The sequence below is a fragment of the Syzygium oleosum genome, unplaced genomic scaffold (assembly GCF_021117445.2).
Source record: "Syzygium oleosum isolate NSW1041296 unplaced genomic scaffold, Sole_v2.1 Sole_v2.19, whole genome shotgun sequence".
NCBI classification, from domain to species: Eukaryota; Viridiplantae; Streptophyta; class Magnoliopsida; order Myrtales; family Myrtaceae; genus Syzygium; species Syzygium oleosum.
Genome location: NW_026607503.1, coordinates 1612987 through 1725898, shown reverse-complemented (window position 1 = coordinate 1725898; position 112912 = coordinate 1612987). Strand labels below are relative to the sequence as shown.

The window sequence follows — 112912 nt, the reverse complement described above, 5'->3', positions numbered from 1 at the left end:
AAAATTTTCTAAATTTATATTATTTTGTTCTTCTTTTTTCTTTCTTTCTTTCTTTTTCTTTTTTGATCTTCCAAGCCCGACAAGGGTCGACAGCCAACCCTCGTCAATCGCAGGGAGGGCCGATCGACCCTCGCCAGCCACGAGCGAGGGTCACGGCCCTTGCCCAAACTTGGCTAGGGCTACGAAGCCCTCACCACCCCCAGGCAAGGGTTGGCTAGCGTTCGCTTGTGACTGGAGACCCTCGCTAGATTTGGTAGGAAAAAAAATGAAAAAAAAAAGAAAGAAAATGAGAGAATTCAAAATTATTAAAAGATTCAAAAAAATTATAAAAATTATAAAAAAAATTGTCTATGTCAACATCAGCCGTCCACGATGCACTACCAACAGCCACATCACGATTTTCAGGTTAAAATTGGTCGGATGAATTCAATTGGCAAAATGTGAAAAAGTTTAGGATTCATTGGCAAAATTAAAAGATTTATAACTGAATTGACCAAAATGTAATAGGTTTAGGATTTTTTGAACAATTTTTGCTGTCACCTCCTGTATCACTACATAAGATCATGGAACATAGAGCCACATTCAATCCAAATGCAAAGTCATTGCTAAAGAGCGAAACCGTAAAGAACACTGACCACGAATTATCATGCAATTTCTTCTGACTTTCTTCAAACCAAACTGATAATTTGCTGCCATGCATTCCAGCCCATACTAATCAACATCTAAATCAATCTCATCTTCAACCCTAAAAATGCTTTTATATCCCTCGATTTTCCATGCGCAAAGACAAGTGGTTGCTGTTTCTCTCTAAAGAAAACGAGGGTGGCCCTATTGAAAAGGACCAGGGGCAAACAAAAAATAAAAAATAAAAATGTTCAATAAAACAACCGAAAATAATAATTAAAAATCACGCAAATGTCGAGCTAGAATATGGTGGGAACAGTGGATTTGATTAGGACAAATTGATTAGTGATTTGTGCAGCTACGAGATTCGAGATAAAAATTGGGGTAGTTCTTTCTTGGGGGTTTGCCTAGTCTTGCATGTGAACATTAAAATAACTTTTGATGTTCTTGTTTGATTCTCGTGGAGACTTGCAAAGAAAATTTGCAAGATTTCCAACGCAAGGTCAACTCCACAACAATCGATCTCCATGTTTTCCTACCACGTGCCATTCAAGAATTGATTGATTATTTTTGGATTTGTTTAGACCCTTTTTTCCATATATCATACCCCACCAAAAACCCCCCTAATAATTTATTATTTCATGAGAAGGCGTGATCGCAGTTTATGCGGATCAAAAAGAAAAACATTATTCCAAGAATGAGCATGTTTGTCCTCTTCGCACCATCGCCACCACCTCGCCGGTGGCCGCAGCCCCCCTTTTATTATTAGGGTTTCGTTGGGTCGTGAAATCGTTGACGAATGTCTTCTAATTTGTTAGACATACTTGATAAAGATGTTTAACTTTAAAAGTATCAATTAATACATGTCGCGAAAAGGGTTAGACCCCGTTTAAATTACGAACTTTTTTCGCTTATTACTTGGACAGTATACTATAAATACTCTTTAATCGAATCCTATCGTTAATATAAATGTAAAATCTGTTTTTCACAAATGGTGTTGATTAGTTATGAGTGTGCATTTACAAAACCTAGGACCGCACCACCCATGGAAATATTATTATCGGATGATCGTTCAAGAAAAATAATGCAACTACTCAATTATTTGTTGGCCCTAGTAAATAGGCGTCTCTATTTCATATCCTCGACCGGTTGATTGTTGTCTAGAATTATTGGCTCGACGGCATGAGCTTCAACTTTTTAAGTTGTTATTTAGTTAGAATTTCCTCGTTTATAATATATATATTTATATTTATCAACCACAATTGTCTACAATGAACCAGTGGTGTGGTGGTCGAGTTTGGGTGATGGGCCACGTGTGCTTTCATGGCTCGAATCTGTGGGCCTCTGTGACCAGTTGCACAAGAGAGCCCAATAGTAGAATTCTTCGTAATTCCATTCTTTGTCATCCCGACTGCTCAATCGAAATTTTCTATGTGGGCAATTGAATTTTTTAACTTACACAATCTGTAAAAATCGAATGCTCTTGTCATTAATACACTTTAGGGTGCGAGCACCACCTCGTGGGTTAATCGATTTTTTGCTTTTCCAACTCAGCCCTCGATAATATTTCCGTTTTCCTGTTTTCCATTGTTCATCGTCTCTCTCTCTAGGTCGACAATCTATAGTCAACGTGTTGACACCTATTTTTAATTTGCCCAAAAATTAATTACACAAAATTTAGGAATTAATTTTCTTTAATTCCTAAAACAAAAAAATATTTCTATTTAAATGCATTGCATATAGAAATTAGGCACATTTGTATTAATAGGGTCTATTAGAGTAAAAATTAAAATTTAAAAAAAAAAATTCAAGTCGGGCCAGGTCGGGCTGGGCCGACCCAACCCTTTTCTTTTCTTTTCTTTTTTCTCCTCCTCCCCGCACGGGTCCCCGGCCCTTTCTCTTTTCCTTCTCTTTTTTCCCCCGCGCGGCCCAGCCCGTTTTTCTTTCCTTTTTCTTCCCCTCACGCGGCTGGGCCTGGCCCGACCCAGCTCTTCTCCTCCTTCCCTCTCCCCCGTCGCTCTCCTTGCCTTGTTCTGCCCTGTTGCTGATGCAGAACGGCGAGCGGCAAAGCAGCCTCGCCCAGTTGCTATCTGGCCAGAGGAAGGTCGAAGAGGCACACCGACGGGACTGGCTTTAATTGCCAGTCCCGTCCTCCCGGATTTCCCGGGCTCTCCTCTCCCCCTTCTTCCTCTCTTCCTCCCTGCTCTGAACCGGCCCCCCTACTCGGCACCGGCCTAAATGGCCACGAAGTCGCGGGCCAGATAGGCCGGTGCAGGCCGTCGTCAGCATGCATGAGGAGTAGGTGAGACGCATTCGCCTGCTATAAAAGCCGAAGAGAGAGAGAGAGGCCCCGGTCGGCCATTTTTTAGAAAAATAGAACAGAGAGAGAAGAGAGAGAATAGGTAAAGAGAGAGAGAGAGCAAACCGAGAGCTCGTCGGAGCAAGAAGGAGAACCAGCAGCGTCACCGTCGCCCACGGAGCAACCGGAAGGCCACCCAGACGCGCCGTCGACCGGTGAGCCCTCACGGCCGAGACCCCCCTGTTTTTCCCCGTTTTTTGGCTCGGTTTGGTGGGGACTCGCGCCAGCCGTTTCGCGCAAATCTCGGCCCATACCATCATCGGTCCTGGCCCCCACTCGCCGTCGAAGGCAAACCATAGTCGCCGGAGCCAACCGGGTTGCTAGAAGAGGTCAAAGTCCCTCGAGTTTTGCTGCGTCCCTCACCTGTTCGACAAAATGCCTCAATGAAGCCGGTTTTGATTCGATCGCCGGCCGACGAGTTGGCAGTCGAACGGCAAGCCCAGTCGTCGGAAAAGGTAAGTGAAGCTTGTGGGGTGAAGACCCAGGCCATGGGTGGCCTGGGTCGTCCGGCAAGATTGCCGGATTTCACCGGCGAAGCTCCAGCGTGCCTAGACACGCAAGAGCCGTCCCGGACCGACCTGCAGATTGATCCGACCGGTCTGCAAGCAAATAGGGCCGGTTCGACCCGGTCAAACCGGCCCTATTTTGTCCTTTTCCACCGAACCGGGACCCAACCGGACCCGATCCGACCCAGACCCGGGTCAATAACCCGGGTTGACCCTTTGACTCGGGTCGGATCCGGAAATCCGACCCGGTCAACGCAATGGGTTTGATCTGTTGACCCGGGTCAGATCCGACCAACTCGGATCCGCCGACCCGACCTGGGATTTTAATATTATATTAATATTTTTTTTTATTTGTTTATTTTTTAAAAAAATTTAAAATTTTTTTATTTTCTTTTCTTCTTCTGTATTATTATTATTTTTTTGAAAAAAAAAATTCAAAATTTTTTAAAAAAAAAGAAAAGATATTTTTTTAAATTATGTGATATATCTAAATATTTTAATTTATTGTTGCATTACTATGCATGTTATCGTCTTGTTTAAATTAGACAAGCCTAGGATTGCGCGGTAATATTTTTCATGTTAGTTTTTATTACCGTTGTATTATTATGCATGTTTTTAGTACAATTGCATGAGTTGTTGTGTTTTGAATGTCATCTGACTTAGTTAAAGTTAGAACCTTAGGCTGCATGAATTGTTGTGTTTTCGATTGCTAATCGTTTCTGATTATGTACTCGCTTGATTACCTCACATGTTAGGAGAAAGGCCCTAAAATCAATCCAAATTGCCTGACAAATGTTTTCAGAAATGAACAGAGTAAAAAGGTACCAAAAGGGCATTAGTTATCCAACTAGTGTAACCAAGTCCCCGAACTCAATTAATCTCTGGTTCGCAGGAATAGGGTGATTCTCCCGTCACCTTATTTGGATTTCTAATCGACCCACCCCAAATCGATTAGTGGGGACTCCTCGGTATAAACCATTTGCATATTAAATACTTAAAGCCTAAGTCGCGATATGGTATGAGCTTGAGAGAGCCCGAGTTAAGTCCCGAACCTAGACTTAGCATGTACCAGGCAATCCCCCATCTTTTTACATGTAAATAAAAAAAGAGCGGGGATGTCGGTCGTGACAGACTGGCGACTCCGCTGGGGACTTATTTTTTAAAAAAGTGAACTTAAGCCAAATTTTTTTTTACCCTGTTAAAAATAATTTTTGTTTGGCAGCAAGGACTCCAGGTACGATACTGGCATTAAGGTGTTATTTGTTCTTGCAGGTTCGAATTGATTATTTATAAATTGTTGTGCATGCTTTAATGATTTAGCACTACACTGTCGCACACACAACCACGCTGCCGGACCTGGGCCGCAATAGGGCATTTTAGGATGGTGTTAAAAAAGATACGACCTCGAATGCGAGCCCGCGATGTAGAGGTTGCCTTTATTTTCTTCGAAATTTATTTCTAAAAAATCGTAAAGAAATATCTTTAGCCGCTATTCGCGTGACTATAAGATATTCTTTTCGATTTGGCCAAGGTTAAAAGAACTTGACACCAACGCGAGACTGCGACGGTCAGGCACCCTTTTAATTTCATTTTGCTAAGCCAGTCTAGATAGAAATCGAACCTCACTCCTCATGTGTATGTTGTTGTGATTGCCATGGTTCAAGGAAAGGTATATATTCTATCTCTTCTCATTTATATATATATATATATATATATATATATATATATATATATATACGGCTTACTTATTCAATTGATTTGTTACTATTAGGCCACCCGTTGATTGCAGTCTATATACCAGAGATACGCTTATTGCGGAGCTTGTCCGTAAAAATAAGCGCCTCCGAGAGACCGTGGTTTCCCCATTGTTTATGGAATGAGTATCCGGGAAGGGCACCCTTTTGTTGAAAGCCTCTGTCTTTTATATTTCCTAGTAATTATGTTCAGGGATTTTGGTTTTCTTTCTTAAAAGTGTTTTTGGGTTGTACTAATGTTAATATAACTCGGATTTCTTTTTATTCTATAAATAAAATTTTTTGCGCCTTAATAACACCACCGCGGCCTTCGGCCCAATGGTATCCGGGGATATAGAGCAAACGGTCCGAGGCGACCGGGGTTCGAACCCTGGGGAGGCTGCCTGTAATTTTGATATTAATAAAAACCCTTTTTCTCATTTTTTTTTTCTTTGCAAATAAATAAATTATGCAATAATGACATGACTAAGTAATAGAATGATTCTTTATTGGACATTATACTCATTCATATCAGCGTTTTCACAGGTAGTAAAAAATGGCTAAAGAAAACGTCCGTCTCAATAACATGGAAGACGAGATGAAAATGGTCCTCAACGTGATCCAAAATCTCACAAAGAAGGTGGAATCCATTCAGGGCAAGCTCACACCCACGCCTGCAGCAATTGAGGAGATGTTACCACCACCGTCTACTAGAAAAGATAAAGCCTCCGCCAGCGACAGCAAAATGCCCGCGTTAGAGGACGATCCGCTTCCCCTCGCTGTCATGAAGCCTGAACTTGAAGCTGTACCGATGACAGAACATGACAAACGCCTTGCAAAGGTCGAGGAGATGTTGAAACAGCTACAAGGCCCGCATCATGCTGTCCCACTTGACCTGTCTATATACAAACGGGTCAAAGTACCAGAAAAGTTCAAGATGCTGGAATTCGAGAAGTATGATGGTACCTCATGCCCCAGACATCATTTGCACATATATCATGTGCGGATGACCCAGTATGTTGATAATGAACCCCTCATGATTCAGACTTTTCAAGCAAGTTTGACGGGCCCAGCTTCAACATGGTATATGTCAAAGGATGTGAATGCTTTTAAGTCCTGAGATGATGCCGTTGATGCATTCCTCAAGCAATATCAATTCAATCTCGACGTCACCTTTACTCGTGACGATCTAGAACGTGCTGAGAAGAAGAAGAGTGAGTCCTTCAAGGAGTATGCCACCAGATGAAAAAACCTGGCCGCCCAGGTTACCCTACAACTCACTGATCATGAACAAGTAAAGTTGTTCATAAAGTCGCTTCCGTACGAATACAGACATCGCCTGGTTGGCGCCACTGCTGAATCCCTTAATCGTCTTGTTCCTGTGGGCGAACGAATCGAAATGGGATTGCGTGAAGGGTGGTTCACAGACCCACTTCCACAAGCAAGAAACTCGACATGAAGAAGGAAAAAGAACCCCTGACAGATGCGGGTGTTGCATACACCCAAACCGTTCGTCCTTCCCCAATGATTCAGATGAGCAGTGGACAGCAACCGGTCTCAGATCGCCAACCGCCCCAAAGGCGAAATGACAAAAAACAGTTCACGCCACTCCCTTTGCCTGTGTCTCAGATCCTGCCTATTCTCCTGGAAAAGAGGTTGCTTGCTAAAGAGCCGAAGCGTGAAAATCCTGAGCGTTTCCCCAACTACGATCCCTCCAAGGCATGCGACTATCATTTGGGTGAAGTGGGACATTCCGTCAATAACTGTGTTGTCTTAAAAAATAAAGTCCATAAATTGTTGGATGCAAAGATGTTTTCATTCCGCAACGCACCATCCAATCAAGCAGGAGGCGCAAATATCGTCATTGAGTAAACTGAAGACTCAATTATCCTCCTTTAGAATAGAGGCAAATTTAATAGTTTGAATCCTCCTATGTGAGAGCTTTTCTTACTTTTAAAAGTCTCAACTGCTTTCTAAGATTCCTAGTTTTCTGAATTTTTAATTATGCTTGAAATTTTAGTATTGCAATTTCCATTCCAACAAATGTAATTCGCCTGAATTATTCAAAAGAATTACAATTGTTTTGTTTTGAGGGCCTGAGGAAGTATCCCAAACTGGCCCGTTGATGATATCCAGCCACGAAAAGGAGACATTTGGAAATGACACAAATTGAAGAGCACATCAGACCCTGGTGATGCTAGCGGACCAACTCATCTGATAGGGGCAGTCCGAGCGAAATCATTCAATCTTCAAATAAAACATGGGGCAAATCTCATTATTACCAATGGGTGATATCAGCTCCAGAGAGTCAAAGAGAATGCTGATCATTCCTTGATTCCATGATGAGCGAAACATCATTTTCGTACAAAAGTCGGGGGCAGATCAAGAAAAGATTACTCCTTTTAAAAGAAAAAGGTATGTCTTATTCCTTGACATATTTTGGAAATGACATTCCATCCCTTTTCTTTTGCAGATAATGAACTGGGGAACATGCTAGACCCTAACGTGCTAGCGAGCTGGATAAAGCACCAATGTTGGGACTTCTCGAATGAAAAGTTGAAAAGAAGTGCTTAATTGGAAGAGTAGACTAGGGGCCATGCGATCTCCCAGTCCAGCAAAAAGGGTGTATTTCGTTCCTAAAGTTCATCCACTTTAGTACATAAATGACATATCTTTTCTTTTACATAGGACAAAATTGAGTAAAGAACACTCATGATGCAAGCAGCTGAAAAGGACTTTGCATATGACAAAATGGCGTTAAGGCCGATCCTGACAACCACAGAAGTCTCGATGGTAGTCACGCCCATATCCATTGAAGACCTTTAAAGCAGAGATTAGCTTTGCTGCGAAGATCCCCATGCAAACAATTGTACATGCCTTATGCAGTCAAGAATCATAGCATTTACAAGAAACTCCTCAACATGCCGGGATCACATTGACACAGCATGCGCTGACAATAGAACTCTCTATTTGGAAGCACCCCTAACTATAGAGGATTTCATTCGAGCTTCGAGACCAAGAGTATGGAGAAGCAGATTGAGACAGAGAAGGCTGAACAAAGTAAAGAGGAGAAAAGACTCTGCTAGCTTTGAAGGCAAAATGGAAAAAGGGTAATTTGTATCGTTCTCAATTCACCATCAATCCTCTCATTTCTAACATAAGCTCCTGTTTTTGTCAGAAGGAATTATCAACATCTAAGAAAACTCAAGGAGTTGTCAATTTAATATCAACTGAGGAGAATCACGAAGGGTAATGTTGTATCGTTTCCAATTCCTGTCCCTCGATGAACTGTTCATTAACACTGTCTTCCTTATTACCTTGCAAGTTTGCTCTACTATCGCAGCATAGGTAAGTATCTCTTTCCCTAAAAAAACTCTTCTCATAAGAGTAGAAAGAAACAAGAAAGAAGAAATAATTAAAGAAAATGGATATTATTTTCTTTCCTCGAGTGCATTACATGGAAGGTAATTTTGCATGGTAATTTTACCTGTTTAATTCACCAATTCCCTTTGAAAATTTTGACAATTCGACGAATGGTGTCGAACTGCTCCGATGTATTAAACGAGGTGTATCAGGATGATGAGAGGCAATCCTTGGCCTATACACATTCTCACATACCAAACCCTTGCAAGATGAACGAAAAGTTTCATTTCTACAAGGTAAAGGGATTTCTCGCATAAGGTACGGTAATTAAAATGACGAGAGGCAGTTCATTTCTCTGCCCCATACACTACCCCTGATCGTTTGCTTGACCATTTTTTAGCCCATATACTCGGAGGTTCCTTTTAAATCACCCCTGTGAAGAACCACCCCACATTGGGGCAGCTTGAGGTAAACCAGCATCACAGGGAGAATTCAAATTCAAAGGGAGCAAGAAGAGCGTCCCTCCCTTTCGATCACCGCCCCGTGTGGGCTTCAGCCGCGTCGTCTTCACGGATTCGGTGGTCCTCGACGGAGTCCTCCAAGACAAGTACACCATTGACAGCAGGACGGTCAAGGCTAAGAAGGCTTTGTCAAAAGAGGAGCAGCAAACTAAAGCCTGTCCAAAATGCCAACATGTCATTGATAACAGTGATGCTTTCACCTAGGAACTGAGCAAGACAAGAAGGATGAGGAGTTTGTAATATCTAAAATTTTCTATAATCACCGGCCGCAACAGCTCGCATAAGGTGAAAAGATGTATATAAATTTTCTTGCCCTTACTTGCATTAATCTTTGAGTGTTATTATTGTAGATAAACTCTCACGATAATTTAAGTGCCCTAGGATGACGAAAAGCAATTCTTCTTCTATCCCATACACTTATATCCTTTGCTAGCCCAATTGAGCCGGCGATTTTATTTCGTACGAACCCAGTTAGTGATCATCCCCCACACTGGGGCAAGGCAAAAATCACCACAGTTTGAGCATCAGGGTCCAAAGCACCAAATCAAGATGAAGACTCCAAGAGCCAAGCAATATTGTTCTGTTCAAACTTGTTGAGGCTAGTCCTGACAACACCAAAAGAACAGCAAAAAAATGTTGAAAACTAGGAGCATGAAAAAGTAGTGTGCTTGGTAAAAGCAAGGCCAATGCCCATGAATAAAAAAAAAGGAGAAGAAAAAAATGATGAAAAAGATGAAGAGGAAGAAGTCCCTAATTTCTAGGTAACTGCTATGAAAAATAATGAAGTTCTAGCTGAAGAGATCTCTGAGCATGATGAAGACACTCTCAAATATCTCAAAGATATTAAGTGGTGTAGAATAGACGACCCTAAAGGGTTTAAACTTGAGTTCTTCTGTGATGTAAATTCCTACTTTAAGAACTCTGTCTTGACAAAGATCTGCTCCATGATAGATGAAGACGAACCTATTCTTGAGAAAGCAATTGAGACAGAGATAGAATGGTATCCAAGAAAATGCTTGACGCAGAAACTCCTCAAGAAAAAGTTGTCAAAGAAGCTAAAACACAGTATTACCCAGGAAGCTTGCCAGAAGGATCCTGACGGCGGAGAAGAAGACTGGTGACAATGCTAGATGATCACCAATTTTCCCCCTTACACACATTTTTGACCCCAATGATCATTTCGTTCCTCAACCTGTAAACCGAGCCCACGTTACATCCTTCATGAAGTCTCTTCTGACTAGGGCACTTGAATTAACGTGAAATTTCAAATGTTTATGAACAACGCTCGAGGAAGTGCGAGCAAGACTATTTTTATCTCGTTTTGCAGGGTTCTTGACTTGTAAACCTGGAGATAATTGCAGAATATTTTCTTTCATGGCCTTGATTTGGACAGTCTCCTTTGTTAAGCCATTGACCAAGCCTACATTATGACCCTGAAGAAGACCTCTCAGATTGGCAGCGTCGTCCCGCTTGCGAGAAAACTCAGACCCTTGCGGATGTGATAACGGTCAGATTGTGTGTTTTTTATATTCCCGCACTAATGGACAGGACAAACAACCCTTTTTAATAAGAGTGAGTAGAAAGTCCTTTCTGACTGAAAGTTTCTCATTCAGCATCTCGAGAAGTCCACCTTGCGAACAAAAATTGTCTTGATTGACCCTCGGTAGATTTTTGATGATGCAAACATGGTAAAATCATCATGCATGAACTTTCAAATACATATTCGGGAATAGCCTACCTTGTCTATCCTTGATGAATGCATGCATGTTTGCCCCAATCGTCTTTGACAGCTCAGAGTTTTAATCCCCATCGATAGGACACAAAAATCTGGGCGCTGGAGAAGCCCTCATTATCCTCCCAAGAAAGATGCCCCGAAAAATGTCAGTTATTCAGCAGATGATGTATCAAACCTTCGAATAAGAAATTCCAGGTATTTCATCAGATTTCTTTTCAGACTACCCATAAGGTAAACATGGTGTTTCTTTGCAAAAGAAAAGTATCTTGACTAGCTGGTCAAGATATTTCGTACACATTCCAGAATAGCCTTAGTTGTCTATTTCTCCAATGAATGCGTATGTGTTTGCACAAAGAAAAACTTGTCTGATAGGAGACATGCTCTTAAGAGGCAGGAACGTGCCCAGGTAAGTATTTTCTACCCATGCCCGTTTCCAAAAAATCACGTACCTACGATTATTATGGTGCCCCTCCTGAGCATGGGAATGACTCCCTCTGTTCACATCAAATCCTCGGGCGAGGACCCTCAGGTGCTCATCGTTTGAGCCTTTTCAAGACCTGTTGGCGAGGACCCACCAGGCAAACCATCAAATCCTCGGGCGAGGACCTCCAGGTGCTCATCGTTTGAGCCTTTTCAAGATTTTGCCATCAAATCCTCAGGCGAGGACCCCCAGGTGCTCATCGTTTGAGCCTTTTCAAGACCTGCTGGTGAGGACCCACCAGGCAAACCATCAAATCTTCGGGCGAGGACCCCCAGGTGCTCATCGTTTGAGCCTTTTCAAGACCTGCTGGCGAGGACCCACTAGGCAAACCATCAAATCCTCGGGCGAGGACCCCCAGGTGCTCATCATTTGAGCCTTTTCAAGACCTCCTGGCGAGGACCCACCAGGCAAACCAACAAATCCTCGGGCAAGGACCCCCAGGTGCTCATTGTTTGAACCTTTTCAAGACCTGCTGGCGAGGACCCACCCGGCAAACCATCAAATCCTCGGGCGAGGACCCCTAGGTGCTTTGTCAAAACAAAATCCAGTCAAGGCGACCGAAGAAAGGTTCGGGTCCTAGACAAACGAAATCCAGTCAAGGCAACCGAAGATAGGTTCGGATCCTAAGCAAGCGATTTCCCCAGTCAAGGCGGCCAAAGAAAGGTTCGGGTCCTAGACAAAAGCAATCCCCGTCAAGGCGACCGAAGATAGGTTCGGGTCCTAGACAAATAATTTCTCTCGTCAAGGCGACCGAAGACAGGTTCAGATCCTCGACACACAATATCAAGTATCTGAATTACTCTACCCTTCGACAAGGTAAATAACCCCAGGTATGTTTTTATTTATTTTAGCATGCATCATCTTATATCACATCATAAAAATGGGACTCCAGTCTCGCCAAAAATAGCATTTATTGAGCATGCATGGGCCAAATTTAGGTGTCATTTTATCTTTGAAGGTAACCTCTACGAGCTCAATCTCTGCGAGCTCACCTTCAAAGAGGGGCAGCTGTTGACACCTATTTTTAATTTGCCCAAAAATTAATTGCATAAAATTTAGGAATTAATTTTCTTTAATTCCTAAAACAAAAAAATATTTCTATTTAAAAGTATTGCATATAGAAATTAGGCACATTTGTATTAATAGGGTCTATTAGAGTAAAAATTAAAATTCAAAAAAAAAAAATTCAAGTCGGACCGGGTCGGGCTGGGCCGACCCGGCCCTTTTCATTTCTTTTCTTTTTTCTCCTCCTTCCCACACGAGCCCCCGGCCCTTTCTCTTTTCCTTCTCTTTTTTCCCCCGCGCGGCCCAGCCCGCTTTTCTTTCCTTTTTCTTCCCCTCACGCAGCTGGGCCTGGCCCGCCAAGCTCTTCTCCTCCTTCCTTCTCCCTCGTCGCTCTCCTTGCCCTGTTCTGCCCTGTTGCTGATGCAAAACGGCGAGCGGCGGAGCAGCCTCGCCCAGTCGCTATCTGGCCAGAGGAAGGCTGAAGAGGCACGCCGACAGGACTGGCATTAATTGCCAGTCCCGTCCTCCCCGATTTCCGGGGCTCTCCTCTCCCCCTTCTTCCTCTCTTCCTCCCTGCTCTGAACCGGCCCCCCTACTCTGCACCGGCCTAAATGGCCACGAAGTCGCGGGCCAGATAGGCCGGTGCAGGCCATCGTCAGCATGCGTGAGGAGTAGGTGAGACGCATTCGCCGGCTATAAAAGCTGAAGAGAGAGAGAGAGAGAGGCCCCGGTCGACCATTTTTTAGAAAAAACATAACAGAGAGAGAAGAGAGAGAATAGGTATAGAGAGAGAGCAAACTGAGAGCTCGCCGGAGCAAGATGGAGAACCAGCAGCGTCACCGTCGCCCACAGAGCAGCCGGAAGACCACCCAGACGCGCCGTCGACCAGTGAGCCCTCACGGCCGAGACCCCCCTGTTTTTCCCTGTTTTTTGGCTCAGTTTGGCAGGGATTCGCGCCGGCCATTTCGCGCGAATCCCGGCCCATACCGTCGTCGGTCCCGGCCCCCACTTGCCGTCGAAGGCGAACCACAGTCGCCGGAGCCGACCGGGTTGCCAGAAGAGGTCAAAGTCCCTCGAGTTTTGCTGCGTCCCCCACCTGTTCGACAAAATGCCTCAATGAAGCCGGTTTTAATTCGATCGCTGGCCGGCGAGTCGGCGGTCGGACGGCGAGCCCAGTCATCGGAAAAGCTAAGTGGGGCTTGTGGGGTGAAGACCCAGGACATGGGTGGCCTGGGTCGTCCGACGAGATCGCCGGATTTCGTCGACAAAGCTCCCGTGTGCCTAGACACTCGGGAGCCGTCCCGAACTGGCCTGCAGACCGGTCCGACTGGTCCACAGACCGGTCCAATCGGCCTGCAAGCAAATAGGGCCGGTTCGACCCAGTCGAACCGGCCCTATTTTGTCCTTTTCCACCGGACCGGGACCCAACCGGACCTGATCCGGCCCAGACCCGGGTCAATGACCCGAGTTGACCCTTTGACCCGGGTCGGATCCGGAAATCCGACCCGGTCAACGCAATGGGTCGGGTCTGTTGACCTGGGTCGGATCCGACCGACCCGGATTCGCCGACCCGACTCGGGATGTTAATATTATATTAATATTTTTTATTTTTATTTTTTTAAAATTTTTATTTTTTTATTTTTTTATTTTCTTTTCTTCTTCTATATTATTATTTTTTTTCGAAAAAGAAAACAATTTTTTTAAAAAAAAATTCAATTTTTTTTTTTAAAAAAAGAAAAGATCTTTTTTAAAATTATGTGATATATCTAAATATTTTAATTTATTGTTGCATTACTATGCATGTTATCGTCTTGTTTAAATTAGACAAGCCTAGGATTGCGCGGTAATATTTTCCATGTTAGTTTTTATTACCGTTGTATTATTATGCATGTTTTTAGTACAATTGAATGAGTTGTTGTGTTTTGAATGTCATCTGACTTAATTAAGGTTAGAACCTTAGGTTGCATGAATTGTTGTATTTTCGATTGCTAATCGTTTCTGATTATGCACTCGCTTGATTACCTCACATGTTAGGAGAAATGTCCTAAAACCAATCCAAATTGCCTGACAAATATTTTCAGAAATGAACAGGGTAAAAAGGTACAGAAATGGCATTAGTTATCTAACTAGTGTAACCAAGTCCCCGAACTCAATTAATCTCTGGTTCGTAGGAATAGGGTGATTCTCTCGTCACCTTATTTAGGTTTATAATCGACCCACCCCAAATCGATTAGTGGCGACTCCTCGGTATAAACCATTTGCATATTAAATACTTAAACCCTAAGTCGCGATATGGTATGGGCTTGGGAGAGCCCGAGTTAAGTCCCGAACCTAGACTTAGCACGTACCAGGCGACCCCCCCTCTTTTTACATGTAAATAAAAAAAAGAGCGGGGATGTCGGTCGCGACACAACACTCGCTGAGAGTCGATGGTTGAGTGTCACTAAAGTTCAAGGGTCAATGATCGTGGGTCTATCTCAAACAAGATCTAGAAGGTCACAGGTCTATTTCAAGTTGAGGGTTGAGGCCTGAGTCATCAAAGGTCATGTGAGACTTGTCGATGCTCGCCTCTAGCCACTTGGTTGAGCGAGGCTTGATGAGTCACCAATAGCCCTGCTATCTCATTTTTTTTCTTTTTTATTTTTTTTTCCTTCAAAGATGCTTTGCAAAATATATATATATATATCAAAATCCAATTATCCAAAGTGTCATTTGTTTTGAGCAAATACACCTCAAATTAAAGAATTTTGGGAAAATGCACTTACCCCGAAGCGCTCTCAGCAGAACATCAAGGTTGACTTGAGAAATTTGTTATATATTTAAAATAGGATAAGGATGGAAAAAAAAAGAGTTTAAAAGTCCAAACATATAGTGAAAAAAGCTACTTTCAAAACAGGGAGAGATAGTGTTGTCGGGGCAATCGGCCAACATTGATGTCGGTGACATTGAAAGCGGTGGCGATGGTTAGCTGTCGTCGCGAAGCATGATTACGCCCCACTAGTACACTAGCAAAGAGAGAAATTATCCGAAAAGTGCTAAATTTATTGCATTTTTACCGATTTAGTCACAAACCTTTATTAATTGTGTTGATAGAGTCACAAATATTTTCACGTTTTGTCAATTGAGTTCATATAATCAATTTTGGCCAGAAATCGCTAATGTGGACGTCGGCCGTCAACCGTCCTACACGGCATGACCCGACACCAACGTTGACAATTTTTAATAATATTTTAACAATTTTTTCGAAATTTTTGTGCTTTTTTTTTCTTTTCTTCACATTTCCTTCTTTACTTTTTTTCTTTTTCTTTTCCTTTTCTCTTCTTTTTTTCTTTTTTCTTTTTCACTCCGTAAGCCTTCGCTAGGCCTCATTGATGGCCGGGCGAGGTTAACGGTCTTAGGCGAGGGCTGCCCTTGCTCGATCTAGTGAAGGTAGCCCTCGCCTGAGACCGGTAGAGGGAAAAATAATAAGGAAAGAATAGAAAAGGAAAATAAAAAGTAAATAAGGGAAAGAAAAGAAAAGGAAAAAAGGGAAAATAAAAAAATTGAAATTTTAAAAATATTATTAAATATTATCCATGTCAGCGTCAGCATCAGCTGTGCCACACGAGATAGTCGGTGTCCACGTTAATGATTTCCAGCTAAAAACTAGTTGGATGGGCTCAATTGGCAAAACATAAAAAGATTTAAAATTCAATTGGCACAATAAAAAAGTTTATGATCAAATTTTCAAAAGTGCAATAGATTTTATAACTTTTTGGACAATTTTCTCAAGAAATGGCATTCCTATTCACTCATTCAAATTATCTTTTACTCATTTTCACGACAAAGAAACTAACAATTCTCTCAAAAAGCAAAAGGTCCAACCTAAAGAGGGCAAATTAGGTGTAAATTTCTACGGGTACAAGGTTCAAGATGTACAAGATGTATAAGGTTGGATATGTCCTTGTACCCCAACATGCCAATTATACGTGTTCCCTAACCTAACTTATCATATAGGTACAATTTTTTTAAAATCAATTGCTGAAATTAATTGTACCTACGGTGTTCCCGATTGACTTCTCATATGGGCTAAGGACACGTGATTGCGGGCGGGCTTTTGTCCCTAGCCTGCCTTTTGCAAGTTGTACGGGGGTACACGCACACAATTATACCCACTGTAATACTTTCCTCAAAATTAGATGAATCCATTTAATTATCCAATCAATGAGACGACGGTCCAATTAAAAAAAAAAAAGAAGACATTATAAGACTTGTCAATAATTTGGTGGGAGGGGGAAATAAATATTGCCGGGTGCTCACGTCCGAGCCTAAGGCAACATTAAGTGTACGCCTCGACTATTTATTTATTTATTTGCATTTTTATATTATGTATGATTAGTGCTCCACGTCCTATCTTGTGCATATGCTTCGGAGCTGTGAAGAAGCTTATCGTGTATGTCAGATTTAACATATGCATTGCCAGAAAAGCCCACTTGGAATTCATAAATGGATCTCAAATTGTCGTATCATCTTCGGCAAATTATTTTGGTGGGTCCCGCCAGCGATTAGGACGCCTAAACCATCTGATTAATCTTATAATTTTATAATTATAAAGTGTCGGACCGGTTTGCTGTGTGGTGAAGCTAATCCACGAGCCATAAGGGTGCTTTGTAAATAGTCTTGTTTTTTTTTGTGTTTTTTTTCCTGGTCGGATACAAGACAGTCTCGTTCAAGATAACGTAACTTAATCAATTATGTGCACATTTTTGTACCAACATTGTTTTACAAGAGATTTCGAAGCTTTCTCGGGACACGGCATTCTAGTTCATCTGATCCGATCGCCGTACACGAAATGTTATTATTTTGAATATGAAGCCTAGCTTGGTGAAAAGCAGTTGTCAAGATTCAATTTTTTTTCCTTTATTTCGTTGATTGGGAAGAAATAGAATAGACCATCCGCCAAAACAAAGACAAAGGGAGATCGTAAGTGTGGAGAGGATAAGAGCTTAATGATGAATAAGTATGTCAAGCCTAAAAAGAGCTGGTAGTTGACTTATACTTTCTTTTGCTAACCTATACTATCCATAAAGGGAGAGATTTAAAAAGTGACTCCTCGCTAGAAGATGCCGATTGTGACACAGATAATCAAATTCGCCGCATTCCAAAAACATGAAAAAACTTTCTCAAGCAGTCAACCAAGCCTTCTCAAGAGAGCTTTTTGGATAAAACTCGATCAATTCGCCTCTCTTTATAACTACTTCGAATTCCAATTCTTCTCGACTTTCAACATTTTATCCCGCACACTTGCTTCTCTCCATGTTCAGTGAACGTTGCCCTTATATAATTTTGAGAGAACCATCAAACATACACGTGCGCCGCGCTCTGCAAAGAACTCTAAACAAAAAAAAAATAAAGAGGCCAGATGAGTTAGCTCCAACAAAAAAAAAACCTTAAGCAATTTCAAAATCGAGGTTCCATATATTTCTCGAATATATTGAATCAGATAATATTCGAGACCGCTTTCTCATTAGAACTAATCTTTTAATTAATTTGTGATGCCAAGATATTCTATAAATCTTTCCACAAAAAAAAAAGAAAAAGAAAGAAGAAATACACACACATATAGAAACAGGAGCAGTTGACCAACTCAAATAATCGGAGGAAGAGACCCGGGGGGGAGAAACATGCCCTCGTTGTCTGCAAGTCCAAGAAATGAAAGTTCAATGCCGACTGGCTGTCCAATCGTCCTGGCCTATCCACCAATTAGCTTTTTGAAAAGTGATGTATAAAGCGCGGACCCCGGAGAAGCCCCAATTCCAGTATGGCGACATCGAGATCCATGAAAAAATCAACTAAGTTGTGGCAATCATGCACAATGGTCCCTCCAATCGACAGTGATACATCCGTGTTTTGATTTTGTGGCCTAAAGATCTCCTCTACAAACCGCAAGTGGGATCAGGGAAAAAGATATGATTGGTGTTGAAGGGGTAAATTTGGACTAAGATGTGGATTTATGAGTTGGGTTGATGCAAAAATCACTCAATCGCCAAAGATTGTGTTAAAAAAATTTCTAGGGAGCAATGTCAAAGAAAAAATTATTCCATGAAAGCTAAAGTGAGAGCTCTCAAAACACAACTGAAACGTGTGAAAAAAGATGCGGCAAAACTCCACCATTAACGGACACTACTAGAAGAGTATTATGTAACTAGTAATCTACTAGCAGAAGGACATGCCCACTAGTTAAAAAGAATGGTTGTTGTAATCTACATGGGTATTTCACTTGGTAAATAGATTATTTCGTTAGTATGTTATAAATACACGTTGTTACTCGTCAAATCTCAAACAAATGTTAATAATTGACTAGGAATTTATAGTATTAAAATAATTATTTAGTTCGTAAGTTATAACCGTTAACCGACACTACGAGTAAAGTAGGTAAGCAAATCGTGTTCTTGTAGCAAAAAAACAGTCTACTTGGAAAATTCAAAGACAATTGGTAATCTAATAATGGATTTAAGCAAGTTAAAATTATTATTTCTTTGTTAAATCACAGACAATTGACTGGATCAATAAGTTATCAATCAATTTTTACCTACAAAAAATATTTCAAATTCACTATCGGTTATTCAAATTTACCATACGCAGAACAAATTTCTGTTCTGTGGCGCTCTTTGACATCGCCTAAGCCGACAAATGTGTTTCACCTCATATCGTGCGATAATTGAGCTGGGAATAATATGGGGTCTGTGGTCCCTCTTCGCCTGTATAAAGCAGTGACCAAAAAATGAAAAACTAACACCCACTAGCTGCAAAAAGATTAGTGCTTCGCAATCATCTGCTTGTTTCGATTCTTACTCAAACATCAATGGCACACCAGCAATTTTCTTCGCGGTCCGCCATAGTAGGCAGTAAAGAACATGACCGGGAGGCCATTGACGAACTAGTTGCTTCACTGCCCCAAAGGAAAGGCGTGATTCGTCCTTTCCACTCCCTCTACCAAAACTTCTGGTGCCCAACCGACGTGCTTCCCAACGTGATCGCGTTTCAGCGGCACTTCCAAGCCAAACACAAGGACATTGTCCTGGCCTCTCAGCCCAAATCAGGGACCACCTGGCTAGTGGCCTTAGTGTTCTCCGTCGCTAACCGTTCCCGCTTCGGCATCTCCAACACGCCCTTGCTCACTTCGAACCCCCATGTCCTCGTCCCTAGTTTTGAGTTGCAAGTGTACGGAAGCAACCCGAGGCCCAACCTTGATAGCCTGGCAGAGCCAAGGCTCTTCCAAACGCACATCCCTTACCCATCCTTGCCGGAGTGTATCAAGCAGTCGGACTGCCGGATCATTTACATTTGAGGAAACCCATTAGACGTTGTGGTTTCGTCTTGGCACTTGTCCCTCGAGGTTGCGCAGTCGAATGACCAGCCGAAGTGGTCCTTGGAAGAACATTTCGAGATCTATTGCCAAGGGAAAATATCATTCGGGCCCTTTTGGGATCAAATGACGAGCTATTGGAAGGAGAGCTTGGACAGGCCACACAAGGTGTTGTTCCTCAAGTATGAGGACTTGAAGGAAGATATTGTAGGGCAGCTGAAGAAGGTGGCCGAGTTTGTGGGGCTTCCCTTCACTGAAGAGGAAGAGGAGGGAGGTATGATTGAAGAGATAGCCAAAATGTGTAGCTTAAAGACCCTCAAGGACCTGGAGGTCAACAAATCCGGCAAACTACCAGCTAAGAATATCAAGCTTGAGAACAGAACCTTTTTCAGGAAAGGCGAGGTGGGTGATTGGGTTAAGCATCTCACTCCTTCCATGGTGGATCGCCTCAATAGCATCATGCAAGAGAAGATGAGCCCCTTTGGATTGGAGTTCAAAACAAGTTGAGTGTTAATTAATTTCACTTTTCTCTATGTGTGTCATTAGAAATAAATGAAATTAATAATGGAAGGATTTGCAATCCTCCTTATTGGTGTAGTGTAGAGAACTCAAGGTTGAGAAGAGAAGTTTATCAGGAAAGGTGAGTTGGGTGATTGGATTAACCATCTCACTCCTCCTATGGTGGATCGCCTCAATAGTATCATGCAAGAGAAGATGAGCCCTTTTGGGTTGCAGTTCGACACATGTTGAACATGTCGGTTGCTTTCGACCCTTCTTTCTCTATGTATAAGTAGAAATAATTGAAAGCTAAATCGAATGGTTTTCGCAGTCAGCTTCTCATGTCGTGCTTCTCCTTATTATTTGGTTAGTGTAGAGAAAGAAAAAGAATCATTCCCAATTGCACTAAAGAAACCCTGACTTTCTCTGGGCTAAAGACCAAACAATTATGAGATGCTGATCAATCGCATTCTTTTGTTCAATTAAAACTTTTCTGATCTGCAATCTTAATATTGAAACTGCTGATCTCTATGTCTTGTGTCCCAAAATCACAACATCGACAAACAAAAAACTGTGAATATTTGACAAACAAGAATCGCATTATATGAGCAAGGACGGTTCTACTGATCTATTTAAAAAGAATAGCATTTTTTTCCATGCTGGTAAATATTTGAAAATGTTAGTGTGAAACAACTGTTGGTAATACCGATCACCTAATTTTTTTTGTAATTTCTTGATAACTTACCAACATTTTTTTAATTGCAAACTTTTTTTGATAATTTACAAGATTGTTATCTCTTACCAACTTTTATTTGTTTTTCTTATCTACCCCTTATATTTATCAACTCTTATATTAATTTACTCATCTTTGTATACGTGACATACTATTCATTGAGTTACTTGCCACCGCTCATTTGATTTTTTCTAGATTCATCAATTTTTTTCATCATTTATCAACTTTCTAATTTACCAACTCTTATACGAATTTACCAATCTTTATTTGTGTGACTTACCAACATTTCTATTATTAGACTACCAACAAGTTTCGTTTTACTAGCTTTCATTTGAGTTGCTCATGATTGTGTAATTTATCAACTTTTCTATTGAATTACCAACTTCTATTTTTTTATCTACTAACATGTTAAATAAACAACTCCTTTTAAAAAATATCAACCTTAGAGTGGTAACCAAATTTCCTCTAATCAAATTATAAACTAGTTTTGGGCTAACAACTCTTATTTGAGTTAGTTATCAATATTTATTTATGTTTAATTGCCACCTACTCTTATTTCTAAAAGAACCTATCTTATCTTTTACAAATTTTTATTTAACTTTCTTACCAACACATTAAATTATCAAATTTTATTTACTAGACTTACTATGACACCTAATTTTTGCCTATCCGTTTTAGGTTAATTACATATAAAATCGGGGGTTAATTTTTTAATCCCTAAACGAAAATAATTTTCATCAAATTACATGGCATATAGACACTAGGTGCATTTGCATTAATGGGGTCTATTAGACATATTTATCTTGTTAAAACAAAAAACAAAAAAAAAACAAAAAAATCCGGGCCGATCCGACCCGGTTCGAGTAGGCCGGATCAGCCCGGCCCAGTCCTTTTTTCTTCCTTTTTTCCCTCCTCACGCGGGCCGGCCCAGTCTCTTTTCCTTTTTTCGGCCCTGCCCTCTTCTTTTCTTTCTCTCTTCTTCACGCTAGCGAGAGAGACAAACAGAGGAGGGACCAGAGGGAGGCGCGAACTTACAGGTGCGGAACGGAACATCAACGCGCGGTGGAGAGGGGGCGCAGTGCAGAGGCCGCGCGACGCCGAGGGAGCAGAGGCCAGAGGTGTAGCCCTGGTCCCGGGCTATCCTCTCCTCTCTCTGCTTTAAAAAGAGAGAACGGGGAGGACCAGGGAAGGTAGAGAGAAAGTTTGATAAAGAGAAGGATCAGGGGAGAGCTTGAGAGGGGCATGTGAGGAGAGTGCTCCGGTTCCTCCACCTGTGAGGATCGCCAGAAAATATCTTCCCCCTCCCCGTGGTCCGGTCGTCATCGTCGGACACCCATCGCTTCCGGCCGCTGCATTTCGTCTTGGTCGGTCAAGAACCAGAGGGACACCAAAAGGAGAATGGGGACGAGAAGGCAAAGAGGACATACGGTGGGGGAGCAACAGAAAAAGAACGTCAAGACCCATCCCGCTCGGTGGAATAGCTGTCCTCTTCGTCGATGATCCACCCATTGGTCGTCGTTTGCCATCGCAGCGGATACCCAAACCAGGTAACCCCGAAACACCCTGTTTTCTTCTCGGTTGTGGGGAGGTTGAGGCGTTGAGACTCCTCCGACGAAACCTTTCAAAACCGAGGCTATTTTGTGGCTAGTGAGGTCGATTCAGAGTGTAACACACCATGTCTAAGTCGGATGTTGCATAAAACCCGAGCTAGAAGCCTCTACTCTAGTCGCACCCCCCCCCTGCTCGATAAAAGGTCTCAATGAAACAACATAGGGTTAGGGCTTCAGATTTGTTTGAGATGATTGTTAGTGTTTCACTGTAAACTGAGCCTGGTTGGTGGTAAAATATGGCCGTTTAGATCTTTAAATGTCACGTTTGAGTCAAAAACCGTGCTGATTCTCAGTGTTAAGCTCTTGTTTGAACCCGCACGCCATCTGTTCGACAAAATGCTCAAGAGAGCTCCGAATCTGTTTTTGCAAAACCGACACTCTAAAACTTTATCATGCACATGGTGTTCTAATATTGTCACTGAATCCATGCTTCCTTTGCTTGCCATGTGATTTCGTCGCGATCCATGCTCTGCTTGAGTCAACTGTGCATCACCTTCGCCGATGATCCCCATGGTCAAGAGTTAACCATCTTAATCTCCAGTCCGTTTCACTTTGATGTGCGTAGGTATGACTTTTTTCTTTTTGTTGAGGGGGGTGCTGTTTGAATGATTTGGTGACTATATAAAGCAAAACAAAAGGGGAAAGAGCCGCTGTTGGTATGGGCCATTTGGTGGCCGCGGTTTTGGTGGTCGTCGAGGGGTGAGCCGGCGACGGCTGTGGTGACCGGAGGCAGGATGAGAGCCCTGTATGGGCTGTCGGCGGAGCCCGTCGGTGGCCGGGGAGCGAGCGGCGGTGGCATCCCGGCGCGGCCTCAGTTGGAAGCGTGAAACCTCGGGCGTGAAGGGGCCTTCGGTGAAGAACACATGAAGAAGTTCTGGGGAGAAGACGTCCACTGGGAAAAAGGTAAAAAAAAAAAAAAAAAAAAAAAAAGGGAAAATTTCAATTAAGGACCCCAAGTGGGGTCAAATTCTCAAAAAAGGGTCCAAAGTGAATATAATATCAAATAAGGACCTGAAGTGCTCAATCAGTCTCAAATAAGGATCCAGAAGTCTTCAAAAGTTTCAAATAAGGACTGAGTCCACAAGCTAGGCCAAAATTCCGTGGCCGTGAGAAAGTTCTTGTTTTACAGGAATAGTAACTTTTTTAATTTTTTTTATTATTTTCTTTCTATTTTTTTCTTTTCCTTTTCATTTTCTTTTTTTTTTCTTCTCTTCCTCCGCCGGCCATGGCCAGGGCCGGCGGAGGTCGCCGGCCTCAGGCGAGGCCACCCTCGCCTAAGCTGGGCGAGGTCGGCCTCGCCAATTGCCGGTGAGGGCTCGACCTCGCCAGCAACTGGCAAGGCTGACCTCGCCCAGCCCAGGCGAGGGCGACCCTCGCCCGACGCCGGCGAGGGCGACCTCGCCTGAGGCCGGCAACCTCCGCCGGCGGAGGAAGAGAAGGAAAAAAAAAAAGAAAAGGAAAAGGAAAAGAAAAAATCGACATAAAATAATAAAAAAAAATTAAAAAGTTACTATTCCGATGCCGGAACAGTAACTTTTTCGTCGGCCGGCGGGTATTTTGGCCGGCCAGGGACCAGGTCCTTATTTGAGATTTTTTAGGCACTTCGGGTCCTTATTTGAAACTGATTGAGCACTTCAGACCCTTATTTGACACTATGTTTACTTTGGACCCTTTTTTGAGAATTTGACCTCACTTGGGGTCCCTAATTGGAATTTTTCCAAAAAAAAATTGAAAAAGAAAAGAGGGAAAATCAAAAAAGAAATAAAAAGGGGAATCCCGGGGGGGGGGGTTGTAATCCGGGTCGGATCGGGTTGGGGGGACCCGGTCCGGAATCTTTTATTTTATTAATAAAAATATTCAAAAATTCAAAAATATCAAAAAAAATTAAAAATTCCAAAAAATTCCGAAAATGTTTAAAAACCCAAAAAAATCTGAAAAAAATCTGAAAAACATTAAAAAAACATTAAAAATTCAGAAAATTCATTAAAAAAATTCAGAAAATCAAGAAATGTTAAGAAATCACTTTTTGGGCTTAATTTCGCTAGATATTAATGTTTATTTCATTCTAGACTTAGTTTAAAATTTGTAGAAATTTAGAAAATCTTTAAAAAAATTTCCCAAAAATTTGGACAAGCCATTATGGCTTTACTTTAGGGCTTTTGATTACATTTTCCTTTCTAGAGATGATGTTAGGTCGCTAATTGTTTATTTTCTTATGATTATCTAATTGCACACTTTTAATACATTAATTGTTATTTTCTACTTTTAAAACGGTTAGGTGGAATCTTAGTTTTTTCGATAGGCTGCCCGGTACGTTAGTTTTGCGAAAATTCAAGCTTAGGTACCGAAATGGCACTAGTTAGATCACTAGTGTAATCAAGTCCCCGAATTTTAGAATCTCTGATTTTCGCATGTATCGAGACGACACTCCCGCGTCTCGATCAAGGTTTCCAGCCGACCCTTGATCATAGCTAGTGGCGACTCCAATCAAATGCGTAAATTAGACTATTCTCGTCCCATGAGGTATGAGGCTTGGGAATGCCCCGGTCCTTAGATTAATGAACTATTTGGTTTATCTTTCAAACAAATCAATTAATGTTCATATCCATCGACAAATACCTCTTGCCCTAGTTCGATCGGGACGGGTGGGTCGCGACAGCTTGGCGATTCCGCTGGGGACTTGAGGACTTGAACCTAATGAACTTGATTGTTTGCTAACTAACGTGATCTTATGGCAACGCATCGTGAAGGCCAAGGTGAGTCCGCTAACGTTATGTTAAATGATTTTGTAGATTGGGAGTTATAAGATGTGGAGTGATTGTTGGCGTGTTTGTTTTGCAGGTTGGTGTAGGGGTGTAAGTGTATGTGAATGAAAATAGAAGTGTTGTTTTGATGTCAACTCTTGTGCATGTTGTTACCTTCTTTAACACTACACTTTGCACACATAACCTGCGATCTAAAACCCCGATGCCTTAGGAAATCCATAGGAGGTGCCAAAAGTGTGGAAACCATGCAAGGAAGGACCCATGGCTATCCCCTTTTGGTCCCACTCATCTTCGAATAGTGATAAAGAGGACTGTCCGACGCAAGGGCGGAGTGAGAAAAATTCTTTTGATCTATTTGGGATAGGGACCTTTAGCCTTTAGAATCCCATCCTTTAGTCAACCTCACAAGTGCATCTATGTGTCTTTGTGACTTGAAATAACGATTGTCACCCACTGTAAGTATGATTTCTCTCATTATTAGTTCACTTTGAATTGAAATTTTCATTTTGGAAATTCGTGAAAATCAATTGAATGCCCTACGTGATCTAAGCTTATAATTGAAAATTTCGGGCAATCACTCTTGATAGTGAGTCTTGAGCATAAATCTTAAACATATATGATTTGGCTCTACAAAACAGATGGTCTTGTCTAAATTTTCAATCATGGGCTTAAAATCACATTCCGTATAGAAATTCTTCCAAGTTGAGATGGTATTTTGGGGCATAAAGTTGAAATCACATTTTTTGTGAAATTCTTTTTTGTCCTCATTTCAGAATTGAAATTCAATTTACATTTTTGTGTATTGATTTCTCAAAACAAGAATCACTTCGTTTTCTGCAAAAGTAAAATCACAAATCAGTCTTTCAAAATTGATGCCACATTTTGCATATGAAACTTTTGGAATAGAATGGGCGCTCGATTGATAGCCGCAATTTGATCTTTTAATGATGTCTCCTCTTACGACGAAATCTTGGCGAAATACCATATACCCACAAATAGGGACCATGGGGCAGGTATCGTCACCTCGCTTGCATTACAAGAGGTGGCCTCATCGAGAGATCACTTTCTCATTCATTTACTAACATTATCTTTTCTTCGCGGGTTACGCGTGATGGATAATTCTTCGTAGGTTACTCGTGATGGATAATTCTCAGAATCCCTCTACCTGACTATGCAATGTAGCATGCACTTCCCTAAAGCCAAGTCAGAAAAATTTGAGTCCTCTACATTCCTTTTTGGATGGTATTCTGCCCCCGAGTTATGACGCTCTGCAGTCGCATTTGGCTAGCTCAAGAGGTCTGATACTTGCATGGGGATATACTGAAGAAATCAGATATAAATGTTTCACCTGCTAGCAACGCATCCGAAATGCAACTTGAATGTTCGAAAGATGATAATGGTTGGAGCATGTCCTGCCCGTTTAATAACTACACGGTATTTGCACTGCCAGAGTTTTCCAAGGACTGATCTTGAGGCGAAAAGTCGTTTAGGTGGTGGACTCTACACTAATCATTGGTCTCCTTCTGTTCCCGTTGATCTTGGGGCTAGCATCATTACTGGTGTTGAAGCCGATACCGACACTAACAGCAGTTTAGATTTTTTCTCACTAATCCGTTCACAGTTGAACCTTGAATTGATTATGTTAAACGAGGATTGTATTCTCTATAATGTCAAAATGGGGATTGTTATTGCCGATCTTGACGAGGCCTTGGAAGTTACATATAACGGCCTCATAGATGATATGGTGTTGGTCGTTGCACAAAATAACGCATTATGCAAATGTCTCTTGAAAATGGCTTAGAATATGCAATTAAGAAGAGCCGAATGGCAAATGACGAGAACAGATCGAACTGCACATGAAGAGTCTTCTTGCTCAAGCACAGTCCAAATTAATGACTTTAAGGAGGTGATCCTGAAAGGAAGCAAAGATACGATTCTGTTTTCATTTGGCAACTTTCACTTCATATTCTCCCAATCGGCTTCGTTAAGCCTATGGAGTTTGCTGGTCTTGAGTTGCTAGCCATTTCTTTTTCCAGTCGTTCTTCACTTGACGATAGGACAAGTAAATTGCCTTATCAAGCTGTCGCCAATTTCAAGGATACTTCAAAAAGTGCCAAACGAGAGGTCGCAACAGCTTGGCGATTTCGACGAGTTCACCAAGAACACGATGCAAGAGATTGTCGACGAGTCTGCTGACACCAAGATTCAGCCCAAGTCGCAACATAACGCCAGGCCACAACCCGAATTTTGCCGAGGTGGCGGCAAATTATACCTGTAGCTCTTGCGTATTATTCTGGTCACAGTCGCAAAGCAATATTGTTCCCACAAAGTGGGTCGTGTTTGAGGGAAAAAATCTATTGTACCATGCGCGAACCAAGCAAAGCAACAATGCTGTGAAATTTTATGTACTAGACCCTTGTTGATTATCACTAGTGTAGTCGTAGACCGCCTCAAATATCATTTGTCTGATTGGAACACACCTTCGAACAACCTGTCTTGTCAATGACTCGGGTCAATGTCTATGACACATCTCTTCGTGCACTTGATACTTATGATAGTTTGCAAGTAGACAATGGAGATAAATTGCATGATTATGCGTCAACTAGTCACGGCAAAACATCTCTCAATTTGCAAGGCGTGGCAACTGCAAACCACAAGTCTAATTTTGGCGGTTCGGTTGGTGAATCATATTCTGGAGGAGAGATGGACAAGGAAACTTTGAATTGTAGCGCTAAGAAAATTGGTCTTGATTCTGTTGATCAAGGTGTAGCCAAGTCTGTGATGACAATTTTGCTTCCACAAGCACTTCCTCTACTCAATGAGGCCTCAGGAAAAAAGAGTGACGCAAAGCAAGGTGTTATTAGTGATCCAAGACATCTGTCAGAAGGATGCCCTTGTTTTTCAAAGAGTTAAAATTATCTTTTCGAAGGGGTGTACCCGAAAGTTCCTATTGTTATGATTGGAATGGTTCAGAAAGGTGCCTCTGTTGGTGATGAAACCCAATCTAAAATAGGCAAACATAGAAAAGATGGCCCAAATCATGTTTGAAATTTTCAATGTGCCGGCCATGTTTGTTGCCATTCAGGCTATTGTCTCTTTATACCGGTGGTCATGTGACTAGTGTTTTGCTCGATTCTGGTGATGGTGTAAGTCACACTATCCCAATCTATGAAGGCTATGCTCTTCCCTATGCCATTCTCTGTCTTGATCCTTCTGGTCGTGATCTCTGATGCCTTGATGAAGATTCTTACCAAGAGGGTCACTACCACTGCTGAACGGAAATTGCCCGTAACATGAAGGAATGGTTGGCATACATAGTCAAGAGTTGGAAACGGCTAAGAGCAGCTCGTCCACAGAGGAAAAACTGGTTACACTATGAAGTGTGGTATCATAGATAGTTTCCCCTGGGGTTTCAAGATTTGTTCCCCTTCCAATATTTCCGAGGAGGTTCCAGAGCAGGTTTGTGCATACCGTTCGTGCTCAAAGGACCAACTGACATTGGTCCTTCCCAATTGAAGAGTTTTTCCACATTGTTGTATTGCATTACCTGTACTTCAGACAATGGGATAGAAGCGGAATATCCACTCTTTTAGAGAGGCAGTGAATCACTTTGAGCACATTCAATCTCCTTGTGACACGACTCAAGTTCGATATTTTGGGGAACAAAAACAGGAGTTAGGGGATTCAAACCTTTTCTTACCTCCGATCAGTTTTCATGAAGTTTATAATCGGGAGCTTCATTAAGTTGATGATCCGAAGCTTTAGATTCTCTAAGCGCAAAATGCGAAATAGTCAGTTCTTTCCAACAAGGCGAATCTTCATCAGCATCATTCTCGTCTAGCTCATTTTGGTTGAGCTCATCCTTTTCGAGCATTAAAAGAGAATCTTGGGCAAAAGTACTTCCTTCAGCAGCATTCCGTTTGCATTGAACTATAGATAGCGGTCTTCCGAAGGTTTGGTTTTTCATGTACCACCACAAGGAATGGATTCAACGGAATCACTTACTCGAGCACTGGCAGTTGATTATTTGCACGATGTTTGCACAAGCATCACAAAAAAAAAAGGAGATCGCAAATTTGGTTAATGGTAAGAGATCATCATGATCTCTCATGCTTGTCTTAAAGCAATCTGGAAGAGGCCAGTCTCCCAATGACGGAAGACCGAAGGACTTGTGGGTCTAGGCATAGACGATGATACCCGAGTGTTCATAAGGGGCTCAATTTCAAGAATCTACTGAGCCTTTACGCTTCACCATTTTCGGAAAATGAGTCTGAGAAGAGATGGCATCTGAGCATTCCTAAATTCGAAATTTGACCTTGGGGTTACATCCGTGAATCCACTTCTTTCTTCAATCGCCAACATGGATGAAGAAATGCTCTTAAATTTTGTGCTTCGGTAATCCATGTTGTTCTCAAAGTAGAGTCCACAGAAATTTCTCATCTTGGATAATCTCATATCAATTTGACAACCTTCTCAAAAGAAGAAATGTGCGAAGATTCCTTAGCACCAAGGCTACTTCCTAGGTTGGTGACATCTATAACTCATGGGAAGCTCTTTAACAGGGTCCACATATATGGATGCGCACTATTCAAACGATATTGTCAAAAGACAAGAAGAGGAATGAGCTATGATCCATTTGGAATTGCTGAGCATTAGGAGCTGCAATTTTTGCGCCTTCAAATAGCTTCTTGGCATTTAATCAAGCGTGGAGATGATTATTGGTGGTTCGCGAAATGATCCTTCAAGGTGTGGGTGTACACCAGCAAGAATCAGTCATCAAATGGTGCCCCCACGTAAAAGGTTGTAATCGTTCTGAGTTAAATTCGATTTATTTGAAGAATGACTTGTTCCTCCCCTTGTGCAGAATTTGTAAGGACAAAAAGAGTTGATGTAAGGCAAATTCTCGAGAATCGATAGGATTGCATGAGGAGGACAACTTAGTCTAGAATTGCACCATCCCAAAAAGAAAATGGTGTATATCGTTCCCAAATTAGTCCAACTGAAAATGGAAATGACTTGTGCCATCTCTCGTTTTGCAGATGAAAGAATGTGTTTGACCATGGCGACAACAACTTCTTCCAAGAAAGCGTGATGAGGCAACACACATTGAAGGGGAGTGTATCTGATCATAGGGGCAACGCCTCCCGCCCACAAATTGTAACAAATCCATCCAATTTAGCACAAAAGGACGTATCGTTCATAAATTAAGTTCAATCGAGAATGGAAATAACATGTTCCATTTCCTTTCTTGTAGGGTCATAAACAGGGCAGGTCACTCAAAGGGCACTAACCCTCACCCGTGATGCATGATAAAGCAGAGTCATTCAATTCAATACAAAAAAGGGTGTATCGTTCCTAAATTAGTCCAATTCAATTTTGGAATTGAACTAACATGTCTCATCTCTTATAGACAAAGGCGCACATTGACCGCAGAGGCGACACTTCCTACCAATGAAACATGCAATAGATGGGGCAAAACATCCAAGGGACAATGCCCTCAAATATCGAAACAATACCGAAAAGTCAAGACGAAGAAAGCAGATGAAGGGAGCTGCCAAACATACAAGGAAGCAAATTCAAATGAAGGGAGTTGTCAAACACCCAAGAAGGCGAATTCAAATGAAGGGAAGTATCAAAGACCCAAAGGACAAATGCGAGTGAAGGGTAATGATGCATCGTTTCCAATTTTTCAATATATAAATATTCATGCACTAACACATTCTTTCTTAATCTTTACAGGGTTATCAAATCGCCATGTCGCAAGTAAGTACCCTTCCAAAATTCAAATGGAAGTCAAATGGAGAATTTTCATCGCAAAGAAAAAGTTTTTGATGTAATAACAAGCGCTGAAGTGGAAATTGAAAGAGCAAAATTTGCACAAAAGATTGGAATGTCGTTTTATCCAAAAATTGCCTTTATGCTTGACGAATCATTCATTTTGAATCAAAATTCCTTATAGAGATTGATTAATTCATGATGATCTCAACGAAATGAAAGGGAGATATTAATCATGCCAAGTAAAAAACACTTAGAATGAGGAAAGGCAAGACATTCCCAAACACGTCCTGTGAACACTTTGAGAGGAGCGAAAAAAAGAAACTCTTGTTGTTTAAGGACGAGAGATTCATTTGCAAATAGTACACAGACCGAAATGAAAAGAGGCATTTCCTTCTTATATCATATACACTACAGGTGATCATAGTTAAGCTCCTTTGAGCCTTCACATGTGAAGAATTTTTACAAAATACCCCTGTCAAGAACCACCCCACAATGAGGCAAATTTGAATGTTTTGGTTGACATATATTGGAGGAAAAGATTAGAAATATTTCTTTGCTCTCACTCGCATCAATCTTTTTGTGGTAACTTCAGGTGAGTCTTTATGAAAGCTTGAAACATCCCGAAATGAAGAAGAGCATTCATTTCTCTACCCAAACATTCAAACCCTTTGTTCAACCGAGTTGAGACTGAATATTCATTTCTAAAGCCCTAGTGGTGATTGTCTTCCCACACTAGGGCAAGGCACAAGATTTACCAAAGCAACTGGTGTTTGTGTGACAACGTGTGGAAAAATCTCAAAAGTCCTAGGAGCTCAAAAGAGTCAAAAGAGCAAAAGCCAAGTGAAAACTAAGGGGCATGAAAAAGCGGTATGCCTGGTAAAAGCAAGGTCAGTGCCTATTTTTTTTTTTTTAAAAGAGCATTGAGAAAAGAATTCTTTCGTGAAAAAAAATGTCAAAAGTGAAATGCTTGCATGAAGAAAAGAAAAATCATTACAAATGCAAAAGTCATTAAAGAAAAGAGCGAAACTCTTGTGTTGAAAGGACTAGGCAATGTACTTTCGAGATAAATTGGATTTCAAAAGTCAATTGTCTTCGAAAAGATTGGATGATATGGTAATGATGCCATAGTGATCACCAACTCTTAAACCCCTTTTGAGAATTTAGGTGCCTTTAGAGCCTTTACCCATACCAATGTTACAGCCTTCTCTAAAGTCTCTTCTGATTGGAATGGTTCAAGCAGAAATTTGGATGTCCAAAGAAGCTATCGCTTGAAGAAGTGGGGGCATGGTTATCTTATCTCGTCTTAAGGTTTCTTGACCTGTAAACCTAGCAGAGATGCTGATCGATGATTATTTCTTTTATTGGCCGATAATGCGTATCCATTATTGAAACCATGATCAAACTCACATTGCGGTCCTTTAAAAGACCTCTTAGATTGGTTAATATGTATTTATTGCGAATGATTCTAGAAGCCTTTGACACTAGTAGTGTAAGGTATACGGAGAGATCATGTTTTCTTTCCACATTAATGGATGGGATTAAACTGCCTTCTCGAGGATATGTGAGAAGCCCTTTCCGACTAAAGAGGACTTGTTTTGCGTATTTAACAAGCCCTCTTCATGAGCCAAGGTCTTTTTTGACAAAGATTTATCTCCTAAGGGAATTTGATAATCAATGACACTTCTCAAGCTTGATGACAATTTTGTAATATTGAATGATGTTGAATGTTTTCTAAACAATTGAAACCAGCTTGAATTGCTCATGCAATCAATGCTTTCTTAGTAATGATATTCTTTTGATGTTGTCTCTCATGACATATGCTCAAATGACAATGATTCCGCTTGGTATGCCTTCGCTACTAAAGCTCTTGTTATGACACATTCTGCTAGATTGTGCAGTGATCGCTTCGACGAATCCCAAATCGACAGGTATGGCGAGCTCTGACAGCCCAGAACTAGTCTCACTTGACAAGTCTCCCCACATGGGACCACACTTAAAAAGTTTGCAATACAACTTAAAACCGCGTTTTAAATAGTTTGCGGTACAACTTAAAACCGCGTTTTAAATAATTTGGGTACAACTTAAAACTGCATTTCAAGAGTTTGCGGTACAAATAAAAACTGTGTTTCATTAGTTTGCGGTATAACTTAAAACCGCATTTCAAAAAGTTTGCGGTACACTGAAACACTTACCAACTTTTTGCAATTGAATACACTACAAAAAAAGTTGGTTTTAGCAACGAATTTTGCCACTAAAAATTTGTAATTCGTCGCTAAACGAATTTGTGATGAAATTAGTGACAAAAAAAATTCGTCGCTAATAGGCCGTCGCAAATTTTTGTGACGGAAAATTTCAATTTTTGTCGCTAAATTGCGACGAAAAAAAATTCGTCGCTAATTATTCGTGGCAAAATTCGTGGCTAATTTGCCACGAACTATAATCGTCACAAAATTTATCGCTAATTATTCGTGGCAAAATTCGTCGCTAATTTGCCACGAACTTTATTTGTCGCAAAATTCGTCGCTAATTAATCGTGGCAAAATTCGTCGCTAAATATTCATGGCAAAATTCGTTGCTATTTTTTTCGAAATTTTTTTTTGTTGGTCACGAAATTGCGACGAAATCTTTTCGTGGAAAAATTCATTGCTAATTATTCGTGACAAAATTTATCACTAATTTGCCACAAACACATTTCGTGGCAAAATTCGTGGCTAATTTGCCACCAAATTGTTTTTGTCAGTTTTGCGACGAACTTATTCATGGCAAAATTCGTTGCTAATTTGCCACCAACACATTTCGTGGCAAAATTCGTGGCTAATTTGCCACCAAATTTTTTTTTTGTTCAGTATTTTGCGACGAACTTATTCGTGGCAAAATTCGTCACTAATTTGCCACGAAAAATTTTGACTTTTGCCACTAACATTATTCCGAAACGAATTTGGCGATGAATTTTTATGAATAATTTAGAGACGAAGTCTGCGACGAATGTTGTTTAGGGACGATTTCGATTTGAAATCTAATTAACAGCAATTATAGAATTTATATTTAACATTGATAGAATCACAGTCAAGACAAGAACAAACACAAAAAAGAAAGAAATGAAACAAAGCACTAAATTTGTATGACAAATCCTTGAGAGGATCCAACAAATTCAACTGCTTCAAATCCAGTTCGCTCTCTTATTGCAAACTGTTGATCTTGCCAAGAAGTTCTTTCACGTAGTCTATAGTGTCTCCAAGAATCGAAGTCGTGTCCATCTGCAGAGCAAACAGAAGACATCACAATATCATACTCCTAACCCCTCTTAATTTTTTCACATCTATTCAACAGTAGAAAGAGGGGTGTTCAAAAAAGAATATATTCGGCTATGCTCGCACAAAAGACCAATTCACGAAAGAGAAAGCGAGGCAATGGACGGTGTTCTCCTCCGCAGAAAAGACCTTCCAAGCGATCGCTTATTCATACGAGACATGTCACCCCATCGTCGACATGCAAATTCCAGAGGGCATGTATGCAAACCGAACGCTTATTGTCATGTAGTATAAAGAATGATAGAAGTACCTCTTGCATTAACTTAGAGAACCCAGGGCACAATTCTTTACGAACTGACTCATCAAATATCTAATCCAAAGTGATATCTTGTAAAGCCACCAAAGTGGTCTCTAATATGTCAAGTCCTGTCTGGTTTGCAAAGACGAAAACTGGAATAGACTGCCAAACCAAAAGGAAAACCGTCATTAATCATTCCTAATTACATACATGGCAAAATTCACTTTTAACAATTTCGAGTAATACAAATAACAGATAACAACACAATAAGGCATCATGATGATTCCAAAGATTCTTCAAAGAATCGGTGCCAAGTAATTCAGATCCCAGCTTACCTCGTGCATGCGTTAACAACTCTATTCCTAGAATGCACGTGCGTGCGTGAACAAGGGAGAGAGATAGCCGAGCATCAGCTTGATTAGTCCATTGTCTCTCGTGTATATGTATAAAAACTCAACATGAACAGTTGTTAAACTTTTAACAGAATCGATACATGTGCATTGAACAAATGCAACAACTAATAACTTGTCCTATAAATAGATAATGCTGAAGCAAGCTTACCCTCGAGTTTGAAAATTTTAACTAGCAAGGACTGACAAAATGATCATCATCATCATCAATCTCATTATCATTGTGTCGCTCATCATTGTGCCCATCACCTACTGGATTAGTGGGAGGTACAGGAGGAACGTCATTGTGATCGAGGTTGAGGTGTCGCAATATCAATTGCAAATGTTGTTTCATTCCTCTTATTTCTTCGTCCTTCTATACAAGTAAATGTTTCAGTTGGCTCAATTCTTGGGTCATTTGCTCCTCATGTTGTGTTATCCTTAAAAAAGCTGCATTGGAGGATGAAGTTGCAGCAGCCTGCGTTGTGTATATCCTTGACAAGGATCCCTTCCCAAATATTTGACCTCTTCTCGTTCCACCCGATGCCTCCACCGATAATGCCATACTGTCAACCGATGGCTCGAATGCAGCAACATCATCACCACCATTAGCAGCAGTGCTCATTACAAGTTCATTATATTTTTCCTACATTAACAATATAGATGAAAATAAAATAACTTCATATATATAACTACCATAAATATTAAAAGCATTCATGATTTTCATTCTAGTTTTCAAAAAGTCCAAAGTATAACCTTACATACATTAATAGCTTTTGCTCGATCGCCAGTCCATGTCTTATCTTTTTTTTGAAATGTGCGTTCAAATGTAGCTATAAATGTCGGTTCCGTCCCCAATTCATCTGCCTATAAAATATAAACATAAATGAGTAATCATTGAATTAAATTAACTTACAACATGTTTAACAGACTTACCATTCTTTTTCTATTCTCCCCGATGTTGATAAAGCCCCCAGCATATGTAGCAGATCCTTCACTAAAACTAGAAGCTCGATTCTTCTTATTTTGTTCACTAATTTGCTTATGCTTTTCGGTATCCCAAGTTCTCTTAATTTCTGTCCAATTGTCAGCTGTAATAAAATCTGGCTTTTCTTGACTTCTCTTTGCTCTATTCATCACATTTCGCATGTGATCACTGGCTTTCTTCTTAAAAATTCTTCTAACTTCTTTCTCTTCCGCTTCGTCCCACTTGAACTTCCGTTGCAATCAATAGAAAAATAACTGTACACTTATTATCCATTACCATGCACCATCAGTATGCTACACTAAACTTAGTTTGTGAGAAAATAGAAGAACAAAACTTACCTTTAACTCATTCTACCACAAGTCCTTTGCTTCTTTTGGAGCGGTGGTCCAACTAGTATATTGCCCCATCCAACAGTTATTGATTATTTTATTAAGTTTCCTCACAACATACGTAGCATCCGTGAATCTACAAGCAGGTTATAACGATATGGACAATGAAGCATACGGACAATTCAGTTGACATCCATAATAATTTACATATACTTAAAAAAATGAAATACTTACGAATCTCCACATGGGCATATCATGAATCGGCTATCTTCTTCATCATTCGAGTGTTGCACTGAAGAAGAAGGTGGAACCAAAGGCGATGGAACTAAAGGAGATGGAACAAAAATAGATGGAATTGAAGTAGATTCAGTTCGCATTTGAGGGTTGGATGAACGGCCAATGTGTCCATTAGCATGTACTGGTTGAGGGTTAGATGAAAGAGAGCAGGGGAAGAGGAAAGGGACGAGGACGAGGAAGGGGAAGGGTCCGATCTTCTTTGTGAAGCTACACCACGCATGTGACCTCCATGTTTATACTAACAAGTTGGAAGATTAGACAAATATCTTAAAAAATATGAACATGTATTAGGGACACATAATGACGTACGTCGTGAAGCTTACCATTTTGTTTTCGAGAGCAAGAGCTAAACTTGAGAAAATGAAACAAACTTGCTATCGCCTCTAATAAAAAGCAAGTCGTTCGGAAATGTCTACGAGCTTCCTTAGCTTTTTTTTGCCACAAATAACAGTTGTTACCTCTGTCTACAAAACATTCAACAAGCACTTAAATATTAGGTCTTTTATGGTGATTATTATCTAAGAAGAAAACATGAGTGAAGCAACATGATGTTGAGAAACGGAGTCAACTAATGGTCCACACTTTCATGTGCCCTGGTTGTGGATCATATTCATATTTCATGGAGAAACAGAGTCAACTAATAGTCTAGACTTTCATGGTTGTCAATGCACGCCTAGAGGAATTACTTATGATCACCATCTTCGCACCACTACATGCTAGTTTTTCCACTGTCAGCCAAATAAAAGTTATTAACAACTGCTACCGGCTGACTAATGGCATATCGCTATACCAACTAAGAAGATGAAAACATACAAGTTGAAATTGCTTCAGGACCGATGTTGAAATATTTCCATGTTGAAATATATTGCAGTCAATATACTTCATTGCTCGAACTCGAGGGATTACGTGCATTATTATTTCAAATAATTCAATTTAGCAATGAATTAAATGTTCACTGTATATAGCAATGAAGGAATGGCACCTTGTAACTGCATTATTGTCATTGGAGGTGCTTTGCACCACATATCCTGATGCAATTTCAACAGGTCTATATCATTAGATTCATTCCATAGGTGTTTCTGTTTAGATTTGGGGAATTGAGGGTGTAGGATCATTGTTCTGGCTGCCTAATTATTTAAGCCCAAGAAAGTAGGATGAAGAACTATATACTTTTCCACTAGTTTCAATTTCAAAGCAAAAGCAGTAGCACGTTCTTTTTTCTGACATAGAGATGTTTACATGGCCAGCAATGGCATTCCCTTTCTTCAAATAGTGTATGCATTATCTTACAACATTTCATCTTGAGGGATATTTGCCAGAGGTTCAATATTTTTCTGAGATTTCTTTTCTAGAGAATAATGGTTTCGGGTATTATGAGTGGACATAGTTGGAAACTCTTTCCAGCTTATAAGAAAGGGAATAGAGTTTCTCTTGGATATCCATTTGGATGCAGTCAATATTTCCTCACAGGCATTTTATTTAGCGAACAATGGATGAATAAATTCATTGCAATATTTCAACATGGCAAGTTGAAAAACATGTTCGAGATCGGCCTGAGGAAATATTAGGGGTAATCTGTGGAGTGTAAACATATATGAAATTTTCATGACAAAGTGAAAAATAAAACGGTTCGCTGATCAAACGACTACGAAACGCCAAAAAAAACTCAAATAGTACCGAAATTACTGTTCAAACAGAATAGTTTTTTGCTCAAAAACTCATCTAAACGACTCCGAAACGCCAAAAAACGGTCAAACGACTCTGAAATGCAAAAAAAAACTCGAATCGAACCAAAATTACTGTTCAAACATAATAGTTTTTTGCTTAAAAAACTCATCTAAACGACTCCGAAATGCCAAAAAAAGATCAAACGACTCTGAAACGCAAAAAAAAACTCGAACCGAACCGAAATTACTGTTCAAACAGAATAGTTTTTTGCTCAAAAACTCATCTAAATGACTTCGAAATGCCAAAAAATGACATGCGTCATGGCTAAAGGGGGTGGTTTTTGATTAGCGGGCCGTTTCCGCTTTGCCGACCAAATTTCAGCCCATTCCGACCAAATTTCAACCCAAATCCGACCAAATTTCAGCCCATTTCCATTCGGCAAATAGAACAAATTTGCCGGAAATTCCGATTACGGCTAACAGAACAATTCCAGTTACCACGAACAAAACAATACATTCATCCCGAGATAAGTCGAATCAAATTCTCCTCAAACTGAAAGAAGCAGAAGCAGTAGCAGCAGCTAAAACAAAAGCAGTGGGTCGAGCGGTTGGGTCCTCATAATTCTTTAGCAAAACAGAAGCAGCAGCAAACGTCCACATAATTCGAAACCGAACAATCGCCACCCTACCCATCTAAAAACAGCGCTTGCCCGAGACCCAAAGTGCAAAAAATTTAGAGAACGTACCTCGTAGTTGGGTCCTCGCGATGGGTCGAGCCAGTCATGGCCACAGGCCGGTTTCGGCCCGAAACCGGCCCGGTCAAACCCTGGCCTGCGGTTCGGAACCGAAACCGGCCCGTGGCCTACAGGCCCGGTTTTGGTTCCAGAAATTTTGGAACCAGCCCGAAACCGGCCGTTCCGGGCCCGATTCCAAAAAAAAATTAAAAAAAAAAAACCTTGCACCTGCAATGCAGCAGGGCCCCACCCCCACCCACGCCACCTCCTCCAGTACTCCACGCCCTCCTCTGTCCTCTCCCACCAGTCTTCCACTCCACGCCTCCACCTTCTCCTCCTCCGTCCACACCCCTCTCCGCCACTCCCACCCCCTCTCTGCCGCCGCTGCCCCCTCCACCTCCCTACTCGTCATGCCCTCCTAGTCCTCCTACCCTTCCCTCCCTTGCATCGGCGTCAAGCTCGTGACCCACTTCCCCGGCAACTCCTTCGCGCTGAACCTGCCGAGCCGTTTTCGTCCTCTTCAGCTCCCTCACCGGCCAACCCCTTGCCACCGCGGACGCCACCATGTTGACCCTGTACCGCACCGCCTACGTCTCGGGCCTCGCCTCTGAGCTCCTCTCGTGGACCAACAGCAAGGTCCTCGTCATGGTCGGTCCCTCCTTCCACCCTCTCCCCTGTGCTAGTCCTTCCCTTTTCTCCTCCGCCCGCCCCCCGTCTTCCCAGATCTGACCCCCGCCGCCGTCACCCCGACCCATGGCCGCAGTCGCCGACGCCGACGCCTCCTCCCTTTTTCGCCTCCTCCCCCCTCGAACCGAAACTGGCCGGAACCGAAACCGACCCGGAACCGCCGGTTCCGAACCGAAACTGGAACCACCCCCTTGCGGTTCCGGTTCCGATTCATATATGGCCACGAATCGGAACCGGCGGTTCCTAAATCGTGGCCATGACTAGGTCGAGCAGTTGTGTTGGGTCCTCGCGCTTGCGCCAGGTCCTCGCGCCAGGTCCTCGCGCTGGGTCTTCAAGCTCGCGCTGGGTCCTCCGTTGTCTGCCGAAGGGTTCCTCTATTGTCCAAGAAAATATTGCGCTGAAGGTCGCCAAATCCGAAGGTTGCCGACTTGTCAGAATCTATCACCAATCGATCGATCGAGAGAGAGACAGAGAAGAGAAAACCCTAAATTTTTTGATCGAGAGAGAGAGACAAAGAAGAGAGACAGAGAAGAGAGAGAGACGGAGAAGAGAGACAAAGAAGAGAAAACCCGCAAATGAAGACGACTCCGTTTTGCTAATTTCAGCCAAAATCAGCCACGGATTCAAATCCGTGGCTAATATAACCAGAAATTAGCCATGAATTTTATTCCGTGGCTAATTTGCGACGATATTAGCCACGAATTTTAAATTTGTCGCGGAAAATTAGAATCGAATAATGAAATTGTCGCGGCAAACCGTTATTTTTTTTCCGTGGCAAAATCCGTTACAAATTAGCCACGGATTTTGCCACAAAAAACAATTTTGTGCGGGTAGATTTGTTTTCCGTGGCAAAATCTGTGGCAAATTAGTCATGGAAAACAAATCTCCCCGCACAATTTTTTTTCCGTGGCCGTGGCTAATTTGCCACTGATTTAGCCACGGAAATGAAGTCTCCCCACACACCCGACTAATTTTTTTCCGTGGCAAATTAGCCACAGAAAACAAATCTCCCCGCACAAATTTTTTTCCGTGACTGATTTGCCACGAATTTTGCCACGGAAATGAAGTCTCCCTGCACACCTGACTGATTTTTTTTCCGTGGCAAAATATGTGGCAAATTAGCCACGGAAAACAAATCTCCCCGCATAATTTCTTTTCTGTGGCAAATTTGCCATGGATTTTGCCACGGAAAACAAATCTCCCAGCACAATTTTTTTTCCGTGGCAAATTGGCAAATTTGCCACGGATTTTGCCACGGAAAAGAAATCTCTCCGCACAATTTTTTTCCGTGGCAAATTTTGCCATGGATTTTGCCACGGAAAAAATATTGTGCGGGGAGATTTGTTTTCCGTGGCAAAATCCGTGGCAAATTTGCCACAGATTTAGCCACGGAAAAAAAATTGTGCGGGGAGATTTGTTTTTCGTGGCAAAATCCGTGGTAAATTTGCCACGGATTTTGCCACGGGAAAAAAATTTTGCGGGGAGATTTGTTTTCCGTGGCTAATTTGCCACGGATTTTGCCACGGAAAAAAATTAGTCGAGTATGCGGGGAGACTTCATTTCCGTGGCAAAATCCGTGGCAAATTAGCCATGGATTTAGCCACGAAAAAAATTTGTCCAGGGATATTTGTTTTCCGTGGCAAATTTGCCATGGATTTAGCCACGGAAAAAAATTTGTGTGGGCAGATGTAATTTGCCACGGAAAAAATATTTTGCGGGGAGATTTATTTTCTGTGGCTAAATCCATGGCTAATTTGCCACAGATTTTGCCACGGAAAAAAATTAGTCGAGTATGTAGAGAGACTTCATTTCCATGGCAAAATCCGTGGCAAATTAGCCACGGAAAAAAATTTGTGCTGAGAGATTTGTTTTCCGTGGCTAAATCCGTGGATAATTTGCCACAGATTTTGCCACGGAAAACAAATTAGCCACGGGTTTAGCCACGAAAATAAATGAAATTATTCAAGTGAGTGGGGAGAATTCCGTGGCTAAATTCGTCGCTAATTAGCCACGGAAATAAAAATAGTCGGGCAAATGCCGCAAGACTTTATTTTCATCGCTAATTCCGTTGTAAATTAGCGAAGAATTCAAATCAGTCACTAATTTGCGACGGAATAGCGACGGCGACGATCTTTCATATTAACAATTCATCAAATAAAAAATTTTCCGACAAAATTAGCAACGGCCTTTTAACCATTCAACAAATAAAAATGTCATAAATGTCATCGCTAATTTTGTCAATTAGTGACGATCCAAATCCAATGGAAAATAAAATATCGCAAATGTCATCGCATGAATAGTATTTGACTTGTCGCCATTTGGGAACGAATTTTCCGACAATAACTTTTCATTAATAAAAACAATAATAGCAATAATAATAATCAACAACAACAATAATAATAACGATATTAATAATAATGATAATAATAATAATACCAATAACAATAACAATAATTAAAAAAATAATAATAATAACAACAACAACAATACTAATAATTACAACAACAACAACAACAACAATAAACTCATGTTGCAATAATAATAATAATAATAATAATAATAATAATAATAATAATAATAATTACGACATAATTAGTAAAAAGTCTCAAAAATCATAATCATCTTCATCTTCACATTCGTCTTCGTCTTGATCTTGATCTTCTTTATGAGCATCATCGTCGTCGTCATCATCCTTTGTCTTAAAATCAGATTTTGCAACACCTTCTAAATTTGATTCGCGAATTTTAGTTAGATTTACATTTATCATTGCTCCACATGGATCTCATAAAGTTGGAATGTTATATTCCTCAGTTTCAACTGTATTACAAACTTCCTCTTGTTAATATGCTATATTTATTCGGTCTTCCTCGATTTTTCTTCGTGCTATGATTTTACATACAGCCCACCAATCAATTTTGTCACGTTTCAAACTACGATATGATGCATAATACTTGAATTGCTTGTTGTGTCAACACAAATGGTTCATATTTCATATACCTCTTCTTGTGATTTATTTCAACCAAATTAAACTCCGTATGCACCTTCATTCCTTTGACGGGGTCGAATCACATGCACTTAAATAACACAACCCACATTAATGGTCTATGGAATGCTATCTCTATGATTTCATCCAACAAGCCATAAAAATAATCTTTTGAACTCCTACCATTGGATGACCAAACACACACACCACTATTCATTGTGACTTTTCTCATTCTATATTCTTGAGTGTGAAAATTATACCCGTTTATGAAATATGCTGGCCAAGTTCGTACTATTGACTTTGGACCCCATGACAAATGATATAGTAATCCTTGCTCTTCAACTTGATCATAATTACTGTAAACCTAAGGTCACACACGCAAAGTCAATAATATATATTTTAATAAATAATGTATAAAATAGTAATAACTTGGTTTTGGTACATAGGCAACTTACATATGTTTTGAACCATGCTGCAAATTCTTCATCGCACAAACGGTCAAACTCATTTAGTGATAGTCCATACATTGAAGTTTGAAAAATCCTATTAACAATTTGCATTTATATATTAGCAAATATTTGACACGCAATACATATATTTGTAAATGTACACTTACTCGAAGTATGGCTCTACTTCTGGATAGTTCAGTAAAATATATGTATGGGTTGCCTGCCGTTCTTCACTTGTTAAGCAACGAAACTTACATGCGCCACTTGGTCGACCGAGATAATTGAAAATAGAGAATGATTTACAATTGGGATCAATGGGACCCTCATCATTTCTTCCTGCTCTCCGCCTCTTGCACTGTACGTGCGGCTCAAAATAGTATGATGCAAATGTTGTCACTCCTTCTATAATATATGCATTACAAATTGAAGCTTCAACACATACCTTATTCTTCACTTTTTTCTTCAAATGATGTAAGAACCTAGTTGCAATAGAAAGAAGTTTATTAGAATATAATATATAATAAATTATTTTGAAATTTATTTTAAAAAATATTTTACCTCTTAAATGGATACATCCATTGAAATTGGACGGGACCTGCAACTTTGGCCTCATAAGGCAAGTGAACTCAGAGATACTCCATTGAATCAAAAAATGATGGAGGAAATATCCTTTTTAAGTTACAAAGAATAATTGGAATGTCTCTCTCTAGTTTCTCAATGTGTAATGCTTTTAACACTGTTGAGCAAATATCATGAAAGAAATTACTTAACTCTGTAATGGCGCCCCATACAAAGTTTGGTAGAAGTTCCTTGAAAGTTATTGGAATTAGTCTTTCCATAAATATGTGACAATCATGATTCTTTAAACCTGTCAACTTGCATTCGTTCAAATCAACACATCTCCCGATGTTTGAAGCATATCCATCAAGAAATCACACAGATTTCAACCATTGACAAATGAGTCGTCTCTGCTCTTTGTCCAATGTATAAAATGCTTTTGGTTTTGGTCCCCTGCTGCTTGCATCCATATCTAGTATTGGCTGATCACAAATATCTCTCATATCTTTTCTTACATTCAAGTTATTCTTTATTTTTTCAGTGACATCCATCACAGTATTTATGACATTGTCGAAAACATTCTTTTCAATGCGCATGATGTCAAGATTATGATAAATAAGATGGGCCTTCCAATATAGTAGGTCCCAAAATATATTGCGTTTAGTCCACTTATGTGTACTTTCGTACGCAATAGTTGTGCCATGAGGATTTTCAACAACAGTTGGAAAGTTCTGCACTCGCTCCCAAATTTGATCACCGATCAACCTTAATGGTGAATGTGTTCTTTCAATCCTATTCTTGATGAACTCTTTTTATTCCTTCTGAATGTATGATTTATCAGCAAAAACTGTCTATGACAGTCAAAATAGCGGGCTTCTTACCATATCTTAATCTGAATGACTTTGATCTCTCTAAACATATCGGACATCCTAAGATCCTAGCTGTACTCCATCCAGATAACATTCCATAAGCTGAAAAGTCATTTATCGTCTAAAGAAGAACAGCCTTCATTACAAATGTTTGATCAGTAGAAACATCATACAAAACGACACCTTCATCCCATAGCCGTTGTAACTCTTCAATCAATGGTTGCATATAAACATCTATCAACTTTTTCGAATTTTGCGGGCCAGTCACGATCAATGTCAAAAACATATAAGGTATCTTCATGCATATACCGGGTGGAAGACTGTACAAAGTTAATATAATTGGCCAACATGAATAACTTTTTCTTGATTTCCTAAATGGGGCATATCCATCAGCACAGAGACCTAACCTGATGTTTCGAGGCTCTATCGCAAACTCAGGGTATGCTCTATCAAAATATTTCCATGCCTATGCATATGAAGGATGACACATTAGACCCTCTTCTGTTTCATGATTTGCATGCTAAGTCATGTGTTTAGCAGTGGCTTGAGACGCATAAAACCTTTGAAATCTGGGGATTAAAGGCAGATAAAACATTTGCTTGCATGGTCTATACTTCTGATTACGACGCTACCTCCTGTTAATCTTGTACCTAGGTTGGCTACAAAATTTGCAAGATTCTGCATTTTCATCATCTCTCAAATATAACATACAACCCCCACTACATACATCAATCCTTTCACCTAGAAGACCTAAGTTATCCATTAACTTTTTCATATCATAAAAATCACTTGGCACGATGTTATCACGAGGCATTATTTCCCGCATTACTTCAACAAAAGAGTTGAAGCAATTCTCAGACACATTATGCTCTGCCTTGATATTTAACAGTCATGTTGTCACTGATAACTAAGTGTGGTTGTCATAACCTGTCCATAAAGATTCATCTGCTGCTTTCAACATTTTCCAGAACTGATTAAATGGAAAAATTCCATTACAAACATTCTCATCAAAACCCATTACTCATATCTCTTCCAATTGTGATGCATGACTAGTGGGTACTTATTCAAGTGTAGGTTGCATGATTCGATTTTGAAACAAAATTCTGATTAGCTGCATTCATCACCATCCTCTGGTATGGGTTCAATTGGTCATAATAGCTACATTCTTCCCTAATTAAAAATTGATCACTTCTTCGATATCCTTCATCAGATATAAATGGTTCACCACGGCAAGTCTAATTATAGTAGTTCAGAGTAAACTCAAATCTACAAAAATGTTCTCTAACTTTATCACACACATGAAATTTACCATTACTGCACTTGTTACACGGACACCTTAACTTATTTCCATCCATTAACTCATATTTACTACTAGCAAAGTCCAAAAATAGTTCTAACCCAGTACAAAACTCATCGGTCAATCCTCGACGTCCAGGTAAGTTCTTATTATACATCCAAGCCCTGTCTCTTTGCATTGTGTCTATATGAAAATAAAAAAATCTCGGTAAAATATTAAAAATATCATATCTACCATTTAATATTCTTAATTAAAACCATAAATTCTAAAAATTAAAATTTTGTTTTTGGCAAAACAATTACTTTGAAATTGAAAAAAATGAAAAAATTACCATGTCAAGAAGACTTACCCAAGTATTTGACTAAAATTTTTGTAGTAGAAAGTGCTCAATTTGATGAGAATTGCAACGCTCACTTCATCTGTGAGACTTTCAAATGGACACGTACCTAAAAAAAATTGACTTCAGATTTTTTTTTAAATAATTTTTTTTCGAATTTTTTTTCATTATATTCTTCGCCGGTCTGGCGACTAGCAACCTGCTTAGGCTGGCGAGTTGGACCTCGCCGGCCATGGGCGAGGCTGCCGCTGGACCTCGCCGCCCAGATCTAGGTGGCGAGGTCAAGTGGCGGTCTCGCCATGGCCGCCGTTGGACCTCACCGCAAGGTCGAGTGGCCATGGCCACCGCTCAACCTCGCCGCAACAGCGAGGTCCAGCGGCGGCAGCCATGGCGAGGCCGCTCAACCTTGACCATGGCCAACGAGGTCTCGCCGGTCGCCGGACCGACGACCGACAACGAAGTTAGAAGTTAGGAAAAAAAAAAGAGAAAAAAAAGTCAATAAAATAAAGAAAAATTCGAATCCACCAATGAATAGTTTTGCAACGAACTGTCTTCATCGCCAATTAGCCACGAAATTAGCCACGACACTTACGGGCAGAAAAGCTTTACTGAGACTGATTTGTGCGCGCAGAGAGGTTTATCAAGAGAAATGAAAGAGGGAGAGGCAGGGAGAACAGCAGAGAGGGATATGAGGAATTAGCAGGGAGAGAGAGAAATTGGGGGTGGGGGTATATTACAAGTAGCAAGGGGGACAGTTAGCGACTAATTTCTTTTCTGTCGCAAATTAGCGACGGATTTATTTTTCGTCGCAAAATTAGCTACGAAAAAAAATTCGTCACTAACTCTGTGTCACAAATTAGCAACAAATAATTTTTCGTCACAAATTCCGTTGCAAATTAGCGACGGATTTTTTTCATCGCAAATTAGCGACGGATTTTTTTTCGTCGCAAATTAGCGACGGCATTTTTTTTTGTTGCGAATTAGCGACGAATAATTTTTTGTGGCAAATTCCGACTCAAATTAGCGATGGACTTTTTTCCGTGGCTAAATCCATGTTTTTTTTGTAGTGATAATTCATTAGTTTTCGAATAACAACTCTTATTTGAGTTATTTATCAATATTATTTTCTTTATTTACCAATTTTACTTATTGCTCACCAACCTGTATGTGTCTTGCTTATCAATTTTATTAATTTACTAGTTCATTTTAAAAAGGTTGATCATCCTTCAAGTAAATATCTTGCCCTATCGGCCAAACGAGAAATATCCCTTACCCTTAACTGAGAGTCTTGAGGTTGATTACTCAGACGTAAAGGATTAAAGTATAAAACGGTAATCTACTTTAGCCCCCAACACCTCCCCTCTCTCGATCTCGATCTCGAGCACGTCCTGGTAAGTGAACCAATTTACAACTCACTAGCATCGAAATTCAATCACCTGATGCATGCTTCGCATTGGCATCTGAGTGCTAAATCTTCTACCTAGTCGCCAAATATCAATTATCCGATGATGGACAATTTTGGTTCCTATCAATTAAAGGTCTGAAGCAGCTTCTATTAGCTGCATTCTGCACTCGAGAATCATGACAAGTCTCATTATAGCACTAATCCCTTAATTGCGATAAGCCATCCATGAGTCTTGAAGCACAAGAGCTAAGGGGAGCAAACCTTGAAACAGTATCAGGACACTTCAACTCTTAAAATTGGCCTAAAAAGCTTATTTTGATCCTTCGCCGCTATTTCTTGATGAACACTCAAAGTTCAATAGCTATATATATGGATGCTCGAAAGAGACTTGTCAACTTACTCTTATAGAAATGTAAAAGAAAAATGCGAGCAACAGCATCGATGTTTGATTACGATAACTCAAAACAGTTCTACTCAAATACATGATTATGGACGTGCTAGAAAATGAATAGATATGGGGTGGTACTAAACTTGCTTTCTAAAGCATCTGCATGTCCCCAAATAAGGGTCTTCCACATTCATATCATATGACGTGAACCATGTAATTGTAGTTGGAAATCAACTGAGCCCATGAAGGAGTTGTTACCCGGTATCATACACAAACGTACAATAGTATGTTCAAGGGAAAATTGTCTAAAAAATCATAAATCTATTATACAACGGCCAATTCAGTCCTAAACATTTTCAATTATACTAATTTATTCATAAACATTTTGATGATTGCTAATTTAGTCCTAAAACTTTCAATTGTGTCAATTTAGTCATAAGCATTTTGACAATTTGCCAATTTAGTCCTTCCGGCTAATTTTGGCTCAAAATCGTTGACATGGAGGTCTAGTCAGGGCTGTTTATCTTACATGGCATGGCCGGTGTAACTTCCTCAATTTCAATCTCTGGGAAATGGCTATGGTTTAAGTTTGGTGGTTTTCCCAATCAGAGCCAATTTTACTCTTGTTCTGGTAAACCCAAATTCGGATCCTCTGTACCCCCTTCGTTTTGTTATTTTTGTAGAGACTTTTGTGATCCGAATTTTCAAATACTTCCTTCTTAAAAGTTTCTCCAAGTATCTTGAAGTTTTACATACCTTAATTTCAGAATTTTTGAACTTGATATGAGTAGTACGATAGCCTAATTTTTGGACCATGTAAAACTGGCCATAATGGGTATTTTTGTGATGTTCACACTTTCTCTATTTTCTACTAACTTTTCTGGGCCGAATTTGAACAAACTTCCCTCACAAAAGTTGTTGAGAAATTCTTTCTCTATAACATATATAAAATTGGGAATTTTTGGAGATGATTTGGATTATGGAAAGAGCTTACTTTGAGAAGTAAAGATTCTGTTCCAGCAAACTATTTTTAGTCTATCTTTGAGCTACTAAAAGTTATGTTTAAAGAAATATTCATATTTCGTGTTCTCATGGGAAATATTTTTTGAGGTCTTGTTTATGACATATTCAAATTTGAGAATTTTTGGAATCCATTTACTATGTTTTCAAGTCCGATTTCTAGAACAATGCAAAAACTGCCGATTTTGCCAGATTTCAAAGATTCATCATTTCTATATGAAAACATTGGAATTTCGGAGGTTATGCTTAAATGCCATGAACAGGTTGTCCTTAAGTGCCATTGATGGACAAGAACAAGCCCTACTCGGCCAAGCTTGGGGAGCAAGAAGCCGAATTGAACAAGTCAACATTAAACCATTAATTGAGGGCTAATCATTAGGATAATCTTATCTTATAAGATCTTCATTAATTGAGTGATCTTGCATGTTCTAGAGGGAGTCTCACGCCCAAGAGAGCTTGGAGGACAAGAATGAAGACCAAGACAAAAACAATTATTGGAGAGACCATTATTAGAGGCTTATGTGTCCTCTTGGAAATTAATGCATAGGCTTATGTGTCCCTAAGAATTAGGGCCTAATGACCTTAAGGGAGAAACTTGGAGATCAAGTTGAGAGATGTGTGGCCTCAATTAAAGGCTTGCATAAGAAGCTTCATGATGGTCAAGAACTTGAAGAGCAAGTTTTGGGGTAGAAACATGTGACTAAAATATAAACCCAATGATGACCATATCTTGGGTATTAAATGAAAGAGGATTCTAGAGAGTCAAGAACTTGGGGCGCAAGTTTTGACTCTTAAACTTGGTGAACAAGTTAGTGATTTGCCTATAAATAGGCTTGATCCCCCTTAGTTTCCACACATGACCTCCTCTTCCTCTCTCATCTCTCTTTCTCACGCAATCACCTCTCTCCCTCTCTCTCGCCCGTTCACCGCCGCCAACCGCCGTTTCCCCGTTCAACCCCCATAGACGTTTTCTTGTACTTGCAGGTGAGTAGATTCCCAAATACTTGAATAGGGCGGTGTGTTACATGGTTGGAACGCGATGTGTTTCATGGTTGGAACACGGCTTAGGAAGTTGTTGTTGCTTGAAACGGTTTTGTTCTTGTGCATAGTTGCATGACGCTTGAATGTGGTAGTTTGTGTGATATGTTGATGTTCTTAACCATGCTTGTTGAATTATGATCTTGTGAGCTTTTCATGAGTACATACAACTAGAGCCTTGTATGCATGAATTAAGATAGACGATAATAAATCGGCTTGTGCGATCCATGATGTGTGATCACTAAATGAAAGAAGAAGACCGTTGTCACATATCGTTGGCGGCGATGTCTCGGTTGAGCCGGGATGCCCTAGTTGAGCTAGGATGCCTAAGTTGAGCCTGGATGCCCTAGTAACTAGCGCCGGGATGCCCTAGTTGAACTAGGATGCCTTGGTTGAGCCCGGATGCCTCGGGTGTGCTAGCCTCGGGATGTCTCGGTTGAGCCGGGATGCCTTGGTTGAGCCGGGACGCCTAGCATGAAGCTGGATGCCTTAGTTGAGCCGGGATGCCCTAGTTGAGCTAAAATGATGATAAATGAATCTTATATATGTGCCGGTATGTGTGTTTATTAATAAGCCGAAGGTTTCCGGATGCTCGAAAGATTCCAGAGGACCCGTCACGCACGTATAGAGAAGGTGATGTCTGATGGATAAATGAATTCATATGTGAATATTTTCGGGTATTTTTGCATGCCAATTGGTTGCGAGGCTTCACGTATAAATTTTCTTGTATATTTTTATGTGACCGGGTAAAGGTGAGCTTTCATGTTAACATAGCAAGGGCAAGGTCAAAGTCTTTGCTATTAATTTACCATCGACATAAGGCAGGAAAAATATTTGTATGCATTAGTACGACGGTGAGGCATCATCCTACATGAGTATTAGTGAATTTACTCATTGAGTTTTCAACTCACTCCCGTTGTTTTCCATGTTTTTAGGATGAGATATGCGCCCCAGGTTCGTTTTGGTGTACCCGTCAAGATGGAGGTTGACCTAGAGGAGCTAGGATTAACATCGGCCTTCGCTTGTGACATGGTTTATATGTGGAACGGCCCATAAAAATGGGCTTGTAAAATATGTTTAAGTAAAATGGCAATAGTGTGTTTTGTCTGTTGTGCCTTCCTTGATTTCCAGCTATTATTTGTTTGGGAATTTATTTATACACGTCTCCGCATGTGCTTATTAATAAGATAAAAGAAACGAGACGGCGACGAGCTTGGGACGTCGCATTAATAACCCCGAGGTGAGGTAAGGACGTCACGGCCGGTGCCGACGTGGACAATTTTTGCAATTTTCTTTCAATTTTCAATTTCCACAAAGATAGAGAGAGAAGTAGAAACCAACCCAAATAAAACCTAATCAACTTCTCAATCAATTGTATGGCAATGACTCAACCAGCATGCTCAAGAACCACCCGCGAGTTCCCCAAAGAAAGGCCTTCCAGATCGTTATGATGTGAATAATGCAATCGGCGCAATCGACATCACCTATGTAGCTGATAAAAGAGTTTCACCTAGGATTCATAGTGAAATCAATTAAGGCGTGTGCACAAGAAGTCAAAAGACATAGTTTACATGAACCCGGTGCATCTGAGCCCAGTTTATCTCAGCCATTAGATCATATTGATCTCAAGTGAGGCCCACAACATTCAATGGTTAAAATGAAGTGGGCTTATGCTGTGGGCTTGCACAATCATGATGCAAACAAGGATTTTGCTTCATTTAGGGGTTCCGTCATATTCTCCGTTAGTGTTTACAGATGAAAATTGCATAATCAGTCATAAGGAAAGCAATCGAGTCGTAAACTTTTTAATTGAACCAATATAATCCTAAACTTTTGAGGGACGGGTCAATCAAATCCTATCCGCAAGTTTCGCCTGAATAATCTAAAGTGGCAGTTCAGTAAACGCCGACTATCTTATGTATAATAGCAATGGCATGAAGTGGACTTAATTTCAATGAGACGACGCCGTTTTTGCTTAGATAAATGGCATTGTCTCTTAGCTTTGCGTAATAGCCCGAAATTAGTTCCAAAATTCGCAAATCAATCCTTCGTGCTTGAACCCTAATTCCCCAAAGAAACCCCCAATCCGCCTCAAACATACTAGACAATTGTTAGCGTTCCGCAATAAACTGTCAAGTGACCTCAGAGTTCTGGTTCACGATCATCACAGACAAAACTGAAGGTAAATTTGGATATAGATATGTAAGGTGGAGTAAACTAAAGCAGAATTCAACGAAGAATAATAGATTTGAAGGACAAGAAAGAACACACAGCATGACCAACTGACCTTTTCTCGGTATATCATCTTTTTGAGCAAGTACCAACAGGATCTCACCAGAATACATAAACCTAATTCATGATCAGATCCAGGGTACTCACCAAATCGAGATACTTCGGATAAGTAACATTAGCACTATCATTATTTTCTTTCAAGCTCTTGAGCTTATCAAAGGGCATGTTGAGATCTAGTGACAAGTCCAACGATGATGATGATGAGGGGCATGATAAAGAAAGACACAGACTGCCATCCACCACTTCACCCTCATTTTGTTCCCATGAATCATTCCTTCTTGCCTCCGCAAGCTTCAGCATCTTATTGCTCAGAGACAGATTCAGATCAAGATCGCCACAGTCGTTGCCATGATCAGCCTTTCTTTTCACCGTGCTTCGGTCCCTGTGGTCCCCATCAAGATCGATCCTCCAGATCTCATCCTGAGGAGCCTTTCCCATTCCGTGCATTAACTGGTCTTTTGAGGGTTGAATTAGGGTTGACTTCAGCTGTGTATGGGCATGTGTGAGACTGGACAACAACGTGAAATTGGTGGACTCTAGCACCGGGTCTTGAGCTTGTTTCCTTCTTCCCAGCTCAAAGTAAATGTTGTCTTTTGTGTTTGGATGAGAGTGATGAGACGTGTTCTTCATGTTGTCACCCATGAAACCTGTGAGTCGGATCCCATTTCGCGCATTCACCATGGCTACATCAGTCAAATAGGGTCCGCTCATCCAGTTCCGGTCACTACTCCAGCAAAAATCCCTGCACAGATCGAGACAGACAGACACAGTTTAGCATTGGGATAAGAAGTGCGGTGCACATTAATTCATGAACATTGTCAGATGGCAATCCTTCCTACCTGATGTCGGAGATCCTACGGTCGAGATTTTGGAGAATGGAGTGTCGCCAGAAGGAATGAGGAAGCTGATCTGCACTCCCCTTGAAATCTTGTCGTGTTTATAACTGCAAAACGTGGGTTTAATAAATTGTTAGAAGGAAAAAAAAATTGACAGAGAAACAAGAAACCTATATTAACTCTAAACTTAAATCAACACGGGTTTTTTACCTTCTCCTCGATCATTAATCGTCTTGCTCTGGAACATCTGTGCCCAACAGAAAAAGAAATTAAACTCAACTGTACTAAGTAATTATTTTTGTAAGAAAAAGATGGTTCTTATATATACATAGTAGGTTATGAGATCTTTTATCACCTGCAAATGGCTCTTGACATGAGCAATACTAAGCCCCTTGATGTTCATCAGCTGCAAGACCAATTTCGGTGTAGCTCCTAGATGAAAAAAAACATGCACAAAAAAGGAAAAATCTATTCAATCAACATAATATATGGAGAAATAATCACAACACACACAGAGAAACAAGAATCAACAAAAAGAATTTTACTTTCTTGACCCCCGAGTCGCTCCACTGCTTGAACGAAGTGAAGGTGAAGCTCAGGAGTCCAACGCAACCTTGGCACCTGAGATCTCACATATGACCTCAAGCCAGTGCTAGTACCAGAGCTGATCGCGCTCTTGTTGTTATTATTGTTGTTGTTGTTCTCACTGAACTCCTCGATTACACTGTTGCTCGAGCTGGTGCTGTTCCTGGTCTTGCTCTCACAGTCCCCTTCCTCCTCATCCTCGCTTGTGATCTCCAATGGAATCGCCACCATCTTGTTCAAACCACCATCATTTCGATCTTCATTCATGGTGGTTTTGCAAGATCAGAGAGATGAACCGGCCCAACAATGACGAGAATCATGCTTTAAGGGGCTGTTTCTGGGGAAGATTCAACCCCTGGGGGAAGGAGGAGGAGATGGGTATTATTCATGTGTCAAGTTTGTCTGGTTTTGGTCTGAGAAATTTTTGTCCCAATGGCATGAGCAAGAGAGTGAGGTTCCATATGGGAAGGAACACGACAAACCCTAGCCAGGTCTAGGCACGCCCGTATTTCAACGAGCAGACTGAGTCCTAATTGTACGTATTCGGTCGTAGATCTTAAATAACATACCATATGTGATTTTTTAACCTTCACGTAGCTAATAAATAAAGCATATGAACTGTGCTTGTCCTCGTTACATGATGATTCTTCTATAACATAGTGTGTATTTGGACCGGTTGCAATATGTCTCTCAACCTTCCCATATATTTCTCTGAAGTTTCTCTGCCCGGATTAGGAATCTTCCGAGACCTCTAGACATTATTAGATTCATGATGTTCTTGTTTCGAGTCATAATTGTGCAATTTCTCAAGAGAGATCACAAAACTGCTCCGAAATTGTTGAAATAGTCCGACGGTTGGAGGTCTCAGTCTCTCTATCTACCGAAGTCAATGGTGATGAAGTTAAACAAACTCTTTTAATCGGTCAGCTTGAGAAAATGCTAATGGAAGGTTCTTACATATATGGCAACTGATGGAACCGGTCCATATAACTCCTGTTCGTATGAAAATTGGAGCTAGCAATCAATCGACCATGACCTGTTTCGGCACGCCAGGTTTGCCATGAGCTCATTAAACTCAATGAAAAACCCGACATATACTATTTCCAAGATACTAGGAAGAGAGAGTATGCGTATAGCAAATGTATCTCATTTTCCTTCATTTTGCTGGGGCTTGAGGGGGTTAACATGAAGAGCATACTCTCATCATCTCTCGACACATACATCCACCTTCCCGGTTCCAAACCCATTTCAATATGTATTTTGCCGTATACCCACTTGAACTAAATAGAGGCATTAGGTAGACAACAAGTTCCCCTACATCATTCATTAAGATCTTTATGTACCACTAATTCGATCTCTCGCAGTGGTGAAATATGCCAAGCTTACGTTGAGAAGAGTCGTTCGAGTGTTTCAATGGCAAAGGAAGGAAGGGAGGGACAAGATCTCGGGTCCAAACCTAGGATATATGTATCTCGGACTGGTGAAGTAGATTCATTGCAATAAAAAAAAGAATGATGCTTCGTGTAACAGGTTCAGATTTCTTGAACGAAAAAGAAACAATTCTTCCAGCAAGGTTAGATCTTCTTTTTTCAACGAGAAAAATAATCCATGTTAGAATAAGTAAGATGCGAGTCAAAACTCAATTGGACGATTTAAGCATAGTACTCAACTGGTGGTGAAAAAAACCAAACTCAACTGCTTGAGGACTAATATATAAATTTCATTTATCTCTCGTTTCAATCACCACTCGAGTAACCCATCGAGTAAGTAGGTTTAGGTTTTCCAATGAGGAGAGAGAGAGAGAGAAAGAAAGAGAGAAGGCAAAGCGTTGGGAAGACTGCTTGACGATTCTTGCTGTCGGTGTTCACGGATGTTACTCTCGTGTTTCTTTCTCTTCTTCACCATCCCGTTGAAACCGCGCGAAATACCAACAGGAATTGCGATTTTTTTATCTCTTTTGGCCCTCCTTCTCCAAGATTCCACGACCCCCAAAAGCTAAAAATCATATCAACTTTTGGCCCTGACATTCATCAGATTCGATGCTTCCCGCTTTGTCCCTGCACACACGAGTAGCGTCGCTAGTTTCACGAAAATTAAGGTCGCCAAAGTTTATCCGTTTGATTCATCTTCAGCAAATCGTCTTCGTCGTATTTACCACCATTGGAAGATGTCAACACGTCTTGAGAGAACCTCTTAAAGTTACAAAAGACAAACGAATAAGGACGGCCTTTCCTCTTTGACGTGTATGAGGGGAGCTAGTCCAAAGTTGACCGTTGTCGACATGTTCATAAGTTGAGAACCCCTTTAGAATTTGAGCTGATATTTGGAAATAAACTATACTATAGCGAAAGCGAGCTCCTAAGTTTTGAATTTTTTTGTTTTTTGGGTTTGCCTCCGAATGCTGCATTGGATTTGCATGGCCTATAAGCCTTCGTGACCAAACAAGGGGTAGCCATCGAGATCCATAAAACTGTTGTCAAGTAATAGTGCTTGTATATGCAAAACAAAATTGTTCGACAAACCTGAAATGAGTAATCCGAATTTGACAAATGATCCAAGCCCAACGAATTCACGTTGTGTCCTTAAGACAATTTGTCTCCCCTATTGGTACCCAAGGTTGTTGAACAATTGCCTCCCAAGATAGAACGGATCGCATTTCCAACGAAGCGGTACTTCTTCAAAGGAAATATTCGAACGCAAGTTCGCGGAATAATCGCACGAATGACAATGATGAAGAACGATGATTATGCGAAAAATGGCTCACGGGGCTAGAGAATGCTGAGAATGCGAAAATATATGTTCGGAAAAAAATGAATAGTCACGAAAAGCCCATTCAGTTATAGATGGGATTGAACAGTCACCAAGAACCGAACAAATTCGTTCGGTGGACAAACGGTTATCGGTCACGAACTGACATGTCTGTCCGAAGAAAAAATTAACTTCCAAGAACCGAACATGTCTGTTCATCCAAAAACAAAACCGAACATGTAAAATAAAATAAAAATTCGAAAATAAACATGTCTGTTCGGGAAAACAAAACCGATGACCTAACCGGACAGCCGGCGGCGGCGCGCACACGGGGGGGAAACCGACCTAGCTTGGCGTAGGTTCTCTCCCTTCCACAAAAGTGGGGCATCCCTTGGGGCCCAAACCCATTTGAGAGGCTCATCTAAATAAATCATCTCCCATCACAACTTCTATCTAATGTGAGACTATTTCCATCCACACTTCCCATTCACAATTTATGGATTTTGGATACTAAAATCCCAACAAAAACATCTTTTTGATGTTGGAACTGCCGAGTTGGGAACTTAAAAAATTGAGAGAACCATGACAGAGTGCATTGATATTGATAACATCAAGCATATGGATCCGGGTCATACGGTTGATATCCCGATACTCACGTACAAAGCTTGGGTAAATTGAGGATATATGTCCCACAGCATGTTTTTACTTCGCAAGCCGATGATGACACAAAGATTGGCCTCTCTCTTGGGCAAGTACTTTGCCGAGACCTGGATCCCACATGGAGGGTTCATCGCGATGATTGATCTCGTACGCGACTCTCATGTGTGGGTCCCGCATGATCGATGGCACGATCCGTTTGGGTCCATGAAGGCGCGCATCCATGCAAGACTAGCCCCTTCTCTTGGGATGTTTCCGAGGATCATAAGGAACCGAGTCCTCAACCCCTAGATAATCATTCGATTAAAAATAGCGTAAGACCTAGATCCACAAGGAGGGTCCATCGTGATGATTGATCGTACATGACTAGTGTATCGGCCCCGCAAGATCAACATACGACGATCCATTTTTTGGGTCCATGAACGCGCAGGTCCATGCAAGACTCACCCCTTCTCTTAGGATGTTTCCTGAGGATAACCGAATCCTTAACCCCTCAATAGCCATCCAATGAAAAAGTGCGTTAATCTCACCCGTTGAACGTAAAGTCTTCAAAAAAAATTTCATGTGTTGCGACAGTTTGTGTATAGAAGTTACGACACGTTACCATCCGAAGTTACGTCCCCCGGTAGATCATATAATTGCCCCTTCTCTTTACTCATTTTGAAATTATTCTCTCTTTATTTCTTTTCGCCGTCCGTGGACCATAAATTCTCGTATACTAGATGCGTAAAGCATACAAAAATGAGTATTATTATACGTGGATAAGGTGAAGATTTTGCCCTGCCGCTCTGACCAAAAATAGACCAGAAACATTGAGATGGTCAATTCTGTCGAATCAGACCCATGCCGTGATGCTCGGCAAGCAGCCATCGACGACACATTATTGTATATGAATGAATAGAGAAAACCCAAAGCATCTTGAGATGTCACTCCACCTCAGCCTCACGCAATCGACCTAACTTAACAAAGCAAAAATGCTAGAACCTAACTCATGAAGATGCACAGGATCCATCGATATTTACACGTCGAGATATATACATTTTGTCTTTAAAGTTCGTTTCGGAAGTTGAAAAACTGACTCGGGAAGTATTTAGTATGTTAAATTTCAGGGTCACTCAGGTAATAGTAGATTGGATTAAAGAAAATCATTGGCAATATAAAGAAACACCTATAAGTCAAGCTTGTAAGAAACAAAATCCAAATGTCATCACGATTATTTTGATTCTCTTCATGAGAAATTGGCAATAAAATGGAAAATTATCTCGTATAAAGTAGCCCAACCTCATTGCTTAAACTGTACTTTGTGGAGAAACTAAAAGCGTAGATCCTAAATTGAGAAAATCATTTCTTTTTTGTCGAAGGGGATAATAGACATTAATATAGCAACTTCTACGTTGGTCTTGTTCCAATGCACTATCCAAATTGAAATTTTCAGCAAAATCCCATCGAATGGAGGGGTTGGAGATTGAAAGTACAACCTTAAACAATTGAAAAAAAAATAAGTAAATGATAAAAAGACGCATAGAACAATCATAAACCCAAAAGTCTTAGAAATCTGGAAAAAAAGGAGAAAATTATGAAAAATTTTCAACTCAAGTAAGTCTCCAGCAAAAACCAAAATTATTTTTTCTTATTCGCTATAATTGACAATGTCAGGAGATATTCAAATACTATATGAAAATCACTTATTGCACTTCTGTAAATGTATATATATCATGGATGTTCTAAATCAGTAATTTCTGTTAGATCTTACTATTAGAAATTAAAATTTGCAATAAGCAAGTCAACATGTCTAAGTTACTGATATTAATCACCACTTATGCCTACTTAATTAACATGTTGGAGCATTGAGATTGAATAAACAAATCACAAATTTTGTATGATGCATTCATATAGGTAAATGAGGAAAGATATATTAATGAGCTTATTTTTCATCAAGCTCTAACATGCGCTTTCATTTTTACTCTCGGTAGAGATAATCTTTGTACGTTTACATACCGTAACATTCTTCTATTAACTTATTGACATTGCTAATTAACATAGTCAAGCATGAAAATCAAACGATTGCATACTAGTTCATCACATGACGATACTTTTTACTGTTTTCCTTTCATACGTATTACCTCTGGAAAAATTGTCCAAAAAGTCATAAACACATTGCACATTGGCAATTAAGTTATAAACTTTTCAATTTGCCAATTGAGTCATAAAAATTTTCACATTTTACCAATTGAGTCCATCAGGTCAATTTTAGCATGGAAATCGCTGACGTTGACACCAATCATCTTACGTGGCACGATCGGCGCTAAGGTGTACAGTTTTATTATTTTTTTAAAATTTTCTAAAGTTATATTATTTTGTTCTTCTTTTTTCTTTGTTTCTTTCTTTTTCTTTTTTGATCTTCCAAGCCCGGCAAGGGTCGTCGACCAACCCTCGTCGGTCACAGGGAGGGCCGATCGACCCTCGCCGGCCACGAGCGAGGGTCACGGCCCTTGCCCAAACCTAGCTAGGGCTACGAAGCCCTCATCGACCGCGGCAAGGGTTGGCTAGCGCTCGCTTGTGACCGGAGACCCTCGCCAGATTTGGTAGGAAAAAAAATGAAAAAAAAGAAAGAAAATGAGAGAATTCAAAATTATTAAAAGATTCAAAAAAATTGTCTATGTCAACATCGGCCATCCACGATGCATTACCAACATCTACATCAGCGATTTTTTGGTTAAAATTAGTCGGATGAATTCAATTGGCAAAACGTGAAAAAGTTTAGGATTCATTGGCAAAATTGAAAGATTTGTGACCGAATTGATCAAAATGTAATAAGTTTAGGACTTTTTGGACAATTTTCGCTATCACCTCCTGTATCACTGCATAAGATCATGGAACGTAGAGCCACATTCAATCCAAATGCAAAGTCATTGCTAAAGAGCGAAACCCTAAAGAAGACTGACCACGAATTTTCATGGAATTTCTTCTGACTTTCTTCAAACCAAACTGATAATTTGCTGCCATGCATTCCAGCTCATACTAATCAACATCTAAATCAATCTCATCTTCAACCCTAAAAATGTTATTATATCCCTCGATTTTCCATGCGCAAAGACAAGTGGTTGCTGTTTCTCTCTAAAGAAAACGAGGCTGGCCCTATTGAAAAGGGCCAGGGGCAAACAAAAAATAAAAATGTTCAATAAAACAACCGAAAACAATAATTAAAAATCACGCAAATGTCGAGCTACAATATGGTGGGAACAGTGGATTTGATTAGGACAAATTGATTAGTGATTTGTGCAGCGACGAGATTCGAGATAAAAATTGGGGTAGTTCTTTCTTGGGGCGTTTGCCTAGTCTTGCATGTGAGCATTAAAATAACTTTCGATGTTCTTGTTTGATTCCCGTGGAGACTTGAAAAGAAAATTTGCAAGATTTCCAACGCAAGGTCAACTCCACAACAATCGATCTCCATGTTTCCCTACTACATGCCATTCAAGAATTGATTGATTATTTGGATTTGTATCGACCCTTTTTTCCATATATCGTACCCCACCAAAACCCCCAAATAATTTATTATTTCATGAGAAGACGTGACCGCTGTTTATGCGGATCAAAAAGAAAAACATTGTTCCAAGAATAAGCATGTTTGTCCTCTTCGCACCATCGCCACCACCTCGCCGGTGGCCGCAGCCCCCTTTTATTATTAGGGTTTTGTTGGGTCGTGAAATCGTTGACGAATGTCTTCTAATTTGTTAGACATACTTGATAAAGATGTTTAACTTTAAAAGTATCAATCAATACATGTTGCAAAAAGGGTTAGACCCCGTTTAAATTACGAAGTGTTTTCGCTTATTATTTGGACAGTATACAAGAAATACTCTTTAATCGAATGCTATCGTTAATATAAATGTAAAATCTGTTTTTCACAAATGGTGTTGATTAGTGACGAGTGTGCATTTACAAAACCTAGGACCGCACCACCCGTGGAAATATTATTATCGGATGATCGTTCAAGAAAAATAATGCAACTACTCAATTATTTGTTGGCCCTAGTAAATAGGCGACTCTATTTCATACCCTCGACCGGTTGATTATTGTCTAGAATTATAGGCTCCACGGCATGAGCTTCAACTTTTTAAGTTATTATTTAGTTAGAATTTCCTAGTTTATAAGATAGATATATATATCAACCACATTTGTCTACAATGAACCAGTGGTGTGGTGGTCCAGTTTGGGCGATGGGCCACGTGTGCTTTCATGGCTCGAATCTGTGGGCCTCTGTGACCAATTGTACAAGGGAGCCCAATAGTAGAATTCTTCGTAATTCCATTCTTTGTCATCCCGACTGCTCAATCGAGATTTTCTATGTGGGCAGTTGAATTGTTTAACTTACACGATCTGTAAATATCGAATGCTCGTCATTAATACACTTTAGGGTGCGTTTGGTTGAGAGGTATTTCCGGAATCTTTTCGAACACGAAATACTCCTGTGCTGAGGTCGAGGTGTTTGGTAACACAATCTCAAAGGCTCTTGAGCCAAAATTGAGCATTTCCAAAGTCTTTTAACCCAACGCAACTCCGATCTGATATTAACTTAACCCAATGCAACTCCGGTCCGATATTAACTTTTAGCATCTTCGAAACGCCACCTCGTGGGTTAATTGATTTTTTGCTTTTCCAACTTTGCCCTCGATAATATTTCTATTTTCCTGTTTTACCCCCCAATCCACTGTTCATCGTCTCTCTCTCTCTCTCTCTCTCTCTCTCTCTCTCTCTCTCTCTCTCTCTCTCTCTCTCTCTCTCTCTCTCTCTCTCTTCAGATCTAGGTCGACGCTTGCTGAGAGTCGATGGTTGAGTGTCACTGAAGTTCAAGGATCGATGGTCGTGGGTCTGTCTCAAACAAGATCTAGAGGGTCACGGGTCTATCTCAAGTTGAGGGTTGAGGTCTGAGTCATCAAAGGTCGCGTGAGACTTGTCGATGCTCGCCTCTAGCCACTTGGTCAAGCAAGGCCTGATGAGTCCCCAATAGTCCTGCTATCTCATTTTTTTCTTTTTTCTTTTTTTTTCCTTCAAAGATGCTTTGCAAAAAAAAATATCAAAATCCAATTATCCAAAGTGTCATTTGTTTTGAGCAAATACACCTTAAATTAAAGAATTTTGGGAAAATGCACTTACCCCAAAGCGCTCTCAGCAGAACATCAAGGTTGACTTGAGAAATTTGTTATATATTTAAAATAGGCTAAGGATGGAAAAAAAAAAAAAGAGTTTAAAAGCCCAAACATATAGTGAAAAACAGCTACTTTCAAAACAGGGAGAGATGTTGACCCAAAAAAAAAAAAAACAGGGAGAGATGGTGTTGTCGAGGCTAGTCATGGCCACGGGCCGGTTTCGGCCCGGAACCGACCCGGTCAAACCCGGGCCCGGCCCATTGACCGGCCCCGCGGTTCCAAAAAAAATTAAAAAAAAAACAGAAAACCTGCAGCAGGGCCTGCACGTCTGCAAGCCCTGGCAACGGGCAAAAAAAAAATAAAAATAAAAAAATAAAAAGACAATCGGAGCCGGAACCGGAACCGGCCTAGAACCGGAACCGGACCAGAACCGGCCCGGAACCGGGCGGTTCCGGTTCATACGTGGCCACGAACCGGAACCGGCCGGTTCCGAACCGTGGTCATGACTAGTCGGGGCAATCGGCCAACATTGATGTCGACGACAATGAAGGCGGTAGCGATGGTTAGCTGTCATCGCGAAGCATGATTACGTCCCACTAGTACACTCGCAGAGAGACAAATTATCCGAAAAGTGCTAAATTTATTGCATTTTTATCGATTTAGTCACAAACATTTTATTAATTGTGTTGATTGAGTCACAAATATTTTCACGTTTTGTCAATTGAGTTCATTTAGCCAATTTTGGCCAGAAATCGCTAATGTGGACGCCGGCCGTCTTACACGGCGTGACTGCCACCAACGTTGACAATTTTTAATAATATTTTAACAATTTTTTTCGAATTTTTTGTCCTTTTTTTCTTTTCTTCACATTTCCTTCTTTACTTTTTTTTTTTTCTTTTCCTTTTCTCTTCTTTTTTTCTTTTTTCTTTTTCCCTCCGCCAGCCATCGCTAGGCCTCATTGATGGCCGAGCGAAGTTGCCGACCTCAGGTGAGGGCTGCCCTTGCTCGATCTAGTGAAGGCGGCCCTCGCCTGAGACCGGCAGAGGGAAAAATAATAAAGGAAAGAATAGAAAAGGAAAATAAAAAGTAAATAAGGGAAAGAGAAGAAAAGAAAAAAAAAAAAGGGAAAATAAAAAAATTGAAATTTTGAAAATATTATTAAATATTATCCATGTCAGCGTCAGCGTCAGCCGTGCCACATGAGACGGTCGGCGTCCACGTTAACGATTTCTAGCCAAAAACTAGCTGGATGGGCTCAATTGGCAAAACATAAAAAGATTTAGAATTCAATTGGCACAATAAAAAAGTTTATGACCGAATTTTCAAAAGTATAATAGATTTTATAACTTTTTGGACAATTTTCCGAGAAATCCCATTCCTATTCACTCATTCAAATTGTCTTTTACTCATTTTCACGACAAAGAAACTAACGATTCTCTCAAAATACAAAATGTCCAATTCAAAGGGGGCAAATTAGGTGTAAATTTCCACGGGTACAAGGTACAAGATGTATAAGGTTGGATATGTCTTTGTACCCCAACATGCCAATTATACGTGTTCCCTAACCTAACTTATCATATAGGTACAATTTTTTTTTAAATCAATTGCTGAAATTAATTGTACCTACTGTGTTCCCAATTGAATTCTCATATGGGCTATGGACACGTGATTGCGGGCGAGCTTTTGTCCCTAGCCTGCCTTTTGCAAGTTGTACGGGGGTACACACGCACAATTATACCCACTATATTACTTTCCCCAAAATTAGATGAATCCATTTAATTATCCAATCAACGAGACGACGGTCCAATTAAAAAAAAAAGAAGACATTATAAGACTTGTCAATAATTTGGTGGGAGGGGGAAATAAATATTGCCGGGTGCTCACGTCCGAGCCCAAGGCAACATTGAGTGTACGTCTCGACTATTTATTTATTTATTTATTTATTTATTTATTTGCATTTTTATATTATGTATGATTATTGCTCCACGTCCCATCATGTGCATATGCCTCGGAGCAGTGGAAAAGCTTATCGTGTATGTCAGATTCAACATATGCATTGCCAGAAAAGCCAACATGGAATTCATAAATGGATCTCAAATTGTCCTATCGTCTTCGGCAAATTATTTTGGTGGGTCCCGCCAGCGATTAGGACGCTTAAACCATCTAATTGATCTTATAATTTTATAATTATAAAATGTTGGACCGGTCTGCTGTGTGGTGGAACTAATCCACGAGCCATAAGGGTGCTTTGTAGATAGTCTCGTTTTTTTTTTGTTTTTTTTTTCCGGGTCGGATGCAAAATAGTCTCGTTCGTATCTTAATCAGTTGTGTGCACATTTTTGTACCAACATTGTTTTACAAGAGATTCCGAAGCTTTCTCGGGGCACGGCATTTCCGAAGCTTTCTCGGGGCACAGCATTCTCGTTCATGTGATCCGATCGCCATACACGAAATGTTATTATTTTGAATATGAAGTCTAGTTTGGTGAAAGGCAGTTGTCGCGATTCAATTTTTTTTGTTTATTTTGTTGATTAGGAAGAAATGGAATAGACCGTCCAGCAAAACAAAGACAATGGTGATCGTAATGATGAATAAGTATATCAAGCCTAGAGAGAGCCTGTACTTGACTTGTAATTTCTTTCGCTAAACTATACTATCCACAAAGGGAGAGATTTAAGAAGTGTCTCTCCGCTAGAAGATGCTGATTGCGACACAGATAATTAAATTCACCGCGTTCCAAAAACATGAAAAACTTTCTCGAGCAACCAATCAAGCCTTCTCGGGAGAGATTTTCGAATAAAACTCGATCAATTCGCCTCTCCTTATAACTACTTCAAATTCCAATTCTTCTCAACTTTCAACATTTCAACCCGCGCACTCGTTCCTCTCCATGTTTAGTGAATGTTGCCCTTATATAATTTCGAGAGAACCATCAAACATGCACATGCCACATTCTACAGAGAGCTCTGAACGAGAAAGATAGAGAGGCCGGACGAGTTAGCTTCAACAAAAAAAAAACCTCAAACGGTAAGCAATTTCAGAGTCGAGGTTCCATATATTTCTCGAACATTGGAATCAGATAATATTCGAGACCGCTTTCTCATTAGAACTAATCTTTTAATTAATTTGTGATGCCAGGATATTCTATAAATCTTCCCACAAAAAAAAAAGAAAAAGAAAGAAAAAATACACACACATATAGAAACAGGAGCAGTTGACCAACTCAAATAATCAGAGGAGACGGGGGCTGGGGGGGCCACATCTTGCATGAGAGAGGGGCCGAGGTGGTCCGACCGAACCCATCGAACCGAGCCGGAGGAGGCGGAGAAGAGCAAGAGAAGAGCAAGAGAAGAGCAGCAGCAAGTGCGCGAGCGAGAGAGAGACAGAAAGAGAGCGCGAGCACGAGCAAAGTTCCGCGGCTAAGTTCACTGCAGCAGCTGCTCTTCTCAGGTTGAAAAATGAGCGCTCCGTGCTCCCCCATCCTGCTGCTCTTCTCAGGAATTTATAGTATTAAAATAATTACTTTGTTCGTAAGTTATAACCGTTAACCCACATTACGAGTAAAGTAGGTAAGCAATTCGTGTTTTTGTAGCGAAAACACAGTCTACTTGGAAAATTCAAAGACAATTGGTAATCTAATAATGGATTTAAGCAAGTTAAAATTATTATTTCTTTGTTAACTCACAGAAAATTGACTGGATCAATAAGTTATCAATCAATTTTTACCTATAAAAAATATTTCAAATTCACTATTAGTTATTCAAATTTTCCATACGCAGAACAAATTTCTATTCTGTGGTGCTCTTTGACGTCACCTAAGCGGACAAACGTGTTTCACCTCATATCGTGCAATAATTGAGCCGCGAATAATTTAGGGTCTGTGGCCCCTCTTCGCCTGTATTAATCAGTGACCAAAAAATGAAAAACTAACACCCACTAGCTGCAAAAAGATTAGTGCTTCACAATCATCTTCTTGTTTCGATTCTTACTCAAACATCAATGGCACACCAGCAATTTTCTTCGCAGTCCGCCACAGTAGGCAGTGAAGAACATGACCGGGAGGCCATTGACGAACTAATTGCTTCACTGCCCCAAAGGAAAGGCGTGGTTCATCCTTTCCAGTCCCTCTACCAAGACTTCTGGTGCCCAACCTACCTGCTTCCCAACGTGATCGCGTTTCAGCGGCACTTCCAAGCCAAACACAAGGACATTGTCCTGGCCTCTCAGCCCAAATCGTGGACCACCCGGCTAAAGGCCTTAGTGTTCTCCGTCGTTAACCGTTCCCGCTTCGGCATCTCCAACACGCCCTTGCTCACTTCGAACCCCCATGACCTCGTCCCCGGCTTCGAGCACCAGCTGTACGGAAGCAACCCGAGGCCCAACCTTGACACTGGCGGAGCCGAGGCTCTTCGCAACGCACATCCCTTACCCATCCTTGCCGAGTGCGTCAAGCGTCGGACCGCCAAATCATTTACATTTGCCGGAACCCATTAGATGCTATGGTTTCATCTTGGCACTTCTACCTCGAGACTGCGCAGTCGAATGACCAGCCGGAGTGGTCCTTGGAAGAACATTTCGAGATCTATTGCCAAGGGAAAATATCGTTCGGGCCCTTTTGGGATCAAATTATGGGCTATTGGAAGGAGAGCTTGGAGAGGCCACACAAGGTGTTGTTCCTCAAGTATGAGGACTTGAAGGAAGATATTGTAGGGCAGCTGAAGAAGGTGGCCGAGTTTGTGGGGCTTCCCTTCACTGAGGAGGAAGAGGAGGGAGGTATGATTGAAGAGATAGCCAAAATATGTAGCTTAAAGACCCTCAAGGACCTGGAGGTCAACAAAGTCGGCAAAATACCAGTTCTGAATATGAAGTTTGAGAACAGAAGCTTTTTCAGGAAAGGCGAGGTGGGTGATTGGGTTAAGCATCTCACTCCTTCCATGGTGGATTGCCTCAATAGCATCATGCAAGAGAAGATGAGCCCCTTTGGATTGGAGTTCAAAACAAGTTGAGTGTTAATTAATTTCACTTTCTCTATGTGTGTCATTAGAAATAAACGAAATTAATAATGGAAGGATCTGCAATCCTCCTTATTGGTGTAGTGTAGAGAACTCAAGGTTGAGAAGAGAAGTTTATCAGGAAAGGCGAGTTGGGTGATTGGGTTAACCATCTCACTCCTCCTATAGTGGATACCCTCAATAGTATCATGCAAGAGAAGATGAGCCCTTTTGGGTTGCAGTTCAACACAAGTTGAACATGTTGGTTGCTTTCAACCCCTTCTTTTTTTTTTGGTAAAAAAAAATTGAAAGCTAAATCGAATGGTTTTCGCAGGCAACTTCTCATGTCGTGCTTCTCCTCATTATTTGGTTAGTGTAGAGAAAGAAAAAGAATCATTCCTAATTGCACTAAAGAAACCCTGACTTTCTCTGGGCTAAAGACCAGACAAGTATGGGATGCTGATCAATCGCAATCTTTTGTTTAATTAAAACTTTTCTGATCTGCAATCTTAATATTGAAACTGCTGATCTCTATGTCTTGTGTCCCAAAATCACAACATCGACCAACAAAAAACTGCGAATATTTGACAAACAAGAATTGCATTATATGAGCAAAGACGGTTCTACTGATCTATTTAAAAAGAATAGGATTTTTTTTTCCATGCTGGTAAATATTTGAAAATGTTAGTGTGAAAAAACTATTGGTAATACCGATCACCTAATTTTTTTGTAATTTCTTGATAACTTACCAACACTTTTATTGAATTGCAAACTTTTTTTGCTAATTTACAAGCTTGTTATCTCTTGTTGACACCTAAATTTCGATTGACCATTTAATGATACTTTGCATAGAAAATTTGGGATTAAATTTTAACCCCTAAACAAAAATATTAAAATTGCATAGCATATAGTTTAAGTTCATATAGGTTAGTTGCATTCCGCATCGGACCGGCGGTGGTGAGTAAACTGAAAATCCATCGCATAAACCGAGCTCGAGCACCGAACGAAAGTCAGCTTACTCAGGGAATAAGGGCTGAAATTCACAAGTCTAAAAGGCTTTGGATTTCTTAATTTGGACTTAAATCAGCCCATTAAGCTTAATTAGAAAAAAAAGTCCAAATTAATTCAACCCATTTGGAATTAAAATAAAATTAAATGATAAACCCTAAGCCTAAGCCCATTAGGATTAAGAAGCCCGGCCAATTAATCTAGGATTGCAATATAAATATGTGATTATACCCCACAATCAGGGGCTCTCACAATTTTCAGAACACGATTTTTTAGAGTACGAGAGACACACGTGAGCGAGAGCAAGAGTAAGAGAGAGAGAGAGAGTCGGTCGCGCACGCGCTCGCCTCACAGTCGCGCCGCCTCGTGACCGCACTGCACGGACCGTTGCTGCTGCTGTTCCGCGACGCCGCCATCCCACCGCTGATCGCCGAGCCGCCGCCCATTGCCGCCGCTTCCCTCACGGCCAGGCCCGTGGCCGTGAGTCACGACCCTCCTCGCCGTGGTCCCTGTTGCCGTGACCAGACACCAATTACTTTGGACTCAGCAAACCGCCAGCGACGCGCCTTTTAACTTCACGGTGAAAACCAGCAAATCGCCACTTTCCTTCGTAGGTCTCGACGTGTCGATATCTTCGGCTTTGGTCCAATCCAATCCCCGTTGACCACCGCTTGGAAAAGAAGTCCTTGAACCCCGCAATCGGTGAATTGGAGTTGGAATAAAAATAGCACATCAGTTCACAAAGTGGAATTTCAATTCGTGTTACACAGGAGGAAGACAATTTTGGGCATTAGTGGGTGATCTTTACTCGTTGCTGGATTTTCCGTGGTTGTTTCCCGAGCCCACGTCGGACCAGCTGCTGCCCCACTGCGATCCCGACATCCTCGGAAGTTGCCGGTCACCCCGAGTCCCGACGCCAAGCCACTGCTGTCCCAGTGCCTCGTGGCGTCCTTACACTGCTGTGGCCTTATTCTTGTTTTGCAGATTGACTGGGAGCACCACCACGCGCACTACTGCGCCCGCCGCCGGCCACCCCGTCGCCGTCCCACGGTGGGCCTCCATCGCCGCCGCCTCTCATCATCGCCGCCGCGTCTGCCGTCGATCACCCACCGTCGGTCACCGTCCCGATCCGCAATCCCGGCGATTCAAATTTGGAAAGAAATCTGCAAACCAGGTAAAAATCTCTATCCGGTATATTTTCAAAATATTTAAATTCTTAGTTTGAATATTCCGTGAATATTGCGTGATTGACTAGATACCTTAGGATAATGTTTGTTATATCCGCAATATTCAAAAATACCCAAAATTAGGAATTTTTCCTAATTTGGCAACGTATCTGGACGACTAATCGACCTTATCCATAAGGTACGATACGCGGCGATATGAAAAATCATTATCTTATCCATAATTACTTGGATACGATAATAGATTTAATTTGCTTTCCAAATTTAAACAATCAACTTTCTGTCGATATCTATAACCCTATAAATATGACCGTTAGTTTGATTTCTTTGCTTTATCTGAATTTGAAGAATCCTGCGGATTGCGTGGATTGTTTGAATGTGGTTGTTATCTTTGTTTGATTGCTTTCCTTTTAAATAAAGAAAATCCAAAAATTTGTTAGTTAGATTTAAATTAGAAGTTTTGCATGTTTAGGGAACCCTAAATGTATCTAGAAGATAGGATAATTATTTAATTTAAATTAGGACTTGAGATAATTTGTTTCCTAGTTTAAATTAGGTGTTATTCTAATCCTAATAGATTATTTAGGTTATTTTAAAATTTCGAATTTTAATAAAAATCCAAAAAAAAGAATCACTTTAGGATAGATCAAATCATTTTCTCTAGGATAGATTGCATGTTGATTTGAGTATTTTTAATTCCGAATTTAAATGAGAAAATACCAAAAATAAATCATTTGTCCGTCATTAGAATTAGGTCACGTCGTCGCATGACATATAGTTCGCATGCTAGGTTGCATTAATCGCATGTCATTTTTTTGCACGTCATTGCATATAGGTTAGTTTGCATTTTAATAAAGCGTAGACCCTAAAGAACACCTTAAGTGCCTTGCTTTGTTAATTAGAAATCATATTAGGATTGTCTGTGTGATTTTCTACTAACAATGCAGATGCTTGCGTTGCTTTAAGGTGCATCATTCTCCTAACCTTGCAATCTATTTACTGTTTTCTTGAGTGTTAAATTGGTGGTTTGCGCACCCGCATGAATACCTTGCATGTTAGTGATTAGGTAATAAAATGGATTCAGACTGTCTGCATAAATATTTTTGAAAAGAAAAGGTATCGAAAGGGCGTTAGACTAGATCTAGCGTAACCGAGTCCCCGAGCTTAGAATCTCTGGTTCGAAGGAATAAAACATATCTCCCTATGTTTTATTTAGGTTTCTAATCGACCTACCACAAATAGATCAGTGGCGACACCAAGCATGAAAACTTTTGCATGTTAAAAACTTAAACCCTAAGTTGCGAATTGGTAGGGTTTGGGAGGGCCCGAGTTAGGTTTAGTCTTAATAATCCATTAGCCTGAGAAATTTAGGTCGCAATATCTCTTACCAACTTTTATTTGTTTTTCTTATCTACCCCTTATATTTATCAACTCTTATATTAATTTACTCACCTTTGTATACGTGACATACTAATCATTGAGTTACTTGCCACCGCTCATTTGATTTTTTCTAGATTCATCAATTTTTTTCATCATTTATCAACTTTCTAATTTACCAACTCTTATACGAATTTACAAATCTTTATTTGTGTGACTTACCAGCATTTCTATTATTAGACTACCAACAAGTTTCGTTTTACTAGCTTTCATTTGAGTTGCTCACGATTGTGTAATTTATCAACTTTTCTATTGAATTACCAACTTCTATTTTTTTTTCTACCAACATGTTAAAAAAACAACTCCTTTTAGAAATATCAACCTTAGAGTGGTAACCAAATTTCCTCTAATCAAATTATAAACTAGTTTTGGGCGAACAACTCTTATTTGAGTTAGTTATCAATATTTATTTATTTTTCATTACTAACTACTCTTATTTCTAAAAGAACCTATCTTATCTTTTACAAATTTTTATTTAACTTTCTTACCAACACATTAAATTATCAAATTTTATTTACTTGACTTACTGTAGACACCTAATTTTTGTCTATCCGTTTTAGGTTAATTACTTATAAAATCGGGGGTTAATTTTTTAATCCCTAAACGAAAATAATTTTCATCAAGTTACATGGCATATAGACACTAGGCGCATTTGCATTAATGGGGTCTATTAGACATATTTATCTTGTTAAAAAAAAATCGAAAAATATCCGGGCCGATTCGACCCGGTTCGAGTAGGCCGGATCAGCCCGGCCCAGTCCTTTTTTCTTCCTTTTTTCCTTCCTCGCGCGGGCCGGCCCAGTCTCTTTTCCTTTTTTCGACCCAGCCCTCTTCTTTTCTTTCTCTCTTCTTCACGCTCGCGAGAGAGACAAACAGAGGAGGGACCAGAGGGAGGCGCGAGCTTACAGGTGCAGAACGGAACGTCAACGCGCGGCGGAGAGGGGGCGCAGTGCAGAGGCCGCGCGACGCCGAGGGAGCAGAGGCCAGAGGTGTAGCCGTGGTCCCGGGCTATCCTCTCCTCTCTCGGCTTTAAAAAGAGAGAACGGGGAGGAACAGGGAAGGTAGAGAGAAAGTTCGAGAAAGAGAAGGATTAGGGGAGAGCTTGAGAGGGGTATGTGAGGAGACTGCTCCGGTTCCTCCACCTGTGAGGATCGCCAGAAAATATCTTCCCCCTCCCCGTGGTCCGGTCGTCATCGTCGGACACCCATCGCTTCCGGCCGCTGCATTTCGTCTTGGTCGGTCAAGAATCAGAGGGACACCAAAAGGAGAATGGGGAGGAGAAGGCAAAGAGGACATACGGTGGGGGAGCAACAGAAAAAGAACATCAAGACCCATCCCGCTCGCTGGAATAGCCGTCCTCTTCGTCGAAGATCCACCCGTTGGTCGTCGTTTGCCATCGGATACCCAAACCAGGTAACCCCGAAACACCCTGTTTTCTTCTCGGTTGTGGGGAGGTTGAGGCGTTGAGACTCCTCCGACGAAACCGGTCAAAACCGAGGCTATTTTGTGGCTAGTGAGGTCGATTCAGAGTGTAACACACCATGTCTAAGTCGGATGTTGCATAAAACCCGAGCTAGAAGCCTCTACTCTAATCGCACACCTCCTGCTTCAGATTTGTTTGAGATGATTGTTAGTGTTTCACTGTAAACTGAGCCTGGTTGGTGCTAAAATATGGCCGTTTAGATCTTTAAATGTCACGTTTGAGTCAAAAACCGTGCTGATTCTCAGTGTTAAGCTCTGGTTTAAATCCGCACGCCATCTGTTCGACAAAATGCTCGAGAGAGCTCCGAATCTGTTTTTGCAAAACCGACACTCTAAAACTTTATCATGCACATGTTGTTCTAATATTGTCACTGAATCCATGCTTCCTTTGCTTGCCATGTGATTTCGTCGCGATCCACGCTCCGCTTGAGTCGACCGTGCATCACCTTCGCCGATGATCCCCATGGTCAAGAGTTAACCGTCTTAATCTCCAGTCCGTTTCACTTTGATGTGCGTAGGTATGAGTTTTTTCTTTTTGTTGAGGGGGGAGCTGTTTGAATGATTTGGTGACTATATAAAGCAAAACAAAAGGGGAGAAAGCCGCTGTTGGTATGGGCCATTTGGTGGCCGCGGTTTTGGTGGTCGTTGAGGGGTGAGCCGGCGACGGCTGTGGTGACCGGAGGCAGGATGAGAGCCCTGTATGGGCTGTCGGCGTCGGCGGAGCCCGTCGGTGGCCGGGGAGTGAGCGGCGGTGGCATCCCGGCGCGGCCTCAGTTGGAAGCGTGAAACCTCGGGCGTGAAGGGGCCTTCGGTGAAGAACACATGAAGAAGAAGTTCTGGGGAGAAGACGTCCAGAAGGAAAAACATAAAATAAATAAAAAAAATAGAAAAACAAAAGAGGGAAAATCAAAAAAATCAAAAAAATCAGAAAAATAAAAAAAAATCAAAAAAGAAATAAAAAAAAAAGGGGGATCCCGGGTCGGATCGGGTCGGGGGACCCGGTCCGGAATCTTTTATTTTATTAATAAAAATATTCAAAAATTCAAAAAATATTAAAAAATTAAAAATTCCAAAAAAATCTGAAAATGTTTAAAAACCCAAAAAAATATTAAAAAATCTGAAAAAACATTAAAAAAATTCAGAAAATTCATTAAAAAAATTTAAAAAAATTGAGAAAAAAATCCATAAAATCAAGAAATGTTAAGAAATCACTTTTTGGGTTTAATTTCACTAGATATTAATGTTTATTTCATTCTAGACTTAGTTTAAAATTTGTAGAAATTGTGAAAATCTTTAAAAAAATTTCCCAAAAATTTGGACAAGCCATTAGAGCTTTTGATTGCCTTTTCCTTTCTAGAGATGATATTAGGTCGCTGGTTGTTTATTTTCTTATGATTATCTGGCTGCGCACTTTTAATACATTGATTGTTATTTCCTATTTTTAAAACGGTTAGGTGGAATTTTAGTTTTTTCGATAGGCTACCCGGTACGTTAGTTTGCGGAAATTCAAGCTTAGATACCGAAAGGGTACTAGTTAGATCAATAGTGTAATCAAGTCCCCGAATTTTAGAATTTCTGATTTTCGTGCGTATCGAGACGACACTCCCGCCTCTCGATCAGGGTTTCTAGCCGACCCTCGATCATGACTAGTGGCAACTCCAATCAAATGCGTAAATTAGATTATTCTCGTCGCATGAGGTATGAGGCTTGGGAGTGTCTCGGTCCTTACATTAATGAACTATTTGGTTTATCTTTCAAACGAATCAATTAATATTCATATCCATCAATAAATACCTCTTGGTCTAGCCCAATCGGGACGGGTAAGTCACGATAGCTTGGTGATTCCGCTGGGGACTTCAGGACTTGAGCCTAATGAATTTGATTGTTTGCTAACTAACGTGGTCTTATGGCAGCGCATCGTGAAGGCCAAGGTAAGTCCGTTAACGTTATGTTAAATGATTTTGTAGATTGGGAGTTATAAGATGTGGAGTGATTGTTGGCGTGTTTATTTTGTAGGTTGGTGTAGGGGTGTAAGTGTATGTGAATGAAAATAGAAGTGTTGTTTTGATGTCAACTCTTGTGCATGCTTTTACCTGCTTTAACACTATACTTTGCACACACAACCTGCGATCTAAAATCCCGATCGCCTTAGGAAATCCATAGGAGGTGCTAAAAGTGTGGAAACCGTGCGAGGAAGGATCCATGGCTATCCCCTTTTGGTCCCGCTCATCTTCGAATAGTGATAAAGAGGACTGTCCGATGCAAGCGCGGAATGGGGAAAATTCTTTTGATCTATTTGGGATGGGGACCTTTAGCCTTTAGAATCTCATCCTTTAGTGAACCTCACAAGTGCATCTGTGTGTCTTTGTGACTTGAAATAACGATTATCACCCATTGTAAGTATGATTTCTCTCATTATTAGTTCACTTTGAATTGAAATTTTCATTTTGGAAATTCGTGGAAATCAATTGAATGCCCTATGTGATCTAAGCTTATAATTGAAAATTTCGGGCAATCACTCTTCATAGTGAGTGTTGAGCATAAATCTCAAACATCTCTGATTTGGCCCTACAAAACAAATGGTCTTGTCTAATTTTCAATCATGGGCTTAAAATCACATTTCGTATAGAAATTCTTCCAAGTCGAGATGGTATTTTGGGGTATAAAGTTGAAATCACATTTTTTGTGAAATTCTTTTTTGTCCTCATTTCGGAATTGAAATTCAATTTACATTTTTGTGTATTGATTTTTCAAAACAAGAATCACTTCGTTTTCTGCAAAAGTAAAATCACAAATCAGTCTTTCAAAATTGATGCCACATTTTGCATATAAAACTTTTGGAATAGAATGGGCGCTTGATTGAAAGCCACAATTTAATCTTTTAATGATGTTTCCTCTTACGATGAAATCTTGGCGAAATACCAAATACCCACAAATAGGGACCATGGGGTAGGTATCATCGCCTCGCTTTCATTACAAGAGGCGGCCTCATTGAGAGATCACTTTCTCATTCATTTACTAACGTTATCTTGTCTTCGCAAGTTACGTGTGATGGATAATTATTCGTAGGTTACGCATGATGGATAATTCTTAGAATCCCTCTACCTGACTATGCAATGTAGCATACACTTCTCTAAAGCCAAGTCAGAAAAATTTGAGCCCTCTACATTCCTTTTTGGATGGTGTTCTACCCCCGAGTTATGACGCTCTGCAGTCGCATTTGGCTAGCTCAAGAGGTCTGATACTTGCATGGGGATATATTGAAGAAGTCAGATATAAATGTTTCACCTGCTAGGAACGCATCCGAAATGCAACTTGAATGTTCGAAAGATGATAATGGTTGGAGCATGTCCTGCCCGTTTAATAACTACACGGTATTTGCGCTGCCAGAGTTTTCCAATGACTGATCTTGAGGCGAAAAGTCGTTTAGGTGGTGGACTCTACACTAATCGTTGGTCTCCTTCTGTTCCCGTTGATCTTGGGCCTAGCATCATTACTGGTGTTGAAGCCGATACCGACACTAAAAGCAGTTTAGATTTTTTCTCACTAATCCGTTCACAGTTGAACCTTGAATTGATTATGTTAAACGAGGATTCTCTCTCTCTCTCTCTCTCTCTCTCTCTCTCTCTCTCTCTCTCTCTCTCTCTCTCTCTCTCTCTCTCTCTCTCTCTCTCTCTCTCTCTCTCTCTCTCTCTCTCTCTCTCCAGATCTAGGTTGACGATCTCTAGTCGACGCTCGCTGAGAGTCAATGGTTGAGTATCACTGAAGTTCAAGGATCGATGGTCGTGGACCTATCTCAAACAAGATCTAGAGGGTCACGGATCTCTCTCAAGTTGAGGCTTGAGGCTTGAGTCGCCAAAGGTCACGCAAGACTTGTCGATGCTCGCCTTTAGCAACTTGTTCGAGCGAGGCTTGATGAGTCCCCAATAGCCCTGCTAACTCATTTTTTCTTTTTTCTTTTTTTTTTCCTTCGAAGATGCTTTGCAAAAAAAAGAATCAAAATCCAATTATCCAAGTGTCATTTGTTTTGAGCAAATACACCTTAAATTAAAGAATTTTGGGAAAATGCACTTACCCCAAAGCGCTCTCGGCAGAACATCAAGGTTGACTTGAGAAATTTGTTATATATTTAAAATAGGCTAAGGATGGGAAAAAAAAAAGAGTTTAAAAGTCCAAACATATAGTGAAAAAAGCTACTTTCAAAACAGGGAGAGATTTCTGACCAAAAAAAAAAAAAACAGGGGGAGATGGTGTTGTCGGGGCAATTGGCCAACATTGATGTCGGCGACAATGAAGGCGGTAGCAATGGTTAGCTGTCGTCGGCTAGCATGATTACGTCCCACTAGTACACTAGTAGATTAGGAGAAATTATCCTAAAAATTTTAAATTTATCACGTTTTTACCGATTTAATCACAAATATTTTCACGTTTTGTCAATTGAGTTCATCTGGTCAATTTTTGCCAGAAATCATTAATGTGGATGCCGACCGTCGTACATGGCATTACCGACACCGACGTTGATAATTTTAATAATATTTTAACAATTTTTTCGAACTTTTTGTCCTTTTTTTCTTCATTTCCTTCTTTACTTGTTTTCTTTTTCTTTTCCTTTTCTCTTATTTTTTCCTTTTTTCTTTTTCCCTCCGCCGGCCATCATTAAGCCTCATTGATGGCCAGGCAAGGTTGCCGACCTCAGGCGAGGGCTGCCCTTGCTCGATCTAGTGAAGGCTGCCCTCACTTGAGACCGGCAGAGGGAAAAAATAATAAAGGAAACAATAGAAAAGTAAAATAAAAAGTAAATAAGGGAAAGAGAAGAAAAGAAAAAAAAAGGAAAATAAAAAAATTGAAATTTTGAAAATATTATTAAATATTATCCATGTCAGCGTCAGCATTAACCGTGCCACATGGGACGGTCGGTGTCCACGTTAACGATTTCCAACTAAAAACTAATTGGATGGACTCAATTGGCAAAATATAAAAAGATTTAGAATTCAATTGGCACAATAAAAAAGTTTATGACCGAATTTTCAAAGGTGTAATAGGTTTTATAACTTTTTGGACAATTTTCCCGAGAAATCCCATTCCTATTCACTCATTCAAATTGTCTTTTACTCATTTTCACGACAAAGAAACTAACGATTCTCTCAAAATACAAAATGTCCAATCCAAAGAGGGCAAATTAGGTGTAAATTTCCACGGGTACAAGGTACAAGATGTATAAGGTTGGATATGTCTTGTACCCCAACATGCCAATTATACGTGTTCCCTAACCTAACTTAACATATAGGTACTATTTTTTTTTTAAATCAATTGCTGAAATTAATTGTACCTACGGTGTTCTCAATTGACTTCTCATATGGGCTGAGGACACGTGATTGCGGGTGGGCTTTTGTCCCTAGCCTGCCTTTTGCAAGTTGTACGGGGTACACAAGCACAATTATACCCACTATAATACTATCCCCAAAATTAGATGAATACATTGAATTATCCAATCAACGAGATGACGGTCCAATTAAAAAAAGAAGAAGAAGACAGTATAAGACTTGTCAATAATTTGGTGGGAGGGGGAAATAAATATTGCCGGGTGCTCTCGTCCGAACCTAAGGCGACATTGAGTGTACGTCTCGACTATTTATTTATTTATTTGCATTTTTATATTATGTATGATTATTCAACATATGCATTGCCAGAAAAGCCAACTTGGAATTCATAAATGGATCTCAAATTGTCGTTTAGTCTTCGGCAAATTATTTTGGTGGGTCCCGCCAACGATTAGGACGCCTAAACCATCTGATTAATCTTATAATTTTATAATTATAAAGTGTCGGACCTGTCTGCCGTGTGGTGGAGCTAATCCACGAGCCACAAGGGTGCTTTGCAGATAGTCTCGTTATTTTTTTGTTTTTTTTTTCCGGGTTGGATGCAAGATAGTCTCGTTCGTGATAACGTAACTTAATTAGTTATGTGCACATTTTTTTACCAACATCGTTTTACAAGAGATTTCGAAGCTTTCTCGGGGCACGGCATTCTCATTCATCTGATCTGGTCGCCGTACACGAAATGTTATTATTTTGAATATGAAGCCTAGCCCGGTGAAAAGTAGTTGTCAAGATTCAATTTTTTTTTCTTTATTTCGTTGATTGGGAAGAAATAGAATAGACCGTCCGCCAAAACAAAGACAAAGGGAGATCGTAACTGTGGAGAGGATAAGAGCTTAATGATGAATAAGTATATCAAGCCTAAAGAGAGCTGGTACTTGACTTGTAATTTCTTTCGCTAACCTATACTATCCATAAAGGGAGAGATTTAAAAATTGACTCCTCACTAGAAGATGCCGACTGTGACACAGATAATCAAATTTGCCGCGTTCCAAAAACATGAAAAAACTTTGTCAAGCAATCAACCAAGCCTTCTCAAAAGAGCTTTTTGGATAAAACTCAATCAATTCGCCTCTCTTTATAACTACTTCAAATTTCAATTCTTCTCAACTTTCAACATTTCATCCCGTGCACTCGTTTTTCTCCATGTACAGTGAATGCTGCCCTTATATAATTTCGAGAGAACCATTAAACATGCGCGTGCCGCACTCTACAGAGAGCTCTGAACGAGAAAAATAGAGAAGCCAGACGAGTTAGCTCCAAAAAAAAAAAAAAAACCTCAGATGCCAAGCAATTTCAGAGTCCAAGGTTCCATGTTTTTCTCGAATATATTGAATCAGATAATATTCGAGACTGCTTTCTCACTAGAACTAATCTTTTAATTAATTTGTGATGCCAAGATATTCTATAAATCTTCCCACACAAAAAAAAAAGAAAGAAAAAATACACACACATATAGAAACAGGAGCAGTTGACCAACTCAAATAATCAGAGAAGACGGGGGGTGGGGGGGGGGGGGGGCCACATCTTGCATGAGAGAGGGGCCGAGGTGGTCCGACCGAACCCATCGAACCGAGCCGGAGGAGGCGGAGGAGTTGGCGAACTAATCATCAATTCCACCGTCTCCTCTGTCGCCGGCGTCACTCTCTCTCTCTCTCCACTCGCATTCCCTCGCCATTTTCACCGAGCAAGAGAAGAGCAGCAGCAAGTGCGCGAGCGAGAGAGAGACAGAAAGAGAGCGCGAGCACGAGCAAAGTTCTGCGGCTAAGTTCACTGCAGCAGCTGCTCTTCTCAGGTTGAAAAATGAGCGCTCCGTGCTCCCCCATCCTGCTGCTCTTCTCAGGAATTTATAGTATTAAAATAATTATTTTGTTCGTAAGTTATAACCGTTAACTGACATTACGAGTAAAGTAGGTAAGCAATTCATGTTCTTGTAGCGAAAAAATAGTCTACTTGGAAAATTCAAAGACAATTGGTAATCTAATAATGGATTTAAGCAAGTTAAAATTATTATTTCTTTGTTAACTCACAGAAAATTGACTGGATCAATAAGTTATTAATCAATTTTTACCTATAAAAAATATTTCAAATTCACTATTGGTTATTAAAATTTTCCATACGCAGAACAAATTTCTGTTCTGTGGTGCTCTTTGACGTCACCTAAGCGGACAAACGTGTTTCACCTCATATCATGCAATAATTGAGCCGCGAATAATTTAGGGTCTGTGGCCCCTCTTCGCCTGTATTAATCAGTGACCAAAAAATGAAAAACTAACACCCACTAGCTGCAAAAAGATTAGTGCTTCACAATCATCTTCTTGTTTCGATTCTTACTCAAACATCAATGGCACACCAGCAATTTTCTTCGCAGTCTGCCATAGTAGGCGGTGAAGAACATGACCGGGAGGCCATTGACGAACTAATTGCTTCACTGCCCCAGAGGAAAGGCGTGGTTCGTCCTTTCCAGTCCCTCTACCAGAACTTCTGGTGCCCAACCTACGTGCTTCCCAACGTGATCGCGTTTCAGCGGCACTTCCAAGCCAAACACGAGGACATTGTCCTAGCCTCTCAGCCCAAATCAGGGACCACCTGGCTAAAGGCCTTAGTGTTCTCCATCGTTAACCGTTCCCGCTTCGGCATCTCCAACACGCCCTTGCTCACTTCGAACCCCCATGTCCTCGTCCCTAGTTTCGAGTTCCGAGTGTACGGAAGCAACCCGAGGCCCAACCTTGACAGCCTGGTAGAGCCGAGGCTCTTCCAAACGCACATCCCTTACCCATCCTTGCCGGAGTGCATCAAGCAGTCGGATTGCCGAATCATTTACATCTGCCGGAACCCATTAGACGCTGTGGTTTCGTCTTGGCACTTCAACCTCGAGATTGCGCAGTCGAATGACCAGCTGAAGTGGTCCTTGGAAGAACATTTCGAGATCTATTGCCAAGGGAAAATGTCGTTCGGGCCCTTTTGGGATCAAATTATGGGATATTCGAAGGAGAGCTTGGAGAGGCCACACAAGGTGTTGTTCCTCAAGTATGAGGACTTGAAGGAAGATATTGTAGGGCAGCTGAAGAAGGTGGCAGAGTTTGTGGGGCTTCCCTTCACTGAGGAGGAAGAGGAGGGAGGTATGATTGAAGAAATAACCAAAATGTGTAGCTTAAAGACCCTCAAGGACCTGGAGGTCAACAAATCTGGCAAACTACCAGCTAAGCATATGAAGCTTGAGAACAGAAACTTTTTCAGGAAAGGCGAGGTGGGTGATTGGGTTAAGCATCTCACTCCTTCCATGGTGGATCGCCTCAATAGCATCATGCAAGAGAAGATGAGCCCCTTTGGATTGGAGTTCAAAACAAGTTGAGTGTTAATTAATTTCACTTTCTCTATGTGTGTCATTAGAAATAAACGAAATTAATAATGGAAGGATCTACAATCCTCCTTATTGGTGTAGTGTAGAGAACTCAAGGTTGAGAAGAAAAGTTTATCAGGAAAGGCGAGTTAGGTGATTGGGTTAACCATCTCACTCCTCCTATAGTGGATCGCCTCAATAGCATCATGCAAGAGAAGATGAGCCCTTTTGGGTTGCAGTTCAACACAAGTTGAACATGTTGGTTGCTTTCGACCCTTTTTTTTTTTTTTTGGTAACCCGGGAATCACCCGCACGGCCGACAGCCGAGGAGGTAAACCCGGGGTGACGCTAGCGCAGGACCCACCACCACGACGTCACGCTTAAGAATCCCTAACGCCAGCGCTGGGATTCGAACTCCTACCCTTCGTGGGGGGAGGGGAGCCCAAAGCCAGCGCAGCCGCTGAGGGCGGTGGTTTTCGACCCCTTCTTTCTCTATGTATAAGTAGAAATAATTGAAAGCTAAATCGAATGGTTTTCGCAGTCAACTTCTCATGTCGTGCTTCTCCTCATTATTTGGTTAGTGTAGAGAAAGAAAAATAATCATTCCCAATTGCACTAAAGAAACCCTGACTTTCTCTAGGCTAAAAACCAGACAAGTATGGGATGCTGATCAATCGCATTCTTTTGTTTAATTAAAACTTTTCTGATCTGCAATCTTAATATTGAAACTGCTGATCTCTATGTCTTGTGTCCCAAAATCACAACATCGACCAACAAAAAACTGCGAATATTTGACAAACAAGAATCGCATTATATGAGCAAAGACGGTTCTACTGATCTATTTAAAAAGAATAGGATTTTTTTTTCCATGCTGGTAAATATTTGAAAATGTTAGTGTGAAAAAACTATTGGTAATACCGATCACCTAATTTTTTTGTAATTTCTTGATAACTAACCGACACTTTTATTGAATTGCAAACTTTTTTTGATAATTTACAAGCTTGTTATCTCTTACCAACTTTTATTTGTTTTTTCTTATATACCCCTTATATTTATCAATTCTTATATTAATTTACTCATCTTTGTATACGTGACACGCTAATCATTGAGTTACTTGCCACCGCTCATTTGATTTTTTCTAGATTCATCAATTTTTTTCATCATTTATCAACTTTCTAATTTACCAACTCTTAATACAAATTTACCAATCTTTATTTGTGTGACTTACCAGCATTTCTATTATTAGACTACCAACAAGTTTCATTTTACTAGCTTTCATTTGAGTTGCTCACGATTGTGTAATTTATCAACTTTTCTATTGAATTACCAACTTCTATTTTTTTTTCTACCAACATGTTAAATAAACAACTCCTTTTAGAAATATCAACCTTAGAGTGGTAACCAAATTTCCTCTAATCAAATTATAAACTAGTTTTGGGCTAACAACTCTTATTTGAGTTAGTTATCAATATTTATTTATTTTTAATTGCCACCTACTCTTATTTCTAAAAGAACCTATCTTATCTTTTACAAATTTTTATTTAAATTTCTTACCAACACATTAAATTATCAAATTTTATTTGCTTGACTTACTGTTGACACCTAATTTTTGCCTATCCGTTTTAGGTTAATTACATATAAAATCGGGGGTTAATTTTTTAATCCCTAAACGAAAATAATTTTTATCAAGTTACATGGCATATAGACACTAGGTGCATTTGCATTAATGGGGTCTATTAGACATATTTATCTTGTTAAAAAAAATCAAAAAAAAAATCCGGGCCGATCGACCCGATTCGAGTAGGCCGGATCAGCCCGGCCCAGTCCTTTTTTCTTCCTTTTTTCCTTCCTCGCGCGGGCCGGCCCAGTCTCTTTTCCTTTTTTTGGCCCAGCCCTCTTCTTTTCTTTCTCTCTTCTTCACGCTCGCGAGAGAGGCAAACAGAGGGGGGACCAGAGGGAGGCGCCAGCTTACAGGTGCAGAACGGAACGTCGACGCGCAGCGGAGAGGGGGCGCAGTGCAGAGGCCGCGCGACGCCGGGGGAGCAGAGGCCAGAGGTGTATCCGTGGTCCCGGGCTATCCTCTCCTCTCTCGGCGTTAAAAAGAGAGAAAGGGGAGGAACAGGGAAGGCAGAGAGAAAGTTTGAGAAAGAGAAGGATTAGGGGAGAGCTTGAGAGGGGTATGTGAGGAGACTGCTCCGGTTCCTCCACCTGTGAGGATCGCCAGAAAATATCTTCCCCCTCCCCGCGGTCCGGTCGTCATCGTCGGACACCCATCGCTTCCGGCCGCTGCATTTCGTCTTGGTCGGTCAAGAACCAGAGGGACACCAAAAGGAGAATGGGGAGGAGAAGGCAAAGAGGACATACGGTGGGGGAGCAACAGAAAAAGAACGTCAAGACCCATCCCGCTCGCTGGAATAGCTGTCCTCTTCGTCGAAGGTCCACCCGTTGGTCGTCGTTTGCCATCGCAGCGGATACCCAAACCAGGTAACCCCGAAACACCCTGTTTTCTTCTCGGTTGTCGGGAGGTTGAGGCGTTGAGACTCCTCCGACGAAACCGGTCAAAACCGAGGCTATTTTGTGGCTAGTGAGGTCGATTCAGAGTGTAACACACCATGTCTAAGTCGGATGTTGCATAAAACCCGAGCTAGAAGCCTCTACTCTAGTCGCACACCTCCTGCTTCAGATTTGTTTGAGATAATTGTTAGTGTTTCACTGTAAACTGAGCCTGGTTGGTGGTAAAATATGGCCGTTTAGATCTTCAAATGTCACGTTTGAGTCAAAAACCGTGCTGATTCTCAGTGTTAAGCTCTGGTTTAAACCCGCACGCCATCTGTTCGACAAAATGCTCGAGAGAGCTCCGAATCTGTTTTTGCAAAACCGACACTCTAAAACTTTATCATGCACATGGTGTTCTAATATTGTCACTGAATCCATGCTTCCTTTGCTTGCCATGTGATTTCGTCGCGATCCACGCGCCGCTTGAGTCGACCGTGCATCACCTTCGCCGATGATCCCCATGGTCAAGAGTTAACCGTCTTAATCTCCAGTCCGTTTCACTTTGATGTGCGTAGGTATGACTTTTTTCTTTTTGTTGAGGGGGGTGCTGTTTGAATGATTTGGTGACTATATAAAGCAAAACAAAAGGGGAGAAAGCCGCTGTTGGTATGGGCCATTTGATGGCCGCGGTTTTGGTGGTCGTTGAGGGGTGAGCCGGCGACGGCTGTGGTGACCGGAGGCAGGATGAGAGCCCTGTATGGGCTGTCGGCGTCGGCGGAGCCCGTCGGTGGCCGGGGAGTGAGCGGCGGTGGCATCCCGGCGCGGCCTCAGTTGGAAGCGTGAAACCTCGGGCGTGAAGGGGCCTTCGGTGAAGAACACATGAAGAAGAAGTTCTGGGGAGAAGACGTCCAGAAGGAAAAACATAAAAAAATATATATAGAAAAAGAAAGGAGGGAAAATAAAAAAAATCAAAAAAATCAGAAAAATAAAAAAAATCAAAAAAGAAATAAAAAGGGGGATCCCGGGTCGGATCGGGTCGGGGGACCCGGTCCGGAATCTTTTATTTTATTAAAAAAAATATTCAAAAATTCCAAAAATATTAAAAAATTAAAAATTCCAAAAAAATCTGAAAATGTTTAAAAACCCAAAAAAATATTAAAAAATCTGAAAAAACATTAAAAAACATTAAAAAATTCAGAAAATTCATTAAAAAAATTTAAAAAAATTGAGAAAAAAATCCATAAAATCAAGAAATGTTAAGAAATCACTTTTTGGACTTAATTTCACTAGATATTAATGTTTATTTCATTCTAGACTTAGTTTAAAATTTGTAGAAATTGTGAAAATCTTTAAAAAAAATTCCCAAAAATTTGGACAAGTCATTAGGGCTTTTGATTGCCTTTTCCTTTCTAGAGATGATATTAGGTCGCTGGTTGTTTATTTTCTTATGATTATCTGGCTGCGCACTTTTAATACATTGATTGTTTTTTCCTATTTTTAAAACGGTTAGGTGAAATCTTAGTTTTTTCGATAGGCTACCCGGTACGTTAGTTTGCGGAAATTCAAGCTTAGATACCGAAAGGGTACTAGTTAGATCAATAGTGTAATCAAGTCCCCGAATTTTAGAATTTCTGATTTTCGTGCATATCGAGACGACACTCTCGCCTCTCGATCAGGGTTTCTAGCCGACCCTCGATCATGACTAGTGGCGACTCCAATCAAATGCGTAAATTAGATTATTCTTGTCGCATGAGGTATGAGGCTTGGGAGTGTCTCGGTCCTTAGATTAATGAACTATTTGGTTTATCTTTCAAACGAATCAATTAATATTCATATCCATCGATAAATACCTCTTGGCCTAGCCCGATCGAGACGGGTAAGTCACGACAGCTTGGCGATTCCGCTGGGGACTTCAGGACTTGAGCCTAATGAATTTGATTGTTTGCTAACTAACGTGGTCTTATGGCAGCGCATCGTGAAGGCCAAGGTAAGTCCGTTAACGTTATGTTAAATGATTTTGTAGATTGGGAGTTATAAGATGTGGAGTGATTGTTGGCGTGTTTATTTTGTAGGTTGGTGTAGGGGTGTAAGTGTATGTGAATGAAAATAAAAGTGTTGTTTTGATGTCAACTCTTGTGCATGCTTTTACCTGCTTTAACACTATACTTTGCACACACAACCGGCGATCTAAATTCCCGATCGCCTTAGGAAATCCATAGGAGGTGCTAAAAGTGTGGAAACCGTGCGGGGAAGGATCCATGGCTATCCCCTTTTGGTCCCGCTCATCTTCGAATAGTGATAAAGAGGATTGTCCGATGCAAGCGCGGAATGGGGAAAATTCTTTTGATCTATTTGGGATGGGGACCTTTAGCCTTTAGAATCTCATCCTTTAGTGAACCTCACAAGTGCATCTGTGTGTCTTTGTGACTTGAAATAACGATTATCACCCATTGTAAGTATGATTTCTCTCATTATTAGTTCACTTTGAATTGAAATTTTCATTTTGGAAATTCGTGGAAATCAATTGAATGCCCTATGTGATCTAAGCTTATAATTGAAAATTTCGGGCAATCACTCTTCATAGTGAGTGTTGAGCATAAATCTCAAACATCTCTGATTTGGCCCTACAAAACAAATGGTCTTGTCTAAATTTTCAATCATGGGCTTAAAATCACATTTCGTATAGAAATTCTTCCAAGTTGAGATGGTATTTTGGGGTATAAAGTTGAAATCACATTTTTCGTGAAATTCTTTTTTGTCCTCATTTCGGAATTGAAATTCAATTTACATTTTTGTGTATTGATTTTTCAAAACAAGAATCACTTCGTTTTCTGCAAAAGTAAAATCACAAATCAGTCTTTCAAAATTGATGCCACATTTTGCATATAAAACTTTTGGAATAGAATGGGTGCTTGATTGATAGCCACAATTTAATCTTTTAATGATGTTTCCTCTTACGATGAAATCTTGGCGAAATACCAAATACCCACAAATAGGGACCATGGGGTAGGTATCATCGCCTCGCTTTCATTACAAGAGGCGGCCTCATTGAGAGATCACTTTCTCATTCATTTACTAACGTTATCTTGTCTTCGCAAGTTACGTGTGATGGATAATTATTCGTAGGTTACGCATGATGGATAATTCTTAGAATCCCTCTACCTGACTATGCAATGTAGCATACACTTCTCTAAAGCCAAGTCAGAAAAATTTGAGTCCTCTACATTCCTTTTTGGATGGTGTTCTGCCCCCGAGTTATGACGCTCTGCAGTCGCATTTGGCTAGCTCAAGAGGTCTGATACTTGCATGGGGATATATTGAAGAAGTCAGATATAAATGTTTCACCTGCTAGGAACGCATCCGAAATGCAACTTGAATGTTCGAAAGATGATAATGGTTGGAGCATGTCCTGCCCGTTTAATAACTACACGGTATTTGCGCTGCCAGAGTTTTCCAATGACTGATCTTGAGGCGAAAAGTCGTTTAGGTGGTGGACTCTACACTAATCGTTGGTCTCCTTCTGTTCCCGTTGATCTTGGGCCTAGCATCATTACTGGTGTTGAAGCCGATACCGACACTAAAAGCAGTTTAGATTTTTTCTCACTAATCCGTTCACAGTTGAACCTTGAATTGATTATGTTAAACGAGGATTCTCTCTCTCTCTCTCTCTCTCTCTCTCTCTCTCTCTCTCTCTCTCTCTCTCTCTCTCTCTCTCTCCAGATCTAGGTTGACGATCTCTAGTCGACGCTCGCTCTCTCTCCAGATCTAGGTTGACGATCTCTAGTCGACGCTCGCTGAGAGTCAATGGTTGAGTATCACTGAAGTTCAAGGATCGATGGTCGTGGACCTATCTCAAACAAGATCTGGAGGGTCACGGATCTGTCTCAAGTTGAGGCTTGAGGCTTGAGTCGCCAAAGGTCACGCAAGACTTGTCGATGCTCGCCTCTAGCAACTTGTTCGAGCGAGGCTTGATGAGTCCCCAATAGCCCTGCTAACTCATTTTTTCTTTTTTCTTTTTTTTTTCCTTCAAAGATGCTTTGCAAAAAAAAGAATCAAAATCCAATTATGCAAGTGTCATTTGTTTTGAGCAAATACACCTTAAATTAAAGAATTTTGGGAAAATGCACTTACCCCAAAGCGCTCTCGGCAGAACATCAAGGTTGACTTGAGAAATTTGTTATATATTTAAAATAGGCTAAGGATGGGCAAAAAAAAAAGAGTTTAAAAGTCCAAACATATAGTGAAAAAAGCTACTTTCAAAACAGGGAGAGATTTCTGACCAAAAAAAAAAAAAACAGGGGGAGATGGTGTTGTCGGGGCAATTGGCCAACATTGATGTCGGCGACAATGAAGGCGGTAGCAATGGTTAGCTGTCGTCGGCTAGCATGATTACGTCCCACTAGTACACTAGTAGAGGGAGAAATTATCCTAAAAATTTTAAATTTATCACGTTTTTACCGATTTAATCACAAATATTTTCACGTTTTGTCAATTGAGTTCATCTGGTCAATTTTTGCCAGAAATCACTAATGTGGATGCCGACCGTCGTACATGGCATTACCGACACCGACGTTGATAATTTTAATAATATTTTAACAATTTTTTCGAACTTTTTGTCCTTTTTTTCTTCATTTCCTTCTTTACTTGTTTTCTTTTTCTTTTCCTTTTCTCTTATTTTTTCCTTTTTTCTTTTTCCCTCCGCCGGCCATCATTAAGCCTCATTGATGGCCAGGCAAGGTTGCCGACCTCAGGCGAGGGCTGCCCTTGCTCGATCTAGTGAAGGCTGCCCTCACTTGAGACCGGCAGAGGGAAAAAATAATAAAGGAAACAATAGAAAAGTAAAATAAAAAGTAAATAAGGGAAAGAGAAGAAAAGAAAAAAAAAGGAAAATAAAAAAATTGAAATTTTGAAAATATTATTAAATATTATCCATGTCAGCGTCAGCATTAACCGTGCCACATGGGACGGTCGGCGTCCACGTTAACGATTTCCAGCTAAAAACTAATTGGATGGACTCAATTGGCAAAATATAAAAAGATTTAGAATTCAATTGGCACAATAAAAAAGTTTATGACCGAATTTTCAAAGGTGTAATAGGTTTTATAACTTTTTGGACAATTTTCCCGAGAAATCCCATTCCTATTCACTCATTCAAATTGTCTTTTACTCATTTTCACGACAAAGAAACTAACGATTCTCTCAAAATACAAAATGTCCAATCCAAAGGGGGCAAATTAGGTGTAAATTTCCACGGGTACAAGGTACAAGATGTACAAGGTTGGATATGTCTTTGTACCCCAACATGCCAATTATACGTGTTCCCTAACCTAACTTATCATATAGGTACAATTTTTTTTTAAATCAATTGCTGAAATTAATTGTACCTACGGTGTTCCCAATTGAATTCTCATATGGGCTATGGACACGTGATTGCGGGCGAGCTTTTGTCCCTAGCCTGCCTTTTGCAAGTTGTACGGGGGTACACACGCACAATTATACCCACTATATTACTTTCCCCAAAATTAGATGAATCCATTTAATTATCCAATCAATGAGACGACGGTCCAATTAAAAAAGAAGAAGAAGACATTATAAGACTTGTCAATAATTTGGTGGGAGGGGGAAATAAATATTGCCGGGCGCTCCCGTCCGAGCCTAAGGCAACATTGAGTGTACGTCTCGACTATTTATTTATTTATTTATTTACATTTTTATATTATGTATGATTATTGCTCCACGTCCCATCATGTGCATATGCTTCGAAGCAGTGGAAAAGCTTATCGTGTATGTCAGATTTAACATATGCATCGCCAGAAAAGCCAACTTGGAATTCATAAATGGATCTCAAATTGTCGTTTCGTCTTCGGCAAATTATTTTGGTGGGTCCCGCCAGCGATTAGGACGCCTAAATCATCTGATTAATCTTATAATTTTATAATTATAAAGTGTCGGACCTGTCTGCCGTGTGGTGGAGCTAATCCACGAGCCACAAGGGTGCTTTGTAGATAGTCTCGTTATTTTTTTGTGTTTTTTTTCCGGGTCGGATGCAAGATAGTCTCGTTCGAGATAACGTATCTTAATCAGTTATGTGCACATTTTTTTACCAACATCGTTTTACAAGAGATTTTGAAGCTTTCTCGGGGCACGACATTCTCGTTCATCTGATCCGATCGCCGTACACGAAATGTTATTATTTTGAATATGAGGCCTAGCCTGGTGAAAAGCGGTTGTCAAGATTCAATTTTTTTTTCTTTATTTCGTTGATTGGGAAGAAATGGAATAGACCGTCCGCCAAAACAAAGACAAAGGGAGATCTAAAGTGTGGAGAGGATAAGAGCTTAATGATGAATAAGTATATCAAGCCTAAAGAGAGCCTGTACTTGACTTGTAATTTCTTTCGCTAACCTATACTATCCATAAAGGGAGAGATTTAAGAAGTGACTCTCCGCTAGAATATGCTGATTGTGACATAGATAATCAAATTCGCCGCGTTCCAAAAACATGAAAAAACTTTCTCAAGCAATCAACCAAGCCTTCTCAAGAGAGCTTTTTGGATAAAACTCGATCAATTCACCTCTCTTTATAACTACTTCAAATTCCAATTCTTCTCAACTTTCAACATTTCATCCCACGCACTCGTTCCTCTCCATGTTCAATGAATGCTGCCCTTATATAATTTCGAGAGAACCATCAAACATGCACATGCCGCATTCTATAGAGAGCTATGAACGAGAAAGATAAAAAGGCCAGACAAGTTAGCTTCAACAAAAAAAAGAAGAAAAAAAACCTCAAATCGTAAGCAATTTCAGAGTCGAGGTTCCGTATATTTCTCGAACATTGGAATCAGATAATATTCGAGACCGCTTTCTCATTAGAACTAATCTTTTAATTAATTTGTGATGCCAAGATATTCTATAAATCTTCCCACAAAAAAAAGAAGAAAGAAAGAAGAAATACACACACATATAGAAACAGGAGCAGTTGACCAACGCAAATAATCGGAGGAAGAGACCGGGGGGGCCCACATCTTGCATGAGAGAGGGGCCGAGGTGGTCGGACCGAACCCATCGAACCGAACCGGAGGAGGCGGAGGAGGAGTTAGCGGAACTAATCATCAACTCCACCGTCTCCTCTGTCTCCGGCGTCACTCTCTCTCTCTCTCTCTCCGCTCGCATTCCCTCGCCATTTTCACCGAGCAAGAGAAGAGCAGCAGCAAGCGCGCGAGCGAGCGAGAGAGAGAGAGAGGGAGCGCGAGCGCGAAGTCCCGCGGCTAAAGTTGTCTGCAGCAGCAGCAGCTGCTCTTCTCAGGGTGAAAAATGAGCGCTCCGAGCTCACCCCTCCTGCTGGTCCGGAGCTCCTCCTGCTGAGCCGGGTGCCGTCCGAATCTGGTCTCCCGTCGGTGCGACATGCGCTTCGCTAAGCTCGTCGATCGGTTCAAGAGCACCCAGGTCCACGCCATCAACCCTCCCGACCCCGCTCACCCCGCCACCGCCGGCGATGCCTCCGCCGCCGCCGCCGCCGGAGGAGGGGGCGGCGGGGGCAAGCTGAACGGGCACTTCCTCAAGTTCATTGGGTCGAAGCCGAAACCGGCGCAGCCTGCTTCGTTGGCGCAATCTCTCCTCCTCGCCTATGGACTCCCCACGGTTGACCTCATCGAGCCCCCGATCGAGCCTTACCTCAAGCCGGTTGATTTCGTGGAGGCCTTGGCCGACGTGTACCGCCGGCTCGAGGGGTGCTCTCCGTCGGAGAAGGCGTCGCTGTGCGTCGAGCAGTACTCGATGCTGCGGAGCCTCGGCGACACGAAGCTGCTCCGGCGGTGCCTGCGGGCTGCGCGGCTAGGCGCGACCGATGTGCACGCCGAGGTCGTGCTCGACGCGTGGCTGCGGTTCGAGAGGAGAGAGGATGAGCTGGTGGGTTTCCATCCCATTCAAGGTGGGGATAGGATGTCTGAATGTCCACAGTCCAATTTGATGTGTGGTTGTGGTTCTAGCTCAATCTGCTCTTGTCAGTATTATGAGAAAACGAATGCGCTGAACAATGTGCAAACGCTTGATGGGGATGAGAATTTTAGCGTAGAGGAAGAGGAGGAAGATGTTCTATTTTGTGTTGGTGATGAGGAGGTCCACTGTATTAGAAGTAAATTTGCAGCTTTATCCCTTCCATTCACGGCCATGTTATATGGTCATTTTGCAGAATCTAAAGAGGCAAAGATTAATTTCTCTCTCAATGGGATCTCTGCTGAGGGATTGCGAGCTGTCGAAATATATAGCAGGACCAAAAGGTTGGACATGTTTGGTCCTGAGATTGTTTTGGAGCTACTTTCTTTCTCAAATAAATTCTGTTGCGAGGAGATGAAATTGGCATGTGATGCTTATTTAGCTTCACATGTTAGCAACCTCGATGATGCCTTGATTCTCATCGAGTATGGTTTAGAGGAGACCTCCTATCTTCTCGTAGCATCTTGTTTGCAGGTGTTGCTCAGTGAGCTCCCGAGGTCACTACGTAACCCAGGTGTGATGAAGATTTTATGTAGCTCCGAGGGTAGAGATAGACTGTCCCAAGCAGGACATGCTTCATTCTTGCTGTACTATTTCTTGAGCCAAGTGGCTATGGAGGAGAGTATGGTATCCAACATCACTGTGATGTTATTGGAGAGGCTGGAGGAGTGTTCTACTGAAAGGTGGCAGAAGGCACTTTCGCTGCACCAATTGGGTTGTGTGATGCTCGAGAGAAAAATTTATAGTGGTGCGGAGCATTATTTCGAGGCAGCATCTGAATATGGTCATGTTTATTCAATAGCTGGTATTGCGAGAGCAAAGTATAAGCAAGGCCAACAATATTCAGCTTATAAGATGATCGACTCTCTCATCTCCGAAAACACAATGGTTGGTTGGATGTATCAGGAACGATCTCTCTATGGTGTGGGGAGGGAGAAATTGTTGGATGTGATTAGTGCGACTGGACTGGACCCTATGCTCTCATTTCCCTATAAGTACAGAGCTCTGATAAAGGTGGAGGAGAAGCAGATTAAAGCAGCCGTGTTAGAGATTGACAAAATTATCGGGTTTAGGTTCTTACCTGACTGCCTTGAGTTACGTGCTTGGTTCTTCATTGCACTTGAAGATTATGGAAGTGCGATGAGAGATGTTAGGGCTCTTTTAACTTTGGAACCTAATTACAAGATGTTCAACGCAAAGGTTAGTGGAGGCCAATTGGTAGATTTACTCAGCCATCAGGTTCAGCAAACAAGCCAGGCTGAATGCTGGATGCAACTTTACGAGCGGTGGTCTTCTGTTGATGACATAGGCTCTTTGGCTGTCATACATCAGATGCTAGATATTGAACCTAAAAGGAGTCTTCTCTGGTTTCGGCAGTCTCTTCTCCTCTTGCGGTACACATCCCTTCTTTTTCACTTCCTTTTAAACTACACCGTATATTATTATCATGAGTGTTGTTGCGCTTTGAGTGAGAAGGCCTAGCCTTTGAATTTGGGTAATGATTTCTGTTGAACTTCACACTCCCCGTTAGCAAAACGATATTCCTCTCCAGAGTGACCATTTGTGCAATTTAATAAGTAGAAAGCTATTGCATGTTTTCCAGTTTTTCATTTTTGTTTTTTCAAGTCCAATTGTACTCTTTTAGCCGCTATTGTCTGTGACATCTAGAGCTACGGCAAAAGAAACGTCTAGCGGGCACTTTTATACTTCATGCTGTTGTTTAATGCTCGTATAGAAGCTGGAGGGATGTAGAATTCACGGCTTTCATAATTATTACAGGTTGAATAGTCAAAAGGCTGCAATGAGGAGCTTGAGATTGGCTCGAAATAATTCGAGCTCTGAGCATGAAAGATTGGTATATGAAGGATGGATATTATATGACACGGGCAATCGTGAAGAAGCTCTCTTGAGGGCTGAGAAGTCTATTACTATTCAAAGATCATTTGAAGCTTTCTTCCTTAAAGCTTATGTCCTGGCAGACACAAGCTTGGATTCAGAAGCCTCCTCTTATGTTATCCGACTTCTGGAGGAAGCTCTTGGATGTCCTTCAGATGGTCTGAGGAAAGGACAAGTGAGTGTTATAAATACTACAGTCTCACCCTTGGCTATATTGCTTGGAAAACTTTTTTGATTGTTTGGCTCGAATTTGTTGCAGGCATTAAATAATTTAGCAAGTATTTATGTGGATTGTGGCAAACTTGAATTGGCTGCCACTTGCTACACGAATGCTCTTGACATTAAGCATACAAGAGCTCATCAAGGGTTGTCACGTTTATATCATCTGAAAGGTCAAAGGAAAGCTGCATATGATGAAATGACCCAGCTTATAGATAAGGCACACTATAAGGCATCAGCGTATGAAAAACGGTCAGAATATTGTGACCGTGACATGGCACAACATGATCTTAATATGGCTACCCGGTTGGATCCACTGAGGACCTATCCATACAGATACAGGGCAGCAGGTATTTTCCATGGCCTCGAATGTTTGCTTTGAATGTGCTGTTTACTCTAATGGAAAGGGATAGTCTACTTTTTGTCTGATAGATTAGGTCTCACCTACTCGTGTAAATTGTTTCAATGTACTTAAATGTTTGCTGTCATTATAATCAGGCTCTTAAAATGAACTGAGCGTGAGTCTTATTTCGTATTTAGTCCACTGCCAGTACTCACTACGGATCTTTACTTGAAGATAGTCATTATGTGCAAATTATTGCCAAATGTTACTGGTGAGTAAATTAAATTGAAGTTTTTGGCCACTTCATTGTTGATGCGGTTAAAGAAGTTCTGTCTTTTGTGTGATACGTCGCAATGAAGAATTCAGGAAAGAGAAGCAAAGGGAAAGGTACTATAGGGAAGAGAGAGAGAGAGAGAGAGAGATTGGTATGCAATTGATGGATGTAATCAAACATTCTATGGTACCTCTCTGTTGTTATTCCCCTATTTCAATTCATTCCTGACAGAGAGAGAGAGAGAGAGAGAGAGAGAGATTGGTATGCAATTGATGGATGTAATCAAACATTCTATGGTACCTCTCTGTTGTTATTCCCCTATTTCAATTCATTCCTGACATCTATTTACTTTCCAATACTTTCGTTTATGTTCTGAACTTTTGCCTGTTTTCACGGTGTCTCTTTTACCAGTACTAATGGATGACCAGAAAGAAGTGGAAGCTGTTGAAGAGCTTACTAGAGCCATAGCATTCAAGCCCGACTTGCAAATGCTTCATCTTCGAGCAGCATTTTTTGAGTCAATGGGAGATTTCAGCTCTGCTCTCCAGGACTGTGAGGCAGCTCTCTGCCTGGATCCAAACCATCTGGAGACGCTTGAACTCTATCATCGAGCACAAGGCAGAGTAACTGAACAAAAGAAATGACTGATTTGATACAAAAGCTGTTGGTAAGTAAAATTCAATTGTTGAATTTTGTGAGGAAGGTCTCTCAGGGACAAGAAAACGGATAGATACACTGGAATTGCGATTCACTCAACTTGGAGCTGCAAACTTGCCATGTCCGTGAGAAGGTATAGTCAGAGAATGAACAAAGAGAAAAGGAATGGCAAATGTGAAGGCCTGCTGGATAGAGTGCTGCACAAATGTTAACTCCTGCAGATGATGGTCCCACCGGCATGGATCAAGAATCGACTGGATGAGAAGTGGAACGGGACTGTGATTTTGATTACCGTCATAAGATTATTTTTCTCATTCAAATAGTACATCCAGTTCCAATACATGTTTCTCTCTTTTAGATAGAGGCTTTTCTCTTCCATTCCTTGTGTATAAACATAAGTAGAGTCTCAAAATTCTGTAACTTTCCACGGAAAAGTCGTCTCACTTGATTCTGTTGCGGTATTTTAACTTATGCATTCATTAAGAATATATATACACAAGGGACCAGCATAGCAGATGAACCGTGAACGAACTTAATTTTATCTTGTTGGACTGTTGAGCGAGATATCAATGTTACAGGTTGCTGTACTTCATGGCTTTGGTCTAACCTTGCTGATAGTTGAATGGTTTCTGATGCATCCATGATAAGTGGCAAGAAAGGCAGACTCTACACTTATGAGAAGAAAGCTTAAGTGCCATGCCAACGCATTCTCGACTTGTTTATCACTGTCATGTCATACATATGCGGCTTTTTTAGGCCGGTCCAACATGCGCGGCGTGGCTAATTGGGTGCCCCATATAGGATCATACATTCCTACATGCAAAACGTTAGTTTGTTTGCTACTGGTTGGAGGCATTGGTTGTAACCGTGAGGAGGGTTTTAGCCAGATGGGAAGAGTTTATGCCCTGTTTGTAACTGCAGCGAGGAGCATAAGTTACATAACAAAGATCAGAGGGAGCCGGAAGAACCTTGTCAAATAATTGTGGCACCTAGCAAATATATTTGCACAAATTGACTTCCGAAGAACATGTTTTTTCGCGTACTCTGTTAGAGTGTTCTCTCGGAGGTTATGTTGGCTTTTCTCATAGTATAGCGGAAGCGAATCACTTACCATCTGCGCTTCTCTTAGGGTATTAGCCGCTCTCTCTCTCTCTCTCTCCTTCCTCCCTTGGCTCCGGTGTCTCTCTACCTTCATCTGCGTCTGTCGATGATGACGGAGCCAAGTTCGAATAGCTGAACCAACTCCCAGTGTCTCTTCGGCTCCATCTGGGATCATCAATGATGATTAAGCCAAGGTCGAATGGCTTGATCATCTTTGATGAAGCCACAATCATTTAGATAAATATAGGGAGGGAAAGACACAGTCAACACCGTGGTGATGGCAACGGTCTGTGGGCGACGAGAGTGTGGCCAGCGTCGTACCGGTGGCTGGCGAAAACAAAGGATAAAGCGGCGAATGCGGTGCTGAGCGACTTGGTAGGAATTTGTAGATAGAAATAGCTGTGTGTTGTTGCAGTTCTTTGATTCAAAGCAGCGAGTTTGGCATCTTCGTCAAGGCGTTCTTTATGAAGTCATAATGAAGGAAGTGAATGCAAGGTAGGTCAAATGCCAAGTTCGGCTGCATAGGTGCTTTCCATTTAGGAAACCTATCCATACCATAGTCATTGGTGAGATGACATTACTATCGGTCGGTTCAGCTCTCCCCATCAACATATATTTATCCTCTTCCGTTCAATGTTGACGTGCTTTAACCATTCTTTTTTTTTTTTTTTTTGTTCTACTCACGATCTGAAAAAGAAAGATCAGATCAAACAGTGCAAGTGATGGTTCCTGTTCTTCTAGGTGACAAGTTCACATAGATTCCAGCCAATTTGATGCTGATCCCATCTTCTACTGAATCTGTCGCTTACCTCATGTCATTTCCACCCAACTCATCATCTGGTGTGATTTTGTTTATAGTTACTCTCTCTTTCACAAAACCCATCTAACACATTAAGCAACAATGTCTCTCCTTCATCGAAGCAACAATGTCTCTCCGTCATCGAAGAGTCATTCCGAATCTGCACAACCGGAGTAGTTTTCAACTCAGGGAACAACTACCCCAATTAGACCAACTCGGTTTTCAGGGCACCCGTGGATTTTTCTGTCGATGAATTCGAAGGGGGTCGACATTCGACGACCGAAACAACAGCAACAACAACAAGATCGAAAGATGTGCATCTATCGAAAGCGAGCCACAGGAAACTTCACAGCACTTGAAAATCTCATAACATCAATCGCTATTACATATGTTACAAGGCCATGTGAAACGAAGAACATGGCATGTTGTAGTCCTACCTCTCCCGTCACAGGTTGTCGCTACTTTCCCCGTACAGGACAATAAGAAAAGGGAACGGACACTAAAACCAAAAAGGTCAAAAAGTCAGCTTGACTTTTGTTCATCCCACCATCCCCTCCATATGGTAATGGCCCAATGGGGGTACTATGCTTATGCTTCCCACTTATTTATTGGGCCTATGCTTGTTTCCCCATTAATTATGAGCAAAAAACAGAAAAGGAAAAATTTTCTCAGCAATTAGAAAAGCTAATGGAAAATCAAATCTAAAAGAGGAGGGTCCAAACAAAAGAAAACTTACAATTAGCAGGGCACCATGGTATTAAGATAACCAATCACATCAAATGCGTTCACATGGTACTTGTGATGGCCGTCAGCATGTCGATGTCGTCACGCCATTGTATGATCGATTTGATTTAGCAAAACGGTGCCGGATAATTAGAGCGGCGCGGATGTACAAGAGGGGCACTTGACGAGGCCGTTCTCGTTGCAGGCCGTGCAGCTCCGGAATCCGGTCTTCTCGGCGTAGAGCTTGTGGCTGCCGTCGCACTCCCCGCACAGGACGAACCGGTACCCGCCGCAGGCGCCGCAGACGCCGGGCTCCGCCGGCGGCGCGCCCTCCACCAGCTTCTTCAGCTCCCCGATCTCGTGCAGCTGACGTATCTCCTCGGCGCCGCCGACGTACCGGCCGCCGATGAACACCCGCGGCAGCGCCAGCTTCCCCCGCTGGCCGCCGCCGCCGCCGTGGCCGAGGATCCCCTGGAGCTCCGCCAGGAAGCCGGAGTCCATCGACAGGTCCCGCTCGTCGATCCTCACGCAGAAGCCGCGCAGGATGGATCGGACGGCCTTGCAGTCCTCGAAGGTCGACCTCACCACGCGCAGGCTGGTGAAGTAGACGACAATGCGGTTGCCGTCGGCGGCCCCGGGGATCGGGACGGGCTGCGCCTTGACGTGTTCGGGTTCGGGTTCGGGCGGGGGGACGGAGCGGGAGCGAAGGAGAGAAGAGGTGGCGGCGAAGGTGGGACGGAGGAGGATGGGGCGGTTCCGGGGGGAGAGAAGAGGGGAGGAAGGCTCGGCGCAGAGGGCTTGGATGTCCTTGAAGGTGGTGCATGAGAAGATGCCGGAGGAGGAGGACGGCGATGACGACGGTGAGGATGGGGGGCCGCGAGCTTTGACCGTCGATTTGGCCCACGGCCGCCACATCGAGGGCGGAGGTAGAATCTTTCCTATTTTCTCTTAACTCTCTCTTTACGGATCTTCCCCGGAACGGAATTGGACGAGGTGGTCGGGGAGGTGGGAGCTAGCTACGGACGGACGGACGGACGTTGGTGGGAGGGCGGGGTGAAAATGGCGATGGTTAGAGGGGGAGAGATTGATGAAAGTTTTGGTTGCTTGAAGGGAAGGCATGCGGAGGAATGGAGGGAGGGAGGGAGAGAATGGTGCAGATTTTTGGAGAGGTCGGTTAAGGTAGTTGAGAGAGAGAGAGAGGGGAAGGGTTGGGGTTAAAATTTGCTTTTTCTCTCTTCTTTTCTCTTTATTCATTTTTTTTCATTTAATTTTTTTTAAAATTTATCTTAAATTGAGGTTATTAAAATGGATAGTGGGCGGGGGGGATAAAGGAAGATGAGAGGTTAATGTGATGGATGGGATGATCGCGCCTAATTATAGATCAGTGGTCCTAATTCGCTTCCAAAATCAAAGGTCAATTTTGCCCTAGTTCTTTTTCCTTTACTTTAACAACCCGGTTGAATGTCTGTATCATTATTTCCTTGCAAGATGTAGAGTACTGTACTGCTAACTGCTACTGCGATCGGGGATGCCTTGGTCCTGGCGGCAGAATTAGCGGTCGCATTTTCGAAGGTGGAAGATTAATCTTGAAATAATTTTTCCCATTTGCGACTTAAAAAGAAGGTGAAAAATAGGATCGTGAACGGGCGGGGGGGACCACTTGCATGTAACTGGCCCTACCTCATCTTCATATAAGCAACTTCATCCCCACGTACGGTTCAGCACGAGGTTCTTAGGACGGGAAGACATCCCTATCGCAATGGAAATCAAGAGTCCGACACATTCACAGGAGGGGGGCATGCGAGATTCGGAGATGGGGGCGGTCGGCACGTAAATGTTTTCATACCCTCTCGGAGTTTGGTGTGCACAACGACACAGGCATCTCTACGAGCAATTTGAAGAGGCGGTCGAACCGCACCAGAGCGGTGAGAGGAGGAGAAAAGGCCACAACGTGAAATTGTTGGGGGGGGGACCGCTAATTACTACTGTCGAGGGATGTTTTTTGTTTTCTTGACAGTCCGGCATGAGTGAACTCACGCAAAAAGTAAAGCGAAAGCCTTCAAAAGCTTTGAAGGAGATAACAGAGTTGAGTGGGATTCTGAAAAGGGCCACATGCCTCAGTGTACCAGAAGGAGAGCGGAGGAGTCTAAAAAGCGGTGGAGGAGGATTAAAGCCTCAAAAACCACATGCTCTCTGCCCGGGTGGGAACCTGGAACAGAAGAGACTCGTCCATTCCATGATGCACCCCCAAATAAAAGCATCGTATTCCATTAAAAGGATTCGATTCTCATCACTTCCCCACGTAGAAAATCCATGATCGAATTGAAACCTGCCACTCTTGTAGCATCAGCCGGTCTTCGGCCTTGCCCGTTTCCTGCTCTTAAAGCATTTCACAAATCGGACCAGGCAAATAGTGCGCATTGGATATGCAGCTTCTGAGATTCTGCCTTTCGAACCCAGATTTAAGCTGGGTATCGAGCAACATCCTGGTTAAGGGGGAAAATACCACTAAAAAACAGCAAGCGCCGAGACTCGCAAATGACGCAACATCGACATTGTGCTCAAATGGTTCATATCAGTATTAAATGTATGTGACTTACTCTTGTCATACCCTAAAATATTTTGGGGAACACCCCGTATACTCGACCAGAAAAATTTTTAAATCAAGTCAAAGCCGCCCTCGGACCGCCCTAAGACATGATGAGGATAGAACAAAGCCTAACGGAAGTAAATCGATATTTGAGGGATATCAATGTCATTGCCCCCGTCGTCCTCACACGCCACTACGACATCCACATGGCGACGGTACGGAGGGACTTCCAACTTTGCTACTTCTTTAGCCAGATCCGCAACTTTCCTGTCCATTCGCTCCTGGTGCCTAGGGAACATACTATTGTACAGCAAGCAACTTCCGCAAGAAATGCTATAGGCACTAAGGCCCCTATCTTCAAGCCACTGCATAAGCTCCCTCAAAGTCGGGTTGTTCTCGACGATCCACCTATCCCAAACAGTCCAGGTCATATCACGGTGTTTCACGGCTTTGGGTGGGACCGGCTCAGCCATGGAGAATAGTGGAAGTGCCAAGTTAGCAAAAGTGTTGCGGTAGTCCTCCAACTTGTGCCCTCCATCGAGAACCTTGTACAGCTCCAGACAGACAAGTCCAGTGGCCATTGCAGTCGCAGTTGCGATGGCTGGGATGATTCGTCCAGCAATAAACTTTGCTTTAAGCTTGTCCACTTCTGGAATGCTGTAGTTCCTAGCCCTCATGTTGGCTAATGCCGCTATCAGGTCCATGTGATAGTTTGTATCATCATCCTGTACATGACAGAAAGTGCAATATCTGTTGAGGGCTTTGACTAAAAGGAAAGTAAATATATGAAAGAAATCATCGAATTCATAGAACCATTCCAAGAATAGGAGTTTAGCCAAATAAAACGGCACGCATATGAAAAGAGTGACTCCTACGCACCTTCTCAAACTGTATGGGTTTCATTCTAAAACCTGGAGGAAGGTTCGTGCGGCAGCGCTCTAATCTCGTAATAAGGTCATTAATAACCGCCGCGTCGTCAATAGATGCCACAGAGACACTGGTCGCCTTCTCATCTGTCACGATATTTGCATTTTCCTTTGGCTGAAAGCCCGGAACTATCACTTCATCAACAGCTTCAGCCGCTTTCTTAGGGTTTTTAGCCCAGTCAGGAACTCGGATCCCAAAGGTCTCTGCTCTCAGTATCGATGCCGCCATAACAAAATGAAGGTGCCCAGGATCAGAGACCGAGAACTCAAGTGGACGAGGGAAACGCTTAGGTGCAGACCAGAAAGGAGCTCCAGTGCTGGTTAAAGCATTTTCAGGAAATGTATATATCAACTGCTTCACGCGATTAGTGAAATAATCTTCAAACCTGGTACAGAAGAAGCAACAGGTCAGTCACAAACCTAATGTAAGCTTTCTAGGTATTGGTATGAAAAACGATCGCAATGAATGTGAAAAAAGAGTACTTCAGACGAGCCCAGGAGATGCACTCTTCAAATGTCTTGCATCTTTCCTTGTCAAGGCACTCAAGTACATGTTCCAAAGTGTCCCTCGCCTGTGCATCACCAGCATTGATCATTGCCTTTTTATACTCCACTGGGTTAACCAAATAAGCATTCACTTCAGCTGGAGTCTTCTCAAGCAAACCCTCAAACTCGGATCGAGCCCAGGTCAGACAATGGTCAATATTATGTGGAAAAGAGTGCACAGTGCACATTGGTGCTTGTTTCTCTGGAGGGTCTCTTGAGGCACCATAATTTTCAGTGAGATGAGGAATAACCATTTGAGTGTTGCATTTGGCACCAAGCGTTCCTGACTCGAGAAGTGGTTTCTGGAAATATAAGCACCTTTGATCAACATAAAGCCTAGCATTGACATTGTCTAGTGCATTGATCACAACACTCAGATTTTCCCAGAAAGTGTCATCAAAAACATTCTCTGTTTCTGGCCCAACACGATTCTGCAGAGCTTCAACATTAAGGCGAGGATTTATTGATGTTGCAGCTGAGACAGCAACAGTAGATTTGGCCTGCCCAATATTCCAATCACGAAACAGGAACTGTCTGCTGAGATTGCTCTTCTCAATTACATCATCATCGGTGACGGTCAGCTTCCCATGCTTGCCACATGAAACGCCCATGAGGGCAATATTCTTTAGGAATTCACAACCCAACGCACCAGATCCTACTAGAAAAACTTTAGCATCTGCCATTTTCTTTTGCAGCTTGGACCCAAACACGGAAACCTGTGCATCATATCGGCTATTCCGAGGTTGAAGATCATCAAGATCCAGTGGTTCCGTTGGCAATGATTCCACCGAATCAAAGTAGAAAAACTGCAAAGGTTAAAAGAGCAATCATGGCAATAAGTAGTCAGACTTCTGCATCTTGACAATAGCCAAATCCACTAATACTGTCTGTGTGTTAAAAGGGAAAAAACACACCTATCAAATTGGTAAAAATCTGAAAGGTCCATAAATATGGACTTCCAGACAATGGACTGTGTTTTCATGGGAAATGAACTCATAAAAACTCAATCACCTTAATGAAATGAAGCTCAAAATATGATCATTCAGGAACCATTCAACAGAAAGGGAAGTAAGAGCACAAATTTTAATTCACAGATTCATGCAGCGAGTGAGAAGGCTTTACCTGAACGAGTGGCTGGAACTTCCCTGAGCATGCCTTTACAACCTCCTGACCCACAATTCCCCCAAACATGGCAGCCATTGGATTTAAAACTGCCCTAGAACCAAAAGCAAAGTGCTGCAGAAGTTTTGGATTGATATCTTCCAATTTCCCATCTCCCAAGCTCTCATTTATACTGCTGGCAACAGTTACAAGCCTCTGAGCATCCTCTTCTGAGCCAGCGACAGGGTAACGCCCAAACTCTGACACAAACTTATCAAGAGCTAGAAATGCCAAATGGAGGAGAGGAGGACGATCAAACTTGGAAAAGTCACTCAAAAGAAAATCACCGGGATCTTTTATAGCTTCTTTAAGGGGCTTAAACTTCAGTACTTTAGGCAGTTTCACTTGGGTTACTATGCCACCTTTCTCATAAGCTCCATAATTCGTGGTATCTTCCTCGAGAATAAAAGAATAAGGCCTGGCACTCTTGATCTTCCTTGGCTTTCCATCATTCAATTCAGTCATCCCATGAACTTCAGAGAATACAACAACGTCGCCATCTTGAAATTCAAGCCTTTCATCATCTACACATGACACTAGGGCAGGATTGTCATTGCTGATGGATGCAATTATGCCTGTATGGGGTTCCTCTCCGTCGACATCAAAGACTGTGAACTCTGGTCCAAAATCACAGAAAACAGAGCCAAAAAGGCCTCTAACTTCAGCTTTTATGAAAGAGATAGGAGGTTGATGAGTATGGCAATAATCATCGAACTCGATGGCTTTCTGAAGATCAATATCTGTAAATACAACAACCTACATCACCCACAAATAAAACAGACACATTAGCTTTCATCAATTACAAATTACATTCACATTGCATGCTATAGTTTTCAAAGTCTACAATTGTCTACTCAGTATCCCCAGGTGTTTTGCTAGGCATTATCAGTTTGCCTGAATTGTCACTCCCCTAAACTTTGTTTTAATAAGAATCAACAGCAGTTTATCGCAGGGATTTATCTCGAGAATAGAGAGAATACAAGGCATAAATCTAAAAATCTACAAATAAATAAAGGTAGAGGAGCCAATCAAATTGAATAATATCATCAATGTTGTCATCAGACTCCAGAGAAAAAGATAACGCAAGGCCCTCATCAGCCACACATATGCCGAGCAATTTAAATACAGCAGTTCAAACAACTTTCCCTTCCGTTGAATCTGCGCAAATCATCCATGTGCATAAGTACAACTCGATGCTGTCCGATCAATTTATCAGACATGCAGATAAAAATTGAGCAAAGGTTTAAGAAAAGGGTTCATGTTGAATTGGAGACTGATGTATCTATTTCACCAATAAAATGAATGGTCCTATCTGAATAAATTGAAGTCTAGTGAGCAAACTAGAGTATGGTTGCCCAGTTAGGTTGACCTCCATGAGTCCTCTATCTCTCTCCAAAGATGGAGCAGAATTCATTTTTTCAATTCCAAGTACCCACTCACATTGACGGAGTGAGTTCTTTGCTGGAAGTTCAATTAGGAAAGGAAGACACCTTTAAATTGTAAATTGAGGCACAGTAAAAGTGGAGTCCCCTATTAACTTCATCTCCTCATAAAAAGAGCAAGCAAGGAAAAAAATTTCTCCCCCACTCTATGTCACAACATGCATCACACGTCTTCGAACCCTTAAACTATCAATTTACAAGAAGTAATGACCATGAAACAAGCTCACATCAAAATTCAATAGAACAAGTGCATTAAGTCCAAAGTCCCTTTTTTCTTCAATCCACCAACCAAAGTAAATATCCAAGAAACTAGGGAACAATCTCGCCAAAGACTGCAAATATCATGTCCTCAGCAACAAATCACACGGGCCATCTGATATATTATCGGGAGTACACTTCTTCACCGGTCAGTTAGCGATATAACTTACGATCTATACATGGACTTCCCATGCCTTCACAAAATGCAAAGCAGATATGTTATTCAACAACAGAGGGTAATACATCAGAACTTAAAACATCATATCTGTTTGGCATGGCTTTATTTCCTGGTCCTTGGCACTATACACACAACTTTTGCATTTTCTTGTGCTATAGTACGTTGTAACCATAGCTACAACGGGGAGATTTCTCAAAGTGTTGTAATGATTAATAAATCAAGTGTTTTGCACATGATTTATTACTCAACTTATTTCTTCATCGCTAAACATTCTTGTACCCTAAAACTAACGAAAACATAGAGAAACTTTTATACATAGAAGCTAGAAGCTAGAAGCCTAGAACAGGAGAAGTTACAAAAACATGTATTTTGAAACCTTCAATCTCTCTGCTGTAGATTTTTGAAAGCAAAAACTACTTTCCAAAATAACCACCAAGCACCTCATACAATTTATTGTGTAAACTACAGAGACCAGTTATTAATGTTCGAGTATCAATTTCAGGCTCTATTGAACTTTCTCAAGGACAAAGGCGTCTAGAGAGAATAGAAAAGTTACGATAAAAAAGACTCTTACTTTTGTATCACCAATCTTCCATCTATTACATTCCAAAATCAACTACACAGACTAGTTCTGTATGTCCTAGTATCTATTTCAGGTTCTATCGATATCTCTCGAGAGCAAAAGCCCTTAGAGAGAAGAGAGAAGCCATAACACAAAAGATGCTCACTTTTTAATCACCAATCTTCCATCTACCTATCTTCTATGAACAGAACGATAGGGTTTTATTTGTATGGTATGTGATCCAATTGAGAATCAAACGAGTGAAGCTCGTTTGAATTGTTTGGTTGTGTTTGACGAAGACCTTCGGATGCTCCTTTAGACAGATGGTCGGGAGATGGAGACGTAATTTAGAAGAGGCATGAAAGGTGAAGAAGGACATGACGATAAGGAAAGAGATGGAGCATTTAGAGCTTGATCGAGCACAATGGTTTAACAGGATTATATTGTCAACCTCAGTTGCATAAAGCTTAAGTTGTTGTTACTTCATGTGATCCCAGTTAAACGTTACTACATCAGATGTTACTGATAGTAAGTACCAGTGAATTACACAAACTACTTGTGGTAGTGTTACAATAAGATGCTCACTTTTTTGCTTTAAGACACTATCAACACTCTTGCCAAGAATTATACTCGTTGAAGGACACAGCAATGCTTAAGTTGACCTAATAAATTATTGAAGCGTTGCCTAAACTCGTAGCCCCTCAATAATAGCAAGGAAACCACCAATTCCTTGCCAGTAACGTTGGCTAAAAATAACCTCTTCTTACCTCGATGTAGCTCATTTTAATATTAGCACAATGGATATAACTAATCTAATTGTCAGGTATGACTACTAAGAAGCTCCAACCATCAATAGCCTAGCATGCTCATTTCTCCTTGATCCATGTTTAGGATTGGTTGCAAAGAAAAATCTCAAAAACCATGGGTTCGAACATTTTTTTATAGTTCGTAATTCTACCCTGACCATGTACAGTCATCGTGACAGCTTGATAAAATAAATCGCAGTCATAGCAAACAAATGGCCAAGTAAACTTTTTAGAGAAAAAAGAATTGACTTTTCAGAAACCAGGGATTTCAGTATATTTCATTATTCATAACTACACCCTCACCATGGGCAATCATCCTGAGAGCTTGATAAAATAAGTCGCAATCATCGCAAAAAAATGGCCAAGTAACATCCTTTTCAGGGAAAAACTTTCAACCAAAGAGACATGTAGATTACCTGGAAGTCAGAAAGACGCTCTTTTGTCAGTTTTGTTGTAAGAGTAGTGACAACCACTGCGTTATTGAGCTCTTGCAGTTTCTGTACTGAGGCAAGTGCCCTGTTTTTACCAACATCAGCTTCTGAAAAGAGAAAATTGCCTGACAAATCCCACAGTTCCACCACACCTTCATCATGTAAGGTCACTGACTTGACACCAGCAAGAACAAGATTCTTTGCTGCATGAGTGAAAGTTAAGTTTAAGAAACAAAAATCATGTCCAGCTCGACTATATGTATCACATTACCATGCAACACTAACAAACAATAAGAGCGGGATGGAATGACCGAGCCGTAGCATACTTAAGACGCAGTCAAATGGAGGCATACTCTACGGGCAAAGATAACACGGTTAGTAGGTCACATTACCAACAACCGCTGTAATAAAAGATGCCCCAATGAAATTTCAAAAGAAGCAAGTCAGATTGTTCTCATACAGAACCAAATTCATCCTTTTCTCTTCTTTTGGCCAAACAGAATTTGAAGTTTTCTATGGACCTTCTACTACACTTGAAGCTGTTCAGAATGTAAACCTCGGTGAAAGGACAAGGAATCGAACATTCACCAAAAGCAGAACAAGCGACAAAACAGTGATGTCGAAGTAGAAGTTACTGTTAATTTATAATCTATAGGGCTAATTCTCCAGAAATTCCAATATGCTGCAGAGAAGAAAGAGGTAGAAAATGAGAGCAGACGCAAGTATAAATATGCATTACAAAAAATTAGTAGGGCGATGACTGACAACGCTGAAACTAATGGTCCAGAATGAGACAAAAAAACTTCAAGCATCACAATTACCGGATGCGGCCTTCAATAGAAGATAACGAAATGCTGAATTCAATAGAATCACACACACGCTATAAAAGGACGGTAACTATCTGGTTCAGCTCATACATACATACCAATCTCGACGCCAAGGCCTTGCATCCCTGAGACCAGGACATTGGAAGCGAAGAGCCGCCGCATAGTCTCGCGTCCGTACACCGCGAGCTGCCGGCTGTGCAGATCCTCGTCGATGTCCGTCGGCATCGAGTCCCCCAAAGCCATGATCGGCGCCTCCCTGCTGGTGTTGCTGCTGCTGCTCGCTCGCTCGCTGCCGCCGCCGCCGCCGCTAACGCCGTTGACGTTGCTCTTGCTGTTCTCCGCCGCCGTCAGGTCGGGAGGTCCGAAGCGGCTCTTCTTGAGGATGGAGACGCCCGAGGACGGAGCGCCGCCGCCGCCGCCGCTGCTGTCGACTCCCTCCGCTCCTCCGCCTCCGACGACCGCTCCTTCGCCTTCGCCTTCGCCTTCGCCTTCGCCTTCGCCTTCGCCCGCTCGCTTTCTAGGAAGCATAAAGTGCAGCAAGCTGGTGAACAGGCCACAAAACCCCACGCACACCGTCAACGACAACGACCACGACCACGATTCTGAAGACACAAAGACTCGCACGCGATGGAAGCGGAAATCGCAGGCGCGCTCGAGAGCTAGGCCGAGCAGGATCGGCGCCAGGGCCGCCGCGAAGCACAGCCTGACCACCGTCGAGCTGAGCCTGGGCATGACGGATTCCGATCCTCGACGGCCGAAGCGAAGCGAAGCGAAGCGCAGCGCAGCGAGGCAGAGATTGATCGCGATTGAAGCAGCGGGGATTAATCTTAGAGCGAGGGGGGAGACGTACCGGTGACGGCGGTGAGGACGGAGGAATGGAGGAAGAATGGAGAGAGAAAAGAGAGACGATGGACGATGGGTGGTTGTACCGTCTCTTCTATATGTACAGCGAGGAGGAGGAAGAGGAGGAGGAGGTGGAGGTGGTTTTTGCTTTTGTTTTTGAGCTTCTTTCTCGTCTCTTCTCTTCTCTTCTCTTCTCTTCTCTGCTGCTGACAGATTTTTCTCGGGAGAACGGCGTGACGTGGCGGGGCGGGCGGGCATCTCGGAAAGCTGAAGTCGACGACGTTTTGGGAACCCGACTTCGAGATGCCCGCGGAGCCGGAATCGGGTCGGGCTTCCTTGATCGGATTCTCGACCCCGGCAACGGTTTTGCGGAAAATTTTCCATTTGCGCCGTTGCTATTTGGTCATCTCAAGGTTCGTCTGTAAATCACGTAGACCGAATTCATCCGAATCATTGATCGAATGATATTGATCCACGTGATTTTAAGACCTTTATCAGTGGCCACTATTCTCACACGGAGAATGGAGAGGTGAGGAGTTCAAAACTCCCTTCCTCTAGACCAGGGGGACGGACTCATAGGTTTATGGGGTTTTGTTGGGTGGGCTTATTAAGGGCCCACCAAGCTCTACCTAGAAAAAGCTTTGAAGTTTAGTAATACACAAAAAAAAAAAAAAAAAGACACGATATAAGTAGGGACGTATGATCATAATAAACGCAATTGCTTTTGCCAACTCGAAATCCATCCTTTTCAATTGACAGCGGCCTAAGCAAAGAAACGATGCTTTGGACACAAAGTTGGGTCCCCACACGCGAGAGTGGGGCCCTAGTGAGTTGGTTCCCGAGTGCTGGTGGGTTCATCTAGATATAGGAGATAAGGCGGGGGCATCTCTCCCCCACCAAAGCAATTCTAGCAAAAGCAACATATTCTCTCTTTTCCCTAGATTCAATGCCAAAGCCACCGGATTAGAATAAAGTGAAAAACGAGGAGGATTACGGAAAGGTCAAGAAAAGCATCTGTAGGTAAATTAGATGGTGTTAAAAGGTTGTAATCTTCCGTTATCGAGCATTTGACCTGATCTTAGCTAAGCTAAGCTTCTTCTTTTTGTTAATCGGAAGTTCTTCCTCTGCAATAAATCATATGACCCTCGACTTGTGCTTCAAACTCTGTGAAATTATTTTAGAATCAAAAGTGAATATAATTACGAGCGAATTAGATTACTCGGAAGCTCATGAGATCGGGCATTTGAATAGTAAAAGAGCTAATCACAAGTGATTCGATGAAAATTTGCCTCTTGATATCAGTTGTGAGACCATTGTACGAGTCCCCAATTAGATTAACAAGCCGCGACATCTCCAACTTTCGTACCATGCTCATCACTAGGCAGTCGCTATCTCGTGACAATGTGTTCGAGCGAAGTAAGTGGCATGACATATACGAATGCTAATTACGTTCTCGTGTCTGAATCAATGGCTCTATCCTCTCGTACACGGAGCGGGGTCAACAGATAGCACGAGATGGGAGATGCAACGCGAGCATCATTGGGGCCAAAATCACCCGGCGGTCCTGCAATTTCGATTTCACGACGGTCGCGGGCGATTCGATCCAAGCTAAGATGAATATCATGGCTCCATTACGGAGAGGTGAATACCCTAGTCCTAAAGGAAAGGAAATGACGACTTTCGTTGGGCCATAATAGAGTTCGGAAGCAAGTTCACAGCAAGGCCCATCGAACCCACAGGGGCCTTTCACTTTCTCACGATCAGGTTGACCCCATCATCACTTGTCCAGCCCCGATCGGAGAAAATTTTAGGTGCTCTCGGAACACGGCATCTCTACCGCACGATCCCGCCCAAAACCGACCGATGTATATGGGCAGTTTGGTTGGGGTTAGGGGCGGTCGTTGGGCCACGCTGGCCCGAGCACCGCCGCGGTCGTGATGCCTGGGCCTGGACCGATACACTAGCACGGTTGGGCCTGGGCTAAGTCAGACTATGGGCCTTAATGGGCCAACCTAGGCTGGATTTTTCTTTTTTTTTGTGGATTTGACCTTTGAGGCCTGACGTTAAAAACATTTGGGGCTCAAACGCCCCAAGAATTGAACAGTCCCGGTGACCATTAGGCCCCAAAAAAACAAAATGAAAGCCCATGACCGTTGGGTAAAGGAAAAGAGTCCCTCTATAATTGGCCCCCTCCCTCTCTTATTTCACAATTCCTCCATCGATCCTCACTCGCATATCTCCCTTCGGGAGTATCGCAATGAAAAACCACAACGACGACGACCATCTTCTATTATCCAAGTTCAATCTAGATTGCGACTGGCAAAACTCATCATCCAAGTTACTTGATAAGTTCCGTGATGACCGCATTGCCTCGGCAATTAGCCCTGTTTGACGACAAGGAGACACAAAAACCCGATGATGGGCGAAATCGCCGGGCAGAATGCTGCAAGCTAGTTACCGTCGGAGGCACCCCCTTAGGGGTGTCAAACGGGTGGGTTAGGTCATAAATAATTCGACCCATATTGATCTATTTAACTCGTTTATGGCTCATTTATCACAATACAAATTTTTCAACTCATACCCAACTCATACCCGACCCAACCTGTTTAACCAAATATAGGAAAGCTTATTTCTTATGATTTTTTTAAAAAAAAAATTGTATTGCATGAAAATGTTTTATCAATACAAATTTAGTGGACAATTAATATATATTATCTTAAAATTAAGACTCCATTTGTTTCACAAAAAATCACAATATTTTTCGATTTTTTGCTAAAACCTGAAAATAAATTTGAAAATATTTTTTGCCGTTTGGTATAAAATATCTGATTTGATTTCCTCCGTGTACTCCTTTTAATAATTTTTTTATTAAAAAAATCATATTTTTTATTATTTTTATTTTCTTTTTTCTTTGTTCTTCTTCTTTCGCCGGTGACCGCCACAGACGAAGGATGAGCTCGCTGGAGGCCGGCGAGGCTCGAGCTTCCCGATCTGGCAAGGCCGAGGTGTCGCCGGCCTCGAGTGAGCTTCAAGCCTCGCCGATCTAGCGAGCTCGAGCTCAAGTCTCAATAGAGATCGGCAAGCTCGTCCCTCGCCTTTGGCCGGCCACTGCCAGGGGAAGAATAAAAAGAAAAAGAAAGAAAGGAAAAAAAATAAAAAGAAAATAATTTTTTTAAAAAAAATCATAAATTTAAACTTTTTTAAAATGACATGTTAAATAACCCACCCATTTATGACCCATTTAATACCCATTAAGTTAATAGGTGATCCATTTAAGACTCATTTAAACTTATTTTCAAAACTAAAGCCAACCCATTAATGACCCATAATCATTGAATGGGTTAATATATGGGTTATTGACCCATTCTGCCACCTCTAACCTCCTCCCCAACCAAAACCAACCACGATGACGGTTTCGCGGAAAAAAAAATGGGAGAGAGAGAATCAAGACGACTAGATCCTTTTGACTTCAATGTGTAAACCATGTGCGAATGTAATGGTCATCATGTTACGGGGTTAAATCATACCACAATGTGCGATACGTGAGGACAAATTGAACATGGACCAAATAATAATCTCGTTAGGTTGAATATCCTGTTGACCCGAAAAAAAAAAGGTTGAATATCCCCACATTTTCCTAACACGCACAACTTTCAATGAAAAACAGAAAATAACCCGAACGAGTAATTATTAGTATACGCCGTACTATTTCTCAATGAATAGTAACATTGACAATTTTATAATTAGCACTTTCCCATGCCACAGCTACTGATTTATCATAATCATCCGTTGGTTGAAATTTCTTTTTACCTTTTCGATCTAACGGTCCAGATCACATACAAGACTCTGCTTAGCTCACAAAGCAAATCTCTATCCTAAGAAAAAAAGAAAAGTTCATGATCCTAAGGATCTGTTTAGTAACGTTTCTGTTCCCATAAATAATTTCTGTTCAGAAATAGTTTTTTTTATTTTTATTCCCTAGATGAGTTTCTGAGAAAAAAATATGTTTAGTAACTGTCCAAAATTTCTACTCCCGGAGTAAAAAAAGAACAAAAATGCGTTTAGTAGGACACTAAAAATTTCTACTTCTAATTTTTTCATTTAATTATAAAATTATCGGTGGAGACTTAACGATTTATGTTTGGATAAAATTAGACTAGAAATAGAATAAGAATATATTATGATATATAATTAGATGACCTTAATACAATCATAAAGAAAATTACTCCTTGTAGACAAAGCAAATACCTGATGGTAGTCAAGGAAATTGCAGTTTAGGAGACTAAACAATTCATGTTTTGATAAAATTGGACTAGAAATAAAATAATAATATATTATGATATAGAATTGGATGACCTTAATACAATTATAAAGAAAATTACTCCTTATATATAAAGCAAATACCAATGGTGGTCGAGAAAATTGTAATTTATGATGTAGGATTTTAGGATTTTGGGTTATAATTTTAGGATTTCGGTTTTGAGATTTAGGGTTTGGGATTTTGGGTTTTAGGTTTTGGATTTTAGGGTTTAAGTTTGGGGTTTAGGTTTTAGAGTTTTGGGTTTGGGGTTTTGGGTTTCAGGTTTGGGGTTTTAGGATTTAGGTTTAGGGTTTATTAGGGATTTGAGTTTTGGATATTGGGGTTTGGGATTTAGGGTATAGGGTTTAAGGGTTTAGGGTTTTGCAGTTTTGCGTTTTAG

General features: G+C 41.3%; 4 protein-coding genes and 3 pseudogenes across 6 annotated transcripts; 4 read left to right on the top strand and 3 right to left on the bottom strand.

Moving 5' to 3' along the window:
* Positions 1 to 19059: 19059 nt before the first annotated feature.
* On the top strand, positions 19060 to 20513 carry LOC130140496 (cytosolic sulfotransferase 15-like; annotated as a pseudogene).
* A 31879-nt stretch (positions 20514 to 52392) lies between these two features.
* On the bottom strand, positions 52393 to 54131 carry LOC115670232 (uncharacterized; annotated as a pseudogene).
* A 12087-nt stretch (positions 54132 to 66218) lies between these two features.
* Positions 66219 to 67474, top strand: LOC115670216 (cytosolic sulfotransferase 15-like; annotated as a pseudogene).
* A 12583-nt stretch (positions 67475 to 80057) lies between these two features.
* On the top strand, positions 80058 to 81682 carry LOC130140488 (cytosolic sulfotransferase 15-like). Of its 2 annotated transcripts, none has more exons than XM_056320011.1 (2): positions 80058 to 81386; positions 81603 to 81682. In XM_056320011.1, exon 1 carries the CDS (start codon positions 80139 to 80141, stop codon positions 81147 to 81149), a length of 1011 nt encoding a protein of 336 aa, XP_056175986.1. In that variant the 5' UTR covers positions 80058 to 80138; the 3' UTR covers positions 81150 to 81386; positions 81603 to 81682. The 2 variants fall into 2 exon arrangements, with proteins under 2 accessions (XP_056175986.1, XP_056175985.1); XM_056320010.1 differs by having other exon boundaries at positions 80058 to 81395.
* Positions 81683 to 90719: 9037 nt separating this feature from the next.
* On the top strand, positions 90720 to 95535 carry LOC115670333 (ethylene-overproduction protein 1-like). Its single transcript, XM_030591592.2, has 4 exons — positions 90720 to 93024; positions 93410 to 93701; positions 93786 to 94095; positions 94774 to 95535. Exons 1-4 carry the CDS (start codon positions 91040 to 91042, stop codon positions 95004 to 95006), a joined length of 2820 nt encoding a protein of 939 aa, XP_030447452.2. The 5' UTR covers positions 90720 to 91039; the 3' UTR covers positions 95007 to 95535.
* A 1729-nt stretch (positions 95536 to 97264) lies between these two features.
* Positions 97265 to 98843, bottom strand: LOC115670132 (uncharacterized protein At5g39865-like). Its single transcript, XM_056319925.1, has one exon. It carries the CDS (start codon positions 98555 to 98557, stop codon positions 97793 to 97795), a length of 765 nt encoding a protein of 254 aa, XP_056175900.1. The 5' UTR covers positions 98558 to 98843; the 3' UTR covers positions 97265 to 97792.
* Positions 98844 to 100197: 1354 nt separating this feature from the next.
* LOC115670468 (ubiquitin-activating enzyme E1 1-like) lies at positions 100198 to 108275 on the bottom strand. Of its 2 annotated transcripts, XM_030591756.2 has the most exons (7): positions 108220 to 108275; positions 107468 to 107910; positions 106528 to 106745; positions 102827 to 103621; positions 101642 to 102510; positions 101112 to 101544; positions 100198 to 100957 (listed from the first exon to the last, which is right to left on the bottom strand). In XM_030591756.2, exons 2-7 carry the CDS (start codon positions 107895 to 107897, stop codon positions 100361 to 100363), a joined length of 3342 nt encoding a protein of 1113 aa, XP_030447616.2. In that variant the 5' UTR covers positions 107898 to 107910; positions 108220 to 108275; the 3' UTR covers positions 100198 to 100360. The 2 variants fall into 2 exon arrangements, with proteins under 2 accessions (XP_030447616.2, XP_056175854.1); XM_056319879.1 differs by lacking the exon at positions 108220 to 108275 and having other exon boundaries at positions 107468 to 108174.
* Between the last annotated feature and the right edge of the window lie 4637 nt (positions 108276 to 112912).

Bases quoted from the DNA above. Each gene is read 5' to 3' on its own strand.
- LOC130140488 (XM_056320011.1), top strand. From the start codon at position 80,139: ATGGCACACCAGCAATTTTCTTCGCAGTCTGCCATAGTAGGCGGTGAA.
- LOC115670132 (XM_056319925.1), bottom strand. From the start codon at position 98,557: ATGTGGCGGCCGTGGGCCAAATCGACGGTCAAAGCTCGCGGCCCCCCA.
- LOC115670468 (XM_056319879.1), bottom strand. From the start codon at position 108,101: ATGCCCAGGCTCAGCTCGACGGTGGTCAGGCTGTGCTTCGCGGCGGCC. The intron at 106,746-107,467 runs GTATGTATGTAT...TCACTCATGCAG, and splicing joins AGGCCTTGGCGTCGAGATTG to CAAAGAATCTTGTTCTTGCT. The intron at 103,622-106,527 runs GTAATCTACATG...TGGGTGATGTAG, and splicing joins AGCGTCTTTCTGACTTCCAG to GTTGTTGTATTTACAGATAT.
- LOC115670333 (XM_030591592.2), top strand. From the start codon at position 91,040: ATGCGCTTCGCTAAGCTCGTCGATCGGTTCAAGAGCACCCAGGTCCAC. The intron at 93,025-93,409 runs GTACACATCCCT...TAATTATTACAG, and splicing joins CAGTCTCTTCTCCTCTTGCG to GTTGAATAGTCAAAAGGCTG. The intron at 93,702-93,785 runs GTGAGTGTTATA...AATTTGTTGCAG, and splicing joins ATGGTCTGAGGAAAGGACAA to GCATTAAATAATTTAGCAAG.